The sequence below is a fragment of the Somniosus microcephalus genome, chromosome 23, assembly GCF_052327205.1.
Source record: "Somniosus microcephalus isolate GS21.2 chromosome 23, FLI_Smic_1.0, whole genome shotgun sequence".
NCBI lineage: Eukaryota > Metazoa > Chordata > Chondrichthyes > Squaliformes > Somniosidae > Somniosus > Somniosus microcephalus.
The window spans coordinates 39,520,274-39,664,452 of NC_141009.1; positions in this window are offsets into that span (position 1 = coordinate 39,520,274).

Consider the following 144,179-nt stretch of genomic DNA (forward strand, 5'->3'; position numbering starts at 1 on the left):
TGCTGATAGTGGAAAGATTTAAGTTTCACAAAAGGAACCAGCATAAAGATGAAAGTAATGCTGAGTTTTTAACGGAACTGCGCAAGCTATCGAAATGCTGCCAGTTTGGAACGGGACTAGCAGATACTTTAAGGGACAAGTTTGTGTGTGGGCTTCAAAGTGAAGGAACCCAGAAACAGCTTCTATCAGAAAAGGATCTTACGCTGGACAAGACTTTCAGCATGGCAGTATCACACGAAGCAGCAGCACAGGGCACGGCAGAGATACAAAGGAGACCGCAAGAATATGGCACAAATGAAATGTCATACGGAACAGTGAAGTGCTATCGCTGCAGCAGAACAACACACGACCATAAGGATTGCTGGTTCAAGGACCAAGTGTGCAGGCAGTGTGGAAAAGTAGGACACATAGCAAGAGTCTGCAGGTCGGAAAAGAAAACCAGCAGCAAGAAATCCCCACAGGAGCAGTACAAGAAGGTACATAAGGTGACGGAGAGTAGTTCAAACGAATTGAAGAGTGATACAGACTCCGGAAGCAAGGAGCTGGGTTGTCTGAAACCACATAATGTGATCAAAACGGAGGATCACCAAACTATCTGGGTCACGCTCAAGATAGCCGGAGTCCAAGTGAAAATGGAATTGGACACAGGATCAGCCCTAACAGTCATAAACCAAAGGGACTACAAGCGGCTATTCTCACATATACCCTTGAGAGATACGGAGATTGTCTTGAAGACGTACACGGGGCAAAAAGTCTACCCCAAAGGAAAAATAAGGGTGAACGTTATATATAACGGCAAGGAAACACCAAAAACGGACCTATAAGTATTGCCAGATGGAGGACCACCACTACTAGGGCGTTAATGGATCCGGAAGATACAGTTAGATTGGCATTCCATACAAGCACTGACTGTAGATGCCAAAAAGGATGACGACGTCACACCTGGACGACTGTCAAAAATGCTAACTGACGCACAAGAAGTGTTCCAGGAGGGACTCGGAACAGTAAAAGGCATAACAGCAACGATCAAAATAGAGGAAAATGCAAGTCCAAAGTTTTTTAAGGCCAGACCGGTCCCTTATGCGATCCGCCCAGCCGTCGAAGCAGAGCTGGAAGGTTTGGAACGTTCAGGAGTACTGTCCAAAGTGGACTGGAGCGAGTGGGCTACACCCATTGTTCCTGTAATGAAGAGGTCGTTGAGTAATACGCCTGGGGAACCAAAGAAGGTTCGCATCTGTGAGGACTTTAAGGTGACAGTGAACCCAGTCCTTCACACGGTACAATATCCGCTTCCGCGGATTGAAGATATTTTCGCCTCGCTATCTGGAGGGAAATGCTTCACTAAGATTGATCTGGCCCAGGCGTACCTGCAAATGGAGGTAGAAGAAGCCTCGAAACAGTACCTCATGATCAACACTCATAAAGGTCTCTACCAATACAACCGGCTGGTGTTCGGGGTAGCATCAGCTCCGGCTATTTGGCAAAGGGCAATGGATCAAGTCCTGCAAGGGATTCCAGGGACCCAGTGTTATTTGGATGACATCCTGGTCACGGGTGAAAATGACAGTGATCACCTTGCCAACCTGGAGCAGGTGCTCACTAGATTGAAGGAATATGGGCTCCGAGCTAATCGCCACAAATGCGAGTTTTTCCAGAAGCAGATCTCGTATTGTGGCCACGTTATTGGTGAAGAGGGGTTACATAAGTCCCCTGAAAAGATTGAGGCAGTAGTCAAGGCTCCAGCACCGGAAAATGTGTCACAACTGAGGTCGTTCCTCGGGCTGGTGAACTACTACCATAAGTTCTTGCCGAATTTGTCTACAATACTACACCCACTGAACACCCTACTGCAAACGGGGGTACCATGGAAGTGGAATGACGAATGTAAACGAGCTTTCCAGAAGTGCAAAGAATTGATCACATCAAAAGAGGTGTTGGCTCATTTCAACCCAGCACTACCAATTCAGTTGGCGTGTGATGCATCACCCTATGGCATTGGAGCGGTGCTGTCGCACAAATTCCCTGACGGCTCGGAGAGGCCAGTAGCCTTTGCATCTCGGTCACTAACTTCAGCCAAGCATAACTACGCCCAGATTGACAGGGAGGCCCTCAGCCTAGTGTGGGGAGTGAAAAAGTTCAACCACTATCTGCACGGGCAGAAGTTCACCTTGCTGACTGACCACCAACCACTTGTCTCCATCTTTAATCCAAAGAAGGGCGTTCCGGTGATGACTGCGCAACGGCTACAAAGATGGTCCCTTTTTCTAGGGGCGAACCAATATGAAATCGAGTATAAGGGCACGAAACAGTATGGGAACGCTGATGGGCTATCACGCCTGCCACTGCCTACTGCAGAGGAAGCACCAGCAGTGGACCCTGTCGAAATATTTTATTCGACTATAATTGAACGCTTGCCAGTAACTAACGCTGATATAGAGAAGGAGACCCGAAATGACCCGACACTGTCTCGGGTATATGATTTGACGGTGAAGGGATGGCCATCACATGGCGACTCACTGTTGTCAGCATTCTCATCCAGAAGAGAACAGCTGTCAGTATGCCAGGGGACCTTGATGTGTGGATCCCGAGTGGTAATTCCACCTAAGTTAAAGGAGAGAGTGCTCAATGAGCTTCACGAAGGCCATCTGGGAGGGGTGAAAATGAAAAGCCTTGCTAGGGCTTATGTGTCGTGGCCGGGAATCGATCAGCAAATCAAGGACCTGACAAAGAGCTGCTCAGGATGCCAGAAGGTCCAAAATGCACCACCACATGCCCCTTTACACCCATGGGAGTGGCCCTCATCTCCATGGCAATGGGTGCATATTGATTTTGCTGGTCCATTCATGGACTCAATGTTTTTAATAGCCGTGGATGCGCACTCGAAATGGCCTGAGGTGATCAAAATGTCCTCCACCACCACGGAGGAAACTATTGCAGTCCTATGGACCATATTTGCCAGGAACGGCTTGCCAGAGCAGATTTGCTCTGATAACGGACCACAGTTTGTGTCCGAAGAGTTTCCAAGATTTATGAAAAGGAATGGGGTAAGGCATTACACATCCGCCCCGTATCATCCAGCCACAAATGGATTGGCTGAGAGGTTCGTACAGACCTTTAAAAAAGCAGTAAGGGCCATGTGCGATGACGACATTCCACTGCAGCATAAGGTGGACAATTTCCTGTTAGCCTACAGAAATGCGACACATGCAGTCACCAACCAGACCCCGGCCATGATGTTCTTTAACCGAAGGTTGAGATCTCGTCTGGATTTGCTCAGACCAAATGTATGAAGAGATGTTGAGAGTAAGCAATTCCAGCACATCAATGAGAAGCCGACAAGGAGCTTCAATGTAGGGCAACCAGTCTTGGCCCGCGACTACCGAACAGAGAAATGGCAACCAGGAACGACATGCACACGGCAGGGGCCACTAATGTACACAGTGGATGTTGGGGAGAACATTGTGAGACGCCATGTTGACCAGATCCTAGAGTCACAGGAATGAGTCAACCCCATGTCTCGCGTACCTGGTGATGAACCCGACATACAGGTAGCATCTACCCCAGAAACAGTAGCATCGGAAGCTGATGAACCAACCGACGACAGGGGGCCAGAATCGCCTCCGCACCAAGAGCAAGACATTCAGGAAAGGCGCTATCCAAAAAGGATCAGGAAGCCTCCCCAAAGACTGAATTTATAAATAGACTATTTTCAGTTATTGTTGCATGTTAAAAGTGTTAATTGTAATTAGTTGATATTTAATTGTTAAATGAATGTTATGGTACTGTTAATCTAAAAGGGGAGCAATTGTAGTGTAGGAACCTTTAAGGGGAGAACTACTTTTTACAGCTCCTGTACACTGTAGTACCGGCAGTGACCACACCTGTATATAACCCTGAGTAGGGATCTGTACCGTTAGTTTTAGAGTAACCCTCATCCAGTAAACACCTGTTGATTGTTCTCTGTAGTCTCTTATCTAGTTATTGAAGGACACACAACATCAAGATACACGGATTTAACAGTTTCATCTGTCAAAAATGTTTGACAGATGAATTGTCATTGTTTGACAGCTCTGTGAAGCTGACATTCTCTGTTGTTTGATGAGTTCTTGTATTCAAGACTCATCAAACCTCTTTCTTTAGCAGAAATGAGATGGTTGTTGCATCGGAGAATGCAGCAGCCATCTGTCATCTCTGCCGGTGAGATGCGAGACTCTCCGCATCCCCAACGTTTGAAGCCTGCAAGAAGAAACAATGTAAGTAAACATTTTCTATCACTTTTCACTCACTTCACATACTTACCTCTCCACACTTGCACCCATCACTCACATCCACAGCGCACTTTTGCACCCCTCTGACCCCCGCAGACCCACTGCTCACCTCGGTGACCCTGGCGGGGTTCGCAGCCTTCGGGAAGCCCGCACTTGTGTGGGTAAAATGGGGATAATCCTCTTAACTGCCTGTTAACTACCCGTTAACAGGCAGTTAAGTGGCTGTAATCCCCTTCCTGCCTCCAGGAGACGGGACCTGGCGCGGGTCGGCTACCCGCCTCCTGGGAAGACGGCACGGAGGCGGGTTGGGGGTGAGATGGGCACCCGCCCCCAGATTCTGCCATTTTCCCAGCAGTCCCGCCTCCAAACCCGCCTCCCCAGGGCTGGCAAGATCGCACCCAAAGAGTCTGCCAAGGGATACAGGGAGACTAAGTGAGTGGGCAGTAAGGTGGCAGATGAAGTCTAATGTAGAGAAATGTGAGGTTATTCACTTTGGTAGGAAGAATAGAAAAACAGAATCTTTTTTCAATGGTGAGAAACTTTCAAATGTTGGTGTTCAGAGAGATTTGGGTGTCCTCATGTAAGAAACACAGAAAGCTAGCTTGCAGGTACAGCAAGCAATAAGGAAGGCAAATGGCATGTTGGCCTTTATTGCAAGGGGGCTGGAGTATAAGAGTAAGGAAGTCTTGCTGCAACTGTACAGGGCCTTGGTGAGACCACACCTGGAGTACTGTGCACAGTTTTGGTCTCCTTATCTAAGGAAGGATATACTTGCCTTGGAGGCGGTGCAACAAAGGTTCACTAGATTGATTCCTGGGATGAGAGGGCTGTCCTATGATGAGAGATTGTGTAGAATGGGCCTATGCTCTCTGGAGTTTAGAAGAATGAGAGGTGATCTCATTGAAACATACAAGATTCTGAGGGGGATTGACAGGGTAGATGCTGAGAGGTTGTTTCCCCTGGCTGGAGAGTCTAGAACTAGGGGGCAAAGTCTCAGGATAAGGGGTAGGCCATTTAAGACTGAGATGAGGAGGAATTTCTTCACTCAGAGGGTTGTGAATCTTTGGAATTCTCTGCCCCAGAGGGCTGTGAATGCTGAGCCTTTGAGTACATTCAAGGCTTATAGTATAGAGAGCCTGAGGATTCCATGGGGATTCTCCCATTTATCCACCATAACTTTGGAGGAAGAGCAATAGAAGGTCCAGAAAAACAGTGTAAATATCATTTGCGCTGTTTTTACAAGGTTTCTGTGCCTCTTCCGCCAAAGTTACATGGATAAAGGGATATGGAGGTCGGGCAGGAAAGTGGAGTTGAGGTCGATGATCAGCCATGATCTTATTGAATGGCAGAGCAGACTCAAGGGTCCGTATGGCCTACTCCTGCTCTTACTTCTTATGTTCTTATGTTAAAATGTGTTGCCTATATAAAGGGAACAGCCACATTCAAGCTGGAGTGATGTTGAGGGCAGGTCAGTTGATTGTTGGAAAATGATCGGGTAGCATTGCTTGGGGAAAATTGCTAGTACCTATTTCTTCTATAATATTAAAGTAATTCTTGCAATTGTTGTAATTAAAGGAGAACAAAATGACCCTGATAACATACAGAAAATGGAAATCATAGCACTCTTAGGAGAACGATCAAGTTTGACACTGTGGAATACAGAGGGCCACGAGCCAAGTCTATAATTTTAATAAGGCTAACTTCAAGGAAATGACAAAACAGCTGAAACAAATTGAAAACTCCCTAAATCCTTCAGGAAACAGTTGGCTGCCATGATGTAGGATCCTTCTGGATGCACGAACTAAAATAGGCTGAATGGCCTCCATTATTATCTATATTTAATTTGTAAATGTTTGTTCTTCGAAGCATACCAATGAGCATGTCTATCACATTATGGCAGACTCATTTAGGTTTCGGTTATGATGGTTGGAATGATCAGGCTGGAAGGAAAAGGTCAATGATACATCAATGGAATAATGAGAGAAATGTTCAGAGCCAAAGCCAACTTAAGTGTAATAAGTATAATGTTATAACCTTCCTCAAAATGAATTATAGGTATCTTCAGAAAGAGCCTACCAATCCAATCAAAATTAATCTCATGGTTTTTCTCATGCCAAACACAGAGGTATACTTCCACAGGCAAGCTCAGGCTCTCTATACTATAAACCAAAAAAATGAACTTATGCATTAAGTATTGTGGGATAACAGACACCAGGATGAAGAATGAGCTCTTTTACTAATGAGGTAGACACTGGAAATAAGATGGTTACCACAGTAAGCTCCTGATATCCCTAACCAACCGATAGCAATGCCCTGACAGACTATTGGGGGGAGGGAATTTCCATGGGGATTCTCCCAGTTATCCACCATAACTTTGGTGGAAGAGCAATAGAAGGTCCAGAAAAACGGTGTAAATATCACTTGCGCTGTTTTTACAAGGTTTCTGTGCCTCTTCCGCCAAAGTTACATGGATGAGCAAGAGAACTCGCAAGAAAATTCACTCTTTTTTTTAATTCAGGAAGGATGTCAAGGCTTTGGAGAGGGTACACAGGCGACATGCCAGAATGGTACCAGAGATAGGGTTTCAGTTATGTGGAGAGTCCAGAGAAGCTGAAATTGTTCTCTTTAGAGCAGACAAGGTTGAGAAGAGAGGTGTTCAAAATGATGAAGGGTTTTGATAGAGCAGATGGGGAGAAGCTGTTTCCACCAGCAGGAGGGGCGATAACCAGAGGACACAGATTTCAGATAATTAGCAAAAAATCGAGGGGGGAAATGAGAAGAATTTGTATTGTTATGACCTGGAATGCACTGCCTGTAAAGGTGGTGGAAGCAGATTCAAAAGCGAATTGGAAATATACTTGAAAAGGAGAAATTGGCAGGGTTATTAGCAAAGAGTAGGGGAGTGGGACTAATTGATAGCTCTTCCAAAGAGCCAGCACAGACATGATGGGCCGAATTGCCTCCTTCGGTGCTGTGTGATTCTATGAGTACAAACTTTGAATCAAGTTTATTGTGAAATGAACCAAGTGCAAGAACAGCAAATTTTACCAGATTGCAAACTTTTACTTCACCTGTAGTTTGTGCTTCAAGATAATAAAAGGTCTCCAAGTTCTGGCTGTTCCCTAACACAAAGCAAAATACCGCAGATGCTGGAAATCTGAAATAAAAACTGAAAAATGCTGGAAATACTCAGCAGGTCAGGCAGCGTCTGCAGAGAGAGAAACAGAGTTAATGTTTCAGGTTGAAGACCCTTCATCAGAGCTGGAAAAAGTTGGAGATGTATCAGGTTTTTAAGCAAGTGTAGGGAAAGCGGGGAGGGGAGGAAAGGACAAAAGGGAAGGTCTGTGATAGGATGGAAGGCAGTTGAGATTAAAAGACAAAAGGGATGATGGTGCAAGGCAAAAGGAAATGGTAATGGGACAAGTTAAGAAACAAAAGATGGCCCCAGATAAAGTGTAAATGGCAATGGCAGAATGATCAACAGTGGGCATGTGAGAGAGAGCAGAAAAAAAATGATAGGGGCAGAGGTTATGGTCTAAAATTGTTGAACTCGATGTTGAGTCCAGAAGGCTGTAAAGTGCCTAATCGAAAGATGAGGTGCTGTTCCTCGAGCTTATGTTGAGCTTCATTAGAACAGTGTACAAGGCCGAGGACGGAGAGGTCAGAGTGGGAGTGGAGCGCAGAATTAAAGTGACAGGCGACCGGAAGCTCGGGATCACCCTTACGGACTGAATGGAGGTGTTCCGCAAAGCGGTCACCCAATCTGCGTTTGGTCTCCCCAGTGTAGAGGAGACCGCATCGTGAGCAGCGAATACAGTATACTAAATTGCAAGAAGTACAAGTAAATCGCTGTTTCACCTGGAAGGAGTGTTTGGGGCCCTGGACAGTGGGAAGGGGGGAGGTATAAGGGCAGGTGTTGCATCTCCTGTGCTTGCACGGGAAGGTGCCGGATGAAGGGGAAGGTTTGTTGGGGGTGGTAGAGAAGTGGACCAGGGTGTCGTGGAGGGAGTGGTCCCTTCAGAATGCTGAAAGTGGAGGTGAGGGGAAGATGTGTTTGGTGGTGGGATCACGCTGGAGGTGGCGGAAATGGCGGAGTATGATCCATTGAATGTGGAGGCTGGTGGGGTGAAAGGTTAGGACAAGGGGAACCCTATCATGTTTTTATTTCTGGCTGTTCCCTGTAGTGTTACACTTTTACTTTGGACCAATGTCCATGATGCAGTTTTACGTGAGAATAAACTCTTATGAAGCCTTCATTAACTTCCGCCGATATAACAATACAGCAAGAGGGGAAGTGTTGAATTAGGTAAAGGCTCTAATATTTATTTCTCCGTCAGGCTGGTTTAGAGCATGGAGATGTCAGTTAGCACCAGCATCAGACACGCTGGATGAAATACCTGCCACAACAGATTCACACCCTCTGGTTGGCCAGTAATCCCAAACACAGTCACCTTCTCACAGTCCGCAAACAAGCTTTTAAGCAGTTACATCTTTCTGGTCACACTAGTAACCATTAGTTCTTTATCCCTTAACTGATTAATTACCAGCTCAAACAGCCTGGCTTATGTTTTGCAGACTGCCTTGTCTCTGGCATTCTCTTGTAAACACGGAGACAAGAGAGGTTCCACCTCCCAGAGCTTGACTGTGGCCATGCATATTTTCCTCAAATATAATGAAAGACAACACTAAAGAAAAAGAACTCAAAGTCGCACTACTTACATAACTATGAGCTGCAGATGGTGGGCGTCCTTGTCCAAGTAATGTGTGTTCCATCTGGACTGGCTGCTCGCAGCTATGCAATACCAATTTAAAGTGATCACAACACTCTTCCTGATCTCTTTCACTCCTTCCTCAGCTTGCATCCCTTCCTCGCCACTGTGCTGTGAAATGTCCATTGGTTCTTCCTGTCGCTCCACATTCACAGGATTCTAGTAAATGGGCCTGTAGTTACTGATGGCTCTGGGTTGTTTACCTGTATTGTGCTGCTCTGATATTGGCTCAGTCAGACTGCTTCCCACACTATCGTTGATAAAAAAAATAGCAGGAGATATATTTACAAGTGCATTAGTGCAGGTTTCCAATTCATCATTACCTTTGGTAAATCTAATATTTTCCAGAAACATCACCTCAACTGATTTGCAAATCAAGAGAAAGGAGCAGGAATTTGGAACATACCAATTGGTGTACATTTTCTCCTAACTCAATAGGAACATTTTCCATTGGCTTTATACTGCGCGGGCCAACTTCTTGTGTTCAAAGATTAAATTGTATTGTTGCCTCTGCTATCACATGAGTTTCATTTTTTTTTAAACGTGTTCATTAAAAATGAAAAGTATTTTCATTCTATTTCTGCGCCAGTTTCCCAGAAATAACTAGCAATTGCTTGAGTAAACATTCCAATGTCAATCACATGACGGACTCAGTCTTTTAAAATGGAAATGTCATCTCGGATTTGACTGCACCCACCACAACAGCAGACACTGTTAATCTTTTTCTGTGATAATGGAAAATAGATAACAAAATAGATAGCCAGACTAATGCAATGGTGCTTTAGATTTTTTTTGTACTGTCATGACATGCATAATGCAAATGTGATGAGATCGTTTTTTAAAAACCTTCATTGTGAAATCTTACAGAATTATGATCTGTCAGTGGAAGGCTAAGTGCAGCTTCCAGGTAACATTTAACCCCCACTGTAACCCTGTCCACAACTTAGGCATAGGAATTGAATCTATGCAGTGAATCAAATATGTTTACAAATGTATGAGTAAAGAAAAAGAAAGATACCCTCTGATCCTTTGTACTTTCATTGATCTCACATAGAACATTTGTTAGGTGTAGATTGATAGATAATCATAGAACTGCAAGCTTTGCCACTCTTTGTAGATTGGGCTTTAAATCTGCCTCTAATATTAATAGCAAACCTCACAATGCATTTGGGTTAGAGTCGGGCGAGTTTCCCTGACTTTAGACAGCTGATACAATCTTCAGAGGCAGTTAGAAGGCTGGCACACTGAACATTACGTCGGAATCTTGTATGGCCAGAAGCTGTATCCTAAATTCAATAATGTTGTAGCTCACTGAATAACTTAAACAAATATACCTGTCACTTAAATCAGTGGTTGTGTTGTTATCTGCCATCAGATTTTCAAACATGTTCTTGTATCGGAGCCTTCGATTGCATTGGTTAAAGTTTGCTTCTTTATCTGGTCATGTGGATAGATTTATAATGCTAGACTTTCTTCTGGCCTGCTCCCAAATGGCACCTGAACAATAGGTGCAATGCAGAGAGAAAATTGGGCACTAACCTTCATCTCCACTGTTCTTCTCCTGAATAGTGCTGCACCCAAACTTCCTCTTTGGCTTTTCTATTGAATACTACTGTCTGCCTGAAGAGGGCAAATGAAGGTCGGGTAGCTCTGCACTTAGATTTTCTTTAATAGCGCTGGGGGCAGACAGCTCTCATAAAGAAAACAGATGCTACTGCTTCTTGAGCTGCCATCCAGATGATATCTGGCTTAAGGATAGGCTAATATGGTCAAGAAATGCTTGTAGTTTTGAGTTTTGGAATTGAAAAAAAACAGGTTTTGCAGCCTCAGCACTTGTGCAGAATGCTGTACAGTTAAATAATGGAGGCATTGTTTAGTTCTGTGCCAAATCCCCCTCCCCCAGCAACTTTTGCAATATAGGTTCTTTGGAGATAGACAAGAGGAAGCAATCACAAGCCCCCTTGATATTTCTGCCTTGTGAGCCACGAATAAGTATTTCCCTACCACAAAGCAAGTATACTCCCTCCCACCTGGACTAAAATGAGAAGCCTCGTGGTCAAACCACCATCCTTCTCCTATTCCTGTCCTACTCAATCTGCATTCTCACATTTGTTTTCTCTCAAAAGTTTGACCACTGGACCTTTGGTCCCGGTGGGTGTGCTTCCAGTGCGCTCTGCCCAAATTATTCCTGACAGCACTGGCAGAGGAAAATTGGGGTTAGAATTTAGTTTTCCCTTCATGTGGAGAAGGGAGGAATTAATTAACTTCACTAGTGCTTCAAACTGAGGAAGAGCAAATGATAGAATCCACATTGTAATATTCAGCATCCATCCTTTGACACTGTACCTATCCATTTGAAATGTTTAGAAAAACAAACATTTATAAAATCAGCATGATTTTTCCTGCGCCTTCACCCTGTTAAAGGTGTGCCTCTGTGAGATACGCAGGAGTTGAAGAATCACAACTCATATCTTCAGAACCCACCATGGAACCTGGTCGTAGTCTGTGCAAAATGTTCTGCGGACAGCTAGCAGTTAATGGAAAGAGCAACTATTAAACGGGCAAGAATGATTACTCCTTTAGGTCTGTGACTTCTTCAGGCAGCTTAGCAAAATATGCAATTTATGGATGTGGTCATTTAAAATAGGAGTTTGCAACCTAGAAGACCTAACTGACAGACAGTATCAGGTTTGTGTTGTACATTCAGAAGCTGACCTTCATCGTACCCCAGTTTGATTCACAAATGCCATTTTAAATAGTGAACCAGAAGGATCCAGCTAACAAAAATTGGCAACATTTATATTCCCAGTAATGAGAATTGACTAAGGGCCAAGTATCAATGTATTCTCTTTGAAGGAGCTGCACAGTTGCCATGATCTTGGTGTTAGTTTAGATGCTGTACAATACTCTCCCGTTCCATCAGAAAGCTCCCAGATGTTTCAGGTTGGTGATGCAGCCCAAGTTGTTTGATCATTTCACCTTACCCATTGAAGTAGTGAGTCTCCTGAAAGTTCCAACGGGAACAGAGGCCAACTATATAAACATACCAAACGCTTCAGACCACAAGATGTCCAGGCAAACCTTTATCCTTCAACCAACACCAGTGAAAACAGATTAGCCAGTCATTTATCTCATTGCTGTTTGTGGGACCTTGCTGTCCACAAATTAACAGCCACATTTTCCAACATTAAATGTTGAAAAAGTATTTAATTGGCTGTGAAGCACTTTAGGACATCCTGAAGATGTGAAGCATGGTTCTATAAATGCAAATTCTTTCATCCTTTAAGAAAGTAATGAATAATGGAATTACAAATTTCCTCCACTATACCATTGTTACGTGTGGCATTACATTTCCTCCTTCAGAAAAGGAAGTGGAAGTAGCCAGCTTAGTGCAGGAAGAATATGCCTGACATGTCAATTCCATCCCCCAATGGAGGATTGTTACACAGCCAATCATCTCACTGGATGTTTGAAAGTTCTGTTGGCAATTGATCTTCCCAATTTAAAGTGTGCTTTGGAGCTAGAGCTGTTAAATTGGATTCATCTGCATTGGACCAAGTGCTGCACTAGCTTTGTAAACTTGAGTGTTTAGCTATGCAGAAGACAAAATCATCTTTGAAGTCAGTCACACTGTTTGGATTAATGTAATTGTTAAATTACTGTTCAGGCTAATGTTCCACTCTTGATAAGCCTTAAGGAGTGGTGTTGCACTTTTAAAAAATGTATCCAATTAGTTTTAGTTGGGTTGGGTTAGGCAAGTTGTGGAAGGCAACATGCTTCCTGTCAAAGTAATAGAACTTAAAAGGAAAATAAAAATCAATTACCATACCATACATTGCTCTGTCCTTCCAAACTAACTTAGAATTGGAACCAGATTCTGTTTCAGCCTTCTATCCAGGAGTTGTTCAATATAATGTTAGTTTACAATTTCTTTCCCTCTCCCATTCCCTTAGGCATTTCGTATGGCACGCTGAGAGAGCGGAAAATGAATGACAAAAATTGTTGTTGTTCCGATTCATAACATTAACTAATGAGAAGCTGAACCAGCAGCAATTGCAATCCAACACTTCTTCAGTGCATTTGCACTCCACAGATTTCACATCAGTGTGAAGCTGAAACCCCTTTACACCAATGTTGAACTTGAATTATAAATCGGGTATGAAGCCCTGATCAGACACTGAAGAGTAGCGGATGGCATCTCGCTCTGCTTTGTTCCAGTGTTGCACTGAGGCTACTGTTGTAGTGTAAATGTTCCATTAGTTGACTGCCAAATGCTTTAAAGGCATTCTTACAGCAGCTTTATGGGCACAAGTCAGAGTAGTGGATCGCATTCCTTCTAATGCAATAGACCAAACGGATTTAGACTAAGTCAAGAAACAAGCCTTTATAACAACTGGATCTTACAGGGATTGACAAAAGCTCACCAGGTAGAAGAACTGTGGCTAACTTAACAACAACTTGCAGTTATATAGCAGCTATAATGTAAAAAAAAAGCGACCCAAGGCACATCACAGAGGTGTAAGCAAAATAGAAGCTGAAACAAAGAAGTAGATATTAGGAGGTGTGACCAGATGTTTGGTCATAGAGGTGGGTTTTAAGGAGAGGAGGGTGGAGAGGTGAAGAGATTTAGAATTGGACTTTCAGACAGTGGGAACTAAGTGGCTGAAGGTATGGTTGGCAATGGTGAGGGGCAAAGGTATGGGAGATTGCACAAGAGGGTTGATTCCGAAGAATCGGCTGGAATTTTCTGGGGTCTGTGCGGGTGTGATCAGAGGCGGGTCAGGAGTGAAATTTGAATAAATTTGGAGCGGGTCGGGAACCCGCCGTCATCCCACCCCCCTCGTGCCTTTCCCTCGTGCGCGTTTGCCGATGCAGCAGCGACCCGACTGGCAGAGGCGGGCAACCTAATTGAAATCATTATAAGCTTGTTATCAGACACTTAAGAGCCTTTTCCCCCCCTACATTTCAAATTTCCCTGCATGGCCATGGGATTCACGCAGCTCGGGAACCACGTCTGTTAACCTGAGGCGGGAGTTGAGTGGCCATTTCTCCAGCTGATTATTTGACTGCATCAAATGTACTATAAAAGCTCCCCCCTCACAGCCGATAACTTTGCTCAGGCAGAAGCTGTTGCTGACTACATTGCCAGCACAGATTTAACTTTCTGCAGGCTGCAAGTGTTTCCAGCAAAGTTTCCATTCAGTCTCACCTCATTGGAAGAACCTCCCTCACCAATGACAGATTGCTTCTCTCAACTCTACTTGACTTGCCATCTATTCCATCAGCATGGGTGCCCTTTATACTTTCTCACCTTGGTCCTCAGAATCTGACCATGATGAGCCCCAACACCAGCAGCACCAGGCACAACAGCTGTTGTGTATGTACCTTTAAGAGAATAACTGGTCTCAGACTGCAGTACCGGCAGTGACCACCCCTGTATAAAAGGCGCTAGAGAGCCTCTGTTGTTTAGTTTCGTTTATGCCTTTCACCAGTAAAGATCTCTTTGTTTCTCTCCTGCTAGTCCGTGTTTCAATCATTCACGGACTTAACACTGGCGACGAGTTAGAAACGAACTTACCTGCAACTCAGCAGTAGCTCCGACGACGTGTTGAAGGTCGGAGCCAGAAGAAAGAAGAAAAAAAAAAAAAATAGGCCATTGAAACTCGAGAAACGGGCGTCGACCGTCAATCATCGATTTCAAAACTTGCAGGAGAGACTGTCCAGAGCCAGGCTGGGTTCCTCGGTCCGTGGTTTCCCAGCTAATCGGGCTGGTGGCAGGTAGTGCTCTGATCCTTCCTGGGCTGCAACGGGGCCGGGCAGCGAGTCGGGAAGCAAGGAGAGAGCGAGAGGGTGGAGCATACAGGGCACGGCCGGTGTTTCGAAGCTGGGCAGCATTCGGACCTCAGAAGAGGGAGGGAAGTGTCCCAGAGGGTCCGCTCCACGACGGGAAAATAATAAAAGAAAAAGAATACGCGCAAGAAACCGTGGAAAGCAGCGCTAACAACAGCGGGGAAGAAGGAAAAGCGCGGGAGGCGCCATTTTGTTAAATCGGAGAAGAAGGCAAAGCGCGGGAGGCGCCATTTTAGATTTGCAAGATGCCGAAGACTGGCTGTATCACTGCTTTTGATAATACATTAGAGGACTGGACCACGTATGTGGAAAGAGTCGAGGTATATTTCGAGGCAAACGATATAGCGGAGGGGAAAAAGGCATCGATATTGTTAAATTTAATGGGCGCTAGAACGTACGGCCTATTGCGGGACCTGATTACTCCAGCCAAACCGAAGGCGAAGAGTTTTAACGAAATTGTTGCTGTTCTACAGGAGCACTTAAACCCTGCACCGCTGTTGATAGCAGAAAGATTTAAATTCCACAGGAGAACTCAGCACAAAGATGAGAGCAATGCTGAGTATCTTACGGAACAATGCAAGCTATCAAAGCACTGCCAGTTCGGAGCAGGACTGGCAGATACCCTACGGGACAAATTTGTCTGTGGACTCCTGAGTGAAGGAACACAGAAGAAGTTACTCGCAGAAAAAGAGCTGACGCTAGATAAGGCTTTCAGCGTGGCAGTATCGTATGAAGCAGCAGCCAGGGGAGCTGCAGAAATTCAACAAAAACCACAGGAATACGGCACCCACGAAATGACATGGGGATTTGCAAAATGTTATCGCTGCGGCAGAACTAACCATGACCAGAAGGACTGCTGGTCCAAAGACAAAATATGCAGACAATGCGGGAAGATTGGACACATTGCACGAGCTTGTAGGTCTGGGAAGAAGACCAGCGACAACAAAAAGGTTACTAAGGAACCGTACTAGAAAGTACAAAAGATGACGGACAGTAGTTCCGAAGACCAGGTGCGCGATAGTGAATCCGGAAACAGAAGACTAAGCTGTCTCAAACTTCACAATGTAATCGCAAAAGTGGATCACCGAACCATTTGGGTCACTCTCACGATAGCAGGGTCCCAAGTTAAAATGGAATTGGATACAGGATCAGCGCTAACCGTCATGAATCGACGAGACTACGAGCGGCTATTTTCACACATACCCTTGAGAGAGACATCCATCGTCTTGAAGACATATACGGGGCAAAAAGTATACCCCAGAGGAAAAATAAGGGTGCCTGTCGAATACAATGGCAAGAAAATACAGAAATTGTATCTTTACATACTGCCAAATGGTGGACCACCGTTATTGGGACGGGAATGGATCAGGAAGATAAACTTAGATTGGCATTCCATTCATGCAATGACGGTGGACGGTAAAAAAGATGAAGACGTCACTCCTGGATGATTGTCAACAATCTTAGCTAACGCCAAAGAGGTATTTCAACAAGAACTGGGCACGCTTAAAGGCGTAACCGCCTCGATAAAAATAGAAGAGAATGCAGTTCCCAAGTTTTTCAAAGCGAGACCGGTACCATATGCAATTCGCCCAGCCGTCGAGGCAGAGCTGGAGAATCTGGAGAAGGCGGGCGTGTTGTCTAAGGTCGACTGGAGCGAGTGGGCAACACCCATCGTTCCTGTCATGAAGAAAATGTTAACCAAAAAGTCCGGAGAGCCAAGGAAGATTCGCATCTGTGGGGAATCCAAGGTGACGGTGAACCCTGTCCTTCGCACAGTACAATATCCTCTTCCAAGGATAGAAGACATCTTCGCCTCGCTGTCTGGAGGGAAGCGTTTTACAAAAATTGACCTAGCACAAGCATATTTGCAGATGGAGGTTGAAGAGTCCTCTAGGAAGTATCTCACGATAAACACTCACAAAGGTCTTTACCAGTATCATCGATTGGTATTCGGAGTAGCATCGGCTCCGGCGATATGGCAAAGAGCGATGGAACAAGTCCTGCAAGGGATTCCGGGGACTCAGTGTTACTTGGACGACATCCTTGTAACAGGTGAAGATGACAGTGAACACCTTAACAACCTAGAACAGGTGCTCAATAGACTACGGGAACATGGACTGCGAGCCAACCGCCCCAAGTGCGAATTTTTTAAGAAACAGATATCGTATTGTGGCCACGTGATTGATGAAGAGGGGTTACATAAGTCCCCTGACAAAATTGAAGCGGTTGTTAAGGCCCCAGCGCCTGAAAATGTGTCGCAGCTGAGGTCATTCCTTGGGTTGGTGAATTACTATCATAAGTTTTTGCCGAATTTGTCGACAATTCTGCACCCACTGAACGCCCTGCTACGAACGGGAGCAGCATGGAAATGGAGCGATGATTGTAAGCGTGCTTTTCAGAAGAGTAAGGACTTAATCACTTCAAAGGAAGTATTGGCTCACTACAACCCAGCACTGCCAATCAGGCTGGCGTGTGATGCATCTCCCTACGGCATTGGGGGCGGTACTGTCACATAAATTCCTTGATGGTTCGGAGAGGCCGATAGCTTTTGCGTCACGCTCGTTAACTTCTGCCGAGCGTAACTACGCCCAGATTGACAGAGAGGCCCTCAGCCTAGTGTGGGGGGTGAAGTAGTTCAATCACTATCTGCACGGTCAAAAATTTACTCTACTAACCGATCATCAACCTCTTGTCTCCATTTTCAACCCTCAGAAGGGCGTACCGATAATGACAGCACAACGGCTGCAGAGATGGTCCCTTTTCCTAGGGGCACACCAATATGACATCGAGTACAAAGGAACTAAACAGCATGGAAATGCTGATGGATTGTCACGTCTACCGTTGCCGACGGTGGAAGAAGAAGACCTTGCAGTGGATCCAATGGAGTTATTCCACTCGACCATAGTCGAATATCACCCTGTGACGAATGCAAACATAGAAAAGGAAACACGGAATGACCCGACACTATCACGGGTCTATGATTTAACGGTGAAGGGATGGCCAGCACATGGCGAACCACTGCTGCCAGCATTCTCGCCGAGAAGTGAACAGCTGTCAGTGTGCAGAGGAACCTTGATGTGTGGATCCAGAATAGTAATTCCACCTAAGTTGATGGATAGAGTGCTCAATGAGCTTCATGAGGGTCATCTGGGTGGGGTAAAAATGAAGAGCTTAGCCAGAGCGTTTATGTGGTGGCCGGGAATCGATAGAGAAATCGAAGAGATGACCAAGAGCTGTGCAGGATGCCAGAAGGTCCAAAACGCCCCACCACAAGCTCCTCTGCATCCATGGGAGTGGCCCTCATCTCCATGGCAAAGGGTGCACATTGATTTTGCTGGTCCCTTCATGGACTCGATGTTTTTAATTGCGGTGGATGCACATTCAAAGTGGCCAGAGGTAATAAAAATGTCCTCAACCACCACGGAAAAAACTATCACAGTTTTATGAACCATATTCGCCAGGAATAGGCTGCCTGAACAGATTTGCTCTGACAATGGACCACAGTTTGTGTCTGAAGCGTTCCGGAGGTTCTTAAAGAACAATGGTGTTAAGCATTACACATCTGCCCCATATCATCCAGCCACTAGTGGATTGGCCGAGAGGCTTGTCCAAACATTCAAGAAGGTTATCAAGGCAATGTGTAATGAAGATATACCCCTACAACACAAGGTGGACAACTTCTTGTTTGCCTACCGGAATGCGACACATGCGGTTACCAACCAAACTCCAGCCATGATGTTCTTCAATCGAAGACTACGATGCCGCTTGGATTTGGTTAAGCCAAACGTCCGAAGAGATGTGGAGAACAGGCAGTTTCAGAATATGAATGAAAGGCTGACCAGGAGTTTTAAGATAGGTCAACCAGTTTTGGCCCGGGACTACCGCACTGAGAAATGGCAGCCAGGAGCGATTTGTACACGACAAGGACCTCTCATGTATACCGTGGACGTTGGGGAGAGCATTGTAAGACGCCATGCTGACCAGATTCCAGAGTCACTGGAAAACGTCAACTCCACACCACGATCTGATACACCTGGTAATGAAATCGACGTTCCAATTGCAGCTACCGCAGACCCGGTAATATTGGAAGCAGATGAACCAAACAACGACATTGATTCCGACTCAACATTGCCAGAAGAACCTGATACCCCAAAGAGGTGTTATCCAGACAGAATCAGGAAGCCTCCTCAAAGACTGAACTTATAATTGCTTAAACTTAACCAATGTATCTAGCAACAGTAATTGTGATTGTAATTCGTTATTATTTAGTTGTTAAATGAATGTTATGTACTGTTTATCTAAAAGGGGAGGAATTGTTGTGTATGTACCTTTAAGAGAATAACTGGTCTCAGACTGCAGTACCGGCAGTGACCACCCCTGTATAAAGGCGCTAGAGAGCCTCTGTTGTTTAGTTTCGTTTATGCCTTTCACCAGTAAAGATCTCTTTGTTTCTCTCCTGCTAGTCCGTGTCTCAATCATTCACGGACTTAACACCAGCAGCACCAACAACAACACCACTAACCTTCTCCACAACTTCCTGATGTTGCACAGAACACAGGGCATCAGCACCGGAGCATATTGCTGCCCAGGACACCAGGGATGGCCTAATCATGGCCAGATTTACCTAACTTTACACTGTACACCCTGGCTGACACATAATGCGTCAGGTTGGCACCACCCCATAGCAACACTATAAAGGCCTACAATGACCAAGCCATTCCTTTCACACTGACCACCATTGCTGGAGGTACCGTTATGTCTCACCATTCACTGCAACTCACTAAGCCACTTCCAAAGGTGCACACAAGTATGTCCAAGACGGGAAAGTGGTGAAAATAAAGATTTCAATGGTTGACAATACTTAAAGAAAACTTGCCATTAACAATGACTAAAACATCCAAGTGGCTACCCTTGTGAATCTACTTGTGTACCATCTTTCGCTTCCATGTGCTTCTACAAGGTGCTACCCCTGTGGCTTCAGCAGAGGTCGAGGCAGCCTGCTCACTGCCCTGCTGTGACTGCTTAGACACTCTTGGCAGACGTCCTCTGGATTTTGGAGCCTGTGATGGCCTCGCCAATGTCTGCTCCTCCTGCAACTGTGCAGGGACAGACTCGGCCATCGCTGTCCGAGGAGGCATCTGGGGCTCTGACTGAGGGGGTGGCAATGGGGAGAAGTGTAAGCGCTTTGAGAGGAGCCCACACTTCCCTCTCCCCTCTCACCGTCATCCCTCTCATGGGCCACCCGCACTGCCCTGATAACAAGGAGCTGGAGAGCACCTTGCTGCACGTCACTGGGGCCATGAGGACCCACGTCTACACTGACATCCCTCCTAGACAGGAGGTCTATGAACCTCTGCCATCTATTGTCCACAGATAGCCATCTATTCTCCATAGAGACCATGTGCTCCTGTGAGTGGTGCATTAGCTGCTCCATGCAGGTAGCCATCCTATCCATGGAAGAGCCTACAGTCATCATCGCCTGAGACACGGTGTTGCTCATGTTGAAGATGGACTCCTCCATTCTCTGAACATTTGCAGACATCTTACTCGCAAAACCTGTCAGAGCCTCCTGCACTTCTTGCTGCACCTCCAGGATCGCTCTCTTTCTGGATGGCCCCCGAGGCTCAGCTTCTGCAGGCAGCTGAGCAGAGCTGGGCGCGTCCTGCTCCCTCTGGTGAGGAGTCTCCACTACTGTCCCTGTCTCCACCATCTCCTCTTGCTCAATTGTGGCTTATGACAGACCCGGCAACAACACTACTCTATCTTGCATTGGACCCACCAAGGTGTGCGTCCCTGCGCTGGTGCTGGGTGCACTCATGTCTGGTGACGCTGCGCCCTCAGAGGCTGGAGGCTCCTATGAGGAGTCGTCTTCCTCTTCCTCCTGGACAGTGGGGGGAGGGGGGCGTGCTCTTGATGAACCTGTGGGAGAGTAAAGAGATGAGTTAGATATGCCATATGAAGAATGGGTACAGATACCATAATGCACATAATGACCATTCAGTGGCTGATGACATCAGTCCCCATATGAGTGACTGATTTACGCCATGTAGCTGTATGATAATTACTTCTGTCACCAGGTTGCTGAGATGTCCCCCTCTCTTTGTCTCCCACCTCCAGCTGCTCAGTCACTCCAGAGACTTCCAACATAGCCTCCTCTGCTGTTGTGAGGGTCGCGAATGATGGGGGCCCACATCCAGTTCTCTCCCTCTCCCACTTATTGTGTGCTATCTTCTCCTGCAAGGAGGGAAAGAAGAGAAGGTTGAGTGAGTGTAATGAAATAAATGTAAAGAATGGATGGGTTAGCGCTTTGGAGGGAGACTATGATGGATTGGGGTGGCAATGCCAAGTGGGCTCCTTGTGTGTTGTTAGTTGGTATGATTGCATTAGGATGAGGCTGAGTGTGAGGGGTTCATAGTAAGATGGGGATGTGATCATGTAGATAGAGGGGGAGGGATGGATGGACATGCAAAGTATGTTGGTGTGAGTAAGAATGTGCAGGAGTAGGGTTGGGAAGGCAGAATGATGGGGATGTGATGAGAGGCACAGCAGGATGAAGTTGAGCGTGGCTTTGTACTCACCTTTCCAGATTTAATGAGATCATTGAAACATTTGTGGCACTGCACCCAGATCCTCCTGAACACATCCCTGCTGTTCACCTCCTCTGCTATTTGGAGCCAGAGTCTTTTTGTCTCCTGGGGAGGTCTCTTCCACCCATTGGAAGGGAAGAGGACCTCCCTGCATGCTCGGACTCCCTCCACAAGGATATGGAGAGAGTCATCAGAGAACCTGGGTGCAGCCCTCTGCCTCTGTGCAGCCATCGCTCCAACTGTTTGGAGCAGTGAACAACTCCAGCGTGCTACCTGCACACTCCTAGGTCAACCTTCAAATGCAATGTGGCCACGGCTCCTTTAAATCTACCGGCAGGAAATGCGTCATGGATGACGTCATCAGATCCGCACCATTTAATTGGTGGGCTTAATGGGCCCCATTATTGGAAAGTCGTTTTCTGCAGCGGAATGGAAGCAGCAACGGGGTCGTGACCTGCCACGCCGACCGCCCACACCCAACCCACCCAGGTACAGAAAATTCCGGCCGAAGTTTATCAGGGGGAATCTTGATTGGAGGAGGTTAAAGAGATAGGGAGGAGCAAGGCCATGTAGGGATTTAAACACACCGATTAGAATTTTAAATTTGAGGCACTGGGAGTTCGGGAGCAAATATAGGTCAGTAGGACGGGGTGATGGGTGAGCGAGACTTGGTCTGGGATATGACATGGGGCAGCAGAACTTTAGATGAACTGAGGTTCATGGAGTGCAGAGGGTTGGAGACTGACCAGGAGAACATTGGAGTCTGGGATGTATAAGGCTGGCAATTTCACAAGACCTTATTTAACTCAGAAAACTGTATATGGTTCGGATTCCTGTATTAGTGATATTGAAGATACACTGTACAGTTGGCAACACACTGTAGAGTTGGTCCCAATTTTTAATGTGAATATAGAAGCGTGGCATGTAAGTAAAATGTGGCATGCAAGCAAGCAAGATGGCCAAAAATAACTCCGTCAAATAGCAGATAGTCAACTCCCTGTTGTCCTGATTTTAAGCGAAAATTCCTGATAAACTATACAGATTCTAACAACACCGCTGTAGCTGATCGCTAAATCTAATACCAAAGAGGACTTAGTGCACTCCAGCTGCATTTTAACAAGCTCTGTTTTACATGTTTATGTGCTGCAAGAAATAGTCCAAAAACACATATTGTGAAGAAAAGCAGATCGTTTAACTGGCCCATTAGATCTAAAACAGAATGAATTCAAAACAAAGTGAGCTTAAAATAATCTTTGAGTACCATACTAAAAATGTACACTTTTGAGGACTGTAATTCCTATCAGACATGACACCCAAACTGGACTGAGTTCTTTCCTACGCATTAGCTAGGCTCTCCTGCTAAATGTTTGGTACAAGTCGACTGGAACATTGATGAAAATGGCGACACTTTGTATTTTAGTAAGGAGGTAGTCACAGACATTCCTTTGGCTTTGTACCAGCTGCAGTATAAAAGAAGGGTGAGCTTGAATTGATACAGTGCGTTGTCACATCCTTAGGACATTCCAAAGCACTTCATATCCAATTGTTTGCAGTCCTTGTTGGTATGTAGGCAAATGCAAAGCCATGTATCACAGAGAGCAATGTCCAGTTAATCCGTTTTGGTTAGTGTTAGTTGAGGGAAGAATCTTCTGACCTTCTTCATGTAGCGCCATGGGATATTTTACATTAACCTGAACAGGTAGACAAGGCGATGATTTAATGTCTCATCTGAAAGACAACAGAGTGACTTTTGTGTCCCTACTGGGCAGCAGTGGACCCATAAAAGCGCGACTGATTGAAGCGCGAACATATCACTTGGTTCCCACCTGTTGTGATTTTTGAGCAGATTTTCACCTAGGTGGCCAGAGCTCTGACCAAAACAGGCGAGAAAATATGTCAACCGGGATCAGATGGCATAGTTATGACGGCTGACGCTATTTCCAACTCTACCTGTGGTTTACCACCGGTTCGGGCCTGAATCACAGAATCACAGAAACCCCACAGTGCAGATAGAGGCCATTTCGGCCCATCGAGCCTGCACCGACACATATCCCACCCGATCCCCGTAACCCCTACACCAACACATATCCCACCCTATCCCTGTAACCTCACGTATTTAATCCCCCTAACACTAAGGGTCAATTTATCATAGCCAATCAACCTAACCTGCACATCTTTGGACTGTGGGAGGAAACCGGAGCACCCGGAGAAAACCCACGCAAACACGGGGAGAATGTGCAAACTCCACACAGACAGTCGCCCGACTTGAGCCCACAACCTTCTGACTCAGAAGCTATCAACTGAGCCAAGCTGACATAACAGTATGACTGGATTTTCCTTCATTTGCAGCCATACTCTGACATGTCCTGCTACATGTCTTAGTGCCAATAAATGCGGGTCCTCCTGGGGTAGTGATGGCTGTGAATGAATTGCCTCAGGCACTGTTACACTTTCATCTCTTGGCCCCTAATGAACTTAAGTGTCCTCATCAAAATTGTACAGCGCTATTGAGAATGTCCATCCTCACTTTCTATGGTGTGGTTTCAATGTTAGCAGCAACCAACAATAATGAAGGAAAATGCAGGCACGAAACAAAAAATTCCCAAAATGCAAAAATTGCAAAAGTAAAAATTAAAAAGAACTACTACATTTTGTAAAATTTAACTGCAAAATCAAAATAAATTCAAAAGTTTGAACAACCGTGCAGAAATAATCCCCCTTTAAGGAACCTAATAGAGAAGGCCACTTTACAGGATTACTCATTTCACTATTTTATATACGAGGTTAGTGCTTCCAAGGAAATGTAAAACATGGCCAGGTATTAATTTAAGTCAAAAGCAAAATACTGCGGATGCTGGAAATCTGAAATAAAAACAGAAAATGCTGGAAATACTCAGCAGGTCAGGCAGCATCTGTGGAGAGAGAAACAGAATTAACGTTTCAGGTCGATGACCCTTCGTCAGAACTGGAAAAAGCTGGAGATGGAACAGGTTTTTAAGCAAGTGTAGGGGCAGGGAAAGTGGGGAGGGGAGGAAAGAACAAAAGGGAAGGTCTGTGATAGGATGGAAGGCGGGAGCGATTAAGAGACATTGAGAGAGATTAAGAGATGGTGCAAGGCAAAAGGAGATGGTAATGGGACAAGTTAAGAAAAAAAGCCATTTTGGTTCCTCCAATGAGGCTCCAACTGGCCCATTGTACAAATTCCACACAGCTCAAAAATACCTTGCCTCCTCAAACGCGGAACAGCTTCATCCCTGGCATACTGGCCTGGAGCCCAATGTTACAAAGGGGTTCTGACCACTGGTGAGGCTCTGTATGTTTAGAAATGCAACATTGCTAGCTCTGCACCCACTTCAGCAGATGCCAGTCTGAAACCAGAACCTGTGGCATTGCTGAGTTACATTTGCTTTATGACGGAGCCTGTAAACTGTAGGGGCAAAAAGGAACAAAAGAGGGCAAAGATCCCTGACAAATCCTTTCTGACTGGTTGTGTGTGAATTTAAGGGTCGCCAGGCTGAAACAATTAATTTCAATTGTGCATGTCTTGGAAAACTAAAAGCCAACTGTCAAAATTATTTCTCAACTTCAAAATAGACCCAATTGTGACTTGAATTAAAACATGTAGAACTAAACATACAGGATAACCTTACACGTGCACAATTTAGGCCATGTAATAAAGATTAAAATATATTTACCTGGCTTCTCCTCCATTATCCAATCTGAACTCTGCTACACTATTAATTGCAAAAGAAAATTAGCACAGATCCAGTTACCTGTCAAAAAAAAACCACTGTACTAATATTTGTCAAGTACTGCAGCGCGATTTGCAAACTCATTGCTCTTTCTGTAGAGGTTTATTTATTTATATTATAAATTGACTTTCATTATCCTTGGAAATTCGACCTTTTCCCAACTCCACTTCAACTGTGGCATCAACAGGGAAAAGTTCATTACTGAAAATAGCTTGGCCTGGCTCAAGGGACACAACAATGTCGGTTGAAGTATGCGGGCCACAATTTATATTGTCAACACTTTTTACATTCTCCCCAACATCTGCGAAAGTTGCAGATGTCAGTTCCACATAGTGTAGTTTCGACAGATCGCGTCACTGCCCAGCAATGTTTGACCTCCATTTCTTCAAGAGATGAGGAAACAGGATGTCAGAACACCAATTCACCAAACTACTCAAGACCCATCATGATAAGTTAGTCAATATAAGGTTAGTTCATAAAAATAATATGAAATTGCAATATGTAGCTATAATAGATCGGTCAATATTAGATTTTTCTGTAACTTGTCTGAAAATCCCATGAATTATATCAGCCAGCTTCAATCCTTACATATACATATATATATATACAACAGCAAGGGGGTCATAGGTATATGTTGACAGAATTTTATGCAAGTAAATAGTTTCTCCCCATTTAAATAGCTGTCATTCTAAAAGGCCTTGTGTAAGATAATGGTACAACACAGAGGTTTCTGTAAACGTACAGCGCCATGCAGTCAAATGGCAGAATAGCACTGTGCCACTGCTATAAGCAATAAGAGCTTGAGTTTATTTAAATTGGACATCTTGCAGGAAAAATTCAGTTGTTTGCGCCTCCCGTTAGTGCCTTAAGAGGGCGCTAATGGGGCACAAAGCAACTAGCGCCCGGGCGCGGCGATGTTTGCGCCGCTCGCGAAATTGACCAGACATTTTGTGGCGGCGCTAAACACTACTGCCACCATCTCCTGCGCCCGCAGATCGTGACATCAGCCGAGCGTGCAACGCCCCGGTAGCGCCCCGGACCGGATATTGAGTGGCGCCCCCTGCCTTACCGCCTGCCACTAGCAATGACAGGTTGAGGGGAGCATTTTGCAGTCAGGAAGGAACTAGGGGAGCGCTATTTAAAGGCGACTGCTTCCTGCCTTTTTTTGTCGGTGACATTTTTGCATCACGCATTCTGAGTGAGAGAGAGAGACTGCAGGAGATATTCAAAGCTGTGTTGAGGAGTTTTTGGTACTGAGCAGCACTTTGCAGGTTCATTTTGATTTGATCTTCCTTGCATCGATTTAGGAAAGACTTTGGGGGCTGCACTCTGAGCTCTTTCCCTGGGCCTCTCCATTGTTCTTTCCAGCAGATTTGATGCACAGGTCTCTCCAGGCTGAGATTCAAGGCTGCAATGAGCAGGGTGTGGCTGGAGAGAAAGATCGACCCTCCCCTTTAAGAACTGGCTGGCGCCAGTATGTCTGTGTTCCATTGCTGACTGACATCACATGAGCTTCGCCAGCGCTCTGAAGTAACGCCTCGCTCCTCGGTGTTAGTACCTTAAGAGCGGTATGTAGCGCCTGATTTAGTGCTCCAATCACCTCCAGGGGTAATAGAAGCCAAGTTTGCAGTCGGAGGTGATAATTAGCGGCAGGCGCTAAACTTTGTGCCCAGCAGATAATTGTGCCCCAAACGGGGCGATACCGAATTTCTCCCCCCTTGTGTCATATTTGGTAATTACTGAGACTGCAAGGAAAGCATTACTCTTGGGGGAGGGGGTGCCAAGCAGAATTCTTATTAAATTCAATAAGACATTTTGTTTTCAAAATAAATAAAACCAAAATCCCCACTTTAAAATGGGTGGAGGCACTGAATTCTAATCGGTGCTTCACCATGTCTCAATACGAGAATTTGAGAAATTATTGGTGGAATTTTAATCAAACATATTTAGTAAAACCTGGATTAAAGACCATCCAATTATATTGACCTGTTATATTAGTTCTAACCATACCTTAGTGAATCTGAACTGAACCTACATTTGGAAATCATAGCTATAAAAACTATTTCAAGTGGGTTATTATCATAGAATAAAATCATAGAATGATATTGCACAGAAGGAGACCATTCAGCCCATCATTCATCCCTGAGATGACTCTTTGGTAGAGCTATTCAATTAGTCCCACTCCCCTGCTCTTTCCCCATAGCCCTATAAATTTTTCCCCTTCAAGTATTTATCCAATTCCCTTTTGAAAGTTACTATTGAATCTGCTTCCACCACCCTTTCAGGCCGTGCATTCCAGATCACAACAAAGCACTCCGTAAAAAAAGATTCCTCACACTGCCTCTATTACATGCACATTTCTCTGTATGTTAAATAAGTCATAGTTGCACAGGTTCCATACTGTGCCAAATTAAATTACATATTTTTTAAATGCTTCCTTACTTACGCTCTCATTTTAGAAATTCTTCAGTTATATACCTGAATTGAATATGAAGATAATTATGCATAAGATACTCATTGTGAATGATTAAGGTCATCGACCTTCAGTTCTGAAAAAAGGTCACCGACCTGAAACATTAACTCTGTTTCTCTCTCCACAGATGCTGCCTGGCCTGCTGAGTGTTTCCAGCATTTTCTGTTGTTATTTCAGATTTCCAGCATCCGCAGTATTTTTCTGTCGTATTGATTAGCCCACTCTTCAGAGCGACTTTAGCGTAATGGCCCCTATTAAGGCAGACATGTGCATTGCCCGGCCCTATTAAATCTGATGATGTAATCGATGACTCATTTCCAGTGGGGATATTTAAAGTAGCCACATCGTATTTGAAGGTAGATGTAGGAGTGTGGAGGGAGGAGTGTCTTGCTGCGGAGAAATAGAAAAATAACTTCACAAAGACAGAGGGCTGCACGCAGGTTCCCTGATGAATCCCTACATATTCTTGAGGAGGGAGTCAGAGCACGCAAGGAGGTCCTCTTCCCTGTTGATAGGCAGAAGAGACCTCCCTAAGAGACCAAAAGAGCCTGGCTCCAAATTGCTGAGGAGGTGAACAGCAGGGATGTCGTCAGGAGGACGTGGGTAGAGTGCAGGAAGAGATTCAATGATCTGATGAAATCAGGAAAGGTGAGTGCAAAGCCACACTCACCTTCATCCTGATGTACCTGTTACCACATCCCCATCACTCTGCCTTCCCAAGCCTACTCCTGCACATCATTCCTCACACCAACGTACATTGCACGTCCACCCATCCCTCTCTCTCGATGTACATACTCACATCCCCCTCTGACTAACCACCCCTCACACTCACCCTCATCCTAATGTAATCATACCAAGTAACATCACAAAAAAAGGTCATTTGGTATCGGCACCACACTCCCTCATAGTCACCCTCTATAGATGTAACCCACACTTTCCTTACACTCATTCCATCATTCTCACTCAAACTTCTCTTGCTTCCCTCCTTGCAGGAGAAGAGAGTCCACAACAACAGGGAAAGGGAGAGAACCGGAGGTGGCCCTCCATCCTTCTGTACTTTAACTGCAGCAGAGGACGAGGCCCTGGAGGTCTCAAGAGTTGCAGAGCTGCTGGCGGTGGGAGACGGAGAGAGGGGGACATCTCAGCAACCTGGTGACAGAACTGCATCTCATACAGCCACATGGCATACCGCAGTCACTCACATGGTGAATGATGTCAGCAGCCAGTGAGTATCCATCATGTGCATAATGGTATCGTTACCCATTCTTAATATAACATTTCTAAATCATCTCTTTACTCTCCCACAGGTCCATCAAGAGCGCCCCACCATTGTCCAGCCAGAGGAGGAAGACGACTCCTCAGAGGAGCCTCCAGCCTCTGAAGGTGCCGTGTCAGCAGACCCAACACACCCAGCACCAGCGCAGATACACACACCTCGGTGGGTCCTGTGCGAGATAGAGTAGTGTTGTCACCTAGAATCTCACACTTCACAAGTGAACAAGAGCAGATGGTGTTGACAGGAACAGCAGTGGAGATTCCTTGCTGGAGGGCGCAGGACGCTCCAAGCTCTGATCAGCTGCATGCAGACGATAAGCCTTGGGGGTCATGAGAAAGAGGGTGATCCTGGGGCAGCAAGAAATGCAGTAGGCTCTGGCAGATTTTGCAGCCACAATGTCTGCAAATGTACAGTGAATCGACGGGTCCATCTCAAACATGGACACCACCATGTCACAGGCGATGGCGACGATATGCTCTTCTATGAAAAGGATGGCCACCTGCATGGAGCAGCTAATACGGCACTCACATGAGCACATGCTAGCGGTGGAGAACAGATGGCAGATGCTCATAGACCTCCTCTCTAGGAGGGATGTAAACATAGACTTGGGCCTTCATCGCCCCACTGCTGTGCAGCAAGGTGCTCTCCAGCTCCTTGCTAGCAGGGAAGTGCGGGTGGCCCATGAGAGGGATAATGGAGAGTGGGGACATGCAAGTGGGGGTTCCTCTCAAAGTGCTCCCACTACTCCCCCATTAACCCTCCCCCCCCCCCACTCAGTCAGTGCCCCAGATGCTTCCTCGTATCGTGATGGCCAAGTCTGCCCCTGCATAGTTGCAGGAGGAGCAGACTTTGGTGGGGTCCTCACATGCTCCAAATCCCAGAGGACGTCCGCCAAAAGTGTCAAAGCATTTGCAGCAGGGAAGTGAGCAGCCTGCCTCTACGTCTGCTGAAGCCACAGGGGATGCACCTCGTAGAAGCACGCGTTAAAAAAAAAATGACACAGAAGTAAATGCACAAGGGTAAGCACATGGGTGTATAAAGAAGTGTTATTGTTGAGGTTCCGTTACTGTTATCACACATATAAAATAAATTATTTTCACCACTTTCCGGTCATGCCCATTTTTGTCTGCTACTTTGGAAGTGGCTTTGTGAGTTGGAATGAATGGTGAGACATAACGTTAGCTCCAGCAATGGGGGTCAGTCTGAAAGGATTGGCTTGTTCATTGTAGATATGATTTACGATGTTGTGGGTGAGGTGGGGAGCTTGGCACAGCATGTGGCAGTCATATGGGTGCACTGCAGGAAGTTAAGTAAATCAGGCCATGATGAGGCCATTCCTGGCCTCCCGAGCTGTAATGTACTCCGGTGCTGGTGCCATTTGGACCTCAGGTTCCTCCTGCTCCTCCTCCTCATCTTTCAGCTGATGCTCCTCCTCCTCCTCTGAAGAAACTGTGCGGTCTGCGCCTTGCTCCTCACACAGCTCCAATCCTCGTTGCTGTGCTATGTTGTGCAGCGCACAGCAGGCAACGACAATTCTGGAGACCCTGGTTGGTGCATTCTGAAGGGCTCCTCCAGATCTGTCAAGGCATCTGAAGCCCTTCTTCAGCATGCCTATTGTTTGCTCTATGGCACATCTGGTGGACATGTGGCTTTCATTATAATGCTCCTCAGCCTCATTGCTTGGCCTCCTTAAGGGTATCATTAGCCACATCTTCAGTGGATAGCCCATGTCTCCAAGCAGCCAGCCGGTAACTCTGGAGGTGCGAAAAGCTGAGGGAGGGTGGACTGGTGCAGGATGAAAGAGTCATGACAGCTGCCAGGGAATCTGACGCATACATAATGACCTTTCCATGGTTGCAGATCAGCTGTACATTGAGGGAGTGGAAGCCCTTGCAGTTCACAAAAACTCTTGGGTGATGTGGGGTGACCTGATGGCCACATGTGCCCTGCACCCGTAGGAAGCCAGCCAGAGCCACAAAGCCAAGCGCATGCTCAATAACAATGGTTTTATCAGTGACAAAGTTCACATAATTGGCCTTGTTGAACATGGCATCGGTGACCTGTGTGGTGCATCTGTAGGCAGCTGACTGCGAGATCCTTAAAATGTTTGCTGCAGATCCCTGGAAGGAGCCTGAGGTGAAGAGGTTGAGGGCACTGGTGACTTTGACAGCAACTGGTAAGGCATTGAAGGGATAATTACTAGTCCTAGCCCTTTTCGGGCTACCCCAGATCAGACGTATTCCCCAGACGTTCACCTTCAACTAAAGTTAGAGATAGCCGAATTCTATAAGATGCTTAATTGGGTCTAAAGGTTCAGACTATCTCTCCCTAAAGGAAAGGAATGACGTAAAGATGTTACCATCCTCCAGATAGCACTTTTAATAAGTTTAACTAGACTGTAACCTTCCAGATATTATGAGGGTCCGGAAACACCCCCCACCAGAATTCTGCAACTCCTCACAAAAGAGTGTACAGAAATTGAATTTGCGAGTTTGATACAGAAATACTACTTGAGACAATTCTAAAAATATATAGATTTATTTTAAGAGCTGACATACAGTTAACAGCTGTTGAGTTAATCGCAACTTTAACAGTTCAAAATACAAATAGCTTACATTTCTTATTCTCAGAGATCCTTATTCTCAAATCTTAACTTCGTTACATTTATACATTTCTTATTATTTATAATCCAGAATATCCAGCAAAATCAAATAAGAGTACCTCTTTGATCCCCGAGACGCAAAGAATTAAAAACTTACAGAGTGTGCCTCTGAAGTTGAGAATCGCTAGCCCTTTCTAGTGACTTCTGACTTTCCACCTGAAAAGCTCTATTTTTATACCTTTTTTTAATGGTTTATCCTTTGAAGTATTCTGCTGATGTAAGCTAATTATCTCTAGTCATCTTCTGTTGACTTCTTTCTATTCTTACTGTCAATTTAGCTGTTAGCTTACAGACTTCAGTCTGTTGTTTAGGTGTTCAAAGCGTATCATAAAAAACAATATGACAGTAGTATTTATTTGATGTCATTCTTATTGAAGTTCTTTCATTCAATTTCTAAATCACCTCTGCTGTTTGAAAGCAGATGTCATGTCTACTAACTATTCCATTTTCAATACAGAAACCATGTGATTGCTTGGTGTCATCTATTGAAGTCATATTTTCAAAGTGTTCTGCTTGTACCTTTTACAACATGTAAATCAAAAGCACTTCAACTAGGGTGTTTGTTTTCCTAGCCATCTTAGTTGGTTATATTACTGGCTTATGTTTCCTGTCTTTCATTTGATGTTACGTTTATCAAAGGCACATGGTTTTTTAATATACTGTGTTTCTGTTCGAAGTGTCAGTTTTTAACACTTTACTTGGGCATAGCTATTGTGTTGGTTCCAAACTGCAGACATTCTGGAAGCTGCAACTTGCTGTTTCAATAGGGCCATTGTCTTAGTATTAACAATCAATTCCCATTTCAAAAGCTTGTATGGTGTTTACAGCTTGTGTTAACAACTGATCTTATCTTAAAAGCCTGTGTTCTGTTTGCAGCCTGTGTTGTTGAGGCTTTCCAGACTTTTAAACCCAGTATGTCATGTATTAATAATATCAGAAATCTATTCATAGGATGGTGTATCTTTCTGAATTATGGCTTTTCCTTTACAGCGTGTCCATCAGGTCCTCTAGGCTGCAGGTCTTGCTCTAGCAAGCTGCAAATGTCTGCGCCGATCTGGCACGATAGCCTGAGCCTCCTTCGGCACTGCTGCTCAGTCATGTTGAGGGAGCTCATCGTCTGCCTGTATACCCTGTGTCGGGGGTACCGCCTCTGGCATGGTGCAGCCCTGCATTTATGCCCGCTGTCCTGTGGAGCATCAGGTCGTTGAGGAGAAAGTTAGTGGCTGCTACTGCTGGTGTGCCTGATGCTGCTGGTGTTCGGGCTCATCCTTATCCGATTCTGAGGACCAAGGTGAGACAGTAGAAGCGGCACTCATTCTGATGTAATAGATGGCAGGTCAAGTAGAGATTAGAGGAGCAATCTGTCAATGTTGTGATAGTTACTAGCAATGTGGTAAAAGTGGCTTACGAGGTTGCAGAAAAGACTTGCAAACTCTAGACACCTAAATCTGTGCTCAAAATGGAGTCAGCAAGAGCCTTTCCCTTAGGCAAATAAGCAGATGTCATTTGGGAGCATTTGTTGGGATTTCCATGCTCTGCATTAATGACCTCGCACAATGGCCACTGAGCTTCCGGCTCAGGTTGACAGACGTGGTTCCCGAGCTGCGTGATTCCCGTGGTCATCGAGTGAAAATCTGTATGGGTAGAATTGAGAAATACTAAGGGGAAAAAAACGTTAGTGGGAGTGGTATATAGACCTCCAAACAGTAAGGCAGAGGTTGGGGATGGCATAAAAGGGAAATTAAAGAAGCGTGCAATACGGGCACAGCAGTCATCATGGGTGACTTTAATCTACATATAGATTGGGCCAACCAAATTAGTAACAATACCGTGGAGGAGGAATTCCTGGAGTGTTTACGGAATGGTTTCCTGGACCAATATGTCGAGGAACCAACCAGAGATCAGGCCATCTTAGACTGGGTATTATTTAACGAGAAAGGATTAATTAGCAATCTTGTTGTACGAGGCCCCTTGGGTCGGAGCGATCATAAAATGATCGAATTCTTCATTAAGATGGAGAATGAAGTAGTTGACTCAGAGACTAGGGTCCTCAATTTAAATAAAGGAAACTACGATGGTCTGAGGAGTGAGTTGGGTAGGATTGATTGGGGAATGGTACTCAAAGGGTTGACGGTGGATAGGCAATGGCAAACGTTCAAAGACCGAATGGATGAGTTACAGAATTTGTTCATCTCAGTTTGGCATAAAAATAAAACAAAAAAGGTGACTCAACCGTGGCTAACAAGGGAAATTAGGGATAGCATAAGAACCAAGGAGAGGACATATAAATTGGCCAGAAAAAGCAATAATCCTGAGGATTGGGAGCAGTTTAGGATTCAACAAAGGAGGACAAAGGGATTAATTAAGAAAGGGAAAATAGAATATGAGAGTAAGCTAGCAGGGAACATAAAAACATGACTGTAAAAGCTTTTATACATATGTGAAGAGAAAAAGATTGGTGAAGTCAAACGTAGGTCCCTTGCAGTCAGAATCAGGGGAATTTATAATGGGGAACAAAGAAATGGCAGACCAACTAAATACATATTTTGGTTCTGTCTTCACAAAGGAGGACACAAATAACCTCCCAGAGATGCCGGGGAACATAGGGTCTGATAAAAGGGTGGAACTGAAAGAAATCAGTATTTGTAGGGAAATGGTGTTAGGAAAATTGATGGGACTGAAGGCCGATAAATCCCCAGGGCCTGATAATCTACATCCCAGGGTACTTAAGGAAGTGGCCCTAGAAATAGTAGATGCATTGCTGGTCATCTTCCAGAGCTCGATAGACTCTGGAATAGTACCCATGGATTGGAGGGTAGCTAATGTTACCCCACTATTCAAAAAAGGTGGTAGAGAAAAAGCGGGGAATTATAGACCGGTAAGCCTGACATCGGTAGTGGGGAAAATGCTAGAGTCCATTATAAAAGATGTAATAGCAGAGCACTTGGAAAGCAGTGACAGGATCGGACAAAGTCAACATGGATTTACAAAAGGTAAATATGCTTGACTAATCTACTGGAATTTTTTGAGGATGTAACTGGTAAAATAGATAAGGGAGAACCAGTGGATGTGGTGTATTTGGACTTTCAGAAGGCTTTCGATAAGGTCCCACATAAGAGATTAGCATGCAAAAGTAAGGCACATGGGATTGGGGGCAAGGTATTGACTTGGATAGAGAACTGGTTGGTGGACAGAAAGCAAAGAGTTGGAATAAATGGGTCTTTTTCCGAGTGGCAGGCAGTGACTAGTGGGGTACCGCAAGGATCGGTCCTAGGACCCCAGCTGTTCACAATATATATTAATGATCTGGACGAGGGAATTGGATGTAATATCTCCAAATTTGCAGACGACACAAAGCTGGGTGGGAGGGTATGCTGTGAGGAGGATGTCGTGAAACTCCAGTACGATTTGGACAGGTTGGGTGATTGGGCAGAAACATGGCAAATGCACTGTAATGTGGATAAATGTGAGGTTATCCACTTTGGTGGCAAAAACAGAAAGGCAGATTATTATTTGAATGGCAATAGATTGGGAGAAGGGGAAGTGCAAAGAGACCTGGGTGTTCTTGTGCACCAGTCGCTGAAGGTAAGCATGCAGGTGCAGCAGGTGGTTAAGAAGGCAAATGGTATGTTGGCCTTCGTAGCAAGAGGGTTCGAGTACAGGAACAAGGATGTCTTGCTACAATTGTACAGGGCCTTGGTGAGACCGCACCTTGAGTATTGTGTGCAGTTTTGGTCGCCTTACCTGAGGAAGGATGCTCTTGCCATGGAAGGAGTGCAGCGAAGATTCACCAGGCTGATACCTGGGATGGCAGGAAGGACGTATGAGGAGAGATTGTGTCGATTGGTCTTATACTCACTGGAGTTTAGAAGATTGAGAGGGGATCTCATCGAAACCTATAAAATTCTGTCAGGCCTGGACAGACTAGATGCAGGAGGGATGTTTCTGATGGCCGGGGAGTCCAGAACCAGGGGTCATAGTCTAAGGATAAGGGGTAAGCCATTTAGGACTGAAATGAGGAGGAATTTCTTCACCCAGAGAGTGGTGAACCTGTGGAATTTTCTGCCACAGAGGGCGGTGGAGGCCAGTTCATTAAATATATTCAAGAAGAGTTGGATATATTTCTTAAGGCTAAAGGGATCAAGGGATATGGGGAGAAGGCAGGGACAGGGTACTGAATTTGGATGATCAGCCATGATCTCATTGAATGGCGGAGCAGGCTTGAAGGGCCGAATGGCCTACTCCTGCTCCTATCTTCTATGTTTCTATGTTTCTAAAAGGTCTGGTTAAAATCCCTGTTAAGGGTCTCACAACAAGGATATAATGAGCTTAACTAGGTCACCCGCCTCTGATGTTTGGCTCCGTGGCGCGCTGGCAAACGCGCCCGAACTAAAGGTGCGAGGAGGTGGGATGACGCCGCTTTCTCGACGCATTCGCATTTTCTGCAACTTTGTCTGCTGACCCGCCTCCAAACCCGCATGCACGGCAGCGGGAAAATTCCGGCCGTTCACTCTGTTTCTCGATCCACAGATGCTGTCTGACCTGTTGAATGTTTCCAGCGTTTCCTGTTTTTATTTCAGATTTCCAGCATCTGCAGTATTGCACTTCTGGCAACTCATTGTAATTGGAGTTACTGCCTGCGGGTGGCCATCTTGGAAAATAAATCGTGTTTAAACTGATCATCGCTCAAGAATGCTATGACAAATTTCTAAGAAACTTGTAACAGTTCATGGACATCATCATTGTGTACATCACATTTTAGCACTATTCAATGCTCGCTCACTAAATTCTGTCATCCAGTTCCAAAAAGCAATAGTATGTGTACATAAGGTCAAGTGGGTGCAATGAGTTGCAGGATCTTTTATAGTAAACACACTTAGTTCTGTAACAAAGAAAATAAACGGCTGATTAGAGTGTGTGAAATGTTTGTGAGATTTCTGTGTTTAGAATCAATACAAATCACCACTAATAGCGTTCTTTTAATAGTGGTCAGTAGTCCTGGGCTAATATAAAGAGCAAAGATCTTGATACAGCTACAATGCTCATTTTCTTACTGGACGAAAAAAGAATTATTTGCAAATTATGCCCTCTATTTGCATTTTTTCTAAATACAAACTTGTTAACTGCTCTTCTATGTAGCAAGGTTTGGCCAGTGTAAATCCTAAACTGGTTAAGCAACCTAAACTGTTCAGTCCGTAAGGGGGACCCCGCGCTTCCGTTCGCCTGTCACTTTAATTCTCCGCTCCACTCTCACTCAGACCTCACCATCCTCGGCCTCTTGCATTGTTCCACTGAAGCTCAGCATAAGCTCAAGGAACAGCACCTCATCTTTCGATTAGGCACTTTACAGCCTTCTGGACTCAACATAGAGTTCAACAATTTCAGATCATAACCCCGGCCCCTATCATATATGTATTTTTCATCCACACTTTTTGTCTGTGTCTTTTTTTCTTCTCTCCCACATGGCAGCTGTCTTTCATTCTGCCAATGCAATTCACACTTCATCTAGAGCCATCCTTTGTTTCTTAACCTGTCCCATTACCATCTCCTTTCTTGCTTTGAATATCTCTTAATGTCTCTTAACCTCTCCTGCCTCCTATCCTATCACAGACCTTCCCTTTTGTTCTTTCATCCCCTCCCCACTTTCCCAGCCCCTACACTTGCTTAAAAATCTGTTCCATTTCCGGCTTTTTTCCAGTTCTGACGAAAGGTCATCGACCTGAAACGTTAACTCTGTTTCTCTCATCACAGATGCTGCCTGACCTGCTGAGTATCTCCAGCACTTTCTGTTTTTTATTTCAGATTTCCAGCATCTGCAGTATTTTCCTTTTGTAAACTGATTGTATTATTGTAACAATAAAAACTGCATTTTTCAACTGCTGATTTATTTGATTGCTTTAGCTTGCCTTACACCCACTCTTTTCAAGTACATACACCTTCACTTACAGGATCAAGTTGTACCAGTACTTTATGTTTTCATTGCTCTGCATGCCCAGTATTCTTTCCAGCAGCCCCTTGATGTGGTAACAGGAAAACTAGGAGTTAGCAACTTCTCTAAAGTGAGTTTTTGGTCACAAAATGGCAGTCAGCTATGTACTATCCTTTCACGTAAATTTACATTGAAATATTAGTGCACAATTTGCTTTTAATTTGAAACCTCTGATGCAATAACATTTAGAAATAGAACCCACTCATAGTATTTTACTGTTTAGTCCCTAAGAATTTGGTGGGATGAACTTTGTAGATTAATACAAACTGCCTGTGGTCATTTATAATCATTCACTCAATGTCAGTTATGGAAATATCCAATTTTTATAATCTTAGTCTTCAGTCACTCTTTGAATTAAAAAAGGATAATCTTAACTTAAGCCCCCTCCACTGCCCCACTTAACCTGTTCCTGGCACACATACAATTCTCAGTCATCTGATTGGTAGGTACCAGCATGCTGTTTTCAATAGAGCCCATTTAAGAAATTAATTTCATAGCATCCTTTGTCACACTATCCAAACAGATGGAAATCAGGATTCGTTTTTTTGTTTTAGAAAATGCTGGAAACATGCAGCAGGTCAGGCAGCATCTGTGGAGAGAGATTAGGTTGAAGATCTTTCATCAGAACTGGAAGATGTTAGAGATGAACAGATTTTAAGCAAGTCCAGAGCCAGGGCAAAGGGATGAGGGGGAGGGGGCGGGGAAGAGGTGTAGGAAAAGAACAAAAAAGGGAGAAGTTTGTGATTGGATGGCGGCAGGAGCGTTAAAATGACAAAGCTGACGATGGTGCAAGGCAAAATGAGATGGTAATGAGACAAGTATAGAAACAAAAGATGGGTCCAGAAGGTTCCAGCATCCTCAGTATTTTGTTTTTTCATTTAGCTTTTTACAAAATAATAAGGCACATTTCGCGGTTTCATGGACAAAAAATCTAGTTCTTCATTTCCTATAGATATCTCCAGCTAGCCCAGTGATATATTAAAAAAGGGTAAGAAAGTTGAAAGAGGCATTGTTGTGTTTTTTAAGGGGAAAGGGTTTGTACCTGGTCTGTGACAGAAATAGGCTTGATATGTCAAATAAACCTTTGCTTCTATCATGCCCTCTTAGGCCCTTATTGGGCTGGATTTTGTGATAAGAATAATGGTGGGGCGAACAGCGTTCACCGTTGTAACAGAGAAAATCTGACAGCAACTTCTGGACATCCGCAGTTAAATGTGGAAATCCAGAAGTTGCTGTCAGAGATACCCCGCTCCTTCACAGGATGCGCTGTTGCAGTCCTCGCTGGCAGACTCGGCGTGAACTCGGGGTACATGCCCATTAGCTCCAGACTAAAAACAGCTGAAAATGTTAGGGCTGGTGCATTCAGGAGTAAGTGAGTTTTTTAATGGTGTAATAAGTGATAACTGTTGCCAAACAATCTCGCTGGCCTGTAAAATTTAATTTTACAAGTGTGGAGTCTTATTCCTTCAGAAGAAAATTAGCATTGGAGATTATTTTAACATTAAAATAAATATATTTTTTAACTTTTTCCACCTGTCTCTTTTATCTCTCCCACTTAATCCCACTTGTCTTTCACAATCTTTATTTCGCTTTCTGTACGTTATTTAAATCTAATTTATATTTCCTGGTTTATACTTCCTGGTTTAGTGGCTGCGTGGCTCAGTGAGGATTCTTCAATCTGATTGGTTGAAGAGCCTGGCTGTTTCTTGGCCTGATCACAGATGCCCTGTAAAGGGCGTGCGCTGAAACAAATGCTGTAAAGCCCGCAAAAACTTTGTGGGCAGCTATCAGCGAGCTGAACGGTGAGAGCCGTTCCTTCACTGCTGACTGCAAAATCTGCGCTGATATGTTCAGCTAGAGTGAGCTGCTTGCAAAGCCAGAAAGAGCATGTTGTGAAATCTTTGTTTCAGAACTTTAATTTTGGTTGCCAGGGACATCTGCACTGGAACTGGTGTGTTGTATCTGCAGGAATAACTATTATAATGCAGTTTTGAATTTATGCCCGTTTTTTGTATTTTAACATGAAAAGTTTAACTGACAACCAAGATTGATGCCGTCATCATTTCCTATTTGTGTCATTGTGCAAATGCACAAGCTCTGAAAGTTTACAAGTTTTGTAACAATTTGAGATTGAAATGATTACTTAGTCTAAGTGAATTGCTTTCTGTATTTCATCAAGTGATGCAAACTGCATATACAAATGTAAGTACATTAAGTATATAGCTTGATTGATGTACGTATGTACAGGTGTTCATATTAATGATGTACATACAAATATAACACATGAGCAGGAGTTAACAGGTCAGGAAAAGGCCAATGAGTTCAGATAGGTGCTCAATAGGAAAGTCACAATCAGCCTTTAATATGTATCTTCAGGAAGGTTTCATCCAGTCTCCACTTGTTAAGTGTGCCTAGTCCTCCTTTAACCTCCATGCAAGATTCATATCAGTCCTGACACACAGCACTGTTCTTTCAACAATGAGCCACTTCACCAGTACCAAATGAATCAATGAGTAGAGAATAGGAACACTGTCTTTGGCGATGTCTCTGACAATTACCATCTGAATGATGAATCCCAGTAGTAGTTTCTGCACAAACTAAAACTTTTTTTCCAATGGGAGTTTATTGCCTGCTCCACCTTCAATCTATGAAGAAATATACCCTTCAAGATGATATATCTCATTGCTCCAACTCACTCTTTACTATCATGTTTTACAGGACTTATTGCATCAATTATCGACGGACTATACACATTGTCATAATATACATTATGGCTGGGGCCCAATTCTCCAAATCTAATGACAGTTCTTTAATCCACATCACCTCAACCTTCCAAGCATCTTTTGGAAAAAAAAACATACATTCGCCAGACAAAACGAGGACAATCTATATTTTTCAAAGGAAATGTTTCCAATTTGTATCCCAAAGAGGTGGAAGGGTCTGACCTCCATAATTTCTGTTGAACTGAATGCAGTTGTAAATAACAAAATAAATTTCACTGAGGGTGGTCATGAATGACCTCAGTAGTGGAAGGAACAGAAAGTACTGTACCATCCCCAAGAACCTTTATACCCCTATCCTCCCACATTTTAAAACGTATGAGGGTCATTTCCTGCTCGGGTGCCTGGATTATTCCATATTGGTAGATAGGGAGATTAGATCCAGAGATGTTAAAACAAGCCGTGAGAATCTCTCATGATATGCTCCCAACTTTAACCTTAGGGAGAATACTGCAGATCAGAAAAAAGCAAACAATCAAAAAACAATAGTTAATGTCATCAAATTGGTAATTGTATTAAGTTTTTTTTAACTGCACAGAAAATGAATCAGACAAAGATCAATGATTATAATATTACATTTTATTATGTTTTTATAATAAACAAAACTATGTCATGCAAGTCAGAACTGTCAAATTGATGAGCTAAACAGTTATATTTATAAGGCAAAATAAATTAGAGCCAGATTTGGTCGAGTGAGATTGCAGAAACATAATTTGTTAACTATTACAATACAGATTTAAGGTGAAGGATGATTAGAAATATTTTTGCACAAGCGTATTCTGAATAAATATCTTCAAAGTTTCAGATTACAATAATATCATAGCAGCTTTTTCTAATCTCTGAGGGTAATAGTTCACTTTCCCTTTAACTGTAAAATAAGTAACAAGAACAGCAATGCCAGGTTTAAACCGCAAATTATTAATTACTGATACTGGATAAAGGAATCTTGAACTACTAAACCAGTACAGAAGGAGGCCATTCGACCCATCGCATCTGTGCCAGTTCTTTGCTGGAGAATCCAAAACGAATCCTACTGCCCTACTCTCTTACCATAGTGCTACAACTACATCTGCTTCAAATGTTTATATACTCTTCCTTTAAAAGAAACAAGAGCACTGATTTTCCACTCCAGGCTAAGTTTCAGCTTTTCTGCCCAGCTGGTGAGGCAAAGCTAACAACAGAGCTGTGAGCTGACTGCCTGCAATATTCTGTGATCAGCTCATTTCATTAATAACCTATTAGGGATGTGCAAAATCTGGGCAGCAGGTCAAATTTAAAGGGATATGTGCACTTAAAGGTACGTGGATTTATATGGGAGCAATGTTGTTTTAGTCTGTATAAATCTGCATTTTAATGAAGTAAAAGGAAATACAATGTGGAAGCATAACATGCATTCAGTGGGCAAGTGTTGCGCAGTGCAAATGAGCTGGTAAAATGGATGTGGAACTACGAGAAGTGGATGTTTTTGCACTACAGGGAACCATCTCCAGAGGTAAGTAGTGCACTATTCCTGGCAGCAAGTGTTGACAAAGCTCAATTCTGTATACACTGCCTCCAGGATCTGGGAACAGATACATAGGTGGCACAATTTAAGGAACAAAGCAAGGCAACACTAACCAAAAATGCCAAGTGTTTTGTAGCTAGCCCAAGATTGAATGCCATAAAGCGTCCACATCTACTGCTCACCAGTACCAAGTCTTCATGCAAACTTGTATCTTCTTTGTGGTAACTCATGCATACGTCAATAGTACACATGTTCCAAGGGCATCACATCTCAAAGTCATTGTAAATAAACTTAGCAGCATGATATGTAATCAGTTATTGGCACACAAGTTGGCAAAAGATTGTCACTGTGCATGTGCTACTTCAACTTCCAACATCTCAAGACTACTTTTCTGCAATCCTGATCTGGAGAAAGGCCTCCCTGGTGACAAGTGGAATTTTTTGAGGATGTAACTGGTAAAATAGATAAGGGAGAACCAGTGGATGTGGTGTACTTGGATTTTCAAAAGGCTTTCGATAAGGTCCCGCATAAGAGATTAGCATGTAAAATTAAAGCACATGGGATTGGGGGCAAGGTATTGAATTGGATAGAGAACTGGTTGGCAGACAGAAAGCAAAGAGTTGGAATAAACGGCTCTTTTTCCGAGTGGCAGGCAGTGACTAGTGGGGTACCGCAGGGATCGGTCCTTGGACCCCAGCTATTCACAATATATATTAATGATCTGGATGAGGGAACTAGATGTAATATCTCCACGTTTGCAGACGACACAAAGCTGGGTGGGCGTGTGTGCTGTGAGGAGGATACCGAGAAACTCCAGTATGATTTGCACAGGTTGGGTGATTGGGCAGAAGCATGGCAGATGCAATATAACGTGGATAAATGCGAGGTTATCCACATTGGTGTCAAAAACAGGAAGGCAGATTATTATCTGAATGGCAATAGATTGGGAAAAGGGGAAGTTCAACGAGACCTGGGTGTCCTTGTGCACCAGTCGCTGAAGGTAAGCATGCAGGTGCAGCAGGCGGTTAAGAAGTCAAATGGTATGTTGGCCTTCGTAGCGAGAGGGTTTGAGTACAGGAATAAGGATGTCTTGCTGCAGTTGTACAGGGCCTTGGTGAGACCACATCTGGAGTATTGTGTGCAGTTTTGGTTGCCTTATCTGAGGAAGGATGCTCTTGCCATGGAGGGAGTGCAGCGAAGATTCACCAGGCTGATACCTGGGATGGCGGGAATGAAATATGAGGAGAGATTGAGTTGATTGGGCTTGTACTCGCTGGAGTTTAGAAGAATGAGAGGGGATCTCATTGAAATTTATAAAATTCTAACTGGACTAGACAGACTAGATGCTGGAAGGATGTTCCCGATGGTCGGGGAGTCCAGAACCAGGGATCACAGTCTAAGGATAAGGGTTAAGCCATTTAGGACAGAGATGAGGAGGAATTTCTTCACCCAGAGAGTGGTGAACCTGTGGAATTCTCTACCAAAGAAGGCAGTAGAGGCCAATTCATTAAATATATTCAAGAAGGAGTTTCTTAAGGCTAAAGGGATCAAGGGATATGGGGAGAAGGCAGGGACAGGGTATTGAATTTGGACGATCAGCCATGATCTCATTGAATGGCGGAGCAGGCTCGAGGGGCCGAATGGCCTACTCCTGCTCCTATCTTCTACATTTCTATGTAAGTGGACATCTCCGGCAGGGTCTTTGGAACGTTAGTTGGGTAATGGCAGATCTGCATAGCCAGCCTCAGGCCCAGCTGTTCCTCCCGCTGCTCATTCCTGTCCTGTAGTTTCCGAAGGGCAAAGGAATTGCCCTGAGGAATGTATACTTCAATTGACAGTGAGACCTCCTTGAAGGACAGGAGGTGAAAAAATGAAAGTGAGAAAAGAAGTTGCAGACAAAATTAAACTTCTAAATACAAAAAAAATTAACTGTGCACCAAATTAAACATAAAAGCAAAAAGGCATAAATAATAATAGTGCACGCTAACTCATAAACCAACTACACACAAGCTTTAATAAACTCAGGTGCACCCTTGTTCAGTGATGTTCAGAATTACTGGAGCAAACAATAATAAATGCAGGGAAGGGAAGGGAAACCCTTAATTGCTAAATTTTAGAATCTCTAATAAGGTCCGTGTACACCAGAAGTATGAGCCTCCAATAGCAACCATACAGTCTGGCTGGGAATCAATGGCCAGAAGTTGTTCCAATCTGTTCCAGTATAGCTATAATATTGGCATTTACCCAACAATTTAGAAAACTACCCAGGTATGTCCTGTCCACAAAAAGCAGGACAAATCCAATCCGGCCAATTACCGTCCCATCAGTCTACTCTCAATCATCATCAAAGTGATGGAAGGTGTCATCGACAGTGCTATCAAGCGGCACTTACTCACCAATAACCTGCTCACTGAAGCCCAGTTTGGATTCTGCCAGGACCACTCGGCTCCAGACCTCATTACAGCCTTGGTCCAAACATGGACAAAAGAGCTGAATTCCAGAGGTGAGGTGAGAGTGACTGCCCTTGACATCATTGCAGTATTTGACCGAGTGTGGCATCAAGGAGCCCTAGTAAAACTGAAATCAATGGGAATCATGGGAAAGGCTGTAATCATACCTAGCACAAAGGAAGATGGTTGTGGTGGTTGGAGGTCAATCATCACAGCCCCAGGACATCACTGCAGGAGTTCCTCAGGGCAGTGTCCTAGGCCCAAACATCTTCAGCTGCTTCATCAATGACCTCCCCTCCATCATAAGGTCAGAAGTGGGGATGTTCGCTGATGACTGCACAGTGTTCAGTGCCATTTGCAACTCCTCAGATAATGAAGCAGTCCATGCCCACATGCAGCAAGACCTGGACGACATTCAGGCTCGGGCTGATAAGTGTCAGGTAACATTCACGCCACACAAGTGCCAGGCAATGACTATCTCCAACAAGTGAGCGTCTAACCACCGTCCCTTGACATTCAATGGCATTACCATTGCAGAATCCCCCACCATCAATATCCTGGGGGTCACCATTGACCAGAAACTTAACTGGACTAGTCACATAAATACTGTGGTAACAAGAGCAGGTCAGAGGCTGGGTATTCTGCGGCGAGTGTCTCACCTCTTGACTCCCCAAAGCCTTTCCACCATCTACAAGGCACAAGTCAGGAGTGTGATGAAATAATCTCCACTTGCCTGGATGAGTGCAGCTCCCACAACACTCAAGAAGCTTGACACCATCCAAGACAAAGCAGCCTGCTTGATTGGCAGCCCATCCACCATCTTAATCATTCACTCCCTCCACCACGATTTCCACCTTAACTTCCCTCAATATCCTCGGATGCATCCCATCTGGTCCTGGTGATATACCTACCTTAAGTACAGCCAGCATTTCTAGTACCTCCTCTTTATCAATTTTTATCCCATCCAGTATCTCCACTACCTCCTCTTTCACTATGACTTTGTCAGCATCTTCTTCCTTGGTGAATACAGATGCAAAGTACTCATTTATTTCCTTAGACATGCCCTCTGCCTCCATGCGTAGGTCTCCTTTTTGGTCCCTAATTGGCCTCACCCCTCCTCTTACTACCTGTTTACTATTTATAAGCCTATAGAAGACTTTTGAATTCTCTTTTATGTTAGCTGCCAATCTATTCTCATACTTTCTCTTTGCCCGTCTTATTTTCTTTTTCACTTCCCCTCTGAACTTTCTATTTTCAACCTGATTCTCACTTGCATTCTCAACCTGACATCTGTCATACACGCTCTTTTTCTGCTTCATCTTATTCTCTATCTCTTTCGTCATCCAGGGAGCTCTGACTTTGGTTGCCCTTCCTTTCCCCCTTGTGGGAATGTACCTCAACTGTACCCGAACCATCTCCTCTTTGAAGGCAGCTCATTGTTCTATTACAGTTTTGCCTGCCAATCTTTGATTCCAATTTACCCAGGCCAAATCCGTTCTCAACCCACTGAAGTTATCCAAAATAATACAGTACTCAAAGATGCCATATTGTACCTGCAAGCTGAAAGACTATGATTTATTGATCTATAGTGTAAATCAATTGAGCCTAGGCATTCTGCAGTGAGTGGCTCACCTCCTGAATCCGCAAAGCCTTTCCACCATCTACAAGGCACAAGCCAGGAGTGTAATGGAAGACTCTCCACTTGCCTGGATGAGTGCAGCTCCAACAACACTCAAGAAGTTCGAAACCATCCAGGGCAAAGCATTGCGCCCATCCAGCATGTTAAACATCCACTCCCTCCACAGCTGGTGTACCGTGGCTAAAGTGAGTAGTAGCGACAAGAAGCCCTGCAGCAACTCGCCAAGGATTCTTCGGCAGCACCTCTCAAACCCGTGACCTCCACCGCCTAGAAGGTCAAGGGCAGCAGGTGCATAGAATCCGCATCACCTCCAAGTTCTCCTCCAAGTCACACACCATCCCACTTGGACATACACCGCCGTTCCTTTATGGTTGTTGGGTTCAAGAGGAAGGCTCACCACACCTTCTCAAGGACAACTAGGGATGGGCAATAAATGCTGGCCTTGCCGGCGACGCCCATTTCCCCAGAATTAATTTTTTTTTAAATTAAGGAAGTCTGAGGTTTGCTTAAACATACTGTGCGGAATTTTCTGGCGTCCGTATGGATGGGATTGGAGGCGCATCGGGATGAGAAATTTGAAGTAACTTGGAGCGGGTCGGCAACCCGCCATCATCCCGCCCCCACGCACCTTTCCCTCGGGCGAGTTTGCCAGCGCAGCAGCGACCTGAACAGCAGAGGGGGCCGAGCTAATTCATATAATGATTAGGTACTTGTTAGACCCTTAAGCATCTTTTTAACCCTACCTTTCAAATTTCCCTGGATGACCACAGAAATCACACAGCTCGGGAACCATGTCTGTGATACTGAGGCAGGAGTTTAGTGGCCATTGATCCAGCTTATTAGTGCACAGCATGGAAAGCACAATAAATACTCCCATCTGACACCTGGTTACTTTCCTAAGGCAGATGCTGTTGCTGAGTGCATTGCCAGCACAGATTTAGCTTTCTAGAGGTTGCAAGTCTTTTCAGCAAAGTCGGGATCCACTGTCACCTCATTGGTACAACCTATCGCACTATTGACAAATTGCTTCTGTCATCTCTACTTGACCTGCCGTCTATTACGTAAGCATGGGTGCTGTTTATACTGTCTCACCTTGGTCTTCAGAATCGGGCCTCAATGAGCCTGAACACCAGCAGCACCATGCACACCAGCAGCACCAACAACAACACCACCAACCTTCTCCTCACCAATCTGATGCTGCACAGGACAGAGGGCATCAGCGCAGGGCTGCACTGCACCGGAAGCGATAGCCCCAACAGGGTATACAGGCAGAGAATGAGCTTCCTCAACATGATGTAGGGAAATGTGAGGTTATTCACTTTGGTAGGAAGAATAGAAAAACAGAATATTTTTTAAATGGTGAGAAACTTTCAAATGTTGGTGTTCAGAGAGATTTGGGTGTTCTCGTGCAAGAAACACAGAAAGCTAGCATGCAGGTACAGCAAGCAATAAGGAAGGCAAATGGCATGTTGGCCTTTATTGCAAGGGGGTTGGTGTATAAGAGTACAATTGTACAGGGCCTTGGTGAGACCACACCTGGAGTACTGTGCACAGTTTTGGTCTCCTTATCTAAGGAAGGATATACTTGCCTTGGAGGCGGTGCACAAATTTTCACTCGATTAATTCCTGGGATGAGAGGGTTGTCCTATGATGAGAGATTGTGTAGACTGGGCCTATACTCTCTGGAGTTTAGAAGAATGAGAGGTGATCTCATTGAAACATACAAGATTCTGAAAGGAACTGACAGGGTAGATGCTGAGCGGCTGTTTCCCCTGGCTGGAGTGTCTAGAACTAGGGGGCATAGTCTCAGGATAAGGGGTAGGCCATTTAAGACTGAGATGAGGAGGAATTTCTTCACTCAGAGGGTTGTGAATTTTTGGAATTCTCTGCCCCAGAGGGCTGTGCATGCTGAGTCTTTGAGTATATTCAAGGCTGAGATAGTTAGATTTTTGGACTCTAGGGAAAATCAAGGGATATGGAGATCAGGCGGGAAAGTGGAGTTGAGGTCAATGATCAGCCATGATCCTATTGAATGGCGGAACAGGCTTGAAGGGCCGTATGGCCTACTCCTGCTCTTATTTCTTATGTTCTTATGTTCTTATGACTGAGCAGCAGTGCCAAAGGAGGCTCAGGCTAACGCGCCAGGTTGTCACAGACATTTTCAGATTGCCGGAGCAAGACCTCCAGCCCAGATGAACGGGTGGCCACGCCTTACCAGTGGTTGTCAAAGTCACCAGCGCCCTCAACTTCTTCGCCTCAGGCTCCTTCCAGGATCTGCAGCAGACAGTTGCAGCATCTCACAGTTGGCCCACAGATGCATCAGGTCACCAATGCCGTGTCTGACAAGTCAACCAATTATATCAACTTTGTCACTGAAGAATCCAGAGTTACTGAGTGGGCGCTCGGCTTTGCCGCTCTGGCTGGCTTCCCATGGGTGCACGGTGTCATCAACTGCACACATGTGGCCATCAGGGCACCCCATCATCACCCAGGAGTCTCTGTTAGCTGCAAGGGCTTCCACTCCCTCCATGTACAGCTCATCTCCAACCATAGGAAGATCATCATGCATGTGTGCGTCAAATTCCCAGGCAGCTGCCATGACTCTTTCGTCCTTCACCAGTCCACCCTCCCTCAGCTCTTCGCTCCTCCAAACAGACTTTCCAGCTGGCTGCTTGGAGACAAGGGCTATCCATTGAAGACGTGGCTCATGAGACCCTTGAGGAGGCCAAGTATTCAGGCCAAGGCGAGATATAATGAAAGCCACATTTCCACCAGATGTGTCATAGAGCAGACAACAGGCAATGGGAGAGAAGTGTGAGCGCTTTGAGAGGAGCCCCCACTTCCTTGTCCCCTCTCACGCCATCCATCTCATGAGCTACCCACACTTCCCCGCTAGCAAGGAGCTGGAGAGCACCTTGCTGCACAGTGGTGGAGCCATGAGGACCCAAGTGTATGTTTACAACCCCCCTAGAGAGGTGGGCTATGAGCATCTGCCATCTATTCTCCACAGATAGCCATCTATTCTCCATAGATAGCCATGTGCTCCTGTGAGTGGCGCATTAGCTGCTCCATGGCCGTCCTTTCCATGGAAGAGCCTAAAGTCACCATTGCCTGCGACACGGTGGTGCTCATGTTGGAGATGGACTCCTCCATTCTCTGAACATTTGCAGACATCGCAGCTGTAAAACCTGCCAGAGCCTCCTGCATTTCTTGCTGCCCCTCAAGGACCACCCTCTTGCTCGATGGCCGCCGAGGCTCATCATCTGCATGCAGCTCAGCAGAGCTTGGAGTGTCCTGTGCCCTCCGGCGATGAGTCTCCACTGCTGTCCCTGCCAACACCATCTGCTCTTGCTCACTTGTGAAGTGTGAAACACCAGGTGACAACACTACTCTATCTTGCACAGGACCCACCGAGGTGTGCCAATCTGTGCTGGTGCTGGGTGTGCTTATCTCTGGTGACGGTGCACCCACAGAGGCTGGAGGCTCCTCTGAGGAGTCGTCTTCCTCTTCCTCCTGGACAGTTGGGGGGTGGGGAAGGCTCTTGATGGACCTGTGGGAGAGTAAAGAGATGATTTAGAAATTTCATATCAAGAATGGGTAACAATATCATTATGCACATAATGAACATTCACTGACTGCTGACATCAGTCCCCATATGTGTGACTGCTGTACGCCATGTGGTTGTATGAGGTGTCATTCTGTCACCAGGTTGCTGAGATGTACCCCTCTCTCCTTCTCCCACCTCCAGCTGCTCTGCGACTCCTGAGACTTCCAGGGCGACCTCCTCTGCTGCAGTTAAGGTGGCCAATGATGGAGGACTACCTTCGGTTCTCTCCCTCTCCCTATTATTGTGGGCTCTCTTCTCCTGCAAGGAGGCAAAGAAGAGAAGTTTGAGTGAGAGTGATGGAATGAGTGTAAGGAATGGATGGGTTGTGGCGGAGCCACCAAAGGACTCAGAGTGGTTGTACATAATTCCTTTAACAGCAATGTAGTTACTGTCTGTGCCTGTACCTTTAATTACACTGTTTGACTGTACAATGCCAGTTACCTTTACAGCACATGATGACGTCATGCCGTTAGTCACGTGATGCCCCAACGGCGGGAAGAATGTGATGACGTCATGACGTCAATCTCCTGATCTGGGGTTCAGTCCTCGTGGAGTCCTCAGAGAGAATAGACCTGTTATTGATGTGTCCCAGCAGTTTCCAGTTTAAACTCGTTTGTTTTCATTAAAGTTCATTAATTTAATTGTCTGAGTCGAACTCAGTCTTTTGATAGAAACCTCCGTTCCTACATTGGTGACCCCGACTTCTACGAACGATTTTCTCGGGAGATTCGACATGGACACGAACGCCGTCACGCTGAAACTGCCACAGTTCTGGGAGCAACAACCAGACGCCTGGTTCATCCAGGCTGAAGCCCAGTTCGCCATCCGGAACATCAACGCGGATTAGACCCGTTATTATTATGTGGTCTCCGCCCTCGACAGCGCAACTGCATCTCGGATCATCAGCCTCATCGTTAGTCCTCCTACTGACAGCAAGTATGATGCAATTAAGGCGCGGTTGCTTCAGGTTTTCAGGCTATCAAAGTCGGAGCGTGCTCGCCAGCTCATCACGCTGCCCGGCCTCGGGGATTCCAAACCGTCCGAGCTCATGGGCCAAATGCTCACGCTCTTGGGTGCTGAACCGGAATGTTTCATCTTCTGGGAGCTTTTCCTCTACCAACTGCCTGAACAGGTTCAGGCTGCCCTGGCCAGCTCCGACATTACTGACTGCGCCAAGCTTGCGGCCGAAGCCGATAAGATTTTCACGGTTACCCAGCAGTGCTGCGCGACCACGAGGCGCCCATCCCCCACAGACGCGGTCCCGGCTTCTTCTACAGTGGGCTGGTGCTCCTACCACACCCGTTTTGGCGCGAAAACACGATGCTGCCGTTCCCCCTGCAGTTTTTCGCCAAAAAAAACCAAGATGGCGCAGGCGGCGCCCCTGGCGACGGATGACGAAATCTAACGGGCGTTCCGCGGTGGCGATGGCCGTCGGTTCTACGGGAAAACTCCTCTATATCACCGATTCCCTCTCGGGCCACCGTTTCCTTTGTGACACCGGGGCACAGTGTAGCATTCTACCTGCGTCGAAGCTCGACACGCAGACTGGGAACCTCGGTTTTTCCCTTGTAGCGGCTAATGGCGCAGCTATTCGAACGTTCTGAAAGCGGCGGGTCGAAGTCTGTTTCGGCGGTCAGCGCTTCTTTTGGGATTTCGTCACAGCTACAGTCTCACAGCCTATCCTAGGGGCAGATTTTCTGTGTGCCAACAGCCTGCTAGTCGATGTCCGACACCGCCGGCTGATCAATGCGGCCACCTTCCACTCGATCCCGTGCTTCCACGGTACCTCTGTGGCCCATTCCATTGCCTATGCTTTTCCTCCTCCAGATGATTTCATGCGGCTCCTCGGGGAGTTTCCGGAGCTGACAAGGCCCACCTTCTCCTCTTCAGCGATGAAACATGGTGTTGAACATCACATCACCACTACTGGCTCCCCGGTTTATGCACGGGCTAGAAGGCTCGAACCCGGCAAGCTTGCAGCTGCGAAGGCAGAGTTCGCCACAATGGAGCGGCTCGGCATCATTAGGCGATTGAACAGTCCCTGGTCTTTGCATCTACACATCGTGCTGAAACCAGGCGGCGGCTGGCGGCCATGCGGTGACTACCGACGCCTCAACGGCGCCACCACTCCGGATCGGTACCCGATCTCGCATATCCAGGACTTCTCAGCCCACTTGGTGGGAAATACTATCTTCTCTAAAGTCGACCTCGTCCATGGATATCACCAGGTTCCAGTGCACCCACGAGACATCCCGAAAACCGCAGTCATCACCCCTTTTGGCCTCTTTGAGTTCCTGCGGATGCCGTTTGGCTTAAAGAACGCAGCACAGGCATTCCAGCGTCTGATGGACTCCGTTCTACGGGACCTGCATTTCCTTTTCATCTACCTGGACGACATACTCATCGCCAGTGCCAGCAAGGAGGAGCACATCTCCCATTTGCGTTCCCTCTTTACACGCCTCAGCCAGCACGGGTTAATCATCATCCCGGCCAAGTGCCAGTTCGGCCTACAACAAATCGATTTCCTGGGACACCGCATAACATCGGACAGCGCCGTCCCTTTGTCGATGAAGGTTGAGGCGGTTACTTCGTTCCCGCGGCCGTCGACAGTCAAGGCCTTGCAGGAGTTCCTGGGGATGGTCAACTTCTACCACCGTTTTGTCCCCAAGGCGGCTCAACTCATGCAACCCTTGTTCGGGGCCCTCGAGGGCAAGTTCGGTAAAGACCCAATCAACTGGACAGCTGAAATGATCCAGGCATTCGGTGACACCAAGAATGCTTTGGCCAATGCAACCATGCTGGCACACCCACTTCCAGGTGTTACCATCGCCCTTACCACCGACGCGTCAGACTACGCCATTGGTGCGGTGCAAGAACAATGGGTCAATGGCACGTGGCAACCGCTGGCGTTTTTCAGCCGTCAATTGCGAACAAACGAGAAAAAGTACAGCACCTTTGATAGGGAACTACTGGCCCTTTTCCTCGCCATTTGCCCTTTCCGGTTTTTATTGGAGGGGCGCCCCTTCACAGCTTTTGTCGACCACAAACCCCTTACGTTCGCCATGGCCAAGACCACCGAACCCTGGTCCGCTCGGCAACAACGGCACTTGACGTTCATTTCCGAATTTACTACGGACATTCAACATGTGTCTGGTAAGGACAACCTGGTGGCAGATTGCCTCTCCCGTGCGACGGTCCACGCGGTGCACCTGGGGATCGACTACACCCTCATGGCAAAAGATCAGGTTTCGGATTCGGAGGTCCAATCATATCGAACCGTTCCCTCCAGCTTCCAAGCGACCGACGTTGTCTTCCAGGACGCAGGTGCCATGCTCCTTTGCGACGTTTCCATGGGAGTCCCTCGTCCCATAGTGCCAGTCGAATGGCGTCGGAAGGTTTTTGATGCCATACACGGGTTGTCGCACCCAGGGATGAAGGCTTTGCAATGGCTTATGTCAGCCAAGTTCGTCTGGAAGGGGATGCACATCGATGTCCGTGACTGGGCTAATACCTGCGTCGTATGCCAGAAGGCCAAAGTCCAGCATCATGTCAAGGCTCCAGTAGCTGCGTTCACTGTTCCGGTGCGTCATTTCGATCACGTGCATGTAGACCTCGTGGGGCCGCTTCCGCCTTCTCAGGGTTATACTCATCTCCTTACCATAGTGGACCGCACCACTAGGTGGCCAGAGGCAATTCCTTTGGTTTCCACCACATCGCTAGAACTTTCATCTCCTGTTGGGTCGTCAGTTTCGGAGTACCGGCGGACATTTCCTCTGACTGCGGACCGCAGTTTTCCTCGGATCTTTGGAATGCTGTGGCTCAGGGGCTCAGTACCAAGCTTCATCGCATCACCGCCTACCATCCTCAGGCAAACGGCCTTTGCGAGCGATTCCACAGGTCGCTTAAAGCCTCTCTGTGGGCCAGTCTTCAAGGCGCAGGATGGGTGGACAGACTCCCACGGGTCCTGTTGGGTCTCCGCACGGCGCCCAATGATGATCTACAATCGTCTTCAGCTGAACTCGTCTATGGCCAGCCGCTCCGGGTACCAGGAGATTTCCTCCCTTCACCCACAGGGTCATGATCCGCCTCCCGGCAACTCGTTCGCCACCAAGAAGTGGCCAGATGCTTTGCCCCGATCCCTACATCCAATCACGGTTTGCAGACCTCTTACGTGCCACCGGGACTGAAGACCGCCGAGTATGTATTCATCCGACACGACGCTCACTGGGATCCGCTCAAGCCTCCTTACACTGATCCTTTCCGCGTCATCGAACCGGGTGACAAATCCTTTTTGGTCGACGTCGGAGGGAAAGCGGATCACTTCTCAGTGGACCGTTTGAAGCCAGCTCACCTGGACCTGGATCACCCTGTCGCAGTCGCTCAACCACCCAAACGTGGCCGACCACCCGTGGCCGCCGCACCTGATCAACCAAAGCCGCCTGACATCCCGCCTGCGCTCGCCGCGCCTGCTCAGCCGTCACTGTCTGCCAACACGTCCACCGGTTGTCAGCTTCCTCTACCAGGGTATCGAAGTCGATCGGACAGGCTCATCGGGCCTCCTCCGCGCCTCACCTTTTCTGTTAAAGACAATTCTGGGGGGGCGCATGTGGCGGAGCCACCAAAGGACTCAGCGGTTGTACATAATTCATTTAACAGCAATGTAGTTACTGTCTGTGCCTGTACTTTTAATTACACTGTTTGACTGTACAATGCCAGTTACCTTTACAGCACGTGATGACGTCATACCGTTAGTCACGTGATGCCCCAACGGTGGGAAGAACGTGATGACGTCATGACGTCACTCTCCTGATCTGGGGTTCAGTCCTCGTGGAGTCCTCAGGGAGAATAGAACTGTTATTGATGTGTCCTAGCAGTTTCCAGTTTAAACTCGTTTGTTTTCATTAACGTTCATTAAATTAATTATCTGAGTCGAACTCAGTCTTTTGATAGGAACCTCCGTTCCTACATGGTAACATTTTTAGAAGGAGACTATGAGGGAGTGTCGTGCCAATGCCAAATAGTCTCCTTGTGTGTTATTAGCTGAAATGATTGCATTAGGATGAGGTTGAGTGTGAGGGGTGGTTAGTCAGTTGGGGAAGTGATAATGTGCATAGAGAGGGATGGGAGGACATGCAAGATATGGTGCTGTGAATAATGATGTGCAGGAGTAGGGTAGGGAAGGCAGAGTGATGGGGATGTGATGAGAGGCACAGTAGGATGAAGTTGAGTGTGGCTTTTTACTCACCTTTCCTGATCTAATGAGATCATTGAAGTTTTTCCAGCTCTGCACCCAGGTCCTCCTGACAACATCCTTGCTATTGACCTCCTCTGCTACTTGGAGCCAGGTTCCTTTGGTCTGCTGAGGAGGTCTCTTCCACTCATTCAAAGGGACGAGGACCTCCCTGCCTGCTCTCACTCCCTCCACAAGCATATGGAGGGAGTCATCTGAGAACTTGGGTGCAGCCCTCTGCCTCTGTGCAGTCATGTTTGCAAGTGCTAGGAGTGCTGCAGTGCCGTGCCTGCACAATCCTAGATGAACTTTCAAATGCAATGTGGCCATGGCTCCTTTAAATATCCCGGCTGAAAACGCATCATCGATTACATCATCAGACTCACACCATTTAATAGGGCTGGGCAATGCACAGGGCTGCCTTACTAGGCGCCATTAATGGAAAGTTGATCTCAGGAGCAGAATGGAAGGAACAGCGGGGTCGCGACCTGCTGCAGTGACCGCCAGCACCCGACCCGCCCAGGTACGGAAAATTCTGGCCACTGTGACTGGTTTGCTTTACATTGTTTTTAAAAAAAAAAAAAAATTTATTCATTGATGGGATGTGGGCGTCGCTGGCTAGGCCTGCATTTAGTGCCCATCCCTAATTGCCCTTGAGAAGATGGTGGTGAGCCGCCTTCTTGAACCGCTGCAGTCCATATGGTGTAGGTACACCCACAATGCTGTTAGGGAGTTCCAGGATTTTGGCCCAGCGACAGTGAAGGAACGGCGATACAGGTCCAAGTCAGGATGGTGTGTGGCTTGGAGGGGAACTTGTAGGTGGTGATGTTCCCATGCGTCTGCTGCCCTTGTCCTTCGAAGTGGTAGAGGTCGCGGGTTTGGAAGGTGCTATTGAAGGAGCTTTGGCGAGTTGCTGCAGTGCATCTTGTAGATGGTACACACTGCAGCCACAGTGCGCCGGTGGTGGAGGGAGTGAATGTTGAAGGTGGTGGATGGAGTGCCAATCAAGCGGGCTGCTTTATCCTGAATGGTGTCAAGCTTCTTGAGTGTTGTTGGAGCTGCACTCATCCAGGCAAGTGGAGAGTATTCCATCACACTCCTGACTTGTGCCTTGTAGATGGTGGAAAGGCTTTGGGGAGTCAGGAGGTGAGACACTCGCCACAGAATTCCCAGCCTCTGGCCTGCTCTTGTAGCCACAGTATTTATATGGCTGGTCCAGTTCAGTTTCTGATCAATGGTAACCCCCAGGATGTTGATAGTGGGGGATTCAACGATGGTAATGCCATTGAATGTCAAGGGGAGATGGTTAGAGTCTCGCTTGTTGGAGATGGTCATTGCCTGGCACTTGTGTGGTGCGAATGTTACTTGCCACTTGTCAGCCCAAGTCTGAATGTTGTCCAGGTCTTGCTGCATATGGACACGGACTGCGTCAGTATCTGTTATACACAATGTGGCCATCGAGTTGATTTTCATATCAGGAAGCAGACGTCCAGAGGACATTTTTGGCTTTCTTGCCATTTGTGAACTGAATTGTAAATCCATTAGTAGCTAGAGAGAAGCTTCTCCAATAGCAGTTCTATTAGGACCAGCTTCAAAACTTGGGGACGGACTGTCAATAGTGAATCCTGAATTTCAGCAAGCTATGGTATGGTTGACTTCCCAGAATGAAGAAGTTGATTCCCAGTATGAGTTAGTAACACAGAACCATAGAGCTTTATGGGACAGAAGGAGGCCATTCAGCCCACCATGTCTGTGCCGACTCTTTCTGGAGAATTCCACTGCTAATCCCACTGCCCTGCTCACTCTGTAGCTTTCTATCTTCCTCTGCCTTAAATATTTAAAATCAGTAATAATAACTATAAGTAAAATCACAAAGGACGAAGAAATCTGTTGAAACATTAGAAGGGATGAATTGATGTCTAGAGCTGAAGATAGCAACTGGGATTTGTCGGTGGTTAAATTAGATCTGAGCCATGTTGGTTGAGCACATGTGGCTAGCAATGGAGCACCTTGTTTTGTCTCAGATGTGTGAATTACCTTGTGATAATGTAACACAGGACATTACAAAACCTGGGTCGAGACTGTAACAAGGAAGTTATAAGGAGACATTTTTTTATGCTGCGAGTTGTTATGATCTGGAATGCACTGCCTGAAAGGGCGGTGGAAGCACATTCGATAGTAACTTTCAGAAAGGAATTGGATAAATACTTGAAGGGGGAAAAAATGTTGGACTGTGGGGAAAGAGCAGGGGTGTGGGACTAATTGGATAGCTCTTTCAAAGAGCCGGCGCAGGCATGATGGGCCAAATGGTCTCCGTCTGTGCTGATCATTATAAGATTCTATATTAGATGGTAAAATAGCCAACAGCAAGGCAATCTCAGAATCTGTAAAGACATCATACAATGTGGGGGGAAAAAAACAAGAATTGATTTTTAGAAAGAAATGAATTGTAGTTATGAGACTTTCTGCTTCTGGGCTTCTGGAATATGTATTAGGAAATTGTGGACTCTCAGCCCGTGATATTTCCCCATTCATTTTAATTGAGCTAGGGCATACAGTATATACTCTCGGCATGTGAAGGAAACACAAACGTGGAAAATGTCCACTACTATGCACATTACAATCATTGGCAAGATGTACAATGACTTAATTATAGATTAAGCGCAAAATAACCCTTTTAAAATAATATTTTTCAACAAAGCGCAAAAAGAATAAAAATTAAGATGAATGGTGTTTGAAAAGTTAGGAAAACCACTGCAGAAAAACAAACTAAATAAGCGACATGATTTATTTTTGATGGCGCTATAAATGTACTGGAAAATAGATCATCAAACAAACAAATGTCAAAAAAGCTCAACCCCACTTGTCACATTTGGCAACTTCAGTGTTTAACGAAACCCATATCCACCCAGTGATTGTATTGTAATCCTGCTTGGCAGATTGCAGATAAAACCTCTTCTTGCTCCTGGATTGAGTCCAGTTCAATACTATTAAACCATTGGCTGGGAAAGGGTTGGTCTAGTTTGTGCCAGAGTCCATCACCTACAACATCACAGAGACATGGCAGGACTATCAGTCTTCCATAAGGTTATGGCTTGGTCAGCACCACAAGAGTTGCTTGCACTTAAGCCAGAGCTCCACGCCTGTGCCAGGAGCTGCCGCAGCTGTTCCTCGACATTTTACAGTGGTCCAACAAAGTCCAAATATGACGCTGCTTCTCCTGCTTGTGGAAACTTGTTGAACTGGTAGCAACACCTAAAAATTTGCATGGAAAGTTCAAGTGCAGATTTAACAATCAGCTGTCGAAGAAAGGTTGCTGGACCGTGAGAAGGCTCTGGGCACTACCTGTACAGCCAATCCTCCAGACCTTTTATATTCACCGCAACTACCAGTGTCAATTGTGACGATGTCAGTCTTCATTCCAGTTACCTTTGGCTGCATTCTGCTCTACCACTCAATATGTAAAATAAATTAAAAATGATATGAGATGTATTAAAAGGCAAAATAAACTATTGGGCAGTGGCAGTGTATATCCTTTCAGGAAATGGCGGTGATTATTTGCACAGGCACAGGCACACTACAGCTCTCCGCACATATGTGCTATGATTTTGTATATTCTGTCATGCGTTTCCATTCGTGAAGGTAGATTGTGACCATGTGTGTCTGTGATTTGAGCCATTGCAAAAAGTAGAGTAAAAAATTACATTTTGAAACAAAAATAACAAAATTAACAGTCTAGTGGGATGGGGAAGAAACCAATTTCTAGACATTTAATTCTTGTTATTGGAGGAGATTAATAGTACACATTATAGTTGGTTGATGACCTTGTCACAGCAGTTCAAATATATGCCAACCTAAATAACATGCAAGAGCTTGCTGACAGCTTCATAAAAGGAAACAGTCTGAAAGTGCAGTGGGACATGGGCTTGTCATAACTTGAGCTGCAGGTAATATCCAATTATTGCAGGAGAAATGAGGCCAAAGTATACAAAAGAACATTTTGCAGCAGTGTGATTTAGAAATTACTGAAGGAGGATGTAAGGGCTGAAGGTATGAGATTTGTTTTAAGGGGTACGACACCTGCCATCCAAGAAAAGCTTTGAATTTTTCCAGCACTTTAATTGGTGCCTTTCCCAAGAATTTTCAGCCTACGGTAATTATGGCTTCCAAGCCAAAAATAATTTATCCTGGAAGGAGTTCAGATATTTTAAATTTGAAAATGTAAGTCGGTGTGGGGTTTCCCCAATATAACTTTGCAGGGCCCAGTTCCTTCTATTGGAAATCTATCCTAAAATACATCATATTCATTTTATTCTCAGTAATTTCAACCATCACAAATTCCCCCCTCTCTCCCAGCATCACTGCCCTCCTGTCCGCAGTCAATCCACATCAACTCTCTTACCCAAAACCACTGCCACCACATGGCCTCATGACCGCCGAGGCCTTTCTCACTGACAAGGCATTTTGAGCACTTCCTCATTTCCCAGCTATGTTCACCCCCTGCTTCCCCCCCCCCCCACCCCCATCAGCTCACAACATTCTCCCATCACCCTTGATTCCAGAATTGTCATCATAGAATGACACAAATTACAGCACAGAGCAGGCAGTTCGGTCACACTGGAGCTAACCGATCTAATCCCATTTCCATTCCCTTTCCTTGTATTCTTTAATATTTTTCCTTGAGAAATCCTTATTCAATTCCCTTTTAAAAGATGTTATTGTCTTCATCTCAGTAACCCACTATGGTAAAGCATTTCATGTTCTAATCCGTGCGCAAATATCTGTGTGGAAATATTTATTCTAATTTCCTCTTTAGTAGTTTTAAGGATAATCCTGATTCTATGCCAATGCCTGACATCAGGTTGTGGATGAGGTAGAATTTCATCCAGAATTGTCACAACAAAAGTCTTCTTGTTCAGTTTGTCAGAAACTCCAACCCAAGCTTCAGGTCCTAACCCCCTTCCTAGATGCCATCCCAAGCTCAACTTGATGATATGAAAAAGTCCTGCTCCACCCTAAGTTGAGTTTCGAACTCCACTATCTCCGGTTCATTTCTAAAACATCTACAGTCTCCACATTACCATTATCCAACTTCCACTGAAACTCTCACCTGTGCTTTTGTTATTTCTAGATGAAAGCTTTCCATCACCTTACTTGCTTCGCCTTGCAAATTCCACCTTACATTAGCTCCAATCATCAGAACCTCACTGACCACATCATTACCCTCACACTTTTCTGATCACCCATCACCCCAAAAATTGCCAACCTTCATTGGCTTCCTGTTCCTCAGTACGTTGATTTTAAAATCCTTGCCCTGGCCTTCAAATCTCTCCATAGCCTTGCCCTCTTCTATCTCTGCAACCTCCTTCAGTTCCTGCCCACACTCCACTCTTCCAACCCTGGTCCACTGCACAGCATTCCTTCTCTTTGCTTTATCATTGATATCAGAGGCTTCAGGCATCTTGTCCCACACTCTGGAAATCCCTCCCTAAAACATTTTATTAGTCTCTCCCCATCTTCAGAACCTTCTTAAAACTTACCTATTTGCATTTTCCACCACCTCCACAAACCTCCCCCTCCTGCTTGGTTCGGGCGCCAACTATGAAATGCCTTGGAACATTCCACTATGTTAAAGGTGCTATATAAATGAAAGTTGCAGTTATTGTTATTCATATTGAATATAAACATCCCCCTACCACAATCCTAACTGGCAGTGCATTCTATATTTACAGCGCAAAATAACTCACTGTTGCACCCACGGAAAAGAATGCCATGTGGAGTGTAAAACGGACTGACGATTCACCATTGGCCATATTGTGCTACTGCCCTAGACAAATTTCACCCCCTTGCTGTCTCCCTTTGGGCTAATTGTTTAAAATAACATTGTGCAGGATGGTGTACAATGTTATTTTAAATGCCTAGCCCAGTTTAGCTGAACCGGTGGTCTTTGAGAGAACGAGACAACACTTTCCATTCTTTAGACCAGCTCCGTTCTGGTGAAACCAGCTAGTTTCTGAAGTACTCACTGTTCTAAGAGGTGCATATTTGCTGTTTGATGAGTACACAGTATGGCATTTTGGCAATGTCTCGCCTTCAGGCAAGAGAAAAATATGCCAAGACATGTCAGGTTTAAGTGCTACAGCCATACAATAATATAGGGTGATTACAGGCAGGTATATCAGTAACTCCACATCCAGCAGAACACCCAGGTGGGCTTGTGTTTGTTTGTATGTTTTCATTTTGATTTCTTCTGCAATAAAGAGATGGTCTGTTTATCTTGTCCTTCAGTCAGCATTTTCATGGCCTGGCACCTGGAGGTAAATAGATGGTAGCTGCTCGATAGATTACTCTTGTAGTTATTATCAGGTTTGGTCGTGAGCTAAATTTTATTTTCAGTCAAAGACGTGGCGTGCGAGACAATTGTGATTGATTAGCTGGGATTGTTTACATTCTTCTTCTTGATGAACAGAAGAGGTGGAAGCAATCAGGCTCCAGTCAACTTGACCCATTTAAGCTGCACTTCAGCTATCACAGATCAACCTTATAACATGTCTCTCAAAAATGCTCCACCTTGACAAATACAGCTACGTGGTTTTCTGAAATCTCAATTTAATTGCTACAAAGTGCAGACTTGAGATTAAGGATAATGACCAATTTTGGTGTTATCGCTGTGTTCATTTGAAATACTTTAGCCATGTGATAAGGTTGAGAGATACAGATGTGTATTCTTTAATATTTTAACTTTCTACTGCTGTATTTATTCATTTAAAAGATGAAATTGTCTGCCCCACTCTCTTTAGAATAATGTAAATCTCTCATTTCAAAAGTATTGGGTAAACATATAGCACAAATTCATTAGCAAAATTAGTTCCATCTACATTTTTGGACACTGCTTTTATGCAGTCATAATACGGAGTAATGTCGTTTCGGGGTCATGGAAAGGGGTGTCAGTTCATTGAAAGTTAGTCGAAAGGAAAATCGGGCAGGGAGTAGAATGGGCGGCTGATCCGCTACTGCCCGTCTTGTGTCCCCTCTGCGCACGTAGTCTCAATATAAAGGATTCCCAGGGCAGGCACAGCATAGTCGGATGAAGAGCAAAGCTCGCTCTGCTCTGCTCCAACAACATACCTTAGCTACATCCTCAAAGGAGTACCCATTACTGTACCAGAATGACACTTTCCGTTCCTGCATTACAACTATGACTACACTTCAAAAAGTACTACATTGGCTGTAAAGCGCTTTGGCCTGAAGGTCATGAAAGGCACCATATAAGTGCAAGTTCTTGTGGCGGAGCCACCAAGGGTCTCAGAACAATTAGTAATAATCCCTTTAACTACAGTGTAGTGCAGCCGCGGACTGCACCTTTAAACTGCCTGTTAACAGTACTGTATTGTGTTTTCCTGCACTCCACATGATGACGTCATGGCGCCGATCACGTGACCACCAGTGGCGCGAAGAACGCGATGACGTCATGACGTCAGCTTCCAGAATTTTCCAGTAGTCATCGAGTGCCCAGCAAGCTGATTAGCCCTGTGTACCGTTTCTCCTGTAGTTTCCCTGTTAACTTCGTTGTTCATTAAAACCTGTTGATTTGATTCATCGGGTCGAATACCTTATTCAGATAGAAACCTCCATTCCTACATTCTTTCTTTTCTTTCTTTCTGTTTTCCATATAACATTTTTTATGGTAACTCTGACTCTGATTACCAGATTAGTGCCAATTTGGGGGCAGCTTTGTACTGTGAGGCCATATCCACTCGGAACTGGGGGAGCCAGCCCATTTTGTGCAGCCAGGTCTCAGAGGGTGACAGACTCACTATAGCAGCAAGTCCTTCTGATTTTAATTATTTTCTTCTTACAATGTTCATTAAACTCAGAGGATGTATATCTCTGCACTTTGTCCAATATGGATCTTCTCTCATTTGCACTATTCCGCTTCTTATATGGGATTGCAAAACCAGGACTGACGTCAGCAGTTTTTGGGTCCAAAGGACAGAAGTAATTGTTCATTAGTGCTAACCTGCTTAGACGCAGACAGAAAATTAGGTGCAGCTTTGCTGTCATTTAAGCAGTGATTAACCAAATTAATCAGGTTTCAAGATGACGCACTTGAGTTTATCATACACACCCTTCATTAGCAATTACTGTATTATGCAGAATGAGTGGGCTGCTCATTTTCATTTACTTTCCTACAATAGTATGAATAAGGGGCAGAAAGGGAACAAGGCCAGAGTCAAGATGGGGGTCTGGGCAACTCCCTTCTCATGGTGAGCAGGCGCCAGCTGTTCCGGCACAATGGGACGGTACGGAGGTGCGCCCGCCTGTCTCCTGCAAAGTAGGTGCCCTCCTGCTGACTCTATAAGCTCCTGTGGGATCAAAGCTGGAGGGTAACCAGGATTATGACTCGAAGATTTTCACGGTAAAATATTTAAATTGGGCATGAACATTTGGCTTGTATTTCTTCTGTATGTTGCATCACCAGGTCCAAGCTAATTTTTTTTTTTATTCTCGGGATGTGGGCTTCACTGGCAAGGCCAGTATTTATTACCCATCCCTAGTTGCCCTTGAGAAGGTGTGGTGGACCTTCTTCAGTCCGTGTGGTGAAGGTACTCCCACAATGATGTAGGGAGTTCTGGATTTTGACTGAGTGACGATGAAGGAAGGGCGATATATGGCCACGTCAGGATGGTGTACGACTTGGAGGGGAACTTGGCGGCGATGGTGTTTGCATGCACCTGCTTGTCCTTCTAGGTGGTAGAAGTCATGAGTTTGGGAGCTGCTGCCAAAGAAGCCTTGGCACGTTGCTGCAATGTATCCTGCAGACAGGACACACTGAAGCTATGGTAGGCTGGTGGTGAAGGCAGTTATTTCTACAAATTCCAGAAGTGGATCAAACACTGAAGCACATTTAGCTATACATCCGGGAAATTCCTTGGAGCTGCCCCCACTACGCCTGCCTTACTTTGTCGGATGTGCAGCAGAAATTTTGCTTATGCGCGTAAACAGGGTTTCCGCCACACTTCCGGCAAAATAACGCCAGCAGAATGGGAGCAGGTCCAAGGAATTTCCCGGCTGTAGTTCTTGATTAGATTTTGAAAATGCATTGACCATACTGAGGAAAGATTTTATGACACGTAGAAGGTTCAGAGATTTGTGCTGCACAGTTGAGAACAGCATCAGGAATATTGATAGATCTGTCATAGAGATAAGAGTAACAAAAACATTGGCCGCAATTTTGCCTTCAGTGTCGGGATGGGTGCGTGTCAGCTGGTTTCTGGTTTCCGGTCCCGCCCCCAGCTGCCTCCGCTCCACAGACATGATTTTCCCTTGATTGACCTTGTTAAGCCCATCCTACTGGCCAACTAACAGGAAGCTGGTCTGATGACATCATTTGATGACGCGTCATCTGCCGGTTTCCTTAAAGGGACCATGCGCAATTTTATTTTGACTGTTGATTTCTCGGTGTTTGACAGCATTGAGGTGCTGAAAACACTGACAATCACTGCACAAAGGTGAACGCTTGCACCCAGGCTCTCCAATGACTCCCTCCATATGCTGGAATAGATGGCAGCTGCAGGTGAGATGACAGAAGAGATCTGTCACTGGTGAGAGAGGTTCTCCCAATGAGGTGGCACTGGACATACAGTTGGATTTAAAAACTTGTAAGCTAAAGAAATCTGTATATGTTTTAAAAATGCAGTAACCAACATTTTCTTTGCTCTGAAACTCACCATGTGCAACATTGCATCCTTCACACCACTTCTGCAGCTGTCATCTTTTCACAAACATTACACCAGACTCACAACACGCCACACTTACCTGGCATGGTGTCCAGACTTCAGAAACCTGACCCAGAAGCGGGAAGATCCAAAAACAGGCTGAAAACTGCTGACAAGTACCTGATAATAGGCAGGTAATTGCCTTTAATCCGTTTCCCGCCTCTAGGTGTCGGGTCCATTCACAAATCGAGGACCCGACACTTGGGAAAGCTGTTTGGAGGTGGGTTAATGGTGGGTTTGGGACCCGCCGTCAATCAATAGGCCTTTAGCCTCTGACCCACCTCTCTGAGCACCGGCAAAATCGCGGCCAAAGACACTAAAATCACGGATATGCATCCTTAGTAGACACTGCATGGCACTTGTATAGAGTTTGAATCACTTCTTTCAACTTCCTCCCCTTAGTGCCTTCATTACTGGTGTGGTTTATGAGACATCCATATGATGATTTTATTTTATTTTGGCCCAAGGGCGTAGCCTGTTTACTGCAGATTGTTGAAACTACCCTCAAAGCTGTTCCATGGTCTTTGGTTTCCATAATTACGGGAACCTTCCTTAACAAGTTACACCCCTCCATTTTGGTTGCAGGGCAACTTTTACCTTCTCCATGTCGGTGAATATTCTCGTATTGCTCATACCACACAAACAACAATGTTATTGTGAAGAGTAAAATCTGTTTTCATTTGTATCCCTGGCACTGAGATAGGTGGCTGCTCTCAATTGTAGGGTTTCACGCTATAAGCAAAATCAAGAAAAACAACAATTAATGTGTAATGTAAACAACAACCAGAGTCACTCTCACTTTCTGCTGGGAGCCATGAAAATGCACACACCCCCAAGCACAAATCCAAGGCAAACAAAATCAAATACCAGTAAGATTTGTCATCACTCTATTAACTAACCACAACATTAATGGTGAACATGTGTGCAAGAGCTGACTCCATTCTCTGTCTTACTTTTTTAAACCTGTATGCTTTTCCTGAAAGTTCATTTGGGTATGCATTGGGTGAGATGTTCATTGCATTTACAAAGTCCTGCCTGCACCAGCATTGGAAAAAGGTGGAGATTCAGAGTAGACCTTCATGATGGTGATCGGGTGGTTTGAATTGCCTCCGTGATAGTCACGAAGCCAGACTTGATTACATTTTAAAGGCTGTTTCACTGATTGCATTGAATATTTTTACAGGTCCAGTAATTCTGTTCAAAGTTCACCTAATGACCAAACTGGTGAGAAATCCAGTCAAATCCACCTCCAAGGAGATAAGGTTACCATGACCATGGAAATGTCAGTTCCATTCCCCTGCCATAAGAACAGATGTGCCCTAACAGGAATAGCCTTGTTTCTCAATAATACTATGAGGAATAGAAAGAAGAGCCTATTCCATGACCCCTGGAAAAATGCACCTGGAATTATTGGATTTGCAGTCAGTAGCATGTGTGGAGAATGAAGAGTTTACCCCATCAGATTCAGTGAGGTTAGCTCACTTTAATAATTACCACATGCACCTTACATGTTTTCCACAAGTTCAGGAAAACCTATTGCTGAAAGTAATTCTAGATGAGATAAGCAGCAGCTCTTAAAGTGGTGTGCAATGGTCTGTTCCCATGCAGATTGCTGGCTATCAAGAAACTGGGGTATGGCAGGAGGATACATGGATGAGGTGTCTCCCTCAGGGGACCAAGGATCAGGCAGGTACCAGATGTAGACAGCTAGCCAGCACTGGAAGCCAAAGTACTGGCAGGAGTTGCACGGCCATCTCATAACTCAGCACGAAGAGGTACAATACAACAACTGTGTCAACAGGCAACCATTTAAGAGTAGCAGGTTGCCACCTCATTAACTCCACCACTGAGGAGGCACCTAGAAAGAACATAAGAATTGATAGAAGATGACTCATGCCATATATTCTTACTTAAGGCAAGCATTGGGGAAGCAAACAGATGAGAGGCAGATTTTCAATTGCTGCTTAGACATTTAACTGGGGTGGCAGATTGGCCACCCATTATAGGATGGAAATGAAAATTGAGTGGTATCTAAAATGGGCGGCTGCAAAGCCAATTTTACATTCGGGTCAAGTTGAAAATCTACCCTGAAGAATGCATACACTGAATTGTATTAAGGAAATAAAATTGTAGAATGTAGTGCATACACTTATTCTAAGAAGGGATAGGTTCATCCTAGAATATAGGAAGGCATGGCAGTAGAGACAGTGGTCATTAGGCAGAGCATATTGTTTATGGGAGCCAGTGTATTATGATGAACACCATAGGACTGTTCATGCAGAAACACTTTTACAGGTTTAACTAAAGCCCTGTCAATCAATGATTGATGTACCAGCCTTCCTGAATGAACATCATCCTCGCCCATTTCTTCTTCAGGTCCTCCTCCTCTGCCAAGGCTTCAGGCTGCCCCTCCTACTCCTCATGTTGAAGGAGTCCCCTCTCTGGATAACAAGATTATGCAATAATTTTTGACACTTTATCAGGCCCGTGTCTGTCCAGGATGACAATTTATGTTCAACCAGAAGCTGGGTATAGGCACGAGCTTCACTGTCTTTCCATCCAGCCTCTGTTCAGTAGTTCTCCAATGGTGTCAATACCCAGGGCTCCAGGTGGTAACCCTCCTTCAAATACTGGTGACACAGTGGGCTATGACCTATTTTCTTCGCTTAACCATTGGCAGTCGTGCTTTCAGTTGCCAAGCCCTACGGTCTGGAATTCCCTCCTTAAACCCCTCCATCTCTCTACTTCTCTCTCCTCCTTTATGATGCTCCTTAAAACCTACCTCTTTGACCAAGCTTTTGGTCACCTGTCCTAATTTTATGTGACTCAGTGTCAAATTTTGTTTGATAATCGCTCCTGTGAAGCGCTTTGGGATGTTTTACTATATTAAAGGCGCCATATAAATGCAAGTTGGAGCATTGATGGCTACATATATGCTGATATGGTCCTGCATTTTGGAAAGTCAAGCTGTTATCTCCTTTCCATGTGGTAATCAACAAAAGTATTTAGCGTGACAAACAAAGATCTGTTATTTGCTGTATCTGTTGACCAAAGACTGACCGATGCGATAAATATCTTTAGTGACCACTTCGAAGGATCTACAATAGTTGCATAAAAACTCAATGCAGTGTTTCCATTCACAGCACTGGTTAGGGCTGTCCCTGTGGCATAAGTCCATAACATGCGCTCTCTCAAAGCGTAGATAGTGAAGGCAGGGCTCTCAGACATTCCCAAGTAGGTGTGCCTAGGTCTGAAGATTTGGCGGCTGGAATGAAGTCAAGTGGGCACCAGGTGTCTGATATGCAAATGCAACTGGCCTTTTCCCCTCTGGCTAAGCTCCTTTCCCCTCTCCCCAAAACTCATCACAGCATTTGAAAAACCCAAAGGAATTACCATGCTAAACGCAGCAGTTGCTACTATTGAAAAATAAAATGGATCAGCCTTTTAACACAAGAGAGTGAGGGGGACATGGCCGAGGTTCAGAGGACTGGCTGGGGAAACCCAACTCTGCCCTAATAGTGGCCAGGCATCATATTTTCTAGCCACTTGGGGAAGGCAGAAGGTGGTGACCCTGTAAAACTCTGGCCGGTCAGTGTTGAAGGGCAGCAGTGGGCGCAATCACCTCAGATACTGTCATCGGGGAGGGGATGGGGGGTGGTGCGACATCGCCGGGGCAGGGACGCCATATGCCAGGAGTTCCCACTAGCATGTCTCATTCGCGATCCAAAGCATGTCTAGAGGCCTGTACACTGGATGATTTGAGGTGTACCTTCCTCCAGATAGGTGAAATTGGGCCCCACGGACTCAGTCTTGGATTGTGTCCCGAGGAATTTCAGGACCCATGCGCCTTAATTTTATTAACAATCCTAAGTGACACCTTTTCAAAATCCATACCCAAAACACCATTGCATTTCCTTTATCAATATATTCCTTTAGTTCCTCTATGGATGTTCGGCTAGCTGGTCCATTGTTACTTGACTTATCTCTTTCGCCCTTCTTGGGAATTCAATGGAAGTGTTGTGTTGGCAACCCTTTAGTTCACTGACATAAGGATGTTTCAAAGATTTTGGCCAGAGTTCCTGCACATTTTTCCCCAACTTCCTTCAGTATTCTAAGGTGCATGTCACAAGGGCCCAGTGCCATTGCCCTTTGAGTTCCATCAGCTGTTTTAGATAGGAGCAGTGATCGAAGTTCAGGGAGCAAAAGTAAGTCTGTTTTATCCAATGGGTTTATGAGTAAAGCAAAATGTAATTTGTGACTCCTGTTAGAGTTAAAACCTTCATATTAAGTCAAAACAGAATGGAAACAAACAAATGTGCTAATAAGTTTGTAAGTAAACGAAACAGAGTGAGTATTGACTCCACTGTGCCAGCCAATGAGTTGGAGGTGGGGCTGAACTTACAGCAAACAGTCTATTTCAAAGCAAACAGAGTCTCCCGATAAAAGCAGGATTATTTCTCCAGCAAAATGCAGTGAGTGGAGGGTGACATAAGAAAACTACTAGGCACTTGGTCTGAGCATTAAACAAAGCTTTAATCAACTGTTTTACAACATGGAGGTCTAGTTGTGTCCTTCACTAGTTCCTGTTAAGAATGTCCTGCGCAAGCTGGGCCCGTGCCCGAGTATTTATACTCTCCCTGGACAGCGCCACCCGTAGGCCACTCATTATTATTTCATGTCTTTCTTTCATGAATGACTGATTCATGTCAGAGGGTAGTTACATAATACAAATCATGTGCATAAAATCAATCCCAGTCACTTACAGCAGTGCAGTCTCCAGGCGTGTCTGGATGGGGGAATTACCCAATCATCTCCATTCTGGCCGAGACTTTTGGTGTTACTATATGCAGCCTTAAAAATAGATACAGAAGATGCTGTGCTCTCTGTGGGGAGCCACACTCACAGGGAGCACAGGTTGTGAAGAATTGGAGGTATGATGTTGTAGCCTTATCTCCAGACACGGGGAGTGAAAATTAAAAATAATAATTTATTCATTCATGGGATGTGGGCATCGCTGTATTGCCCATCCCTAATTGCACTTGGGAAGGTGGTGCTGAGTCGCCTTGTTGAACCGCTGGAGTCCATGTGGTGATGGTATTCACATAGCACTATTAGGTAGGGAGTTCCAGGAGATTGACCTAGCGACGATGAAGGAATGGCGATATATTTCCAAGTCAGGGTGGTGTGTGACTTGGAGGGGAATTAGAGGTGGCGGTGTTCCCATGCGCCTGCGGGTTACGGGCTTAGGAGGCGCTGCCAAAGAAGCCTTGGTGAATTGCTGCAGTGCATCTTGTAGATGGTACACGCTGCAGCCACGTTGCACCAGTGGGGGAGGAAGTGAATGTTTAAGGTGGCGGATGGGGTGCCGATCAAGCGGGCTGTCTTGTCCTGGCTGGTGTCGGGCTTTTTGAGTGTTGCTGCACTCATCCAAGCAAGTGGCAAGTATTCCATCACATTCCTGACTTGTGCCTTGTAGGTGGTGGAAAGGCTTTGGGGAGTCAGGACACGAGTCACTCACTGCAGAATACCCAGCCTCTGACCTGCTGTTGTAGCCACAATATTTATTGGTTGGTCCAGTTAAGTTTCTGGTCAATGGTGACCCCCAGAATGTTGATGGATGGTGGATTCAACGATGGTAAAGCCATTGAATGTCATGGGGAGGTGGTTACACTCTCTCTTTTGGGAGATAGTCATTGCTTGGCACTTGTGTGGTGCAAATGTTACTTACCACTTATTAGCCCAAGCCTGAATGTCGTCCAGGTCTTGCTGCATATCTGAGGAGTTGTGAATGAAGCTGAACACTGTGCAGTCATCAGCGAACATCCCCACTTCTGACATGGTGGAGGGAAGGTCATTTATGAAGTAGGTGAAGATGTTTGGACCTAGGACACTGTCCTGAGGAACTCTTGCAGTGATGTCCTAGGACTGAGATGATTGGCCTCCAACTACCACAACCATCTTCCTTTGTGCTTGGAGTTTCCCCCCTGATTCCCATTGACTTCATTTTTACTAGGGCTCCTTGATGCCACACTCAGTCAAAGGCTGCCTTGATGTCAAGGGCGGTCATACTCACCTCAGCTCTGGAATTCAGCTCTTTTGTCCATGTTTGGACCAAGGTTGTAATGAGGTCTGTAGCCGAGTGGTCCTGGTGGAATCCAAAGTGAACATCGGTGAGCAGGTTATTGATGAGTAAGCCGCTTGATAGCACTGTCGACGCCCCCTTCCATCACTTTGCTGATGATTGAGAGTCGGCTGATGGGGCAATAATTGGCCGGATTGGATTTGTCCTGATTTTTGTGGACAGGGTATTCCTGGGTAATTTTCCACTTTGTCAGGTAAATGCCAGTGTTGTCGCTGTACTGGAACAGCTTGGCTAAAGTCCAATCATGTTATAGAATCAAAACAAAGAAATCATTTTTTTTTTTAATTACTTACCTGTAGCATTACCCACATAGGTTTTTTTTCTATACAGAAGCTAGTGTCGGCATTGGGCAAAGGACTTCAGAAACTCTCTTCACAGTACCACCTACCAGTTAAAGCCTGCAACAACATGATTACAGGAAAATAGTTACAAACAAGATTCCATTCTACGTTTTACAGAGGCAGTTTTAATGTTAAAATTTCACACAAAAAGTGACAACAAATCATGACAACAGAAAGTTATACAGGAAGAACATTTTTGTTAAATAATCTATATAGATAAACAGCCACAATTTGTCAATATATTAAAAATTTGGCTTTTTCAATCGGCATTATTTTATAATAAATAGCCCTAAAATGACAGCAATCAGGAAATACAGGCTTAAGTGTTACCTTGGAATAAAAATTCTGCTACACTAGGACATTCCCGCAGATCAAATCGCAAAACAGCCTGCGATCTTGTGTCTAGTAAAGCTGACAATCGCAAGCTGGGAGTGCACAATTTGCAGGTGGGTTCTCGTGGTGCAGGAATATCTTTACCCCATTGTCGTATGTTTCAACAAAGCACATTTTACAATCTAAAAAGGAACTCTACTTTTATAAAAAAGTAAGGGGGAGAAATTCAGTATCACCCCGTTTGGGGCGCTATTGTTGGCGGTGCGCAAAGTTTAGCGCCTGGCGCTAATTATCGCCTCCAACAGCAAATTTGGCTTTTATCGCCCCTGGAGGTGATTGGAGTGCTAAATCAGGCGCTACACACCTCTCTTGGCGCTAAGGCCGAGGAGCGATGCGCTACCTCACAGCGCTGGCGAAGCTCATGTGATTTCAGTCAGCAATGGAACACAGACACACTGGCAACATCCAATTCTTAAAGGGGAGTGCTGACGCATGGTCATCGACCTGAAACGTTAACTCTGTTTCTATCTTCACAGGTGCTGCTTGACCTGCTGAGTTTCTCCTGCATTTTCTGTTTTTATCTTAAAGGAGAGGGTTGATCTTGCTCTCCATCCACATCCTGCTCATTGCAGCCTTGAATCTCGGCCTGAATCTCGGCCTGGAGAGACCTGTACATCAAATCTGCTGGAAAGAACAATGGAGAGAACCAGGGGAAGAGCTCAGAGTGCAGACCCCACAGTCTCTTCTAAATCGATACAAGGAAGGGCAAATCAAAACCAACCTGCAAAGTGCTGCTCAGTACCCAAAACTCCACAACACAGCGGTGAATCTCTCCAGAAGTCTCTCTCTCTCTCTCTCTCTCTCTCTCAGAATGTGTGGTGCAAAAATGTCACCGACAAAAAAAGGCAAGAAGTGGTCGCCTTTAAATAGCGCTCCCCTAGTCCCTTTCTGACAGCATAACGCTCCCCTCAACCTGTCGTTGCTAGCGGCAGGCGGTAAGGCAGGGGGCGCCACTCAATTTCCAGTCCGGGGCGCTAACGGGGTGTTGCGCACATGACTGATGTCACGATCTGCCGGCGCAGGAGATCGTGGCAGTATTGTTTAGCGCCACCGCAAAATGTCCGATCAATTTCGCGAGAGGCGCAGATATCGCTGTGCCCGGGCGCTAGTTGCTTTGCGCCCCACTTAGCGCCCTCTTAAGGCGCTAATGGGTGGCGCTACCAACTGAATTTTTCCCCCTAAGTCTCTAATTTTCAATGCTTTCCAAACCAAAACATTTCTTAAAGGTTCTATGAAAGCCATGGGTATTTTGGGGGTACTGTATCTAGTTTTGCTGTGCTGATTTTTTTTAAGTACTCTAGAAGGAAGAATCCCTCTGCTCAATATGTGAGGTGATATTGTAAGATGCATTTGTGAACATTTCCTCTGTCTGTTAGAATCATAGAATCTTACAGCACAGAATGAGGCCATTCAGCCCATTGTGCCTGTGCCGGCTCTTTGAAAGAGCTATTCAATTAGTTCAACTCTCCATTGCCCTGCATTATTTTCTTTTTCAAACATATATCTAGTTCAATTATTGTTAACAAAATGACAAAGTCAGATGTCGCACAAATTTGACCCTGGTGGTGGCTTGGAAAGAACTGGTGAAGTTGTGAGGTGAGTACAATGGGGACAAGTCACATATATCCCTGTGCATAATACAAAGTTAAAGAAAGAAAGAACTTGCATTTCTATAGCGTCTTTCACAACCTCAGGATGTCCCAAAGCACTTTATAGCCAATGAAGTACTTTTGAAGTGTAGTCACTGTTGTAATGTAGGAAATGCGGCAGCCAATTTGCGCACAGCAAGCTCCCACAAACAGCAACAACAACAATAACAATTTGCATTTATATAGCACCTTTAACATAGTAAAATGTCCCAAGGTGCTTCACAGGAGCGTTATGAAACAAAGTTTGACACCGAGCCACATAAGGAAATATTAGGGCAGATGACCAAAAGCTTGGTCAAAGAGATAAGTTTTAAGGAGCATCTTAAAGGAGGAAAGAGAGATAGAGAGACAGAGAGGTTTGGGCAGGGAATTCCAGAGCTTAGGGCCTTGGCAGCTGAAGGACCAGCCACTAATGGTGGAGCGATTAAAATCGGGGATGCTCAAGAGGCCAGAATTGGAGGAGCGCAGATACCGTGGAGAGTTGTGGGGCTGGAGGAGTTTACAGAGATAGGGAGGGGCGAGGCCATGGAGGGATTTGAAAATAAGGATGAGAATTTTAAAATTGAGGCGTTGCTTAACCAGGAACCAAAGTGATAATGACCAGATAATCTATTTTTTGGTGTTGGTGAGGGATAAATGAGAGGACAGATGTGGCCTCAGTTTAACGTACTACCTGAAAGGGTGGTGGAACACACAACCGAACGTGTAGTGGAATCAGGTTCCATAGTAAGTTTCAAAGAGCAATTGGACGTGTACTTAAAGAGGAATAATTTGCAGGGTTATGTGGAAAAAGCCGGGGAGTGAGACTAATTGGGCGGCTCTTTCAAAGAGCTAGCACTGGCGTGATGGGCCAAAAGGCCTTTTTCTATGCTGTAAGATTCTATGATTCTAATGTATCATCCGAAAGGTGGTACCTCCGACAGTACGGCACTGGATTGTCAGGTAAATTAAAAAGGAGAGTGAGGAGATCGACTTCGACTCTGCTTTCTCAACACCCTAGCGCCAATGTAAAAATCCCTTTAAATCGAAGGCGGCAGAAACATGTTCTCATCTCTCCCACAGACTGAATTTTAACCCAACGTGCTGGATGGGAAAGCCACGGGATCGGATGGAACACCGGTTTTACACTTCACCCAATATCACGATGGGAGAGTAAAATCGGCCAGGCTGTAAAACCACTGGCAGTTTGCCAATGGGTGGGTTAGGTTAAAATTGCCTCCAAGGTTTTGGTGCAAAGCCAAGCATCCAAGGAGCATGCGCCAAATCAAAGCAGAGCAGAAGGAAATGATGAACAGGTGAAGTTGAATCTAAAAGGCACAAACATTCTATTTGGGTACTCACGTGACTCTCTGCAATCTTTATCTTTGCCGCTAGTTGGAGATTGACATCAGGGTAACTTTGAGTCGCCATTATGTGTTCTCAGTAACTGAAAAGCAAATCCAGAGGAAATGAAAGAAAAAGCTAGGGAAATGAGGGTTATCTACCCTACATTACAACTGTGACTCCACTTCAAAAGTACTTCATTGGCTGTAAAGCGCTTTGGGGCGTCCTGTGGTTGTGAAAAGCGCAATATGAATACATGGCTTTCTTTCTTTTACCCAGGGGCATAAAAAACAGGATAAAGACCGACCGGCTCTAAATATCAAGGTGATCCAAAATAAAATGTAAGAGAGAAAAATATATGTTGAATTAAGCAGAGCTGGCGAGGGGGAGGGGCGGGGGGAAGCTTCCAAACTCTTTGCCAAAGTAAATGAGTCATCCTGTTACTTCAGGGCCCCTTTCTGTGGTAGCCCCTTGGGCACGTTACTGGAAAATTCTAACCTTTCTGCGACACACAGATAGGCAGTGGATAGTTTTGAGATTGACCTCTCTGCTGTGTTAACATCAGCAAACACTGAATCTAGCATCAACCTTCAGTGTGCCTCTAGATAGCTGAGGCAGAAAACATGCTGTGTGTGTTTACAATATAGGTCAGCTTGTAGGATTAAATACAAATTTTTGCAAATTGATTTCTCTTTTTAAAAAAAATAAAGCGCATAATAGATAAACAGTATTGCAATGTGATACATGGCATAACATCAAAATTACATTCTGAGCTGTTCCATTAATCAGGTATCTGGTTTAAATTTCGAAAACAAGTTTTATAAACACTGACAGAAAACTCCCCCGATGGTCGACGAGGGAAAGACACTGCCTGGTGCAGGTCTGAACTCACTAAAGGGTCCCAGATTCTGTCGCTGGCCTGTGCTGACTCTCTCGAGTGTCAAACGAGGAAAGCAATTGGCAAATGCCAGCCAGGGATTCCTCCGCCTGATTGCTGTCCTCGCTGGATCCTCGCTGGAAACTGTGTGTGTATGAACACTAGGTTCCGCTGCAATGCCCGCCGCAGTCACACAGTCTGCCAACACTCACCGTCCAGGGCTCACACATGATGAATGGCGACTCAGGCAAGGTACCAAGGCTGCAGATGTCTGTGCAATGGCACCCCGCCAAGAGTCAAAACTGTGGAAAACATTTAAAAAGCGGTGATAAATGAAATACATGTTCCTATACGAAAGGAGTTAGCATTACCAATGCTTGGAGAGGGTAGCGCACAAGGTTGCATTGTTGAATGTATAAAGTGAGCACTGATGGGCTTTTCTCACCTTAATTTCTGTATACCCATAAGCAAAAAAAAAGGAATACATACAGTCCGTGACATAAATGCGCAGCTGTTCAAAGAACACATCAGAGATAGTGGAAATTAGTGATTATTACTGGCGATATCTGCCAGGAAATACTTGGGGTAGAAATTCACCGTGGTAGCACTAAATGGGTGATTTCTCACAGGCCGCCTGTTTTATGCCCCGCTTAATATTCAGTTCTATTACAGTCAATGGAACTGAATATCAGGCAGGTCGTGCAATGGGCAGTCAACCCGATACCGCCCGTTTTGCGCTACTGCCCAGACAAATTTCTACCCCACAGTGTTCCTGTGGTATTCTGTTGCCCACGTTAATGGATGCATTAACTGGCTTTACATGAAAGGGGTTAACATCAGCATTAAAAGAGCAGAGAAAGGAATGTCATACAAATGTGTTGAACATTTTGCCTGCGGAAATCGTCGCCAGTAATCTCCAGCCTATCATGCAAAAATAACATCGACACAGCTTAAGTCTAAACTTTGTACTTTAGTGGTGTGCAACTGTCGTGAAGAAATAAAATCTACCACCTAAGCCTGCCCAAAATTTATTCCCACAATATTCCAAGGACTCCAAAGCTGACAAGAATGGAACCGCGCGCCATAAAGTTAGCTCTGTGTGCTGTTAGTAATCGTGGTTATTATTCCCAGTTACCCTACATTTTAAAGTCAGAGAGATTCCAACGTTACAGTGCATTGATGCCCTACTTCAGGCACCAGGGTCGGGAAATGCTACAGTACAAGAGATACTAACGTTATTTCGGTGTACTGTATCAGACCCCTGGGATGACAGACTTTCAACGCTTGTATCTTTGTGTGCCTTTCTACAATTGCTCATCTTCTTTTCATCGCTCTCTGAATTTATTATATATTCTATAAAAATAATGATTTTAATGACCACCATCACAATGAGCTGTAGCTTTTGGAAAGCTCTTTTGTTTGAAAAGAGCAGAGCCAGGGAAGGAATTACAGTGCAGCGAAAACCTTTTACCATTGCAATACAGTCTTTCTCTTAATGGTCGGCATACAGGATTTAATCTTTGGCCTTGAATTTTTGCTTTGGGCAGGAATCTGGAGCAAGGTATACAGCCCGAGTTGAGATTCTGTTAAACACAGTAATGGTGGTTCTCAGCATCGCACTGGCAATAGGGAGCTAATGAATAAGAGGGAGGTTTGTGGAACTACTAGAACTACATAGAATTACATGGAACATACAGCAGAAAAACAGACCATTTAGCCTAACTAGTCTGCGCTGGAGGCTGAAGTTTATACTCCACACGAGTCTCCTCCCATTCCATCTGCCTCATCTCAGTCTTTCAGCAGATCTTTCTATTCCCTTTTCTCTCATGTACTCATCTAGTTTCCTTTTAAACGCATCTAAGCTATTTGCCTCAACCACTTCCTGTGGTAACGAGTTCAACATTGTAACCACTCTCTGAGTAAAGAAATTTCTCCTTATTTCCCTATTGGATTTATTAGTCACTATCTTGTATTTACAGACCCTGGTTTTGGATTTTCCCACAAGCGGAAACATTATATAGGGCTAGAAATTCATTATAGCCCAGAAATGGGTGGTATCATTAGAAAAGTTGAAGAATTAGCGCCAGGCCCTAATGCTTTAGACTGCATGCAAAATTAGTGCTCACTGCTCAAAGAGTCCTAATTGAAGTCTTTAAGCCCAAGCTCATTGGTGTTGCACTCAAAGGGTGAGGGGTTTGTTCGACCCGGCTGCCTGCCTCTCTTCTGCAGCCACGTTCGCGTCCGGGTGGCCATGAAGATGGAGTACGTGGTGTCCGCCGGCACACTCGAGACCTTCCATGACCGGTGGGCACCGTAGGGACTGGAGTGCATCATCACCACTGGGAATAACATTTTAATTTAGGCTGTTGTTTCCTTTAATTTTTTTAAGGTACTGTTTAGTTGTTTTTGTTGTCACCAAAAGAGTACACTCAAAGGTTGGACCAATATCAGGTGCAGTCTAATCACAAGTCCTGATTGCCACAGGCTTTTTTCAGTACTTAAAGGGGAGGTTCATTGATGCTGCAGAACCTCATTCTCAGCATTGCTGGCTGTGCAGCTGCCTCAGCAAGCAACAGCAGGTCAAGGAGAAGGAGCCGGAGGATTGAAGCATCTGTATTCACTGGCAGATCCACGCCCTAGGGAGAGAGCCCACAGATTCTGCAATCAAGCATTGGAGATATCGGTGTTCGCTGTGGAGAGACGGAGGGCGGTGTTCTACCCGGCAAATGGCAGGAGGCCCTCGTGCAAGTCTTCCGCACCATGTGGAGGAAGGTAGCGCAGCATGTGTCGGGCAGCACTGTGGTCCCCAGGACCCACACACATTGCAGGAAGAAATTTAATGACCTCACTCGGATGGTCAGGGTGAGTGAATGCTTCAACAAATGATACATAACACCATCTGAACCATAGTCTGCACACACTGCCCGAAGCACCACACCCCCAGCACTCACCCACCAACAATCTCTACCTAGCAACATGCATACCCACATCTCACACCTTGCACACAATGACAGCTATTCAACTATGGCAGGCACATCACCCAAGCATGTTGCTCCACACTCAGACCTGATGCTGCATGTGATGGGCGATCTGGCAGCTTCCATTGCAGCACAGGTGGAAGCGACGTAACGTCTTAGTGCTGTAATGCAGTCTATGGTTGGTGCCATTCAATCTCAGACTGCTCTCATGCAGTTTCAGCTTGATGCCATGCATACTCTGACTGCTGCCATTGTGGCTGGGTCTACCACCATCGACCGGGGCTTTCACGGTGTCACAGCAGGCCAGCAATCTGTGCTCCAACAGATTGCTAGGGATGCTGAGGTGCTGCCCCGGGGGAGTGGCAGTGGGTCAGTGGAGCATGAAGCTGCTGTCCTCTCTCAGGATGTCAGCATTCCTGCTCCCACCACTGCTACTCCACCATTGCCCTTGTCACTGCCTGCCATCCAGCCAGCCCAGACTGCTACCACATATTGATTGGACTACCCAAATTAGTAAAAATTCTGAGGAGGAGGAATTCCTGGAATGTTTTCGGGACGGTTATCTGGACCAATATGTCGAGGAGCCGACTCGAGATCAGGCCATTTTAGACTGGGTATTGTGCAATGAGAAGGGACTTATCAGCAATCTTCTTGTACGAGGCCCCTTGGGTCAGAGCGATCATAATATGATCGAGCTCTCAGTCGAGATGGAGAGTGAGGAAATTGAATCAGAGACTAAGGTCCAGAACTTAAATAAAGGGAATTACGAGGGTCTGAGACGGGAATTGGGTAAGATTGATTGGGTGGTGTTTCTGGGGGGATTGACAGTAGAGAGACAATGGCAAGCATTCAAAGATAGAATGGAAGAATTCCAGAACATGTTTATACCGGTTTGGCATAAAAATAAACCTAAAAAGGTGACTCAACCGTGGATAACGAGGGAAATTAGGGACAGCATAAAATCAAAAAAAAGGGCATATCAACTGGCAAAAAAAAGCACCAGACCGGAAGATTGGGGGCAGTACAGGATACAGCAAAAGAGGACAAAGGGATTAATCAGGAAGGGGAAAATAGAATACGAAAGTAAACTTGCAGCAAACATATCAGGAGGAAAAGACTGGTAAAATCCCAAGTCGGTCCCTTGCAGTCCGATTCGGGAGAATATATAATGGAGAATAAGGAAATGGCAGACCAATTAAACTCATACTTTGGTTCTGTATTCACAAAGGAGGACACAAATAACCTCCCAGGAATATCGGCAAACATGGGGACTAATGAGAGGGAGGAGCTGACAGAAATTAGTATCTCTAGGGATATGGTGTTGGGTAAGTTGAGGGGACTGAAGGCCGACAAATCCCCGGGGCCTGATAAACTACATCCTAGGGTACTTAAGGAGGTGGCCCTGGAGATAGCAGATGCTCTAAGGATCATCTTCCGGAACTCCATTGACTCGGGAACAGTACCCGTGGATTGGAGGGTAGCTAATGTTACCCCAATATTTAAAAAGGGGGGTAGAGAGAAAGCAGGGAATTATAGACCAGTAAGCCTTACATCGGTTGTGGGCAAAATGCTAGAGTCCATTATTAAGGATAAAATAGCGGAGCACTTGACAAATGGGGAAAGGATCGGACAGAGTCAACATGGATTTACAAAGGGTAAATCGTGTTTGACTAATCTGCTGGAATTTTTTGAGGAAGTAACTGGTAAAATAGATGGGGTAGAGCCAGTGGATGTGGTGTACCTTGACTTCCAGAAAGCCTTCGATAAGGTTCCACACAAAAGATTATCATGCAAAATTAAGGCTCATGGAATTGGGGGCAAAGTATTAACGTGGATAGAGAACTGGCTGGCGGATAGAAAACAGAGAGTTGGAATAAACGGCTCGTTTTCGGAGTGGCAGGCAGTGACCAGCGGGGTGCCGCAAGGATCTGTCCTGGGACCCCAGCTGTTCACAATATATATAAATGATCTGGATCAGGGAATTGGATGCAATATTTCCAAATTCGCTGACGACACTAAACTAGGAGGAGGGGTGGGCTCTGATGAGGATGTCAGGAGGCTACAGTGCGATTTGGACAGGTTGGGGGAATGGGCGGATACGTGGCAGATGCACTATAATGTGGATAAATGCGAGGTTATCCACTTTGGGGGTAAAAACAGGAGGGTAGATTATTATCTAAATGGCAATAGATTGGGAGATGGGGAAGTGCAGAGGGACCTGGGTGTTCTTGTGCACCAGTCACTGAAGGAGAGCATGCAGGTGCAACAGGCGATTAAGAAGGCAAATGGTATGTTGGCCTTCATATCAAGGGGGTTCAAGTATAGGAATAGGGATACCTTACTACAGCTGTACAAGGTGCTGGTGAGACCGCATCTGGAGTATTGTGTACAGTTTTGGTCGCCCCATCTGCGGAAGGATGCTCTTGCCATGGAAAGAGTGCAACGGCGATTCACCAGGCTGATACCTGGAATGGCGGGAATGACCTACGAAGAGAGATTAAATAGTTTGGGCTTGTACTCACTGGAGTTTAGAAGATTGAGAGGGGATCTCATCGAAACATATAAAATTATGGCAGGCCTGGACAGGCTGAATTCAGAGAGAATGTTTCCAATGGCCGGGGAGCACAGAACCAGGGGCCACAGTCTAAAAATAGCGGGCAAATCATTTAAAACAGAGATGAGGAAGAATTTCTTCACTCAAAGAGTGGTGAGCCTGTGGAATTCCCTGCCACAGAGGGCTGTGAAGGCTAATTCAATAAATATTTTCAAGAGAGAATTGGATATATTTCTGAAGGCTAAGGGGATTAAGGGTTACGGAGAAAAGGCGGGGACGGGGTACTGAACTGGTAAGATCAGCCATGATCTCATTGAATGGCGGAGCAGGCTCGAAGGGCCGAATGGCCTACTCCTGTTCCTATCTCTATGTTTCTATGTTTCTATGCTGAGGTGGTGCAGTCTACAGCTGGGCCTTCCAGGCCCAGAGCTGGTCAAGGGCGTCCTACAAGGCCATCTGAAGACTCCCGCACGGACACTCAGCAGCCTTCCACCAGCCCTGCTGCAGCCACTGGGCCAACACTTCATAGGAGCACTAGAGTAGGCAAAGGCACAGTAACAAGAGGCACTAAGGGATGCATAAGGGTGAATAGTTAATATTTTTGTTATAACTATATGTTCACTATTTTTTGATAAATTTATTAATTCAGTTTGGAATCTTTTGTGGTGTGTCTCATTTCAGCTTTGCGCTGTGATATGATCTGCGACAGAGATGGAATGATGAGGATATGCTGAGCAATGGGGATCTGTGGTTTAATTCATTCGAACCACAGTCCAGAAGGCCGATTGAGTGGCTGCCTCCTCCCTCGCTCCTGTTCTTCCTCCTCGTCCTCCTCATCTTCCTCTTTCTCCTCATCCTTGTCCTCCTCCTCCTCTCCCTCTTCCTCCTCCTGAGGTGGTCCCACAATCCCTGGTGGCAAGGGCTGGGCCTTCATGATGGCCAAGCTGTGGAGCATGCAGCAGACCACCACAAAATGGGACACCCGCTCAGAGTACTGGAGGGCTCCTCCTGAGTGCTGAAGGAGGCGGAACCATTGCTTCAGCAGGCCGATGGTCTGCTCGATGATGTTCCTGGTGTCAGCATGGCTGTCATTATATGAGTGCTGGGCAGGAGTGTTGGGGTTGCGGAGGGGAGTCATGAGCCAGGTGGAGAGCGGATAGCCCTTGTCTCTGACCAGCCATCTGCGAGCTTGATGTGGTGGCTGGAAGAGTGTTGGCACTCCGGTCTGGCACAGGATGAAGGCATCATGGCTGCTGCCAGGATAGCGGTTATTGACATTGAGGATTAGCTGTCTGTGGTCGCACACCAACTGCACATTAATTGAGTGATATCCTTTGCGGTTATGGAAGATCTCAGGATTGTTATGCGGTGCCCGCAAAGCCACATGGGTTCAATCAATGGTGCCCTGCACCACGGGGAATCCCGCTATCCTGGCAAATGCACATACGCGCTCATCCTGCTTCTCTCTGGTGATGGGGAAGGAAATGTAATCCCTTCTCCTACTGTAGAGAGCCTCTGTGACCTCCCGGATGCAGCGATGGATGACGAACGGTGAGATGTTAGCTACATCTCCTGTTGCAGACCGAAAGGATCTGCTGGCAAAGAAATTGAGGGCAACGGTGATCTTGACTGCCACTGAGGGAGCTGTGGTCACCATGATCTGAGGCTGGAGGTCTGGTTGCAGGAGGTGGCAGAGTTCTGTGACCACCTCCTTGGTGAAGCGGAGCCTTCTAATACACTGCTCCTCACTTAATTGGAGGTAGGAGAAATGCTCTTGGAATACCCTCGGCGGGTAAGACCTCCTGTTGAGAGCCCTGATGGCCCTCCTCCTCCCTCTGGGCACATATTCCAGTCTTTCACGCTGCCTCTGCTCCCTCCACTGTAGATCCTGGAGGGCGAGGTCGACTGCCAGTACAGCCCCCATTAATGTAACCAAGTGTCGCAGTTTGATTTTTTAAAGAATAAATGTAGCTACTTTTTAATGTGCCACAACACTCCTGATACTAAATAACCTTGAAATTACAGAATGAGACTGTTGAACTATGTGAAACTGACAAGAAAGCACTGAAGCTCCACTAACCTACAGCTGCAATTCAGTACTAATGATCCCTTTAAATAACGTCCTTGGAGCCGGCTTCCTGGTGCGTCACACCAGCTCTCTCTGTCACTGTTTACTCCAGGTGCTAAGGTAGGGGATGACAATTTCGCAGATCGGGTGGTCAGTGAGCATTGCACATTCACTGACGTCATGATCCACCTGGCGTTGAGGCTCCCGGCGATAACTGTTAGCGGCAGTGCTGCATGGGTGGGCGCAATTTGGTATGCGCCATTGGATTTGCTCTAGCGCCCCGTTGGTGCCATCTGCTGACGTTAACGGGAAGGGCTAAGGTACCAAATTTTTCCCCCATTCTCTCCACATCTACCCAGTTCAACTCGTTCATAATGTTAAAAACCTTTATCAGGTCACCTCTAAGTCATTATGGCATTGCTGTTTGTGGGAGCTTGCTGTGTGCAATTTTGGCTGCCACGTTTCCTACATTACAACAGTGACTACACTTCAAAAGTACTTCATTGACTGAGGTTGTGAAAGTTGCTATATAAATGTAAGCCTGTCTTTCTTTCTCTTTTCTAAAGAAAAAAGCCCCAACCTGTTCAATATTTCCCAATAGCTGTAATCTCTGTAACCATCCTTGTAAATCTTTTTTGCACTTTCTCCTGTGCTTCTACTTCCTTTTTATAGTACGGAGACCAGAATTGTTGACAGTACTTATGTGTGGTCTGACCAGGGTCCTAGACAAGTTGCGTTTTTTTAAATTTTCAGCCATCTCTGTGTATACAACATATGGAACCTAGCAGCCTTTCTGGTCAGTAAGGCTCAATACTACGTGATGTGCCTCAATAATTCCGAGACTCGAAGGTAGCAGAACAAAACAAAGCTTTTATTAACTTAGAACGAAACACGTAAGCGAGAGAGATGTCGTCCTTCTGGAGACTGGGGCTAAACTGAAAGCTAGCTTACAAACGGGGCCAGGTATGGGCGGAGCCCTACACACAGCACATTCCAGTATACAATACAGCACATTCCAGTACACAATACAATGAGGTCTGGGGGAAGGGAAATGACACTGAAACCGATCTCAGTCGCAGGCAGTGATGAATGGAAATATTTCATCACACTACGCCACCGTATGCATTTCTCACTATGTCGTTTGGGGAGCTCCTTGTGAATTTTTAAGGTAAAACATTTTAAGCTGAAAATGCCCTGTGAATTTTAAGTCCGCGATTTCGCCAACCGGAAGTCAATAGCTCAGTCCCAGCCCACTGCCTACTACAGCCCGCACTCTCCAAGTGATTTTACGTTGATTGGTCTTGTTAAGCCTGATGAGTGAGGTTCCCAGCCAATTAAAAGGAAGCGGGTCTGGTGACATCAGTTGATGATGCGCCATCAGCCGGTTTCCTTAAAGGGGCCATGTCCAAATTGATTTTGACACTTGTGCTGTCAGTGTTCTACAGCATTGAGGTGCTGCAAACACTGACAAGCACTGCACAAAGGTGCACGGCTGCACCCAGGCTCTCTCATGACTCCCTCCATATGCTTATGTAGGGAGTCACAGCACGAGGGAGGTTCTCTTCCCTTCCCATGGGTGGAAGAGACCTCCCCAGGAGACCAACACAGCCTGGTTACACATTGCACAGGAGGGCACAAGCAGGGATGTTGTCAGAAGGACCAGGCTGCAGTGGATCAGTAGATCACGAAACGTTACTGCCAAGCCACACTCAACCTCATCCTGCTGTGCCTCTCAACACATTCCCATCACTCTGCCTTCCCTACCCTACTCCTGCACATCTTTACACACACCAACTTACCCTGCACCTCCACCCATCCCTCTCTATCTACATTATCCCTTCCCCATCTCACTGTCCACCTCTCACACTCACCCTCATCCTACTGCAAGCATACCAACTAACAACACACAAGTTTAGCCAATGTCCATGTGAAGTTTCTGGTAATGTGCTGTCAAACATTGAAATCTTTATTTTCAACACGTTACGTTCTTGGACAGATTTGTGTGCACCTTTGGAAGTGGCTTAGTGAGTTCAGTGAATGGTGAGACATAGTGGTACCCCCCGCAATGGTGATGAGTGTGAAAGGAATGGCTTGGGCATTGTAGGGATGCTTTATGGTGTTGGTGTGGGGTGGTGCCAACCTGGTGCATCATGTGGCAGCCAGGGTGTGCAAGGTCAATGTGAAGTAAATGTGGCCATGCTGAGACCATCCCGGGCAGCAATATGGTTGGGTGCTGATGCCCTGTACCCTGTGCAGCATCAGTTGATTGCGGAGACGGTTGGTGTGGATGTTGGTGCTTCTGGTGCTGCTGGTGTTGTGGCTGATTGTGGTGGGATTCTGAGGACCAAGGTGAGATTTTTTCGAGGGCACCGATGCTGATGGAATAGATGCCAGGTGAATTTGAGGTGTCAGAAGCGATTTGTCAATGGTGAGAGAGGTTGTTCCAATGAGATGCCACTGGATAGAGAGTTTGTTCCAAACACTTGCAAGCTGCATAAACCTCAATCTGTCTTCAGTCAGCAAGAGCTTGTAACCTTGGAAAGTGAAGACCTATGAAATGGGAGCTTTTAAAGACCATTTGCAGCTGTCAAGTTAGTAAATCATCTGACACAACACCCGACCTCCTCACCTGACGAAATCCCCGAGCGCCCGTGAACCTCGTGAAAAAGGTGTAAAAATAGTAAGTACCTGGTAAAATTGTATTTAACAACCTTTTTAATAGCTTTTAATGAGCTTAATTGCCTGACCCGCCGCTTGGTGTCGGGTCTGTTCAGCACTGACAGACCCAACACTTGGGAGACTAGCGTGGAGGTGGGTTGATAGCGGGCTCGAGACCCGCTGTCAATCTTTTCTATTTTGACAGCTGACACGCCTCCGATCCCACCCTTGCAGCATCGGTAAAATTCCGGCCTAAATGTTATTTACTATTGAGAGATCCCTGCTGCTCAGTAATACAGTGCATACACATACACAGGCTCAATGGTTTGGAGAGATGTATGGAGTGCCAGGGAGGAGGCTACTTTCACAAAACATACAAGTGTAATTGTACGAGCAAAATAGGATTGTCATCTGCCCGGTTTGGAGTGGGCAGTCTGTAAGTTTTAAAAAATATATTTCAAAAGGAAATTGGATAAATACTTAAAGGGAACAATTTGAACGGCTATGGGGAAAGGGCAGGGGACTGGGACTAATTGGTTAGCTCTTTCAAAGAGCATAATGGGCAGAATGGCCTCCCTCCATGCTGTTATGATTCTATCTGTGATTCTATATAAATTGGATACTGAAGCCCTGGCTTTCCAAAAAAGCTTCCCCAGTGAGGAGCTTCACCCACTGATGATACACATCAAGGAATCATGGGTGCACACCCCATTCATTTTCCATCCATTTACTTTAGGAATGGGCAAGGCTCTCTGCTGACACTACACATTCGAAAAATTGGTTCTCAAAAGTCTAAATAATAAAAATAAGTCCATCCCCCTCTGTGTCTAATGATGCAGAAGCATTAATTATTACGTCTTTTAAGGTCCGAAATCAATTTTCATCAGCAACAAACAGCAGAGCGTGTGACTACACGGCGGGAATTTTCGGGGCGAGCCAACGGTTGCGTTTGGAGGCGGGTCGCACAGGGAATTTTTTTTTTTTGACAGCGGGTAGGGGATGTGCTGTCAAACCGCCTCCATGCTAGTCTCCCAGGTGTCGGGTCCGTCATTGCCCAACAGACCTGCCACTAAGTGGCGGAGGAGGCAATTGACATCATTAGAATTAAGTATTATTTTCTGCCTACCTTTCAATTTTACGTGTTCCTCCACGGGTTACCCGCTGCTCAGGGAACACGTCAGCTCAGCAGGTCATGAGTGGATTCAGCATTGAATTATCTCATGACCTGACAGCTGCAAAAGTTGTGTAAAAGATCCCATGTTATAGCTGTTCACTTTCAAAGCTCAGAAACTGTTGGTTACTGCATTTGGAAGACATTGAGCTTTCTGCAGCTTGCAAGTGTTTGGAGCCAACTCTCGATCCAGTGCCACCTCATTGGAACAATGTCTCTCACCATTGACAGATCGTGACGGACTCACCGAGGTGATTGTATCTGTGCTGATACTGGCTTGCCTTGTCTCAGGTGATGCTGCACCCTCAGTGGCTGGAGCCTCCTCTGAGGTGTGCTCCTCCAGTTCCTCAAGGACATGGGGAGGGGGGTGCTCTTGATGGGCCTGTGGGAGAGTAAAGACATCAATTAGATATATGATATGTCCATTGCATACAGATACCATTATGCACATTATGAGCAATCAATTCCTGTTGACATCAGCCCCCATATGAGTGATTGATGAATGACATGTGGGTGTATGGGAAATAATTCTGACACCAGGTTGTTCAGATGAGCCCCTCTCTCCGTCCCCCACTTCCGGCTGGTCGACCACTCCAGTGACCTCCAGGGCAGCCTCCTCTGCAATTGTCAGAATGGCCAATGATTGAGGGCCACCTCCCGTTCTCTCCCTCTCCCTCTCCCTTTTGTTGTGGGCTCTCTTCTCCTGCAAGAAGGGAAAGAGAAGGTTGAGTGAGACCGATGGAATGAGTGTAAGGAATGGGTGGGTTAGATCATTAGAGGGAGACTATGATGGAGTGGGGTAGCTGTAACAAGCTGCCTCCTTTAGTGTTGTTAGTTGATGTCATTACATTAGGATGAGGATGAGTGTGAGGGGTGCATAGTAAGATGGGGATGCAATAATGTAGATAGATAGAGAGGGATGAGTGAAGGTGCAAGGGATGTTGCATCGAGTTGCGATGTGTAGGGTTGGGAATGCTGAGTGATGGGGAAATGATAACAGGCACAGCAGCATGAAGGCAAGTGTGGCTTTATACTCACTTTTCCTGATTGTAGAAGATCATTGAAACATTTGCGGCACTGAACCCAGGTCCTCATCACCACACACCTGCCTGTGACCTCCTCAGCTATTTGCAGCCAGGCTGCCTTGGTCTCCTGCGGAGGTCTCTTCCGCCCACTGGCATGGAAGAGAACCTCCCTGCGTGCTCTGACTCCCTCCACAAGAACATGGAGGGAGTCATCGCTGAAGTGAGGAGCAGCCCTCTGCCTTTGTGAACTCATTTTCAGCATAAACCAAACTATCTCTGCACTACAGCCTTTCAAAGGAAGAAGTGAAATGAAGTGGGGCCAAGGGCCCTTTAAATATACCGGCAATAGAAGCGTCAGCGCTGACGTCACCTGACCCGCACCTTGTAATTGGGTCGGGGAACGCGAAGGCCCGTTAAGGCAAAATCTTTTTCTTCAGCGGGATGAAGACGGCAGTGGGCTCGTGTCCTGCCAACGACCTCTCCCACCATGAAGCCGCCCAGGTAGGGGAAATCGCGGCCCATGATTCCGCTCTCGTCTGTGCCCCTATCCTGTTCCTCGGTTTTGCATGTGACAGAAGGTGGCAAGCCTGTGTTAATATCATCAGCTGCTGATGTGTGAACCTGGTAGGTGTCAGCTGTGGCTCAGTCGCAGCACTTTTCCCTGGGTAGACCTTAAGGTTGTGTGGTTCAAGTCCCACTCCAGAGAACTGAGCTCATAATTCAGCCTGACACTCCAGTGCAGTACAGAGGGAGTGCTGTGCTGTCGGAGGTGCCGTCTTTTGGATGAGACGTTAAGCTGAGGCCCCTCTTAGGTGCATGTAAAAGATGCCATGGCACTATTTGAAGAAGAGGAAAGGAGCTCTTCTGGTGTCCTGGCCAATATTTACCCCTCAACCAACAACTAAAAGATGGATGATTTAGCCATTTATCACATTACTGTTTGTGGGACCTTCCCGTGTGCAAATCGGCTTCTGTGTTTCCTACATTACAACAGTGACTACACTTCAAAGTTTATAACAAATCATTCATTAGCTGGATAACACTTTGGGATGTCCTGAGGTCGTGAAAGTCTCTATGTAGATGCAAGTCTTGCTTTTTTATTGGTAAGAAGTAAATTTGTCAGATTCACGAAGGCATCTGGGAAGACCTGACCAAAAAACGGTATTTGAGTTCTTACATTGCTTTAATATTGAGTTAAATGTGAATCAGTGGTGCCAGCAGAGCAAGACCTCAACTCACCCAGCTCTTAACCCAATGTAAAAGCAGCTTGAGAATTCAAATACACTGTGCCAACAGTTAGCATGTGGGGCATTTTGCTCACTAAGTCCTTATGTTTACCATTTACTAATTAAACTACTCTATTGGCAGTTTAACGCAGCAAAGGTGGTGTGTACATGCAAACATGAGGTGAAAACAATTAGCCTGAGGAAATACATGTTTATAACACGCCATTCAAAAGAAAGCTTCTGAATTTACTGCCGTGTGCATTTTCAAGTACATTTTCCTGAAAGTTTAGTTTCTACTTGAAGGGATTCCATTCTCCCCGGCCGTTCACTAGTTAATGCATTTATGTACAGTTCTTCTGTGCACTATTTTAATGCAGCCGTTAACCCATTCATTTTAAATGTGCTAATCATTGCATTAAAGTAGAGCACAAAGAATTTGATCCAGACATTTCATAGTATTCCACCAACAGAAATTAATTCCTAAATTCGTTTTGTTCCTGTTAAACTTAATTCCTCACAGATAGGTGAGGAACACATGGGTAAGTGCCCAGGAGTAAATGTTGTAAAGCTGCAAAACCCCAGTCCATGATTTGCCATCTACTAAAGTTAAGCACGGCTATAGGTGGACAATTTCAGGGATACACTTCCGATAAGCTCCTGAAGATCAAAAGCAGGATTTTTCTCCCAAAGCCATGAGATCCCAGAATATTATTCCGTGAACACAACTCAAGTGATACATGCAAAAATAATGTACCACCCGGTATGTACAAATCATGACCTCAGGATGTCCCAACATGCTTTACAGTCAATGAAGTACTTAACACAGCAGCCAATTTGCACACTACAAGGTCCCACAAACAGCAATGTGATAATGACCAGATAATCTCATTTTAGTGATGTTGGTTAAGGGATAAATATGGGCCAGAACATCAGAGAGAACTCCACTGCTCTTCTTCTAAATAGTGCCATGGGAGCTTTTACAGCCACCCGAGAGAGCAACCAGGACCTCAGTTTTAATGTCTCATCAGAAAAACAGCACCTCTGACAGTGCAGCACTGAGGGGGTGTCAGCCTAAATTTTGTGCTCAAAGCTCTGGAGTGGGACTTAAACTCACAGCCTTCTGACTCACAGGCAAGAGTGTTAACTCTGAGCCACGGCTGACACCTGTAAACATTCAGTCAGTTGACAGACCAGACAGTGGCCAGGAATTTCCTCAGAGCTGCTCTCGCTCCACTGCCATAACTTCACCGCAATTGCAGCGAAAATACCATTTATGCATGTAAAAAAATTCTGGCTCATTAATCCAGTTCCGTATTCATCAGAACTGCCTTCACAGCTTACAGGAAATGGAACTACAATGGTTAATGAATTGCAAATACCCAATGGGATGACAGCCTTTCAGTGCATTTCTATTCCATCTGTGAAACAGAGTGAATTGGTCTCACACTCACTTCTTGTTTGGAGGCCCCATTCACACAGGTACCTCCATAACCTGACCTGAGCTCATGGAGATTCCTTTGCTGGTAATGCCCCTGATGCCACGAACCAAACAGGTAGATTTTGGAGACATTCATATGAATCAAGCCAATGGAGCAAAGATTTTAGGGATTAATAATGGCATTTCCTCCCGAGCCCTGCTGAACCTTGCTCTTAGAACCCAAACTGCAGAAAATTGGATTTGCATTGCGGTGTGTGATCTGCAAACCTGAAACCACCAGCTGCTGGGTTAGACAGTCGGAACTGGAGATCACCCCTATATACCATTGACCTTGTGTACACACCGGGGGTCATTTTGGTTTTGGGCGATAGGGTAAAACAGGCGATATCGGGTCAGCTGTCCGTTATACATCTTTCTCCATTTTCATCTCAATTGAAGTCAGTGAAATTGACAATTGAGAGATGTTTAGTGGGCAGTTGATCGTATATCGCCCGTTTTATACTATCTCCCAAAGTCAAAATAACCCCCACCGTCTTCAGCGTTCTTGTGAAGCAGTCCCGCTTTCGCAGCAACACTGAAGGTGTGCGATACAGCTTGTGCCCCTGCACAGAGTGCGTACTGAATAGGTATATCCTGTACATTAAACAAACAATTTTAAAAGCACTTTTCCAGACCTTGGTTTGAATGTAAGGTCGGGTTCTGGACTATGCACAGTCTCATGGTTTTGCATTCATGCTTGGACCGTGACTTGGACCATGCTTGGACCGTGATGGGAGTAGCAGGGCTTTTCTGTACACACTGGAATCCCTGAGATATCTGGCAGCCCTGTGAGAGTCCCGAAATGTCCTGCTAAAGGATGCAACACTTAATTAAAATAGTTGTAGACAGTCAGGCTGAGAGAAATTTTGGCTGTGGAATTTTTAGGAGTCTTTGCTTTAGTTGAGTGATAGCACACCATGTCATAAAAGAAAAAACCTTTCAGTTTCTTCATCCCTCCTCCTCTCTCAGGCACTTCGACTTGAATTACGACTATGAGAAGATCCCAGATTTTTGTTCAATCAATGTAAGCAAATATTGTTTATCAGTATGTAAATAGTGTAGTAACAATTTCAACTCTTATATTCCTGTTCCTGATTTAACAAAAAATGTTGGCGCACTCACTCAAATGGTTGGGAACCAGATTCCTGTTCTGCAGGCTTGGGTTCAAAACCAAGCCTGCCAACCTTGGCACATTGCTAGGAATTAGATTTTATGAGCACATGGAGTGAGATGGATTACAACCCTATTTAAATATCTAGAGATGTGTTTATTTTCAAAAGATTGAGATGTACAGGGGAAATGTAACGTATGCCAGCCTCATTCGAGCCTAGAATTTATAGCTGTGATTGCCAGTCAAACAGGGCTTTGCCCTGTGGCCCATTTCGTTGGAGAGGTCAAGAGATGGAGCATCTCAAGATAGTGAGAATTCAACCTTAGGAGAAGGAAACATTGCCAGAGAGCCTCTCCAATCCCGCAACATATGCTTTGTTTCAATCACACAAAATGACACAGACAATAACCACAAGGCACGGACGATTCCATGGCTTTGGCTTGGCATTTCTTCCTGCTCGAACTCAATGTGGCAGCAGAAAGCTCACAATTGGGCATGTACTTTGAGGAAAATGAGAACCTATCAGCTGACAGTCTGCACTACATGAAACTACAAAAGGATTTCTTTTTTTTTATGAATGTGCTTTCAACAGTGCGTTCAAACATAACTTCACAGCAGAAAATTGCTCTTATTTTTGATGGATGGGTGAAAAGAATGGAAGTTGTGCAATAGTCAGGATTTCCGATAGTTTAATTGGACTCTGGGATATATTCCCTGGGGGAAGGGTGTATTGATATCAACAAATAGTGATGGTATTTGCCTGTTTGATTATGATGCCTTACCAGCATATTTGCCTGTTTGATTATTTATGCCTTACCAGCAGAGGGCATGTGACAGAGGCAGAGTTTAGTTTTAGTTTCGTTTTAGATGGATCTCTAACATGGTGTCTCCTGTAATGATGTTAACTTAGATGAACAAACTTTAGATTAAAAGACATTCTCTTTCATGAATGTGTCATCATTGAACCCACATAGAAATCAATACATGGTGTCAGAAGTCAGAAGTGATTGAAAGAGATGAAGAGGAAAAATCTGAAGTTAAATCAGCTCTCCACATATTAGCAAGCCAAAAGAGAACATCGTTACGTACCATTGGAGAATAGCTAACGAAGTGAAAAAATGGAAGGTTTACTCCCACCGGCGAAGCTTCAGTTGACAGGTAATGTGGATGAAAGTTGGAGAAGGTTCAAACAACGTTTAGAGTTGTATTTAGCGGCAATCGGAGCTGACGAGAAAAGTGATAAAATGAAAGCGTCAGTTTTCTTACATGTCGTGGGTGATGAAGCGCTGGAGGTGTATAATAACTTCACATTTGCTGCTGATGGAGACAAAATGAAGTTGGATAAAATAATGGAGCAGTTTGAGGCCTACTGCATACCTAAACGTAATGTGACGTTTGAGAGGCACAGATTTTTCAGATGTGTACAGAAAACGGGAGAGACTACTGATCAGTATGTGACTGAACTGAGAAACAGAAGCAAAACGTGTGAATTTGGGGGACTGACAGACTCGCTGATAAAAGACAGACTGGTGTGTGGTATTCCAGATAATGGTCTAAGGGAAAGACTGCTAAGAGAGCAAAATCTAGACCTGGGAAAAGCCATAGCACTGTGTAGGGCTACAGAGACTGTGAAGTCGCAGGCAAAGGAGCTGTTCAGTGACAGTAGCTGCAACGTGGATGCAGTGAGAAAGAACGGACACAAACCGTTTAACAAAAAGAGCGCCAATGTGAAAAAAGAGGTGTGGCCAGCGAACAAAAATGAAAGGGACAATCGAAAGTCATGTAGTTGATGCGGTACACAGCATCCACCAAAAGAGTGTCCAGCATATGGTAAAACATGCAATAGTTGCAACAAAAACAACCATTATGCCCGTTGCTGCAAGAACCAAGCGCAACAAAGCAAGGTCCATGCAGTAGATGAAAGCGAGATAGAGGAGTTCTATGTAGATGTTGTGTCTGAAAACAAAAAAGAAAAAAGAGACTGGATGTTGACACTAAAAGTGAATGACATACACATTCCATTTAAATTGGATACTGGAGCACAAGTTAATGTGATATCAGAGACTGATTTTAAGAAAATTAGACCCAGACCAAAGATACATGGAATAAAAGTGAAAGTGACAGGATACTCAGGTACTGATATACCAGTGAAAGGAAGATGCATTGTCAAAGTGACACACAAGGACAGAGAGCACACGCTAGCATTAATCGTGGTGCCAAAGGATGTGCAAGCCATACTAGGTTTAATAGCCTGTGAGAGACTGAACCTGGTAAAGAGAGTCCTCATTGTGGAAAGCAAAGGAGAGACAGTCTATGATGAACTCATGAAAGAGTACAATGACCTATTTAAGGGTCTAGGCTGCCTTCCAGGACAACACACGATCAGAGTAGATAAAAGTATGCCAACGGTCATACATCCATGCAGAAAAGTTCCGTTTGCTCTTCAAAAGCAACTGAAGGCAGAGTTGGACAGGATGGAAAGCCTGAACGTGATTCAGAAGATAGATGAGCCAACTGAGTGGGTGAGTTCCCTCGTCGTTGTGGACAAAAAGAATGGAAAGCTCAGAATTTGCCTGGATCCAAGAGATCTAAACAGAGCAATAAAGAGAGAGCACTTCAAGCTTCCTACACGTGAGGAAATCATGTCAGTTTGCAGATGCAAAGTATTTCAGCAAGTTAGATGCATCATCAGGATTTTGGCAGATGAAACTGGACGAGGCAAGTTCAAGACTGTGCATGTTCAACAATCCATTTGGCAGATACAGATTCCTAAGGTTACCATTTGGCATTGCCTCAGCTCCTGAAGTGTATCACAAAACTATCCATATGATCTATGAGCACCTGGAGGGAGTTGATACATCAATGGATGACATCATAGTATGGGGAACCACGAGAACTGAGCATGACGAGAGACTGAAAAAAGTGCTGGAAGCAACAAGGAAAACAAACCTGAAGCTGAATAGAGAGAAATGCCAGCTCGGGGTGACAGAACTGACATTCGTGGGAGATATCCTTAGCAGTGAGGGCATCAGACCAGATCCCAGAAAGGTGTCCGCCATTGAGAATATGCCAAAGCCACAATGCAAAAAGGACATGCAGAGGTTTAATGGAATGATCAACTACATGGGTAAATTCATATCCAACCTCTGAGAAAAGATGGTGCCACTGAGAAGACTAACTGAAAAGAACATAGAATGGGAATGGAATCATGAGCATGAGAAGTCATGGAGCGATCTAAAGAAACTGCTCACAGAGGAACCAGTTCTGAGGTTTTATGACCCAGCGAGACCCATCAAGATATCATCAGATGCATCACAGAGTGGGCTCGGTGCCGTTCTTCTGCAAAAATATGACTACTGGCAACCTATTGCATATGCATCGCGCTCAATGACAGACGCGGAGACGCGATATGCTCAAATAGAAAAGGACCTGCTCAGCATCACATACGCCTGTGAAAGATTTCACCAGTTTGTGTCAGGACAAGCAATCAGTGTAGAGACTGACCATAAGCCCTTGATTGCATTGTTCCAAAAGCCACTAAATAGCTGTCCGCTTGGAATACAAAGAATGATGATCAGGCTGCAACGCTATACACTGAATGTTGCGTACACTCCGGGTAAACTGAAGTATACAGCAGACACGTTGTCCAGAGCTGTTGACCCAAGAGAGCCCGCAAACACCAAAATGGATGAAAAAGTGAACGCCTACGTGGACCTGATCACAAGTGCACTGCCCATAGCAGATGCAAAAATGGAGCTCATAAAGACTGAGACAAACAAAGATGAAACAATGAGACGACTGAGGAAAAGCATCTTGGATGGATGGCCCAACATGAAGCAAGACTGCTCACCTGACATGGCAGAGTACTGGAACTGCAGGGCGGAACTATCACTGGTCGAAGACATCATCTACAAAGGAAGTAAAATAGTTATCCCACAGAGTCTGAGAAAAGAGATGCTAAAAAGGATCCATGGAGGACATCTGGGAATCGAAAAGTGTAAGAAAAGAGCACGAGAGGTGATGTACTGGCCACGAATCAACCAAGATGTGACAAATGAGGTGTCAAACTGCACAATATGCCTGAAATATCGAGCAAGCAATCCGGTAGAACCACTAAAGCCACACCCAGCGCCAGGCAGACCTTAACAGAAGGTAGGCGCTGACCTATTCGTATGTCAAGGGAAGGACTATCTTGTAGCCACAGACTATTACTCCCTGTATCCAGAGGTTTGTAGACTGTACAACACCACTGCAGATGCTGTGATAACATGTATGAAAGCCATATTCTCCAGACATGGCGTGGCAAGCGAGGTCTTCACAGACAACAGACCCCAGTTTTACAATGCAAGTTTCCGACACTTTGCCAAAGAGTGGGACTTTGTCCACACAACGTCAAGTCCTCACTTTCCACAGTCCAATGGACTAGTGGAAAAATTGGTCCAGACAGTGAAAAGACTGATGTACAAGGCAAAAGACAGTGGAACTGACTTCTACCAGAGCATGCTTGTATACCGCACAACGCCGCTCGAGTGTGGTATGTCACCAGCCCAACTCCTTATGGGACATCTGCTAAGGTCAAACCTACCCATCCCGGAGAACCTCCTGAAAACAAAAGAGGGGGAGAAAGTGAGGAAGTTCAAAGAACAACAGAAAGAAAAGCAAAAGTACTACTATGACAGAGGAACACAAAACCTACCTGAACTCCACACTGGTGACCAAGTAAGGTTCAAAGACAAAACAAACATATGGACTCAGAAGGGAACTGTCCTGAGTGAAGTACAACCAAGATCATACACCATTCAGACAGATGAGGGTGCTGTTCTGCGAAGAAATCATCGGGACCTTCTCATGGGACCAGCCACAGCAGGTCAAAAGACTGATACTGTTGAACAACCTGATCACACAGCTGAGAAATCATCATCGGAGGCAACAACTCAGATTCAAGGACAATCAATCAGAAAATCCTCAAGACACGTGAAGCCTCCTGAGAGACTCATTGAGCAAGTTTAAGGACTATTGTTATAGAAGGAAGTAATGTTATCTTATTCTCTCTTCAAGTTCTAGTGTATTTACATATTTCATGTGAACACACAAAACAAGGTTAAAAAACCTTGATCATGATGATGATAATGTAAGTTCATTAAGTGTTACAGTTAAAATGCAGAGTAATACAAAGAAAACATGTTGTTAGATAAAAGTAGAATACTTTTGTTTTAAGAAAGGGAGATGTAATGATATCAGCAAATAGTGATGGTATTTGCCTGTTTGATTATGATGCCTTACCAGCATATTTGCCTGTTTGATTATTTATGCCTTACCAGCAGAGGGCATGTGACAGAGGCAGAGTTTAGTTTTAGTTTCATTTTAGATGGATCTCTAACATGGTGTCTCCTGTAATGCTGTTAACTTAGATGAACAAACTTTAGATTAAAAGACATGGCCTAGAAATTGGGTTTTGGCGCAGCGACGGCTTTAGCGCCGGAAGTTAGTGCCGGAGCTAAGTCGCGCTGGGCGGGCCAAAAATTCACTAGTTCTGCACCCAAATGGCTGCCGGCGCTGCTGAAAGCTGTTTGCGCCTGAAAACTGGCGCTACGCGCTGAATTGCGGCGCTATTCCGGCGCTGCGGCGCCCGCTGCGGTGCGGCAGGTTCGGGAAGTGCAGGCCTCCTCCTTCCCTTAAGGAGGAGCTGCCTGCACCCGGCCGCGGCCCGCGAAAATCATTGTAAAAATGAGCCTGGCACCTCGGACAAGTGCCGGGCTTGCATCTGTCCCGGGGGGGGGGGGGGGGAGAAGTCCGGGGAGGGAGCTGCGGCCAGGCGGCCGGCGGGAAAGCGGCCGGCCGCTGTGGGGCCTTTAATGCGCCGACGCAAAGTCCAGTAAGGCACCTCTGCCAGAACGTTGCTTGCGGCTGCCACGGGCGAGGCGGCCGCAAGTCAATTTTGGAGTTCGGGCGGGTTACCATGGCAACCGGGACGCTGCGCACACCGATGACGTCATCGGTGCCGGCGCAGCGCTAACGGCCTAACGCCGATTTAGGGACCCACTCAATTTCCAAACTGGCCATAACTCCGGCGCTAGGCCCTCTAGCGCCTCAAAAGCGGCGCTAAGCCTACCGAATTTCTAGGCCATTCTCTTTCATGAATGTGTCGTCATTGAACCCACATAGAAATCAATACAAAGGGGACCTGAACAAACTTGTCAGTTACCAAATGCTTGCCGTAGGCAAACACAGGTTAAACAACTTTGTCAGGAAAATCATTGTTCCTGATGAGGCGTGACAGTCTCCCTTATATGAGACATCCTGTTGAACCAAAATACTGGAGGGGACAATGTTTCATGCAATAGTTCAAAATGATTTATTTTCCTCTAACAAGTTGTCTTTTGAACAATGAAGTCTTCTCAATGAATAGAGTATGAGAGTAAGCTTTCAGGGAACATAAAAACTGACTGTAAAAGCTTCTATAGATATCTGAAGAGAAAAAGATTGGTGAAGTCAAGCGTAGGTCCCTTGCAGTCAGAATCAGGGGAATTTATAATGGGGAACAAAGAAATGGCTGACCAATTAAATACATACTTTGGTTCTGTCTTCACAAAGGAGGACATAAATAACCTCCCAGAGATGTCGGGGAACATAGGGTCTAATGAGAGGGAGGAACTGAATGAAATCAGTATTTGTAGGGAAATGGTGTTAGGGAAATTGATGGGATTGAAGGACGATAAATCCCCAGGGCCTGATAATCTACATCCCAGGGCACTTAAGGAAGTGGCCCTAGAAATAGTAGATGCATTGCTGGTCATCTTCCAAAATTCTATAGACTCTGGCACAGTTCCCATGGATTGGAGGGCAGCTAATGTAACCCCACTATTTAAAAAAGGTGGTAGAGAGAAAATGGGGAATTATAGACCGGTAAGCCTGACATCGGTAGTGGGGAAAATGCTAGAGTCCATTATAAAAGATGTAATAGCAGAGCACTTGGAAAACAGTGGCAGGATCGGAAAAAGTCAACATGGATTTACAAAAGGTAAATCGTGCTTGACTAATCTACTGGAATTTTTTGAGGGTGTAACTTGTAGAATAGATAAGAGAGAACCAGTGGATGTGGTGTATTTGGACTTTCAGAAGGCTTTTGATAAGGTCCTGCATAAGAGATCAGCATGCAAAGTTAAAGCACAAAGAGTTGGAATAAACAGGCCTTTTCCGAGTGGCAGGCAGTGACTAGTGGGGTACCGCAGGGATCGGTGCTAGGACCCCAGTTATTCACAATATATATTAATGATCTAGACGAGGGAGCTAGATGTAATACCTCCAAGTTTGCAGATGACACAAAGCTGGGTGGGCGTGTGTGCTGTGAGGAGGATGCAGAGAAACTCCAGTGTGATTTGCACAGGTTGGGTGATTGGGCAGATGCATGGCAGATGCAGTACAATGTGGATAAATGCGAGGTTACCCACTTTGGTGGCAAAAACAGGAAGGCAGATTATTATCTGAACGGCAATAAATTGGGAGAAGGGGAAGTGCAACGAGACCTGGGTATCCTTGTGCACCAGTCGCTGAAGATAAGCATGCAGGTGCAGCAGGTGGTTAAGAAGGCAAATGGTATGTTGGCCTTCATAGCGAGGGGGTTTGAGTACAGGAACAAGGATGTCTTGCTGCAGTTGTACAGGGCCTTGGTGAGATCACACCTTGAGTATTGTGTGCATTTTGGTCGCCTTATCTGAGGAAGGATATTCTTGCCATGGAGGGAGTGCAGCGAAGATTCACCAGACTGATACCTGGGATGGCAGGAATGACGTATGAGGAGAGATTGGGTCGGTTGGGCTTATATTCGCTGGAGTTTAGAAGAATGAGAGGGGATCTCATTGAAACTTATAAAATTCTAACAGGACTAGAAAGACTAAATGTAGGAAGGATGTTCCTGATGGCGGGGGAGTCCAGAACCAGGGGTCACAGTCTAAAGATAAGGGGTAAGCCATTTAGGACAGAGATGAGGAGGAATTTCTTCACCCAGAGAATGGTAAACTTGTGGAATTCTCTACCACAGAAGGCAGTTGAGGCCAATTCATTAAATATATTCAAGAAGGAGTTAGATATATTTCTTAAGGCTAAAGGGATCAAGGGATATGGGGAGAAAGCAGGGACAGGGTACTGAATTTGGATGATCAGCCATGATCTCATTAAGTGGCGGAGCAAGCTCGAGGGGCCGAATGGCCTACTCCTGCTCCTATCTTATATGTTTCTATGTTTCTATGTTTGTCCCTATTTGGGACCAGATAAAGTTCTCCTTATCTTGACGATAAAGTTTCCAATACAGGTCACAGGATTCTCTTTGCACAAGTACAATAAAGAGTAAAGAAAGCTGAATATTGTATTTGTCTGTAAGCTGACGATATCTTGGTTCCATGAAAAACTCACTTAATGCGATCCTTACAGCCTCAGTTTTGTCAACTTGTTCATTCTCATTCCCGGTCATAAGGTGAGCACTGCTAAATTGGAATCCTTTATTAGGTCTTTTATGTTGGGTGCTCCTTTTACAAGGAAACCAAAGCCACTAAAATATCAACGAGCAGTATTCTCACCAAGGGTGGAAGAAGTTTCCAAGCTTAACTGTGGCCTTATTAAAGAATAATAGGCTTAAAACCAATATGGGAGTTATCAAGCTCCTTTTAAGGGAGAGCTGACTCCATAAAAGTAGCAATTATCCTAAATATGAAATATGAAGCTCTAGAATCAGAGGATAATGGATCATGGTTAGAAGAAGAAATGTGCACAGAGTATAAATTGAATTACTTTACACAGAGACTGGTGAGTGTGTAAAACGGAGTTCCCAGAGAGGCCGTAGAACCAGATAGCGTGGAAAACATTAAGGAGAAATGAGATAGATCGTTGTGGGCGTGGCAATTAAGAGGTATGGATTTTACGACTGGCAAGATGGACTACCACACCCCATGAACCTCCCCAGTACCTGTAATAATTTCTAGTCTCTAATGTTCACAATATCTGTGATATGCAAAGTCGGAATCATATTTGCACCCGATTTGTTCAGATATCGTAATTATAAAATGGTGATGTCACTATTCAATGGATGGGCAAAGCATTGATCGAGGATGAGGAAAGAAGATAGCTGAATTTCTAATGAAAATCTACAAAGGGGTTATAAAAATAGTGCTGAACATACCAATAAATTAAAAGTGAACTCATCAAATTTCCTCAAAATACTTCGTTGAAAAAATTTGGTTGTCCTTTTTACAAAAGAACTGAAATTTCAACTGTCAAGTGAGAATTGTAGCATATTAAAGACATAAAAATACATAACTCACAAGGAATTAACCAAAAAAAATTGTTCTTTGTGTCTTTGAGCACCTTTTTGGAGGGAGACTAAAATAATTACCCTCCTGAAGCAGGGGAAGAATGCTGGTGAAGCCTCCAGCTAACGCCCGATCTCCTTACTTTGCACTTGTTATAAAAGCTACCACTCCACAGATTAGCCCCCATCATTGAGCCAACCATCCCTAAGGAGCAAGCGAGCTTCCGGAGTGGTCGTAACTGCTGCGACCAAATGGTAGCTTTAAAAACGCACATTGAATCAGGCTTCCAGCGCCAGCTCAAGACCGCCGGAGCGCCCGTGGACCTGTCAGCGGCGTATGACACAGTGTGGAAGCATGGACTGCTTTTCAAGCTCGCCACCATTTTGGTCTGCATAACAATGATCCATCTTCTCAACTCCATGCTTAGCAACCGACGCTTCCATGTGTACTCTGGCACCCAGAAGAGCAGATATAGGACATTGAACAACGGACTCCCACAGGGTTCTGTCCTGGCACCCATGTTATTCAATGTTTACACCAGTGGCCTGCCCAAAACAGAGTCCCGCAAGTTTGCATACGCTGATGACATTGCCTTGGCCATGCAAAACATGAATCTGTTCATCATCGAAGAGACGCTGACCAGTGATTTACAGAGGATGGAGGCCTACTTCCGCTGATGATGACTTCGGCCAAACCCACAAAAGACCGTCACCTCGACATTTCACCTCAACACCCATCAAGCAAACCAAGTTTTGAAAGTCTCCTTTTGCGGCGCAGAGGTAAACCATGCCAAAAATCACGCTTGATCGCACCCTGTCATATAGACAACATCTCCAGAACCTTGGGAAGAAACTAAAGAGTAGGATCAACTTGATCCAGAAACTCGCCAGATCCACATGGGGAGCAGACGCTCAAACCCTCCATACGGCAGCACTTGCCCTGGTGTACTCTACAACGGAGTACTGCTCTCCGGCATGGCTATCAAGTCTGCATGTCAAATCCATTGACGTCCAGCTGAATTCTACTATGAGAATTATCACCGGTATGCTTTTATCAACACCAACACCGTGGCTGCCCGTGATTGCAAACATCGCACCACCACACCTACGCTGCGAATATGCAGTCTCCAGAGAATACAACCGCTACACCAGCAAAGACATGTCGATCCAGGCCGACTTGAACAACCTACCACCAACCCGTCTCAAATCTAGAAGGTCATTTTGGACCGTCGCCGAAGCCCTTCAGCGATCTCCCCTCAGCCTTGATGACCGATGGCGAAATGCTTGGAAGAACTATGACATACGGAATGGATTCCTTATGGAGGACCCCACAGTGCAACCTGAAGGATCGAACCTTCCTCGCAAACAGTGGACAACCATCAACCGCCTCAGAACCGGTCATGGTAGATGCTGCCACCCCTTCTCCACAGATGGAAGATTAAAGCATCCCCATTATGCGACTGTGCAGCTCCTAATCAGACCCTGGAGCACATCATTGAGCACTGCCCCCAGAGGAAATTCGCAGACAGCCAACAAGATATCCACGCTGTTGCACAGGAAGCTTTGGCCTGGATATCTGGCTTAGATATTGACATCTGATTTGCTTTGCTACTACCGTACGAAAGAAGAAGAGGACCTTTTGTAATAATTATCACTAGGAGGCCAAAAACATCTTTCAAAAATTTTTGATTGGAGTTGATATTCTTAGAGCTAGCATTCCATCAGCTGATGAGACTTTCCCAGGATGCTGCAGGATGTTCAGAATGGAGAATCTCTGAGCATGTCACCACTTATTATTCCCTCAGTCCATAAACTGGAAGTGTGCTTTTTCCTCGGGCTCCAGCATTAAAGATCAGTTTGTTTTTCCAAATGATTTCAAAAACAAGGTACAACATGAATTTTAGAACAATAGCAAAACACTGCGGATGCTGGAAATCTGAAATAACAGCAGAAAATGCTGGAAAAACTCAGCCGGCCAGGCAATATCCGTGGAGAGAGAAACAGAGTCAACGTTTCAGGTCGAAACCCTTCGTCAGGACTGAGAAAACACAGGACATGAAACAGATTAAAAGGCCAGTTTGGGGGCTGGGAAATGGGGATGAGAGAACAAAAGAGAAGTGAAGAGACATTAAGAGGTATTCAAGACGAGACAAGATGGTGATAGGACTAGTGGAGACAAAAGACGGCTCTAGATGAGGTGTGAAATGCGCTGGCAGAATGAGAGACAGCTGCCATGTGGGAGAGAGAAAAGGGGGAAGGTGTGGATAAAAAATATATATAAAAATGTAATAGGGGCCGAGGTTATGATCTGAAATTGTTGAACTCGATATTGAGTCCGGAAGGCTGTAAAGTGCCTAATCGGAAGATGAGGTGCTGTTCCTCGAGCTTACGCTGGGTTTCCATGGAACAATGCAAGAGCCCGAGGACGGTGAGGTCTGAGTGGGAATGGAGCGGTGAATTAAAATGACAGGCGACCGGAAGCTCGGGGTCACCCTTACGGACTGAACAGAGGTGTTCCGCAAAGCGGTCACCCAATCTGCGTTTGGTCTCCCCAATGTAGAGGAGACCACATCGTGAGCAGCGGGGAGGCCAAATGCAGATTGGGTGACTGCTTTGCATTTATTTAGCACCTTTCCTGACCTCGGGGAGCTCCAAAGCGCTTTACTGCTAATGAAATACTTTTGATTATCAGAATGTCCTGATTATCAAATCCAAAGTGACCTTTTACACCCAATTGTCTCACTTTTGCACCTATCCTTTCCTCGAGGCGCTGTCTCTCATGTTAGGGTATGGGTGCTAGGATCCCTGCAGTACCTTGTCTGACTGGCCATTCTTTGCATGTCAATCTTGATTGTGAATGTAAGCTGGCTGCTTGATTGAAGTGGACATCACAGCTGAGCCAGATCCCGCCCTCACTCAACATCTAACCATTTCCACTTTCAATGTCGTATTCCTAAACCCACCACAGTAGAAATTCATCTTGGACAGTAGCTCCAAGAGGGCCATATCACACACATATAAAAGTGTAACAGCAGCTGCCAGGAAGGGAGGAACACAATGTGCTGCTTGTGATCGCACACCAATTGTACATTAATGGATTGGAAGTCTTTGTGATTCACAAAGGAGTGGAATCAAGAGAAGAAACTCCTGGGGCATGTGGGTGTATTGGAAGTCTACAATCTGGGAAAACCCTGGAGCCCTATCCTGCTGTTTCCTGTTGTCCATGGGGGAAAGTGATGTAAGTGTTTGCTCTCGTAAACATGACATCAGTCATCTGCTTAATGCAAGCATGGACTGCAGACTGACTGGTGTTACTGATTCCCCAATGGCAGCCTGTAAGAAGTCTGAGGCAAAGAAGTTTAGGGCTGCTATGGGCTTGACCGCACCAAGCAATGCAGTATCAGCTGTGGTAGTGGGTGCAAGACAAAAGCCCACCCCACTGGATCAGAAAAAAGCTGCGGTGTGTAATACACATAGTTACAAACGGAATTTATTGGTTTTATTTCCCCTGTTAAACGTGGATTCAAATAGATTGAAAGAGATCCCTCTACTTGTTGCAGGAGGCAACACAATTCTGTGACAGCCTCTCCAGAGAAGTGCAGTGTCCTTATGCACCACTTCTCAGCAAAGTGCATGTGTGTTATCCTGTGCCTATAGACATTGCTAGGAGGGTAAGGATTCCTACGATCTCACCTCCATCGAGATGGTCTCACAGCAGCTGCAACTCCACGTGCTCCCTCCACCTGTTGCTGTTGCTCCTCTTCCTCTGGACAGAGTGAAATTGCCAGAAGGACCCTCTTATAGCAAAAAAATGCATAGCCCCCCATTAAGATCACAGAAGATGGTCCAGCTACTACAACCACTTTAAAATTGAGCAGCTTGCCAAAAACAACTATAAGCTACCACATAAAGTCTGCCAAACCACTGTAGTGCTGGAAATGGCTGCCTCCAGACCTGTACTGTCCATTATTGACCTCAAAATCACATTGGGGTCTTAACTGCAGCATCTAATCCCTATTTCAATATTTTAATTAGGTCCCTGCTGTAATAGAGCCACCTGGTGGACTACTGATATATATAATAAATAAAGCCATATGCAGTACAATTCTTACTGCCATGTTTTGCTGTTGTACATATATGCTGTGTCTCAAGATATCATAGAATTGGCATATCATAGGATGCGATTGCGGATTCCCTAGCTGAAATTTTTGTTGGAGGATAATCCTGCCAATCGAAGGAGGGACTGTTAGAGGTTCTTCGTTTTGCAGAAAAACTTAAAAATCCCGGGCGATAAATTTCGAGCATATGTGGCTGAACTGTCGACATTGCCAGAGTCCAGATGGCCGTGTCTTTGGGAATAATAAGGCGCTTGGGTGAGTTCCATCGCGACCGAGAGACTTTTGGAGCATATGTGGAGTGGCTAGAAATGTTTCTCACCGCGAATGGTTTTGTCGACGCCCCCGATGATGTAAATGGTAACCGGGTGTTTTTAGAAAGGAAACGGGCTATTTTTTTGACTGAAGCAGGACCCGAGGTGTATGAAACCCTGAAAAATGTGCTTGTTCCCACCAAGCCGAAGGACACTCCACTGAAGGAGATCCTGACCAAGTGAAAACAGCACTACAGTCCGGAGCCCCTGGGAATTGCTGAAAGTTATCGTTTTGGAACACGTGATCAATTAAATGACGAGGGTATCAGTGAGTACATTGTAGATTTTAAAAAGCTATCCATTCACTGTCATTTCAGAAACTTTCAGGACCATGCTTTGTGTGACCGCTTTGTTTGTGGGCTGAAAAATGAACGTATCAGAAGTAAATTGTTGACAACCCCTAACTTGACTTTTGACTTAGCTTGTCAGACAGCTATGTTGATGGATATGGCCGACCGGTACTCCCGAGAGTTCCACACCATTTCCAGTCGTCAGACAACCGAGGTGAATCAGCTGCAGGCTAAAAGTAAAAGGCAGTTGGGCCCCGAGGCCTCAGCAACTGGCCAAGGTGCTATCAGTGCCTGGGACAACACATCACTCAAAGCTGTCCATATGTGAAGGCAGAGTGTTTCTACTGCAAGAAAACTGGGCATCTTGCGAAGGTGTGCCGACAGAAGAGTAAACCGACTGGCAATGCTAGAAGTAGAAATCGCCAGACACTACATACCATTGAAGAGAAGCAGCAGGACGAGGAGTTTCTGGAGATTCACGTCATCAGGAGCACGAAGGTATCTAACAGCGATTCGCAAGGTATCGTCAGCCAAGTAGATGTCGCAGGAACCAGGATATCCATGGAAATCGACACTGGTGCATCTGTGAGCATAGTACCGGAATCACTATATCGTGACAATTATCGACTAGAGAAATCGATGGTAGAGCTGCGAGGCTACTCGGGAGAGCAATTCCCTGTAGTAGGAAGTGTCACCATACCAGTGAAATACAAAGATCAGTGTCAGAGCTTGCCTTTCCTAGTAGTGGCAGGAGACAAGCCTGCCTTGATAGGTAGAAATTGGTTGGGATCACTGAAGCTGGATTGGAATGAGATTTTCCATGTGGAAGCAAAATTTGCATCGAGAGATGATGTCATCGAGCAGTATCCGAAGGTGTTCAGCGAAACGGGCAGTCCGATCCAAGACTTCAAGGCGAGTGTCAGAGTGCAGAAGGACGCAAGACCAGTTTACTGCAAGCCACGTCCCGTACCATATGCACTCAAGGAGAACGTTGAGCAAGAATTCAAAAGACTAGAAACTGAGAACTTTATCTCTAAGGTAGATCTGAGTAATTGGGCTACACACATTGTTGTTGTACCTAAGTCAGATGGTAAGGTAAGGTGGTGTGGTGATTATCAGGTAACCGTAAACCAGGTTCTAGAGTGTAATCTACCCAATACATTCCAGGGAGAGAAGTGAAGATATGTGGCCCTCGCACATATTTGGTCAAGATGTTTGATCATGGAAAGTTTAGGTTTGTTCACGTTGATCATATCTTACCTACAGATGTGGAAGGAATTGAAAGCTGGGATGATTCAATTTGTTCTGATGAATCAGATAGTCTTGTTACAAGTAGAGTACCAGTAGCAAATCCTACATCAGACGTACCAGAAACAAGTCCAAGACAAAGTCAGAATTTATGTCTGAGCCCAAGTCAGGCAGACAAACAGTCTGAAAGTGTAAAGAGTCCAAGGGCTGGATTTTCATTGAGGAGTCGGGTAGGAGGCGGGACTACAACTTTCGGGGTTGTAGTCCCGCCTCCATCGAGTTCTAGCCAACCTTTTAGGACAGAAATGAGGAGGAATTTCTTCACCCAGAGAGTGGTGAACCTGTGGAATTCTCTACCACAGAAGGCAGTAGAGGCCAATACATTAAATATATTCAAGAAGGAGTTAGATATATTTCTTAAGGCTAAAGGGATCAAGGGGTATGGGGAGAAAGCAGGGACCGGGTACTGAACTTGGATGATCAGCCATGATCGCATTGAATGGTGGAGCAGGCTCGAGGGGCCGAATGGCCTACTCCTGCTCCTATCTTCTATGTTTCTATGTTTCTATTAAGGACCACCCGGCAACAGGTGACGTCACAGATTGAAATTTCATCTGTCAAGAGCTTTTGACAGATGAAATATCAGCATTTGACAGCCACACTGACAATCTGTACTCTAAGTTAATTCCTTCCTCTCAGGATGATTTAGAGATCTCTCCAGAACAGAAAGCTGAATGCTGCAGATTTTGACAGCTGGCAGCCATTCTGCTTTCTGTGCCGGTGAGATGAGGGACTCCCGAGACCTGAAGGAAGGAAGGAAGGCTGTAAAGGTAAGTAAAGGTTAGTAGAACTTCTTTAAACACATTACACAGACCAAACACACTTACCTCTGCACTCATGCACCCATCACTCACCTGAACACCGGACATCTCGACCCCTCCAAGCCCTTCAGCCCAACGGCCCGCCTCGCTAACTTGGTATGGTTTGGAGCCATCGGGAATCCCACATTTCAACAATAAAAATAGGGATTATGCTAAAAACTGCCTGTTAACTACCTGTTAACAGGCAGTTAATTGGCACTAATCCCCTTCCCGCCTCGGGGAGGAGGGACCCAGTGCGGGGCGGGTATCCGCCTCCTTTGAAACTGGTATGGAGGCGGGTTGGAGGTGGGATGGGGTCGGGACCCCCGATTTCGGAATTTTAAACCTCCACATGCCTCCAATCCCGACTCCACGGCCCAATGAAAATCCAGCCCCAAATGTAGATCAAGGTCAGCCCTTGGAGAAAAATTCTCCACAGGCTCAGCCTAGAATGAGTCAAAGTCCTACAACAAGATCTGAAAGTTCTGTTCAAGAAAGAAGGTATCCTCTTCAAAATAGAAAGCCAGTGGTTAAGTTTAATCTGTAAAAATGGAAAGTAAGTTCATGGGGGTGATTTTCATTCAGAAGTCGGGAAGGAGGCGGGACTACAACTTTCGGGGTTGTAGTCCCGCCTCCATCGAGATGCAGCCAATCCACGTGATTTTAACTTGATTGACCTTGTTGAGCCCGCCCAGCGCGCTCAGCAGGCCAATTAAGGGCCACCCGGCAACAGGTGCCGTCACAGACTGAAATTTCATCTGTCAAGATGTTTTGACAGATGAAATATCAGTGTTTCACAGCTGTTTGAAGCTGTCAAACACTGACAGTCTTACTTCTAACCTGAGTCCTTCTACACAGGCTCAGTTAGAAATCTCACCGGCACAGAAAGCTGCAGGCTGTCACTTTTGACAGATCGCAGCCATTCTGCTTTCTGTGCCGGTTAGATGATGGACTCCCAAAATCTGGAGGAAGGAAGGCTGTAAAGGTAAGTGCAGGTAATTTAAACTTCTTTACACACTTTAGACACACCAAGCACACTTACCTTTGCACTCATGCACACATCACTCACCTGAACACCGACATCTCGACCCCTCCAAGTCCTTCAACCTGACGGCCCGACTCCTCTAACTTGGCGTGGTTTGGAGCCGTTGGGAATCCCACACTTCAAGCTTTAAAATAGGGATTAGGCTAAAAACTGCCTGTTAACTACCTGTTAACAGGCAGTTAATTGGCACTAATCCCTTCCCGCCTCGGGTAGGCGGGTCCCAGTGCGGGGCGGGTACCCGCCTCCTTTGAAACTTACATGGAGGCGGGTTGGGGGTGGGATGTTGTCAGGACCCCCGAATTCGGGACTTTAACCCCCTGCACGCCTCCAATCCCAACTCCATGGGTCAATGAAAATCGACCCCCATATCTTTTGTTTGTGTTACAGAATTCTATAGTCGAATTTGGAAACATAAAATGGATTCAATTTCAGAAATGTATAACAAGAGTTGTGTATCCCATGCACATCATGTACAATAATTATTTGCTATGATTAACTTCTTCAATAAGGATGGAGAAGTGTAATAGAGCCACCTAGTGGACTACTGATGTATATAATAATAAAGCCATATGCAGTACAGTTCTTACCGCAAGCCATGTTGTGCTGTTGTGTATATATATGCTGTGTCTCAAGATATCACACCTGCCTGTTTCTAGCTAGTGCACTGGCCGCCTAAATCGAGGTTTTCCCAAAACTGGAACAGGAGGACCTCCAATGGTGAGTCTGTGTTTTTTTTTAGCAAATTTTTTAATGGGGCGGTAATGAGATGAAAATCGGCCCCACTAGATCAGAACACGAATGCAACATGCAAAAACCTTAAATGACCTGTTCTAAACAGAGTCTAATGGTTTAACTTTCCACGTTAAACTTAGATTCTAATAGAATTAAAGAGATACCTCCACTGCCCATTATCTCTGAGAAATAAAAGCCCCCTTCCTTATCTTTATTTTGGAAGGGTAATGGAGAAAGCTACAGGTGGACCACAAACCAACCAGAGCTTGTCTTTCAATTGAACCCAGAAACCCAGCAAACATCAAAGTCGTTAGACTATCAGGTTTCTCATTTCTATCCTTTATTGTGTATTTCCCCCACAGGAAATAGGTTCCATATTTGGCACTGAATCTTTAAAAATTAGACATTTAAACACCACGGCCAGGGTTTTCTGCTGATTCCCAACACCTCCTCTCATTTTAGGGCGCCAGAATCGTAGGCTTGCAAGCGCACAAGCCGCAAACCATGGTCCATGGTTCTACATCAAAACAGCAGCATTCCTCTACTGAACCGTGTCCAACAATCAGATCTTGCATTAAGGCATTAATATCCTATGTCTGTGCTCTAAACAGAAAACCACGCAATCTATTTCTCATGTCTGTCGGATAATAATGTAACATGGAATTTTCTTATTTATCTTTTTAATGGTACCCAAATAATGAGAGTTCCGTTGACTTCAATGGAACTGAATATCAGGTGTGGCTGATGCAATTCTGCCCGCTTTGTAATGCTCAAGTTGCATTTCACCCCATAGTAGTCACAACAGATATGCATTCACCTAATTTGCAAAATTGTAACTGAGCATTTAAATCCATATGGTGAGACTCAGGCTCTTAGGTTATATAAATCATCTTGTCTCCATGGCTGCAGTTTGTTGTACAGAAGAGTTGGTTCACTCAACGAGTAAACAAATACATAACCATAGAAACGTTGAAGAAAATTGGGAGCTTAATCAAAATCACGTTATGTACAAATGTGGAAAGTAAGCAAATTTCAAATCACCCATACAAAAAAAAATTTGATAATTGGGTCTATTACAATTGTCAAATTTCATATGAATGATGTATTTTATACTTGTTATGAAAGGAAGTTTATGTACATATGGTCTCAAGATCTTGCAATAAAGAGTAATAGATACCTCGGAGTGAGTTTCAAATTGTAGGTTAATTGTGAATTCCTAATGACAAAATCAATTTTCTGAACTTTAACATTGAAGATGGCAGTTGTAATTGATATAAATTTCAGGAACCAGGTCAATGGTTGATTTTCATTCTCTTTTTATTGTTTTGCATCTGAAACACACGGTGATGTCTGGAGTGTGACGCAACTGCACTAGAAAGAAAACTTTATTCATATGTCAGCAGGTGTCCTTCATCGTTCATGCTGTTCTCAGGACAGCGAGGTTGCACATCTAAAGTGAAAGAATTTGGAGGAAAAAAATGTTTGGAATAATTTTCCCCACACACAGTAAAGTGAATGGCCCGTAATTCCCGATGGAGGCTTCCCGCGTGCAGATACCTCCTATTGGAAAAAAATCTACGCACTTACCTGAGGGCTCCCGAGGTCAGGACACTTCCGCTCCTGGGCCTCTCCACAGTCGAAATGCGCAGGGCCCACGTATCCCAGGGGCGCAGGCAGTTCGCAAGCGTCCCTGGGATCACGTGGGCCAGGCGAGCCAATGAAAGAAGGGAATCTCCCTTCATACTTTTGACAGACAGACCTGTCAATTATATGAATGGAGATCACTCCAAAAAGACACTAAAACTGCTTTTACCAGGAGTAAGATTTCTAAGGGTTTAGAGCGGGCGGAGGTTCAGCAGAAAGCAGAACTCTCCCCCCACAGAGGCCCTTCTCCAGGGCAGGCGTCCGATCTGTCAAGAGGATACTTGACAGATCGGAAATGCCGGTTTTCAGCGCATGCGCTTCGCATGCCTGAAACCGGCACATGCGAGGTCCCTACAGGTGTGTTCACAGCTCGTACACACCCGTAGGCATCGGAAATTATGGGCCATAGTGTCCGGGATACCGCCAGCACAGATAATGTATGGCAGCTACAAGTTACAAATTTAGCAAATCTACATGCCTTGTATTGCTGGATCACACCATGCACCATGTTGAAATTAAGGTGTGTCAATCATTCAGTATCCCCAAGGTGTTTTGGTCCTACCCTCAATGAGAATTAACCCAGATTTTAATAGTTTGTCCAAGCATTTACAGATTCAATGGCCAGAATTTTCTCAAGGGATGGTTGAGGGCGGGGGGCCTCCAAGGCGGGTGGGAAACCTGAGAGGCCAGGTTTCCTGAAGGCCCCACCGACTTTAACACAGGGCCTGATTTGAGTGTGAGGCCTCGGATTCCCGCCCGCAGCCAGACAGATTCGGGGCGGTGGGGGTGCGGGGTCATCCGAGGACCGGGGATTGGAGTCGGCCAGGGATCGGGTGGACGGGTCGGGGATCGTGGAGGATCAACAGGGGATCAGTGGGGGTTGGGGGGGGTGGGTGGTGAGAGAGGATTGGGGCCTGCCTCAGCATCATCAGTGGGGTGGAGGGAAGGCCTCATGGTGGCGATCGGAGGCCTGGGGGTGCGGGGGGGTGGTTGGGGGTGTGGGAGGCCTGGGATGGTGATCGGAGGCCTCGTGGGGGGGTCTCCGATCGCGGGGGGTGGGTTAGGCAGGCACCCTGGATCCAGGAGGTAGGTATAAAGCCACTTACCTCTTGGATGCAGCAGTCCCCGCCTCGGTTTAACTGCTGGGTTTTACGAATTGTGTGAAACCCGTTCACAGGCAATTAAATTTAAAATGGAGGTGAAAAAAGGGGCTGCCAGCCTCATTACAATTTTAAATTAAGGGTTGGTCGCCCGCCCCCCGTCCCGCCTCCATCAAAACCAGACATGGGCCGGTTGGAGGTGGAATCAGGTCGGGAATCCCACTTTTAACAATTTAACTGCCCCCGATGCTCCAAACCCACCCCTTTTTTTAGGGGGAAATTCCGGCCACTGAAACTATAGAATCATTGGGGCTAATTTTAACTTTCACCACCGGGTGAAAAACAGGTGATAGCGAATTGGTAGCCTGTTTTACACCTCGCCCGATTTTCCTGAAAATCAGACAAGGTGTAAAAGAGGCTGCCAATTTGCTATCACTCGTTTTTTGCCTAGCGATAAGAGTTAAAATTAGCCCCATAAAATTTTACAGCAAAGAACGAGGCCATTCAGCTCATCACGCCTGTGCTGACTCTCTCAAAATCTCTCCCAAATGCCCTTTTATTTATCCACTAAAAGCCATTGTAGATTTTGTTTCCACTAGTGATTCTGGTAGAGCATGCTAACATCTCTGTCCAAAAATATTTCTTCTAATTCTTTTAATCTCTCCTTTAGTTTTTTAGTGATGGTCTTAAATTTATGCCCTCTATTTATTGATTCACTGGCCAGTGGAATTAATTTTCCCTTATTTACTTATCAATATCCCTCATTATTTTGAACACCTCTATCAGATCTGCTATTAATCTCCTCTGTTAATGGACAAAGCCCAGTTATACTCCAGAGCTTCTCTGTTCTAATGGGGAGGTTGTGTTAAAGAGTGGCCCAATAACACAGGCTTGTGAATATGTATCACTATTCTTGAATACGTGATACTATGTGAAAATTAGAGGGCTCTAGAAGGATTCTAATTATTGCTGATTGTGATTAATCAGTTCTCTCTCGTATGAAAGGTTTTTTTTATTCATTCATGGGATGTGGATGTCGCCAGCAAGGCCAGCATTTATTGTCCATCCCTAATTGCCCTCGACGGTGGTGGTGAGCCACCTTCTTGACTACAACTGAGTGGCTTGCTAGACCATTTCAGAGGGCAGTTAAGAGTCTACCACAATGCTATGGGTCTGGAGTCACATATAGGCCAGACCAGGTAAGGACAGCAGATTTCCTTCCCTAAAAGACATTAGTGAATCAATTGAGTTTTTACGACAATCCGGTAGTTTCATGGTTACCATTACTGATACTAACTTCTTATTTCAGATTTATTTAATTGAATTTAAATTCCCCAGCTGCTGTGGTGGGATTTGAATGCATGTCTCTGAGATCATTAGTCCAGGCCTCGGGATTACTAGTCCAGTAACATAACCACTATGCTACCATTCCCTGAAACTCTTGAATTGACAGAACATTTTTTTCTGTATAGTGCAGCAGGCCTATGTACTTTAAGCTTCTGCCACTCTTTCTAGGTCACCATGGATTCTTGGACAATGTTATAGCAGGAGAACTGAACATTATGTACAGTATTTTCTGCAATTTAAACATTCAGTGTTCTGGCAAATTTGGAACCCTTCCTGTAATATACCAATGAACTTGTGCTGACACAAGTAAGGCCCAGACCCCAAATAAAGGGGTGAGCATGATCAAATAGAGCACAGGGCCTGCAACACAGCAATGTCGATTTTCATTTTATTCATTACTTTATTTTACTTTGCCTAGTCAAAATAACTTTGCACAGTCTTCTATAGGCGGGCCTCACGGACGGGAGGCTGCCAAGTCTCTTGTTTTGAATGGTCTGTCCCTGAGGGTGTTCTGTTCTAACAATGGGTGGTGTGCCACTGCATTTTCACTGCCTTGCTGCTTTTGCTAAGTGCCTCATTCATTCATTGCACTGTTCCAGGGGGAGGGAAGCATTAACCAGCGAAGTTTACAGATTGATAGACAGGAAGATTAAACAGAGGAGATCCATCAATCTCTGGCATCGACCACCTAAAAGCCAAGCCGAAACTTATGAGTTACCATTTTGAGGCTAGTACGTTCTTGCTTCTAAATTGTAACTCATATTTATGTGTCTGAACCATTTTTTAAAAATCTATATACTGTAGTAACTGCTTTTGGTTCTGCTTACTGCAAAGGTGTTTCCCAATTTTTATTTCTGTTCTTAAATAAAGGAAACAAGCTCAAAAAGAGAAAAATGGCTGAGAGTTACATTTGTAAAAGTTCAAAATAATGTTATTGACCATTACTGATGTTATCATACACAATTTTCTATTTTTTTAAAATAGGATGCACCTTTCAAATCTTACAATAAGACTCTTTCACTCAGTGAGCTTATCCAGTGATTAGCCGAGTCCTACGGACTGGGAATGTCCAAAGTTTGATCCCCGCTTCAATCCCTGGCCTGCGCTGTTATTTGCTCTCAGCCAGAGCTCAGCACCTTGGCAAGGGGGGTTCCCATTCCTGATCATTATCCTGCTGAGAGTGTGGATGTCAAGAGGACAGGACCAGACTCAGCGATGGTATCCCCTCATGGTCAGGTCAACTGCTGACCATCACTGTAAAGACACACAGCAACTGGAGAGAAACCCATGGCCTGTGCAACCATACCCGAGTGACACCTTCAGCAAGGAGCAAAGAGAAAAAATGAATTCTCAAGAAACTTTTTAAAATATGCTTTCATACCATAGCTAAATAAATCAGCTTCGGACTGTGTAAAACAATCGTTTTCTTATATAAGCAGCAGGAATTTCAATCTTTGCTTTCAATAAGAATTTGAATTCCTAGTGCTGGGGCCCCAAAATGGGGCTAAACTTTGCCAATACTCTTACAAAACAACAGATTTAGTTGTATGTTTTTTTTTGTGCATTTTGCATATGTTGTACCATGTCAGATCATTTTTCCAGTCTGACTGAATCATTTTTAATATGAGCTTGTGAGAACAGCCAACATTCTATCACTTGTTTCATATTAAAACATGTTCAGGCATGTTTTGGGCGCTTCACACTTGAATAGGCTTACAGTTCTGATTTTTTTTTGCCGTTAACCATTCACTGCTCTGTAATCACTTCAAATATTTATTGGGGAGGGGGGGTGGGGGGTCGAAAAACTTTACAGTTTACAGAATACAGCAGGCCCTGATTTTTTTTAAATGATTAAACTTTGGCGCTGTGCCAATGTAGTTATACCTGGACCTCACGTTCCTTGTAATTGCCTCCGCAATGGTTTATTTTCAGTAACCATGCACTAGCTCTGAAAGTGCATAAGCAGGTTTCTTGACTTCTTTGCAAATCATAGAATCATACAGCACAAATGGAGGTCGTACAGCTCATCGTGACACCTGTGCCGGCTCTCTGAAAGAGCTACCAATTAGTCCCACTCTCCTGCTCTTTCCCCATAGCCCTGCAAATTTTTTCCCCTTCAAGCATTTAGCCAATTCTCTTTTGAAAGTCACTATTGAATCTACTTTCACCACCCTTTCAGGCAGTGCATTCCAGATCATAACAACTCGCTGCGTAAAAAATGTTTTCCTCTGGTTCTTCTTCCAATTATTTTAAATCTGTGTCCTCTGGTTACCGACCCTCCTGCCAGTGGAAACAGTTTCTCCCTATCTACTCTATCAAAACCACTCATAATTTTGAACACCTCTATTAAATCTCCCTTTAACCTTCTCTGCTCTAAGGAGAACAACTCCCAGCTTCTCCAGTCTCTCCACATAACTGAAACACCTCACCCCTGGTACCATTCTAGTAAATCTCCTCTGCACCCTCTCCAAGGCCTTGACGCCCTTTCTAAAGTAGTGGTGTCCAGGGTTGGACATCATGCTCCAGCCGAGGCCTAAATGACAGAATAATTCCACAAATGGCCCCTGGACGAGCCTTCATATAATCCGCTTTATTCATTGTCAGCCTTCTAAACTCTGTAAACCGCAGGCTGGCAGTGCGGAAAAAAAGAGGTTAACATTGTAACCACTTTAACTGGGACAAGACGATGTGTTTCAGTGTAAAGTTCGTTTTTTCTTCCCCATTGATGTGCCAATTCCTACGGCAAGTCAGTACAGACATAGAAAACAAATATTGGCACAATGCAGTCTGTTACTTTTAAAAAATGTTAGTTCAGGGTTTTATTTACTATACCCACCCCAACCCCCACCCCCTGTCCCCACCCCCACCTTGACAGTGATCCCATGCAAGCCCTTCATACCAATTTAGAAAAAAATAAGACCAGATATCTTGAGAATCTAATGAGGAAAGAATGGTAGATGTGGTCACATCAGACTGGTATTTGTTGTTTTACACAGTGCTGCCCAGAGTTCAATATAAAGCAAATCCTCTAAAATCTATAAATCAATGAGGACTTCATGAGAAGTGTTAATTTTATAAAATAATCATTATTCCAACATTATCCTTCACTGTGGTAAACATGTAGAGAAGTCTACCTACTCTTAAAATATTGCAATTCTCCGCACTTATGTGACTCTTGTTTGTTTTAGGGTTTTTTTTCGCTTTGTATTGAAACCCAAATGTCAAACTTGCCAGCCTGCAAGATGTTGAATGGATTTTATTCAGGCCAGCACTTACCCTGAGCAAGAGTGGTAGGGTTTGAACAGCCCTGGATATTGGGCCTCAGACCTCATTCTGTTATCAACAGCGCTGCTGGAGCAGGCCATGCTGGTAACTGAGGGGGCCGTGCTGGTAACTAAGGAGGCCGTGCTGGTAACTGAGGAGGTGTGGTAAACCACTGTATTGTATATTGCCACCTCTGGGTGGCGCTGTGTATGGAGGCATGCCTCAGCTGACTCCACCCACCACTGTGTGGGTTTCGTTCAGACTTGTTCAGTCACTCACGAAGAAGCATGGTCTCTTCTTAGCTAATAAAAGCCTTATTCATCTCTTCTTTCGACTCATCATCTCTTCTTCGACTCATCACCTTTTATGAAGTAATTGATAAGCGTATCAATTTTATTAGCTAAAAGTTAAATGGCGACACCTGAGGAGCAACAACAGCAACGGATACAGCAGACATTGCTGAGAGCCCTCAGACCACCACGCCTGGACCTCGACCCTCAAGATGTGGGTGCATCAGCCAAGTTTGAACACTGGCTGAGCTGCTTTGAATCCTTCCTCGCAATCTCACAGGTTACAGAGGAGGATCACAAACTGAAAATTTTGACCGCCCAGGTGAGCCATCAAGTATATATGCTAATCCGGGACTCTAATACGTACGTGGCGGCCCTCGAGCTACTAAAAGGGCAATATACGCGCCCAGTGAACACAATTTACGCCCGACACCTCTTGGGATCCCGCAGGCAGCAACCGGGAGAATCGGTAGGGGCATTTGCACGGGCGCTACTGGCACTCTGCAGAGACTGCGATTGTAAAGCGGTAACGGCTGTGGAGCACGCGCAGGGACTCGCCTGTGATGCCTTCGTCAGGGGCCTCCAGTCAGACCACACCCGGCAGAGACTGCTAGAAAGCAAGGAACCCGACCTGAAGACGGCCATTGCCCTTGCGCTCTCGTTAGAGGAGGCCCACCGAAACCTCGAGGCATACCCCCGTAACGGCGCCGAGACATGGCAATCGAAACCGTGGGACACGGGACCGCAGCCCCCGGCACCAACCGCTGCAGCGACCCAACCGAGACAGCAGCCTCCGGTAAGAACTGCTTCGATGCCCAGTAACCAGGCCCAAAAATGCTATTTCTGTGGCCAGTTAAAACATCCCAGAGCGCACTGCCCAGCTAAGACAGCTACCTGCTCGGGCTGCGGGAAGAAAGGCCATTACGCTAACGCCTGCAAGGGGAAGCCAGCCAGCAGCGCAGCGTGCGGGCCGTGGGAGCAGCCATCTTATCCGCCATTTTGTGTACCCCCGGCCGCATGGCATCCGCCGCCATCGTATCCAACGCACTCAACCGCCATTTCGTCACCGGAACCGACCACCGTCTCGGCGGATGACTATAGTGACTCACTAAGCCACATACTGGCCTCCGTGACGCTGGATCAAGGCCACCCTCACCATCTATCCAGCTCCATGATGGATATCGCGGTAAACGGCCGCGCCACCAGTTGCCTGATCGACAGCGGGAGCACAGAGAGTTTCGTCCACCCCGACACGGTACGTAGCCACTCCCTCACGATTCTGCCAACGCACCATCGCATTTCTATGGCGTCCAAGTCCCAGTCAATGGACATCAGCGGCTACTGTGTGGTGACCCTGTCAGTAGGGGGCACTGAATATCAAAAATTTAAACTGCTAGTCCTGCCCCGTCTTTGCGCTGCCGTCCTGCTAGGGTTGGATTTTCAGTGCCACCTTAAGAGTGTCACACTAGCATACGGTGGACCCCTCCCCCCACTCACAGTCTGCAACCAACAACTTTTAAATCGCCCGCTGCAAACCACCTGCAGCCTTTCCACATTAAAAGTCCCCCCCCCTCCCCTGTTCGCTAACCTCACCCGCGACTGTAAACCCATCGCTACCAAAAGCAGGCGGTACAGTGCCGGGGACAGAGCTTTTATCAGCTCTGAGGTGGAGCGGCTCTTGAAGGAGGGCATTATCGAAGGTAGCACTAGCCCCTGGCGAGCCCAGGTTGTAGTCGTTAAAACCACTGCAAAACGCCGCATGGTAATCGACTACAGCCAAACCATAAACCGGTACACCCAGCTGGACGCGTACCCCCTCCCTCGCATATCTGATATGGTCAATCAGATTGCGCAATACAAAGTATTCTCCACCATCGACCTTAAGTCAGCGTACCACCAGCTGCCCATCCGCCATGAGGACCGCCAGTATACTGCCTTCGAGGCAAACGGCCGCCTCTACCACTTCCTTAGGGTCCCCTTCGGCGTCACCAACGGGGTTTCGGTCTTCCAAAGGGAGATGGACCGAATGGTTGACCAGAACGCGCTGCGGGCAACCTTCCCCTATTTGGATAACGTCACCATCTGCGGCCACGACCAGCAGGACCACGACGTTAATCTAGCAAATTTCCTCCGTACGGCCCAACGGCTGAACCTAACGTACAATAAGGAAAAATGTATGTTTCACACCAAGCGCCTGGCCATCCTCGGCTGCGTGGTGGAGAACGGAGTCATCGGGCCCGACCCCGACAGAATGCGCCCCCTAATGGAGCTACCCCTTCCCCACTGCCAAAAAGCACTGAAGAGATGCCTGGGGTTTTTCTCCTACTACGCCCAGTGGGTGCCCCTCTATGCAGACAAAGCCAGGCCCCTCATCAAAGCCACCTCCTTCCCCCTGACACCAGAGGCGTGTGCAGCCTTCACTCTTATCAAGAACGATATCGCGAAGGCCGCAATGCACGCGGTGGATGAGTCCATCCCCTTCCAAGTGGAGAGCGATGCCTCCGACTTCGCCCTAGCCGCGACCCTTAACCAGGCGGGCAGACCCGTGGCCTTTTTCTCAAGGACCCTCCAGGGCCCCGAGACGAGACACTCCTCCGTCAAAAAGGAGGCCCAGGCTATTGTAGAAGCGGTGCGTCACTGGAGGCATTACCTGGCCGGGAAACGATTTACCCTGCTCACTGACCAGCGTTCAGTAGCTTTTATGTTTAATAATAAGCAGAGGGGTAAAATCAAGAACGACAAGATCTTGAGGTGGAGAATCGAACTCTCCACCTACAATTATGATATCTTGTATCGGCCAGGGAAACTCAATGAGCCCCCAGATGCCCTATCACGTGGTACATGCGCCAACGCGCAGAGTGATAGGCTGCAGTCCCTCCACAATGACCTCTGCCACCCGGGGGTCACCAGGTTTTTCCATTTTATCAAATCCCGTAACCTGCCCTACTCCATCGAGGAGGTCAGGACCATGACCAAGAGCTGCCAAATCTGCGCCGAGTGCAAACCGCACTTCTATAGGCCGGACAGAGCAAGCCTGATCAAGGCCACCCGCCCCTTCGAACGCCTGAGCGTCGATTTTAAAGGGCCCCTCCCCTCCGCTGACCGCAATGTGTACTTCCTCAACATAGTTGATGAGTACTCCCGTTTCCCCTTTGCCATCCCTTGCCCAGACATGACCAGTACCACGGTCATCAAGTGTCTGAATGACATCTTCGCTCTGTTCGGGTTCCCCAGCTATATACATAGCGACAGGGGCTCATCGTTCATGAGCGACGAACTTCGGCAGTACCTGCTAACAAGAGGTATCGCCACGAGCAGGACCACCAGTTACAACCCCCGGGGGAACGGCCAGGTGGAAAGGGAGAACGCGACGGTTTGGAAGGCAGTCCTCTTAGCACTAAAATCTAAGGGCCTTCCGACCTCCCGCTGGCAGGAGGTCCTCCCTGCAGCGCTTCACTCCATTCGGTCACTGCTTTGTACTGCCACTAATGCGACCCCTCATGAGAAAATGTTCGTTTTCCCCCGGAAGTCTACATCGGGAACCTCGCTACCGGCATGGTTGACTTCTCCTGGGCCCGTCCTACTGCGGAGGCACGTGAGGACGCATAAAACGGACCCCCTGGTCGAGCGGGTGCACCTCCTACACGCCAACCCCCAGTATGCCTGGGTGACATACCCAGACGGGCGGGAGGACACGGTCTCCATACGAGATCTCGCACCCTCGGGTACCCCTGAATTACCACCGTTATCCCCCTTACCACCGTTATCCCCCTTACCACTGTTATCCCCCACCACCCCTCCCAACCCAACCCCTGCAGACGGCATGCCAAAGCCCCAGGAATCTTCGCCAACCACCCAGACACCAGACCCGACGTCGGATGCTGCAACACCACCGCCGCCACCACGACGATCAGGACGTCAGACAAGGCCTCCTGATAGACTTAACTTGTAGTACCCTTCACCCCGCCGGACTTCACATTAAACAAGGGGTGAATGTGGTAAACCACTGTATTGTATATTGCCACCTCTGGGTGGCGCTGTGTATGGAGGCATGCCTCAGCTGACTCCACCCACCACTGTGTGGGTTTCGTTCAGACTTGTTCAGTCACTCACGAAGAAGCATGGTCTCTTCTTAGCTAATAAAAGCCTTATTCATCTCTTCTTTCGACTCATCATCTCTTCTTCGACTCATCACCTTTTATGAAGTAATTGATAAGCGTATCAGGAGGCCGTGCTGGTAACTGAGGGGGCCTTGCTGGTAACTGAGGGGGCCTTGCTGGTAACTGAGGGGGCCATGCTGGTAACTGAGGGGGCGTGCTGGTAACTGAAGGGGCCATGCTGGTAACTGAGGGGGCCTTGCTGGTAATTGAGGGGGCTGTGCTGGTAACTGAAGGGGCCATGCTGGTAACTGAGGGGGTGTGCTGGTAACTGAGGGGGCCTTGCTGGTAACTGAGGGGGCCATGCTGGTAACTGAGGGGGCCTTGCTGGTAACTGAGGGGGCCATGCTGGTAACTGAGTGGGCCATGCTGGTAACTGAGGGGGCCTTGCTGGTAACTGAGGGGGCCATGCTGGTAACTGAGGGGGCCTTGCTGGTAACGGAGGGGGCCTTGCTGGTAACGGAGGGGGCCGTGCTGGTAACTGAGGGGGCCGTGCTGGTAACTGAGGGGGCCGTGCTGGTAACTGAGGGGGCCTTGCTGGTAACTGAGGGGGCCTTGCTGGTAACTGAGGGGGGCGTGCTGGTAACGGAGGGGGCCGTGCTGGTAACGGGGGGGGGGGCATGCTGGTAACTGAGGGGGCCGTGCTGGTAACTGAGGGGGTCGTGCTGGTAACTGAGGGGGCCGTGCTGGTAACTGAGGGGGCCTTGCTGGTAACTGAGGAGGCCGTGCTGGTAACTGAGGGGGCCGTGCTGGTAACTGAGGGGGCCTTGCTGGTAACTGAGGGGGCCATGGTGGTAACTGAGGGGGCCTTGCTGGTAACTGAGGGGGCCGTGCTGGTAACTGAGGGGGCCGTGCTGGTAACTGAGGGGGCCGTGCTGGTAACTGAGGGGGCCGTGCTGGTAACTGAGGGGGCCTTGCTGGTAATTGAGGGGGGCGTGCTGGTAACGGGGGGGGGGCCGTGCTGGTAACGGGGGGGGGGCATGCTGGTAACTGAAGGGGCCGTGCTGGTAACTGAAGGGGCCGTGCTGGTAACTGAGGGGGCCGTGCTGGTAACTGAGGGGGCCGTGCTGGTAACTGAGGGGGCCGTGCTGGTAACTGAGGGGGCCGTGCTGGTAACTGAGGGGGCCGTGCTGGTAACTGAGGGGGCCGTGCTGGTAACTGAGGGGGCCGTGCTGGTAACTGAGGGGGGCGTGCTGGTAACTGAGGGGCCGTGCTGGTAACTGAGGGGGCCATGCTGGTAACTGAGGGGGCCCTGCTGGTAACTGAGGGGGCCCTGCTGGTAACTGAGGGGGCCCTGCTGGTAACTGAGGGGGCCCTGCTGGTAACTGAGGGGGCCCTGCTGGTAACTGAGGGGGCCGTGCTGGTAACTGAGGGGGCCGTGCTGGTAACTGAGGGGGCCGTGCTGGTAACTGAGGGGGCCGTGCTGGTAACTGAGGGGGCCGTGCTGGTAACTGAGGGGGCCGTGCTGGTAACTGAGGGGGCCGTGCTGGTAACTGAGGGGGCCGTGCTGGTAACTGAGGGGGCCGTGCTGGTAACTGAGGGGGCCTTGCTGGTAACTGAGGGGGCCATGCTGGCAACTGAGGGGGCCATGCTGGTAACTGAGGGGGCCATGCTGGTAACTGAGGGGGCCTTGCTGGTAACTGAGGGGGCCTTGCTGGTAACTGAGGGGGCCATGCTGGTAACTGAGGGGGCCTTGCTGGTAACTGAGGGGGTCGTGCTGGTAACTGAGGGGGCCTTGCTGGTAACTGAGGGGGCCATGCTGGTAACTGAGGGGGCCTTGCTGGTAACTGAGGGGGCCTTGCTGGTAACTGAGGGGGCCTTGCTGGTAACTGAGGGGGCCATGCTGGTAACTGAGGGGGCCTTGCTGGTAACTGAGGGGGCCGTGCTGGTAACTGAGGGGGCCTTGCTGGTAACTGAGGGGGCCGTGCTGGTAACTGAGGGGGCCATGCTGGTAACTGAGGGGGCCATGCTGGTAACTGAGGGGGCCATGCTGGTAACTGAGGGGGCCTTGCTGGTAACTGAGGGGGCCATGCTGGTAACTGAGGGGGCCTTGCTGGTAACTGAGGGGGCCGTGCTGGTAAGGGTTGCTGCTATCACCGCAGTGGCGAGTGATCATGTGGCCAGGTGGAGAGGGGATCTGTGACCTGGGGGGGAGCAATCGGTGGCCTGGGATTAGTCGGGAGTGTTGGGGGTCAGGGGGGAAAAAAGAGTACGGAAATCAACTACATAGAATTACATAGAATTGACAGCATAGAAACAGGCCATTCTGCACAACAGGTCTGTGCTGGTGTTTATGCTTCTCACGATTCTCCTCCCTATCAACATATTCTTCTATTTCTTTCTCCCTCATGTAATTATCTAGCTTCTAAATATATCTGCTATTCGCCTCAACCACTCCCTGTGGTAGCAAGTTCCACATACCCACCACTTTCTGGGTAAAAATGTTTCTCCTGAATTCCTTATTGGACTTATTAGTGCCTATCTTACATTTATGGCCCTTAGTTTTGGACTCCCCACAAGTGGAAACATCTTCTCTATGTCTACCCTATCCAAGCTATATCTACCCTACTACAGCCTTCTGGACTCAACATCGAATTCAACAATTTCAGACCATAACCTCTGCCCCATCTTGTTTTTTTCTCTCACATGGCAGCTGTCGATCATTCTGCCATTTACACTTCATCTAAAGTCGACATTTGTTTCTTAACTTGTCCCATTACCATCTCCTTTTGCCTTGCACCATCATCCCTCTCTCCTGCCTTCCAACCTATCACAGACCTTCCCTTTTGTTCTTTCCTCACCTCCCCCCTTTCCCTGCCCCTACACTTGCTTAAAAACCTGTTCCATCTACAACTCTTTCCAGTTCTGACGAAGGGTCATCGACCTGAAACGTTAACTCTGTTTCTCTCTCCACAGATGCTGCCTGACCTGCTGAGTATTTCCAGCATTTTCGGTTTTTATTTCAGATTTCCAGCATCTGCAGTATTTTCCTTTTCTACCCTATCAAACGCTTTCGTAATCTTGATTGACCTCTATCAGGTCACCTCGGTCTTCTCTTTTCTGGAGAAAAGAACCCCAGCCTGTTCAGTCTTTCTTGATATTTGTACCCTCTCAATTTTGGTATCAACCTTGTAAATCTTTTTTGCACTTTCTCTGGTGCCTCTATATCCATCTTAGATTATAGAGACAAGAACTGTGCACAGTGCTCCAAGTGTGGTCTCAGCAAAGCTCTATTTAAGGTTAACATAACTTCTCTGCTGTTGAATTCTATTCCTCTAGAAAATACCCCAGTAGTTTGTTGTCGCTTTTTATGGCCTTGTTAACCTGTGCTGCTACTTTTTAATGATTTGTGAATCTATACCCCTAGATCACTTTGTGCCTCTACTCCATTAGACTCTTTTTTCCCCAAGGAACAACTGGTCTTCTTAGTCCTCTTACAAAAATGCACCACCTCACGCTTATCTGAAATTCATTTGCCATTTCTACGCCCATTCTGCAAGAATTCCTGTTTCTGTTTGCTACACAATATGGGCAGGATCGTGTTCGACTGTGTCTGCCAGTACTCTCCAGGCTCGTAGATTAAAGAATGAGCAATTGGACAAAGTGTCATGCTCCTTGAGTTGGTGCCTTAAGGACAGAAGGGCAGAAAGTTCCAGGAACAAAGAAAATGTAATGTTTATTACAGTTATTTCCCCATAGCTTATGCAACAAAGTAAATGTTTATCATTGATTTGAGCATACTGGTGACCAATTTTTCTGAAGGTGAACTCAAGTACCGAAGTACGTAAAACCTAGATTACCCCCACTGCCTCTCTTCTTATCTTATATAATGTATATACTAGTGACTCTGTGTATATGTCACAATCAAAATAACCTTACAATACTGGAGCTGTGATGTACTTTGGGGTCCTGTAACATAAAGTTCTTCAACAGTGTCAAATCACTGAAATACAATAAGTTCCTGTTACAGACACTTTCAACAGCGCAAAAGAAAAACTGAAATTGCATAAGGTAAGAAGATAAGGTTCACAAGAAAAGTTCAATATTATTTATAATTTGATATCACTCTATATATTTAGGACAGTAATCCAATCTCATAGCAAAGCTGGTGAACACAAACTGCGAACTTTGCTCTTCAGTCTTATGACGTCATTTGACTTGCAATATTAGCTTACTGGCTGTCAGATCGATAGACAGGGATCCGGTATCATTACTTTCATTGGCTTTAGGTTATGGGTCCTTGTCGGGGGTTTTTTTTGCAGTACTTTCTCTTTTTTTGGTAGTGCGAGTATATTGGAAATATCTCTCAGGTCTCTCGCTTTAATTCTCGCCTCCTGACTTTAAACAGTGCTGCTGAAAAAGGCAGCAGAGGAGTGTAAAAATCTCAAGCTGGCAACATTTGGTCAATTGTACAGAAAACTGCAATCTTTCTCCAGCGCTGAGCTGAATAAAATCCGTTCAACGCATTGCAAGTTGACAGGTTCGACATCTGGGTTTTAATACAAAGCCAAGACAAGTGCTAAAACAAACAAGAGTCACATGATAATGTCATTGACATACATATATCTTCTTTTACACTGCCATTATATTCTGTTCTAAAAAAACACTGGAAATGGATTTAATGATTTCCACGAATACAATGTTTTTAGTTTCATAAACATATGACCATTTACAGGGCAGTCAAGTTGGAATCATGTAGGAACAGAATGAATGGTTAAACTGTAGCATAATTGGCTGTACATTTAAACAGAGGAGGATAGGTAACAACTGAGGATTCAGTGGGTGATGTACACCAAGGCTCTTGGAATGCTGTAATGGCCATTATTCAGATTGATCTCACCATGCCATAAAACCCTTTAGTTCATTAACAAAAAAAAACTTTCTCATCATAATCCCTGATCACCTATCAGTGTAACATTCTAGTACTTCCATGTCTAGGGGCCTAGAAATTCATAGGCAGCATCTGATATTCAGTTCCACTGCAGTCAAGGCAACTCAATATCAGGCGCTGCGAATAACAGACGGCCGATCCGATATTGCCCATTTTGCTCCACCGCCCGAGAGGTATTTGTAGGCCGGGATTTTTCTCAAGGGGGCAGAGATTGGTTCCTGTCGCACCTGATTTCAGGGCAAAAATCGGAGTTGGAGGACCAATTTCCGGCCGTGATCCCCTGCGCCCAATACCCCCCCCCCCCTCCGAAAGCGACTTCAGAGTGCCCGAAGCACCTGGCGAAAACAGGCGTTACTTCCTTAGAATATGCTAATCAGTGGCCCAATGCCTGCTTCAGGACCCTGAGCGCAACTTTGGCAAAAACTGTCTGAGCCTCGCCTCATTTTCCTGGTTCCAGTGTCCTAACCAACGGTCTTTAAAAGATATTGCTGGAGGCCACCAAAAAAACAGGTACGTTTCCATTTTTCCTTAACTCAGAAGTGCTCCTGCTGGCTCCACAACAAACCCACAGGCCGCTGCAGACCAACAGTTGTCCCTATCCCCTGTTCAAACCCACCCCCCCTCCCACCAGGATTTACCTACCCTGCCGTCCGAGCCAACTAATTTTGAGAATACCCCGGCCAATGAGCTACATTGGGACGCCCAATTGCCTTCTGCAGCGTGCCGGTTTTGTATAGATGAGGCCCGAGGCCCAATTTCCAGTGAGCCTTGGGCTACCCAAATCACGCGTCAGACTAATTTCCCGGCTTATGTATCCAAATGTTTAGCACGTGCAAAAATATACACCGAACATATTGTTCAATTTTATGTTCAAATGCTTATCTTCGAACACTTCCTAGTCAGGTATAGCACAGTTAGACGCGAGTGAAGCTCTCTCAATTCTGCTGCAGCAATGTGTACTGGCCAAGGCCACTACCTCAGAAGAGCACCATCTAATACACCAGCATGACATTTTGTATATTCCATACCTGCCATCCATCTGACTCCTCTGAATGAGATTACCAATTTTAGTGCTAAATTACATACGAAAAAAATCGCACAAACATACGGAATTGACAGGCGTGTAAAGATCAGCTGTTCTATCAAGCCTGCCCCACACCATGATGGCACCTGGCGAAAACAGGCGTTACTTCCTTTGAATATGCTAATCAGTGGCCCAATGCCTGCTTCAGGAACCTGAGCGCAACTTTGGCAAAAACTGTCTGAGCCTCACCTCATTTTCCTGGTTCCAGTGTCCTAACCAACGGTCCTTAAAAGATATTGCTGGAGGCCACCAAAAAAACAGGTACGTTTTCATTTTTCCTTAAATCAGAAGTGCTCCTGCTGGCTCCACGACAAAGCACTTCCCACCCCAACCTCTCTTTCCCTCTCCCCCCCTCCGCCCCCCGCAGCCATGTAATCTTCCAGGAACACTTTTATCGATGCCCTTTAGCAACTAGGTTGAGATTCACAGAATCACAGAAACCCCACAGTGCAGATAGAGGCCATTTCGGCCCATCGAGCCTGCACCGACACATATCCCACCCTATCCCTGTAACCCCACGTATTTAATCCCCCTAACACTAAGGGTCAATTTATCATAGCCAATCAACCTAACCCGCACATCTTTGGACTGTGGGAGGAAACCGGAGCACCCGGAGAAAACCCACGCAAACACGGGGAGAATGTGCAAACTCCACACAGACAGTCGCCCGAGGCCGGATTCGAACCCGGGTCTCTGGCGCTGTGAGGCAACAGTGCTAACCACTATGCCACCGTGCTGCCCTTGTCCAAGATCATTTCATACAGGACCCTTACAGCCAACAGAGTAAGGAAACATTTAGCCCATCAATCTGGGTTGGAATCAAATCCGGGTCCCAGAGGCAAAAAGCCAAATTGTTTAACCACTAAATCACCCATTCTGCCCTTTTGATTTTCATTTTATAATGGTCCGAATTTTGCAGGCAGCAGTGAACAAATGCTGCCAGCCGTTCATAGAAACATAGAAGATAGGAGCAGGAGTAGGCCACTCGGCCCTTCGAGCCTGCTCCGCTATTCAACAAGATCATGGCTGATCATCCAAACCCTAGCACCCGGTCCCTACACCGAGAGCCATCCCACCCAAGCCCTATCCCCGTAACCCCGTAACCCCATGTATTTAATCCCCCCTAACACTAAGGGTCAATTTTTATCATGGCCAATCAACCTAACCTGCACATCTTTGGACTGTGGGAGGAAGCCGGAGCACCCGGAGAAAACCCACGCAAACACGGGGAGAATGTGTAAACTCCACACAGACAGTCACCCGAGGCTGGATTTGAACCCGGGTCCCTGGCGCTGTGAGGCAACAGTGCTAACCACTATGCCACCGTGCTGCCCTTATTACTGTTCATTACACTTACACTTGCCCACAGGCTCTCTGTGAGGTTTTGCACTGGAACTTGCTGTGATTAGAAAGCCATTTCAGCATAGCGCATTGCCCTCTACTGGGGATCTGGGACCTGTGTAAGCCGGGCAAGTAACTGCGTATCTCCTTAACCAATCAGATTGAAGAATCCTTACGGGGCACGCAGAGTCTGAACCAGGAAGCATCAGTTAGAATAATTAATTCAATGTCAAATCATGTACAGAAAGTGAAATAAAAAGAGAGAAAGAAAGATGGGATGAAGAGAGAGAGATTAAAGAGACAGAAAGAAAAATGATTAAAATCTGAAGGAATGAGACTCCACACTTGTAAAAGTTAATTTTCAGTGCCAGAGAGGTTGTTTGGCAGTAATTAAGACTCATCACACCCATTAAAAATACACTTACACTGCAATGGACAAGCCCTAACTTTTTCTGGCGAGTTTAGTGGGTATCCATTATGTAAGTACAGCAACTTCACGCCCTTCCTTGTATTTCAAGGCCGAGTCTCTTGGCGAGATATCGGTATAGTGAGGCTTCTGGAGAAGCGGGGCAACGCGGACAGCAACTTTCTGACTTCTGCGTTTAACTGCGCATGTGCGGTCGCTGACCAATTTGCACTTTAATAATGGAGACACTGATAGTCTCACCATTATTGTTACCACAAAATCCAGCCCAATAGCAAGAAGCAGTGTCTGCATGATAGCAGTTTGAGCATAAGAATTTAGAGATTTTTTTTAATATCAGAAGAACTGTATCAATATTGCAACTAAATGAATTACTAGTTTTAGACTCAAGTAGTTTATCAGTCTGAATGGAGTTTGTAAGCTAACAGTGAGATGCTGAATTCTGATTTATATGAAATTGTTTTCAACTGTAATAAATCTATTTTTTTTCCTTTATAATTCAGTGCTGAATTATTAGGAACCCTGATGACAAACAACATAAAAACAGCACAAATGGCCCCAATTTTAACTCCAGGTGGGTTTACCACTCAGGCCTGAGTTAAAATTACAGTCAGGTCACAATTATGTCATCGGGCCACAACATGCATATGTAAAGAAGGACCCTGTTGGCTCTGGGCTTATGAGAGCAGGTTAAAATTGCAGATGTTGCGATCACGGTGGCTTTCGGACAGGTAAGAGTTGGGGCAATTTTAACTGCCCACCCACCAGGTTTCCGCTGAGCGAGTAGCATTAAAATAGCCCACATTGGTGTCTGAAGTGCTGAATGAGAATAGGAGAGTGAATGTTAAACTAAAGAATAACAATATGTAACTGTAAAAGGCATGCAGTAAAGTACACGGTATTAGAATAGATATTACAACTTCCACCTTGTCTTCAAGTGACTGGAAATCTTGCCAAAATCAAGGGCCTGGATTTTCCGGGGTGGGGGGGGGGGGGCGCTGGCGTCAGTGGGCGCAATCGATGGCGGGTCGAGTGGGAAGGTGTTTTTTTCCCCCAGTGGGTCAGGACCCCACGCCTTTACCAAATGTCGGGTCTGTCAGCGCTGAGCAGGCCCAATGTAGTGGCAGCAAGTTCACAGTGGAGGAACCCAATTCAGGTAATTAGTGCGTGGTTTAGAGCCACTTAAGAATGAATTTCAGCTCACCTTCTGCATTTGACAGCTCGCCCACGGGGTCCACACTGGTCATGGACCATGTCAGTCAAGCTAGGGTGGGAGGTCAGTGGCCATTGAATCAGCTGTTGAGTTAACAGCTTCAAATGTACAGTAAAAGCTCCCACCTTACAGAGATACATTCCCTCAGCCACAAATTCTACCTCACTGCATTTCCACTGCAGATTCAGAATGCTGCAAGTCTTTACACAAGTCTCCATCCAGTCTGACCTCATTACCTCTCTCACCATTGACAGATCGCTTCTGTCATCTCTACTTCACCTGCTATCTATTCTGCCAGCATGGGTGCCCTTTATACTCTCTCACTTTGGTCCTCAGAATCCCACCATGATCAGCCCCAACACCAGCAGCACCAGGCACACCAGCAGCACCAACAACAACAACAGCAACCTTCTCTGCAATCATCTGATGTGGCACAGGACACAGGGCATCAGCACCTGACCACATTGCTGCCTGGGAGGCCAGGGATGGCTTCACCATGGCCAGATTTACTTCACTTGATGCTGTAGCAACACCAACAACATAAAGAATTCCTACAATGCCCAAGCCATTCCTTTCATACTCATCACCATTGTGGGGGATACTGTTATGTCTCACCATTCACTACAACTCACTAAGCCACTTCCAAATGGGCACAGAAATCTGTCCAAGAACACAAAGTGTTGAAAATAAAGGTTTCAATGTTTGACACCACATTAACAGAAACTTTGCATGAACATTGCATAAAACACCCAAGTGCTTACCCTTGTATGCCGTTAGTTGGTATTATTGCACTAGAATGAGGGTGAGTGTGGCTTTGAACTAATGTTTCATAGTCTACTAAGATCATTCAAACATTTGCGGCACTGCACCCAGGTCCTCCTGACCACATCCCTGCTTGTACCCTCCTGTGCAATGTGCAACCAGGCTGTGTTGATCTCCTGGGGAGGTCTCTTATGCCCATGGGAAAGTAAGAGAACCTCACTGCATGCTGAGCTGTCATAGGAGAGCCTGGGTGCAGCTGTGCACCTTTGTGCAGTGATTATCAGTGTTTGCAGCAAATCAAAGCTGTAGAACACTGACAGCACAAATGTCAAAATAAAATTGGCCATTAACTCTTTAAGGAAACCAGCTGATGACGCGTCATGAAATGATGTCATCAGACCTGCTTCCTCTAATTGGCTGGGAAACACGCTGGGCGGGCTTTGGGGAGACTAGAACCAGGGGTCATAGTCTCAGAATAAGGGCTCGGCCATTTAGGACTGAAATTAGGAGAAATTTCCTCACTCAGGGGGTGGTGAATCTTTGGAATTCTCTACCCCAGAGGGCTGTGGAGGCTCAGTCATTGAGCATATTCAAGTCAGAGATCGATAGATTTTTGAATATTAAGGGAATCAAGGGATATGGGGATAGTTCAGGAAAGTGGAGATGAGGTAGAAGATCAGCCATGATCTTATTGAATGGTGGAGCAGGCTCGAGGGGTCGAATGGCCGACTCCTGCTCCTATTTCTTATGTTCTTATGTTAACAAGTCCAATCAAAGGAAATTCATTTCAGAGGCCGGGACGGTGCCAACAGCGGGGTCGGGACCCGCCACCAACGTCGCCCGCCACTGACCCGCTGACGTCAGCAAAATCGCGGCCTTGGGAAATGTTTAAACATTGATCGGAAGTGTATTTAGCAACTAACAGAGCAAATGTATAAAGCAAGACATTTTCTTACATGTTACTGTGGAAGAAGCACTGCTTATAATCATTTCAACTGAGAGGAAGAAGGGAATCTGGTACTGGATGTAGCAATGAAATAATTTGAGAAATATTGTAACCTTAAATAAAACGTGACCTACGAACGATAAATTCAGCATATGCATTCAGAAAATGGGAGGGAACTTTATCAGTATGTAAATAGGAATGTAGGAACAGGAGTAGGACATTCATCCCCTGGAGCCTGCTCTGCCATTCAATTAGACAATGGCTGATCTGTACTTCAACTCCATTTACCTTCCTTAGCTCCAAATCACTTGATACCCTTACCTAACAAAAATCGTCTTGAAAGATCCAATTGTCCCAGCACCCACAGCTTTTTGGGGGAGAGAAATACAGCAAGAGCTCACAGTAAAACCTGTAGAGTTGCTGAATTGAAGGAACAACTAAAAAAAGATAGAGTAATTTGTATAGTACCAGATAATGGCCCAGAAATTGGTGTCGGGGGCTTCCCGCGGGTGCAAGCCCCCGACCTACACTTACATAGCGCGCCGACAGTTGAAGCCTGGCCCTGCATGGATTTCCTGTCAGTGGCCCGGTTCAGCTCCCGGTGCGCTGTGCTTGCGTGATCCAGCGGCGTAGTTAGTTCGATGAGCCGGCTGGGATCACGTAAGCACTGGGCAAAAGTTCATTCATGAGTTTGATAGTAAGAACTGTCAAACTCATGAAAACTCCGGGAGCCCAAAACAGTACTTAAACTTCAAAATAAAAGTTTTAAAAAATCCCACTAATTAAATGAACTAATAATAACTGTAAAAAAACTATTTTAAACAATTATTCAAATTTCTGAAAAAATTTTTTTATTAAGAATTCGGGTCTAAAAATACACTTACCTTACTGTAAAGTCTTTAAAAATAATAAACCTGTGGAAAAAAAATTCTAACTTTAATTATTAGACCACTTACCTTTTAAAACTAAGTCCTTACATCTGCTTTTTTCATTCGTAAAAAGTTGAGGCCTTCACGCACGGGCAAACCTTTAATAAAAGAGGAATTTCAGCGCGCACGCGCAGACCCCTGCACGCACGCGTTCGACCTCTGAACCCCTTGGTTCAGAGGAAAGGAAATGCCGGTTTTCCGCGCATGCGCTGTGCATGCTGAAAACCGGCACTTCCATCAGGCCCACGCGTGTGTACCCCGTCCATACTCACGCGTTGGGACCCGAATTACTGGGCCATTCTTTTGAGAGAAAAGCCTCTGGGGGAGAGAGCTTGGAGTTAGACAAAGCAGTACAGAGAAGTGAGATGGCAGAAGCAATAAAAAACTAAGCCAAAGAGTTGCACACTTAGAAAATTGGAACCAGTCAGGCAGTAGTTAAGAATGGAATGAAAAAGTAACCAAATGATAAATTTGTAAACCATTCAAAGCTGAAGGAAAGGGGAAAAAAAACTGTGCAGACAGTGTAGACTCAATACTTCCCAATTTGTTTTTGGAAAGTATGCATGAAACGGCAAAAATAACCACTACATAAAGCATTGGGCAAAACCAAATGCGTGTTGTGGGGAAAAAAATTGCTTTCAAGGAATTTTATGTGGATGTCATAACTGCAAGTCAAGCAAATTATAGAGTTTGGATCTTGTCATTAGTAGAGTATGAAACAGCCATATTTATACATAAAGTAGATACAGGAGCATAAATGAATGTTATTTATGAACAAGAGTACAATGTATCACAAAGGAGAGCTAAATTGCAGAAGACTAAAATAAAAGTGACAGGATATTCTTACACAGACATCCCAGTGAAATAAAGGTGTGCTATCAGCATCTGTTGAGAAGATGAAGTTAGTCAGAACTGAGAAATAAACAATGATTGGTGGATAACATGTAAAACAAGATTGCTCCCCATGCATTCAAGTTTACTGGAACCCTAAAGAAGGGTTAAAGAGCAACAGTGTACAAATAGAATAAGATTGTAATACCAAAAAGCTTACATAAGGAGATGCTGCAGAAGATTCATTAGGGACATATGGGAACGTAGGAATGTACAGGACCAAAAACAGCATTGCAGTCCATCTGGCTGGTCTCCGATGGCTGATCTTGAGGGACACACGGGCATCAAGAAATGTAAAAAACAGACATATTGTCCAAATTAATCAGGACATTGCTGATGTGGTAGCAAATTGTTCTTCTGCTTTAAAAATATAAGAAAGCAACCAGCAGAGCCACTGAAATCTCACCCAGTGCCACCATGCCAGAAGACAGGTGTGGACTTGTTCTCAGGCACGCAAAGTATTCAAAACTTTTTTTTAAATGACAGAGAATGGGGAAACAAGATTTGTTTGTGCTTATTTTTTTCTGTAGAAGGATATTACAGTACTAAAAGACACTCCTGGCATTTGAATGAAGCAGTCCATGCCCTCATGCAGCAAGACCTGGGTAACATTTAGGCTTGGGCTGATAAGTGGCAAGTAACATTCGAGCCTCACAAGTGCAAGGCATTGACTATCTCCAACAAGCAAGAGTCTAACCACCGCCCCTGTCATTCAATGGCATTACCATCACCGAATCCCCCACCATCAACATCCTGGGTGGTCACCATTGACCAGAAACGTAACTGGACCAGCCACATAAATACAGTGGCTGAAAGAGCAGGTTAAATGCTGGTATTCCGCAGTGAGGGCTTCACCTCCTGATTCCCCAAAGCCTTTCCACAAGGCACAAGTCAGGAGTGTGATGGAATACTCTCCACTTGCCTGGATGAGTGCAACTCCAACAACACTGAAGAAGCTCGACACCATCCAGGACAAAGCAGCCCGCTTGATTGGCACCCCATCCACCACATTCACTCCCTCCACCACCGGCGTACCGTGGCTGCAGTGTGTACCATCTACAAGATGCACTGCAGCAACTCGCCAAGGCTTCTTCAACAGCACCTCCCAAACCCACGATCTCTACCACCTAGAAGGACAGGAGCAGCAGACGCATGGGAACACCACCACCTGCAAGTTCCCCTCCAAGTTACACACCATCCTGATTTGGAAATATATCATTGATCCTTCATCATCGCTGAGTCAAAATCCTGGAACTCCCTCTTTAACAGCACTGTGAGAGTACCTTCACCACACGGACTGCAGTGGTTCAAGAAGGCGGCTCACAACCACCTTCTCAAGGGCAGTTAGGGATGGGCAATAAATGCTGGCCTTGCCAGCGATGCCCATATCTCAGGAATGAATAAAAAAAGTGTTAGTATGATATTAGTGCCAAAGTATATGAGCTTCAAACTTAACAAGACCAAAGGGATTGGAATTTTTATGGCTGTGCAAGAAGTATAAGGGTTAAAATTAATATTAGAGGAGACACATCAAGGGATTATTAGTCAGCAGTTTAGCAGTTAACTCTTGAGCACCCTGCTTAGCCTTATTTGCACACATTGCCATAGATCCCAGACACATTAATATACATTCCAAATACTAAGCAATATAATATAACTGCATCCCCATATCCTGCTTTGCAGTCATACAAACAGCAACTACAGTGAGAAACTTGTTTTAGAAAAGGTTGTTTGTAAATGCAAGGGAGCTTTACTCAATGAATATTGTGTCAAACTACGATAAGGTTACAATGAAGAACTACCATACTACCTTTTCTTTGCTTTATACATATAATACTTTGCAAGAATGCACACAGTTTAAACACTTCTGGGGGTAAATTGGTCTCTGCCAATTGTGCAAGATCATAACAAATCGGCAGCCAATGGGGTAGAAAATGGGCCATGGTGTAAAGTGGGCTGGCGAGTCGTTGTGAGCCAGTTTCCTGCTACAACTGGAGACCAATTTCACCCCCTGTACCTCAAGCTATTATTTAAAACTTCCTGGTGAGCAAGTAAAATAATATACAAACCAAGTTATTCACTTGAGTATCAATTGTTTGTAGCTTTGAAGTTATTTCTTTGTATGTTGTCTCATGGTTTGAGAAGGGTTAATATGCCATGACTTATATTTTAATCTTCTGTTTTATGTTTATTTTAACTTCTGAAACAGGCATGAACAGCTTGTACTGTGGAAGAGTGAGATCTGAGATTTCTTGGACCAGAGATGGGGTTACTTTGAAATAAGGGGCCTCACAATTGATGCACTAAGGATAGAGATTTGCCAAAAATTGAAGTAGCATATGGTGCAGCAAATGGCCAGTGGTGAGCATAAGTTTGGACAGATGTGAGCTAGAGGAGGAGGATGCCTCATCTTAGTAAGGCTGTTTGCTCCTGATGACCAATCAGCACATTCAGACCCTTACAGCACCCCCAACCCTTGGGGAAGAACCCCTGAGGCACTTTGGCTGTTACTGCACAAATCCTGTGCTTTATCCGACGGCACACAAATCCCAAGTTGCACCGCGTCTGATCCTGACCAATTTCTCCTGCCAAACAATGGTTGTATCTTTCAGTGCTCCTCTGTTATTTTAACTAGCCAGACCACCAATTGTAAAACTGCACCAGCTTGCTGCTTACTGCTACTAATTCCCACTTTGCAAACCTTCCAGTTCACTTGGCAAAAGTATACCGGAATTTCAGTCAAGCTAGCCACGGGACTGCTAATTACAGAAGGTGCACTTGGGACACTCTACCTCAGAGCTCCAACAGCTCTGCTTGCATCATGTCAATGAGAAACAGTTGTAATTTATCAGGTAGAAGATGTGCTTTTAAAGATGCTGCGACAATGCTGCTAAAAAAATAATTGCATTTTCTTGTTGTATTGTAAAACATCAGTTACCATTTAGTGAGGCAAATTAACCCTTTGTCTTCACTAGAAAAAGAACAGCTTCCATTAAATGATGCTTTTTAAACTGCATAAATCTTAACTTCTGATAATAAAAGTTGTCCTTTTACACAGTAGCATGCGTCCTTTGTATATGATTACAAATGGAAGGTTATAATCACACCTAGGACTAAAGGAAAAAGGACACCTAGTCCAAGTTTGAATGGCACCAAAAACACATGGAAAAATATATGTTTTTTTGTGCTATTTACACCAGCCCCTAAAAATATAGGCCTGGATTTTGTGGTGGTAGTGATGTAGAACTGTCAGCATTCACCATCATTACCCCTCTGAAACTGACTGTAACTTCAGGATTTAGCGCATGTGCAGCTAAACGCGGAAATCCTGAGTTGCGGTCAGTCATTCCCTGCCCTGCCACAGTTTGCACTGTGGACAACTGCACCCCCCCCCCACCCCCACCACCCCCACACCCTGCATAGCCAGCAATCAGTGAAATCAGTTGAACTGACGAAAACTTAAGCTTTACCGGTCTAATTACACCGCTAAATACCTCATAAAAAGGTAAGCCTTGTTGGAATAGGTGTAACTGGTGTTTTAACAGTGTATTGACTGCTGATCAACTGTTCTGGCCCTGAAAAACTAATTTTATATTTGTGGATTGTCAAATTTCTCCATTATGATAAAAATGACCAGATATTTAAAATAATTAAAAATATATATATCTTTAAGTTTGTTTATGATATTTCAGCTTCCACCTTAATCCTATATGTATGCCCCTATCTTTATTTTGCTCTCTTTAAAAAAAAATTAAAGTGCAGATAATCAGTGCTTTTTATTTCCTGGTTTGCCGTCTGTGAGAATTCTTCAATGTGATTGGCTGCTTAGACAGCTTGATGACATCACAGCTGCTCTATGCTACTGATCCCCTTTTGACAGTGCTACAATCAATTTAACGTCGAGAAAGTTCAGGTTTTCGTGGGCAGCTTTCTTCGGGGTCAGCGGTGATCGACGTCGCTTCGTTGCTGATATCAAATTCCAAGACATAGTCTAACAAACCTTGATATTTGATGGAAAGGGTCTCATGACGATGCTTCCTATAATGCTGTTTCTGCAAAACACCTAGGAATTCAACAACAACTGCCATAAGCAAATGGATCAAAAAGTGCACAAACTGTTAAAAAAAATAACGGCTAAAAATGTCTGAGTTTGGAAAACCAGAACTACGGCAATCACCAAACATGACAGGGGAAAACCTTGGGTTGAAGGAAGGATTACAAAGGCCTCACCAGTAGAAAATGGTGCAGAGAGAAAAAATTATATTGACTTAACCTATGGGTCTAAATAACAACACCAACAACTTGCATTTATACAGCACCTTTAATGTAGTAAAATGTCCCAAAGCGCTTCACAGGAGCGTTATCAGACAAAATTTGACACCGAGCCACATAAAGAGCTATTAGGACAGGTGACCAAAAGCTTGATCAAAGAGGAAGGTTTTAAGGAGTGTTTTAAAGGAGGAGAGAAAGGTAGAGAGGCGGAGAGGTTTAAGGAGGGAATTCCAGAACTTTCCAGTGTACAAGTACCTGAGGGATACATTACAAAATGTTAAGGGAAGAATTGTTTTGGTAGCTATATACAGCAATATCATAAATGCCTTCACAAAGACTCTCGCTGGTTGGCATATTTAGCAACTCATAAATATGATCTCAGTATTGATTTAAACAAAAACTGAATTTTAGGAAAACAAGGATGAGGAGAAATACCTACAGGTTTCGTAATAGTGCTGCAGGCACTGTGCATGCCAAAATGGTCTTATAAAATATTATTATCCAACTTACTGGATTGATATTGGTCGGACCCACAAGATTCAATTCAAATGAACCATAGGAAACTGGTTTTCATTTTTGATATTTCCAGACTTTTTTAACTGAATTTTTAAATTCTCAAACTGCCATGGTGGGATTTGAACTCATGTTCTCTGGATTATTAGTCCAGGCCTCTGGGAAACTAATTCATGAGGACAACCTGTGATTTGTGGCCATTGGGCATTAACCTTTCTTGACCTTCTCAACCTCAAAACAGCATTAAACATGACTGACCATGCCATTCTCCTCCACTGCCACTCTTCTGTTGTCCAGCTCCATGGGACTGCCCTTGCATGGTTCACTCCTGCCTATCTAGTGCAAGCTAGCGTATCTCCAGCAATCCCTTCCTCTTCTTCCCTATCACTATACATTCAAGTACTCCCAAGGATGTATCATTGGCCCCCTATTCTTCTGTACCTATATTTTGCTCCTCAACAGCATTGTTCATAGGCAGGGAGTAGGCTTTGAAATGAAAACACTAAGCTCTACCTAGCCATGACTTCTCTTGACCCATAATCAACTCGGATGAGCCACAACTTCCTTCTACTGAACATTAGATAGATCAAAATCATAATTTATGGCCCTTGCCATAACCTCTGTTCCCTTGCCGCTCATGACGCCTGCCTTCTCAGCTACTCACTCAAATTGAAAAAAACAGTGCGCAACCTTGGCATCATGTTTGAGCATCAAAAGCCACATCTTCTACATCACCAAGACTGCTTGCGTCCACCTTAGATATACTGCCTGCCTTCACTTTAACTTCAGCCCTTCTAATCACTGAGATGCTTTTATCACTTCCAATTTTTATTGCTCCAATGCTCTCCTTGCTGACCTTCAAATGTCCACCTTCCATAAACTCCAATCTGTCCAACTTCCCACATCATGACCCACGCTATGGCCAGGACTTTTCCATTTCGCAATGGGCGGGCTAATGGGCGGGCTCCCCACCCAGATGTCAGCCTGATTGACAGGCTGGCTTCCAGTCGGGCGGGTAACACTAACCAAGACACCACAGGACCAGGTAGCAGCTGGGTCCAGGTGAGGTGGAGTGGGGAGGGTGGTCCAAGCCACTGAGGGGTTCCAAGCCTGGGGGGGAATCAGAGCTGACTGTCTTACCTAGGAGGGGAGATGCCTGAAGATTATAAACCCATTTAGAATCAATTCCCAAGTTGTTGTTTGCCAACAAAATCACAAGTCTCTTCCCTGGATAAAATGCTATGTTATTTTATAAGGAAGGAAAACAGACTGACTCAACTAACCCACCAGAAGAACCCTCTTTACAAAAGATCACAGACTGTGCAATGACACAAAGTAGTGTGTAGCCAAAATCATGCCACCTCTAAATACAGTTGGTACAGAGTATCATTACCATTACTATACCAATATTTTCAGGAAACATGGTGGTAGAATTTAAGCTGCAGAATTAGGGACACGTTCCCTTCCTCACCTGGGGAGAAACGTTACACCAAGCATAGACAGACTCTGCAGTGAGAAGCAAGCACACCCATCTCACTGATACCTGTAAGCAAATACCTGTTTTCTTAAAAGCATTTTAAAACACTCTTTATATGCAGCACTTTCATATCATGAGTATTATAATTTAAATGGTGAGCTGTGATTACTAGTCCATTTGAAAAGGGGTCCTTCAACCAAAAAAGTTTGAGAACCACTGTGCTATCTCATGCTGAGCTAGACTAGCCTATCTTTGAAAGGATTTTAGAATGCACTTCCCGCCAATAAGGTAGCAAGAGAAGTCTTTTAAAGTTGTGCGAGGTAAACAGTAATTGGAAACAATTATGAGACTTTGCAAAGGACAAGTTAAAATGTGAAAATATCAATTTTAACTTTGGCAACTGCGCTTTATATCTAGAAAGTCTGTACGGTTGTCAGTATATTATAGGACCCTACTTTCTTTACTTTGCTATTTTTAGTGAAGTAGAAGAAGTGAGTAAAACATAGTTTCAGAGTTAATGGAATTCTCATCCACGTTTAGCGCTGATTTCTAACACTCCAAAAATGGATTAATAAACATTTGCAAAAATTGAGTAAAAAAGTTATTTTTCTCTGCTTGCTGAGATCATTTAACAGCTGCAAAGTCAAATCAAAAAGTATTTTATTCCAGATCAGTAGAGACAAAAACTAATAGCCAAGAACGATATTTTAGCACTTCTATTGCAGCTGATGAATTAATGACAATTGAGATAAGCCTTCTGTACTGGCCAGGCCCACCGCAGAGATTAACACCAGGCACCCTTCGGATTCTTATGTTTTCTTAAATGCTGAGGTTATTTTTGTAGTATATCAGAACACCTTCCACGAACTCTAACTCGCTATGCTGGAGTTAAAGGGTCTTAATAAGGGTTTAAATGAATCAAAATGCATGCTGAAGTGTCAGTTAACTCAGGACTGACCTGTAAATTTCTGAATGGAACTCATTTCCAAAAAGAGGGTTTTGAAGCAACTTTGGTGACTAAAGGAATTTATAGACATTCAAAGAAGTAGCTGTGAGAAAATCCACAGGATAGGATAGGATAGTCTAACATAAAAATGTAATGGCCTAATCTAAGTCCAAAACTCTTATTTCTCCTTGAGGTGCTCAATGAGACCTGGCTAACTGCTTAAAATAATAATCTGTATAAAAATCACAGGCCCATTTTGGTTATATGGAGCCTGCAAATGTTTAGCAGCTAGAAATGAAGATAATGTTGAAGGCAAAGTTGGAATAGGTTTGTCATGTGAAGAGAGCAAGAAGGTACCATACCTCACAGAAGGAGGCCATTTGACCCATTGTGCCTGTGCTGGCTCTTTGAAAATGCTATCCAATTAGCCCCACTCCCCTGCTCTTCCTCATTGCCCTGCAAATGTTTCCTTGATGGTGTGATTGGAGGGACAAGAGTAAATTGTCACCCAAGGAGAAGATGGAAAAATGGATCACTGCAAGCTTGACTTAATGTACATCATGGATTCAATGCAATGACCTTTGGAAAACGAATGATACAAAAGATATGTGAAAGGGTTTCCAGTCCTCTCTCCGGGAAAGAGCAATAGCAATGACAATCATAGTAGATCCAAGCATTGCGCGCTCACTGCTGACCAATGCCATTGCTTTCCCACCCCCCTTTTCAATTAAAAATAAAAGGTAGAGCTGCCTCAGGTCCTCATCTTTTGCCCTTTTGGAGCTGTCTAGTTCCACAATCCTGCTTCCATAGCTTAGTGATGGAATAGATTTGGTTGTCTATTGATCAGTACCATTGTTTCCTCCTCTTCCATCTAGGGAGAGCCAGTAAGTCAGGCTGCCCCTGATCTCCATCTCCATTCTCACTTTGGAATGAATCACCTTCACTGGCAATGAAAGAGAACTGCATTACAAAATGAAAGCCTGCTGAAGCATAATTGAACTTGTTCATTATTTCGAACAGTGACATAGGACAAACCTAACTTGCAGACAGTGGATACTCAAACAGGAAGTTTTGGAATGGTGCTTGCAACAACCAACTGCTTTGTACAATGAAAACACTATAATTGGGTACTCTCCAGATTCCTAGGGCCAGGGAACCTTTTCATTATGTTTTAAGCAGTGTGACAGAAGTGATGCCCATTGATACTATAGCCTAAAATTATACAAATGCTTGATACAATCATAACAAATTTCTCCTTTTACTATTTTAATGGAGCCATTACTATTTCTAATATTGACCACAGTAATTCCCAAGCTTGTATATATACCTGTAGTTGTAGTTAGTTTTTTATCTGTATTTTAAATGACCCACAAGATTTCAGAGTTTTACAAATGTACAATCTCCAATTAAACATGCATTGTTTATGAAGCTTATAAAATATTCTTCTTATAGTTTACCCATGGCTGTAATATATATTTAAAAACAGCTTCCACAGACAGTTGTATGGAGACTGCCCACTGTTTGTGAAACTCATTATTATTAATTCATGGGGACCAATGAAGTAGTTAAATTCATCGTCAGAAGGTTTAAATTCCTCAGCTAATGATAATGGATCTTCAACCGAGACTGAGGAAAAACTAATTGACAGATTCAAATAACATAAGGTTGTATTCTAAGCACATGTATAAATAAAACAGCACCCCTATATCTAAGAAAATATTTTTCCTATTGTCCACTAAATGCTATTAGCAAGCAATAGCCTTTCATGTGCGATAACAGGACTTAATAGGTTGAGTCTATTGGCCACTAACTTCGCAAATAGAACTATAGGCTTCCCAAAATGGACGATAATTCATTTTGATGTCAATATTTAATATTTTAAAATAAATTTTGATTGCAGTTTTTTCAAGCTACATGTTACTTTATTCTCATCGCCTGCAGTTGTTTCAATGTACATCGTCAGAACTGTGTTGTGTCACTCTTCATTCTAGCATTTGTCATTTTATGAAAAAGAGCATGGGTGTTTCTATTTATTGGTAGTGTTGAGTATTGTTTATAGAATAGAAACTATTCACTTTTAGTGTATTGAAGAGGAAGACCTCAAGTTGTACAAGCTACGCTAATGGATATTTGCAAGGTCATAAAGTACACACGTACCGAGTGTATAATGCTTGTGCTGTTTTGTTCATATTTTCTCTCTCACCTTCTCCTAAAGAGATAGACGTTTGCTTGGATATGGGTGCACAGCCCTCCCATTGCTCATTCAAATAGCCAGTCTTCATCTGTGTGTGTCGAGACAGTGAGCACTGGGAGAGTGTTTAACCATGGAAGGTAACACAACAAACTTGATCCTATTCTTACATATGTCCACACACATGAGCTTTTTCGCAGTGGTCATCAGATAGCAATCAGATTAGAAACCTTGGCTACTTGTTCCACTCTTTAACCCAGGAGCACTGAGACCGATCGCAATATCCCAACTGCTGCCATGCCCAACGTCAATTAGATTGCTTTCCTATACTCCTGATCTTCCCTTAGTTCCCCAAACTATCTCAGTCAAGCCACCAGAAACAGTAAGTTCGAATAATTTGTTACGAAGCTGGTCAAAGTGATTTATTGCGCCTTAACTTTTGAAAAATATAAATACTCAAAAATAATATCCTGAAATGGTGCATCCATGTTGCCAGCATTTAGCAGAAAAGACACACACCAGCGCTGTGGATATTTCTCTAATACTTATAATGCCATTGATTTGTAGAACTGGAGTTGTACTAGTTGTTTGACAAGTTAATAAAATACACTGCTACCGGGGCTGTAGCTGCTGATAGTTATTCAAACTTTAATCCCTGTTAATGGACTTTTCAAGTGGTGAATAAAACCCTCTAGAGGGAGTTGAAAATGCTTCACATAAAAAGATAGCAGGTGTTAAAGTGCCCTCTGTGCTTATTATATCTCAGACTGTATCACAAAGTGACATGAAGATGAAATCCTATTCAAGCTTACAATAAAATTAAAATCAATCTCAAACAGAATACTCAATGGTAAAAGGGATTTGTTAGCGGGACCAGTACAATTTATTCATGACTATGTCACTCATGTCTTATTCATTGGTGAGGTGAATCCCACATTCAGCAGCTTGGCAGTCCTTTTCCAAACACAACTAATTTTATAT